Source organism: Strigops habroptila, chromosome 6, assembly GCF_004027225.2.
Source record: "Strigops habroptila isolate Jane chromosome 6, bStrHab1.2.pri, whole genome shotgun sequence".
Taxonomy (NCBI): Eukaryota; Metazoa; Chordata; class Aves; order Psittaciformes; family Psittacidae; genus Strigops; species Strigops habroptila.
This window is the reverse complement of record NC_044282.2, coordinates 69,103,476-69,247,654: the sequence shown is the minus strand read 5'-3', so window position 1 is coordinate 69,247,654 and position 144,179 is coordinate 69,103,476. Positions and strand designations below refer to the sequence as shown.

The window sequence follows — 144,179 nt, the reverse complement described above, 5'->3', positions numbered from 1 at the left end:
TACATATAACATCTGTAAAATTGGAATTGAAAAGTCACTCTCTTTATGGATAAACAGAACCTGATTGACCAACATTTGAAACATTCCTTCTGAGAAACTCTGGGGCTTTTGCCTGTTGTTTATAATTACCTGTAAGTTGGATGTTCCTTAAAGCTAAGTAAAATTAAGGTAGATTTAACTGTTACATTTGCCTCTTCATAGATTGAAATAACTGGGAAAAGTCTTACCTTTACGAAAGCCAATGGAAGCTTTGCCATGAACTTTGGTATGGAATGAATTTAACTCACAGCTCTTTGACTTTGCACAAGGAAGGATGTCCTGGCTGTGCTTTGACTTTGGTGTTGGCTGCAATTCCAGGTTGTAGGGCGGGGGTGAGAAAAATAGTATGAGAAAAAGAAATATTTAATCAAACACCCAATCTGGTTAAAAACCAATACAGAGCTAACCGTAAATGTGTCTTTCACTGATGGAAAAAAGGGAGATATAACTGGCCATAAACCTAAAATATGAACATATCCATAGCATGTTATCTTTAATAATAAAGAAAATATAATTAAAAAAATATTGAAGCTATACAAGCAAAATGCAAATGTTAATACAAAATGCACAAGCAAGACTTAGGACAGGAACTGGAGCACAGCACCCCTTACTCCCTCTTGCTTTCCTTATCAGTGCTGAATTCCTCTTTCGTAGGAGTGGTGCAGCTTCTCAGGGAGCAGCAGTGAGTTCCTGTGGAGCCCACTGCCAGGTGAGAAAGGCTTTTGGATCTGGGAGGGTTGCATCCCTCTCCCTCCCCATCCCGAAGAGGGCATTGAGTTTGCGTTCTATTCCTCAGGCATGTGCAGTAGTCTTACGTACATACTGCAGCGTTAAAGAAATGGGCAGCTTTGCTGAGAAACCAATCTCATTGCAAAGCCCAGCTTTAGTTTTTAAAGGGCATGGGGAACTGGACATTCTCATGAGCCATGATGTATATCAAGTCATGTGTTGAAATTCATCGCTTGCTTTTATGCAACCCATCCTTGACTTACCAAGCATGATGGACTGCACAGGCAGGCCTTTTTATCTGAGCTTTCAGAGAGCTACATCCATACATCACCTTCCCTGTTTATTTCGCTAAGTGCCTTTTCGCAGTGTTCATTTCTCTCTATGCAACATAGCTATAGTTAAACTTATCTGCCATAGCTATTGCTTACTTAACTGGTATTATGAATTGAGACTCCTGTCGTTGCTACCCTAAGTTAATTATGACAGTATTGGCAACAGGACTGTAAGATTAACTTTTGTTTGACGAGCCTACACAATTCACACACAGTTCACATAATGAAATAGTGTTAACAGCATGGTTGGCGTTCTTTCCAGTGTTTATTCCTGTATAGCAAAGCACTGAGTTCCCAACAAGCTTAAAAAGGCAAGCATAAAATACAAACCCATTTGTGACCTTCCTGTTGATTTATTCTCAACAGCCAACAGGTGCCTCATACAGAATTCAAACTAATAAATGCGGAAAGACAAAACTAACAACCTTACAATGAAGTATGTCAGGGACAACTTCTAATCCTCTCTGTTTTCATAGCACTGCTTGTGTTGAAAAGATGAGAGGAAAAAAAAGAAGAAAGGAAAAAAAAGGGGGGGAACAAAGAGGAAAATCCTGAAAGAGTGCCCCAGAGAGCTGCAAAATGATTAACTATTCTTTTTTTCAAATGCTAAGCATTTCTTTCTCAGTACTGGATGACAATAGAATCATAACTTCATCAGAATTACTTTGAATAGTCTCATTAATGACACATGGTCTTGGTTTGTCCCTGACTCAAAGTCTGATAATATTCTCATACCCACTATTGAATGTGTTTAGCTTTGCCCTCCTCATTTGTACAATACATTCGACATATCAGATTGTCTGGTTTTGTTCTTGGATGTTCAACAATTCAATGAAAGGTTAACAATGAAAGGGGGGTAAAAGCGAGGGGGAGGATAAGATGAAGGTTTATTTCCAGTACAAGATAACTAAACAATGCGAAGGAAAGTGTATTATATCATCTGCAGAACGCATCCTACTCCATCCAATTCTAGCCACAGAGGATATTTAGAAAGCACAGGCCTTAAATAAGATTTATTGAAGAATAGTATTGCCTTTGTTCTATAGAGTAGAGGCTTTTTCTTCTAAAATAGCTGTTTAACAGAGCAGCTCCCTTCCGAATGGCTGCACAGAGTATTCCTGTCAAGCCTCTACATTGTAAAAATATTTTTAATTAATATATGCCTTCATGAAATACAAGGAAAAATTAAGCATTAATGCTCACCAGAGACCCTGCTATTAGAGTGATTATCTGAGATTTAATTTCATTTGTAGATGTCATTAATTTATTTTTAACAGATCACTAATCTATTTTTGTCTATTTCTTTTTCAGGTTTTGCAAATAATTTTGCCTCCAAAGCCCACCAGTTTTCCCATCCCACCTCCTTCAGGCTCTCTGCTCTCCGCAGTGGGTTTGTGTTTAAATTAGCCAGACCACTGCAAGCTAAGACTCTGATTCATCTTCAAATATGCCACAAGATAGAAGTTAACTGTCTAGCTGAGGGACGTAAAGCAGGGAACAGTGTTACTGCTGCAAGTCGTCTATTCTATTTGCCAAAGCAGTAGTTGTGTCACTTAGGAGCAAGCTGCCCTTGAAGTATCTTCTCTCAATGTGAGTGGCAGTGGGTATTGTTGCACAGCGTATAAACCTCCTTTTGCCAGCTTGCATTAAGCACAGAATTGACTTGTAAGACATTTGTACTTGGAGAGAGATGAACAATGTCCTATCTTTAACAAAGGATACATCAGTGCTGCAGCAGAGAGGGGAGATACCAGGGCTGGTTTCTTGGAAAACTACATCAGTATGGTCAAAGTTTTCTGCTGTCAGAAAACAGGTGTAGATCTGTGCAATCTTCCTTCACCTCTGCAGAATGAGAGATGAGAGATAAACTCCTTCTCTCCTGTGACAACAGTTACTAGATATCTTTTCCACACAGACCCTTTCTGCTACCTAATTTCTGAAATAACCCATGCAGTCTTCACTCGTTTAGGTATTGCTGGACACCTACTGGGTTGTGGGCATCATGAGAGTCTTGCAAGACCATATGGTATTTAGGAATGGGATTCCTGTAGCTTGCTACTTCATCTGAAAGAGCCAAACACAAGTACATATACAGAAAAATCTATTCATAACAGCCTAAATATTATCGACACTCTTAAAATGAGCAGTCTCAGACACGTAGGAAAATCATAATTGCCTCTCTTGTACCTTTTAAATCAGCTCCAGTGACAATCGTCTGCTAGATCACCATACATCCTGATGACGAGGTTAAGGAATGCAAACTGCATGTGATCCCCACATCAAAAACTGTGAAGAATTTCCTGATAGGAAAGCTAATTCCTGGGGTGGGCTGTGAGTAACTGCAGAAACTCAAGAGCTCGGGGGATGAGGAGCACTTTCTTGAAGACTTGACCATAACATGAGATGTTCTGTCCATATCTAGAAATGCAGTGTTAGTCTGTTCGCTTACTGGACCAGCAGGTCTCATTACCTTCAACTCAGAAACATAGAAAGTTAAAATACTCTGAAGCAGGAATGAATTTGATAAAAGGAGAAATGAAGACTGCAGGGAGAAATCCTAAGTTTTAGCCAAACTGATGTGAAAGCAAATTAGAGTAAGAATAATAGGTTTGCTAATTCCATTATGAATCCACTAGCTGTAAATACAAAATGCAGCCTACTTAGAAAGAGCTATTGATAACGTCCATCAAGACTGGAATGAATAAGTACTCATACTGCTTGGGGCCCTGGCAACATCCCATAGTGCCAAATCCATAGTGCCCTCTTCAATGCACTTACAGAGAAGACTTGCAGAATGTCACTCTTCTCCACAGCCAATTCCAGAAGTTACTTTTGACTGCTAGGGCTTTTAAGTTTCATCTAAATGTCAAGGTAACCTTGGAATATGTTAAGGGGACCTGGCTGCGATCATTCATCTGTGGGTGATAGACTGCTTGTGATGAGAGGCTGACTATTGCTGTATCAGCCAGCTATGGTGATGAGGGTCTGTGAAGAGGTCAGGCAGCTTCAGCAGAACCCTGCAGTCTGGACAGTTCCCAAAATCTTGACACTAGAAAACAGTCTTCTGTTGAAATAAGTCATACAAGGAAGAAGCCTGCTTTATGCAAGATAATGAGACCATGGGTTTTAAGAATTGCAGAGAGTCTGAAAAGAGATTTGTTCTCGGCAAAGATCATCTTGGCATTTGCTTTGTGAGTCCCCAGTGTGGAAGGACTTATGTAAACCATAAAACTTTCCCTTAGACTATGAGTTATGTCAACTACTGGACCAGGAACAATTTACCTGTAGTTGTCTCACTACACAAATATAGTGTCTTTTAATATATTATGGTGTTATATAAATGTGGGCTAGATATTTTTTCTGGTAAAAACTTGGTCATTGATTTCTTTTTAGTGCTACAAAAAAAATATTTGGCCATTGATTATTGCAGGTGAAAAACCTGCTATGCAGTATATGCTTTCAAGAAATGCACACAGGCATGACCATGAAGGCAAGATTGCCTTCTCTCCATTTGCAGAAGAAATGTGAGTTCCATTTAGAGGAATATAAGATCATAATAATAGCTATGCTGGTTCAACCCAGGGATCATTATTCACTCTCCTATTTCCAAATGTTGTTGCAGAATGAAGTGTCAGGGTACATGGAACAAAGGGACCTCTGGGATATCATTGCTAAAATCAGTGGCACATCCCTGTTCTTCTGCATGTTCTTGTTCACCAGCATGTGAATGTGCTGCAAGCAGCAGACATTCTCTGAGTGACTGAGCATCCTGGTGTGCTGTTGAGGTCCACACTCTTCATCATCATCCTCGCAATCTTTGGCAACCTGGGGAGATTGGTGAAAGAGGCCAGCCAAAGACATCCTGCAAAATCATCACCTGCTTCTTCCTCTCTGATTCTGGCCTCATCCAGTGCCCTTATGTTCCTGTTTGGCCTCTACAATGTCAAAAAAGATCCCCTACTCAGAGAAAGGAGAAGGCAAGACAAGGAACTGATACCATGTGAACTGTCCCTAGAGTAAGTAACCGGTATCCATGCAAATATCTGCATGCAGAATGTTTCAGCTTGTCTTTAGCTTTTCTGTCCACTAACCTGAACTAAATACTCTTTCAAGTTGTTTATTATATCTGTTGAACAATGGAGTTGTCCGGAATGCAGTCTAATTTATTTTAAATCCTAAATTATAGGGAGGATTTTACTCTGACAGTGGTGATCAATTGCAAATCTTTAAGTCCATTATGGAGTAGAAGTGTTCAAAATTATGCTTGATGAGCTATTAAGCTGATTAATCTTTCGTTTTCCTTTTGTCCTGTTTCTGAACTGATGAGTTTTTCTAGGAATGTGTTAATTGTTTAAAAATTCTTGTAACTCTTGCCAATTCAAATAAAAATCATTACAAAGGGTTTTTATGAATTATCCCTGCTACTATTTCTTGAAGAATCTGATATTTTTTCGGGCATTAGATTTGTCTGCTTAGGCAAGTTTTCTGTTTCTACACTATGTTTGGATAATTTAGCCTGTTAAAATGAGAAAATAACCAAACCCATCTAACCAATAATGACTTGCAATATTAGTTTTTTCAGCATGGATGATTATTCACTGGGTATTGTGAAGTATTTAGGATTCATAAACATCTTCAGGGCTGAAAACATTTGTCATGCAGATACGCATACGCAGTTAATACTAATAAGCCACAAATAATAACTGAATGAGCTGACAGTGCTTATGACAAAATTATTCACTGTTTTTTGTGGTATTTAACCAAGTCTGCTTAGGATCCATAAATAACTGCTGACATCCAAATTCTGAAGGCCTGATAGAACTGTTGGATCATTTTACTGATTTTCAAGGTAGTATAGACCAGGTACTCTTAGTTATGCTGGACGATGATTATATCTGTGTGCATTGATCATTTTAATCCTGCTGAGTGTAGATAGACTGAAAAGGTTTAAGCAGAAAAAAATCTGATATAGTCATTGATGAGGCTTAATGAGGGAAAAAAGAAAAGAATGTTTAGTATAACAATTTCATATATAAACAGTGCAGCAGTCATGTCACAGTTAAAATTTCCTCCATATAGAAGACAGAAGGGTTTAGGGAATTTCTTATTCCTTCTTTTTGCAAAATCGCATAGAATCATGGTGCAAAATAGATCCCAGAGAACCGCGACAGTTGTTCCTCTGTAGCAAATGTGATTGCTAATGGAAAGAAATGCAAGACAGCCATCTGTTGGATTGCACAGCAACATGCTTGGTTTCCAGGTCCCAGTGTGGGCTGCCGGTAGCCCAGAAAGGAACAAGTACAGTGCTCATTGCAAAGGCAGATGGTGTTTGTGGACATTTTAAACTCAGGCTGAGCGTAAGTCCTCTAAAAAGGAAAGGAACACATGTGAAAATGGGTCCTGGGAGTGCTGCAGGCATCTGGGATGCAGGCAAGGCTTTGTCATTAGTGTATTACTGGTTGCACAGAGGTTTTCTGCATCTTTTCACAAGTAACAATTCTATACTGCAGGACTGTGTGGCGAGCTGCCATCAAAAGTGATGGATTCAGCACTGATCCACTGCCTGGGGAGAGCAAATACACAGCTGATCTCAACATGCATGTCAGTGTAGAACAGAAGACTAGCTTGTCCCTGGATGTGTATGACACTTTCATGTATGTATTGTAAAGAACATACTAGTGAAGATCACAATCATGTTTATCTTTAAAAAGTTGGGTTTAGTGTAAGATTTGGGTTAGATATCTTGAATCCTTATATTTTGTGTATTATTGGCTTTTATTAAAAAACTTTTCCATCACATTGATCATTAAGTGATACAGTCAATAACTGGGTCTTTGGTTGTCCCGGATCTACTGATCCAAATTTACAATTTGATCAATTAGCCTAGTTGCGCATCACTGCCATTCATGCTGAGAGTCTGAGCCAGTATATCATCTTTCCCATCCAAGATACTCTGCCAGACTTCCACTTTGAAGCAATTTTGTACCTTTCTTAGATCTGGGGCCATTTAGATAGGCTTAGCTCCCAATACAGGGGAGGTAATTGCATTCTGCTGTTTGTATCCAGATCTTTCTGGTAGATGGATACAAAATAGTGGATATACTAGCCCACTTCTTAACCCAGTCTTCAATGTAATGCTCAAGCTTGTGTTGTCTTTCTTCCAGGTGTAATGCTCAAGCTTGTGTTATCTTTCTTCCAGGTGACAATAACACAAAGAAGAAGAACTGCTATGGTACCAGGGTGCTGGGGGTTTGGGCAGGGTTTTGTGAGCCTCACGCACATTGCTGTTGTCACTTGCCATTACAGCTGCATGCTGGTACTCAGGACTAAGCTCCGAACCACAGTGAATTCAATGGAAGTATTATTAGTGTTTTTATCTGGCACAAACTGTGCAATTTTCAAGAGCTTCCTGGCTTGCCTTTATTTTGTCCCTGCTGAGGCCAATTACACTTAAAGCTGGAAAAATTGAGCCAGTGTTGAAAATCACACCCTATGTGTTCCTCTGAGTACCAATAGATTGAATTTTAATTAAAAATGAATGAAGTAAAAGGTCACTTGTTAATTCTAATGTAATTTAAACGGGTATAAATTAATTTTGTTTCTTTCTCTGTCTTCAGGTTTTGTCACGTGTTCTTTTGTAGGTCAGTGAAATCACAAGAATGGGTAACAGCCCGTGGATGTAAAAGGTAAAGAGAGCAGGACAAGGGTGTCTGAACCATAAGAAAGGTATCCAAATAACTAGTTTTGTTAAATAATGGAGGAGAAGACTATACTGGTTGAGCCACACAAATTATGCTTGCTACATTTTGTGGCAGACATCCATTGTGAATATTTGACATGTGATTGCTTTGGTGGAGATATTCAAATTGTTTACATACACTGAGGATTTGACCGCTGCATTCCATGTGATAATCATAAGCCTCGTATTCTGAATTCCTGTGCTGTTTTTTCCCCCAGTAATTTGGCTTAGACTTGACAGCTTCTGCCTGTGATGCATTTATCCCATATGTTGTCATCAGCAGATTAATATTATGTTCTAAATAAGATTCAGCTGATACCAAACTGATAAAGCTGGAAGGACAAGGGTACCAGCTGGGCTAGGCCAGCTTGTTAACATCCCAAGAGATCTTGCTGTGAGCTGAATACCTGCCACCCAGGCTGTAACTTCCTGAGAGTTTTAAAATTACATAGGCAGACTTTATTAATTATAAATTCTATAGCCCCTAACAGAGGATCAGAACTAGTCTTCGGTGCCCATGATATGCAAAAGTGTCTGTAATATGTGTAGAAGGTAAATCTTGTGGTCTCACTCCAAACTCAATGAACGGTTCAGTTGGAAAGGCATTTCAGCCTCTGTATATGCAACTGTTAGAACAGGAGTTACCCTCATGTCCTTCTTGCTTATAAAGACTCTTCTTACCTGAACACAAGGTCCCTAAAAGGAGAGAAGAAAAAGGTCATACAGTTTCAGGCGAGAAGCCTGACAGATGGCGCATTAGCTCTAAGAGAATCGGGCTTTTCTGCCATGAGAGGTTTTACTCTTGCTTAGTCAGCAAATTATAACAAAAAAGGTCTAGTCTGGTTCTGATTTTGTGTTATGTTTATTATGAATTTCACGGCTTTTCCTCCATTTTAATCTATAAAGCCTGGATTTTTCCCTTTAATTTAAATGACCTGGTTTTGAAATTGCTGACTGCTGCTGTTCAGGGTATTCACTTCCAGAAGCTCCTGGGGAAGAGGGACTGATCCCTAACCTCAGAAGAAGGTACAAGTTTTATCCTGCATAAATAATTCCATTCTCAGAAGCAATCTGGAGGGGGATATGGGAACTGCTCTGTTTTGAAGGGAAGGGAAAAGTTGAACAGCTTCAACAGAAGGTAAATAGCCACATTATGTTTACTGAAAGCAAAAGAAAAACCCTCAGAAATTTGGGAGCAAAACCAAACCATTTTTTTTTAATAGAACAGTTTCCCAGCAATTCCAAATATGTTTGTTAATAAGCTTTTCCAAGCTTGGCCTTTCACCCCAAAGCCAAAATAGAAGAAGGTTTTGCCTTTGTTGCTTAAGACAGATGAGTTTGTTAGAGAGCAAAATAACAAATGTGGAATACGTCACTACAAATACCGAAGGGGAAGGTGACACTTCAGGTGCTTGCCTCTGGCTAAGTATGTAAGGCCAGTGCTATACTCTTCTCTAGGCACAACCTTTCTACTTACCTTACAATAAATTAAGATGACTGCTTGTCTTTGCTAAGGCTAAAGCAGCCCTTTTTTTGTATGTATGTTTGTTTTTTTCCTATAAACCTCAGGGTAACTAATACGCTTTAGCTTTCCTGAGGTAAAAACGTAGTGAAGGAGAGACACTTCAATTTACAAGATCAGTGCTATACCTCTGCCTAAGGTTGACTTACCTAAATTCATCTCACAGTAAAACTGAAGCACTGTGACATTGCTGTCTTTTCTTTTTTTCCTTCTTTTTTTCACCTCACACAACCTTCTGTGTGCTAATTACCCCAGCTACAACACAGCACATCTTGAGCAATGAATGGTTTTAACTGCAGCCTTCCCAGGTTATGCTAGTATGGAGATCACAGTGCTGATGGTACAATACTTCTCTTGGAAGTAATTTATCTTTTCCCATAGGCAAACAATCTTCCTCCTTCTCCTGGCTCATTACTCAGTTGTATATTTCAGTTTGATTCTCTTTCATGTGCATTCTGCTGTTCTCCTTGCCAGATGTACCTGCTCAGATTTAGGTACTTCTAAAACGCTTCTCCAGCTGTGGGCTTTCTGTGCCGCTGTCATCTCTTCTCCACTGAAGCAGGTGTAATTAGCATAGGAAGAGTATTTGACATCTCTGCACAATTTATCCTCCCACTCCAGAGTGACAGCCTGAAATTTTCTGACTTTCCTGCACTTAAACAAACTCAATTTCCTGTGATTCTTATTTAGTTGATTTTACTCTCTGTTAAATATGAATTAATAGGTCAGGATCCTGACCCTATTCCTGTGCCACTACATTTCACTGTACAGTAGAAAAAAGTCTGTATATCACTGTAAAAACAAATTCTTAATCTTTCTTCCATCCTTACTGCACCCAGAATTTCCTGACCATACTATTAAAGGAGTGACTGGGTTATTTTGGGTAATAACCTCTTAGTGTATTGTGCTTCCCTAACTTTGAAACATCTTTCAGCTATTTTCTTAAAAGTTCATCTACGTGCCCATTCCTTTCTTGACATATATCCCAACAACCCACATCTGGTTAAGTTGCATTGAGTGCTCTGAAGAGAACCACAGTATTACAAAGAGCTTTCTAGCACATAGTATCACTTTGTAACAGCACAAAGTTGACCACAATTTTGAGATCAACAAAGTGCACTAAGTGTTTCAGCTCAAATACTCTCATGTATTTCTAGAAAATATATTAACTGCAAGATTTTTCTGTCTACTAAAGAGAGTAAAGAAGTTGATGAGTGCCCAACCCTTTCCAATATAGATTAGAAAACCCTACTGCCTCATCAATCTGAAAAATCTTCCACGAAGTGTGAATTCAGTTTTACTTTCTGTACTGAATGGTAAAACAAGTTTTATGTTCTTCTCTCAAGAAGTTTTAGATATAGATTTGATCAGATCCAAATGCAGCGGCATTAATCTGTGCTAACAGTGGCAGTTCAGAAACCAAAATTCAAGTGAGCATAAGCTGGATTTAGCATAATACTCTCAAGCATAATCAAATTTTTGATAAATTGGCCAATTTTCCTGAGAATTGTGGGGTTATGCCAGAAAATGAACTGTGAATTATACACTCTGTAATACATTTGTGACACTGATGTAAAAGTCATTCAGTGAAGGAATTATTTGACCCAAGATGTTTATTATTGTTTTTTAGATTGTACAAATCAGTCGCAGTATTAAGGACACTCCGGTAATTGAAGACATACACTTGAATTTCTAGTCTTAAATAATGATGCTCAGCATTAACCCACCATCCAACTGGCACAATCTAAGCCAGGGCAGAAATTCAAACCAACATAGATGATGTATGTGTGCATATATGCTGTCTCTTAATTTTGAAGTCTCTAGATATATACATATGTATATACATGATTCACTGCATTCTCAGGGCACTTTAATGTGTCAATATTACTAAAGTAAGAAATTAAAAAGGGTATATTTTTGGATGTTGGAATGTATCTATGTGAGAGCAGGCTATAGCTCAAAGGCTTGCTAGCCACCAATGCTTGCTGTCTGTGCAGCAGCAGGTCTGCAAGTGCCACCCAGGCACTGCTTTTCAACAGTTCTCTGGCAAAAGCAAATGTGACTTGAGTCACTCACAATATTCTGTTTCTTCACCTGCAAATGAGTACTTTTCCTGTTGACTTTAGACTTCACCCAAGTGCTGTGCTGTACTAAGCCAGCTGTATCTTCTCACTCAATTTATAGCGCATAATGTTACCTGCCTGTCAAAAATCTAAGTAGTGTAAGCTAGGAGCATGTTCTTTCATGACCACTTTGTCCTTTTTTACATAGAATCACACCTGCTTGTGTTTAAACTCACAAGTAGTGATATTTCTGTATGCCACAAAAGTTTCTGATACACAAAAGTCTCTTGATTTTGCCAAAGCCTGCTTCTGTGGCAGCATAAAATCCTGGAGAAGGTAGAAATAGGTACAGTGAGGATGCTGTGACTTAGCTGGGAGTTTTTCTTCAATGGTTGGGGTTTTTTCTCTATGACCACTTTAGGCTTAAGGTGCTTTTGAGTAAAAGTGCTTTATCCAGTATCAGGTTCTGACTAGCTCGGATTGGCAAGAGCTTTTCAGGATTCAGCTCCTGTCTGGCAAGTTCAACCTTTAAAGTCCCCATCTTCATATACAGTAATATTGTGTAGTAATGAGGCTCCTCTAATTTAAACCAAATATTGAAACAGTCTGTTAATGGCCTTATGTTATCAAGTTGGCATAAAACCCTCCTTGTCCCTTCCCTGCAGGGGAACTGAACCTCTGTAATTCAGGAAAGGCTCTTGGCAATGTCTAGGGTATCAGGGTTGCTGTGCCAAGACTACTGCCTTTATATTTCCTTTGGAAAAATGAAGTTTCATAAAAATAATTTTTGCAGGACTATTTCCATCCCAACTGTGCTGTTGACAGATATGTTTGTAAATGTTTCAAAACAATCAATGACCTGATTTTGTTTGCATTTTCTTATTGACTTTTACCTTTCTCATTTCCTTTTATTTCGACAGGCTATTATGCTGCATTTTCAGGTTTAATATCAAATAATCAAAGGCATTTTAGAATTGCCAGTCTGCTTACTATTTCATTATTATGAATTTTTCTCCAAAGTAGGACAAAATAAAATTGGGAAAAGTCAGACCATCCAACAAAATGGAAAGTCTGTAGCTGGTTTCATGTTCCCATCTGTGCCTTTGAGTTCCAAGGACCTGATTCAGTGCCCAGCAAAAGAAATTGGAAGCTTTCTCTCCAACTGAATGTCTTTGGACTCAACTTTAAGACCAAAAAACTTTCAATCTGATTATTGAAGCCAAGAGGTTTTTTGTTGTCTCTTTTAATTTTAAATATTCCTGCTGCTATGAAACCCCAACTAACAGGAGGAAACGTGCACTGAATGTTCCTCAACATGAGAAAGTGAGGGGGCTCCCAATGTCTACTGAATTTCAACTAAGACAGAGATTTGAATTAGTGGAATCGGCCATGAACCGTTACTTGGCTCCAATGCCTTGTTACTGGATCTCTATGGACATTGTGATGTTGAGTGTTCAGGAACAATGTTTTATAAATGTTTTATAGATACTGAAGATTTTGATGTAGATTGTTTCTTTTTCTTTAGGGATTGAACAGGTTTCCTGAGGCAGTCAGTATGTGTTGGGGGATTGAATATGGAGTTGAGATGGAGCAGAGAAGTGACACCGGTCACATGCCAGTATTCAAGCACGCTGCATTGAGTGGTTCACTGTTGGTTCTGAGCACTCTAACAAGTTCCCGATGCCACCATAAGTACTTCAGGACAAGAGGCCAGATCACCACCTCTGTTACAATTGCATGAATCACTCTGCTTAATCAAGTCAGCACACATAGAAGTGATAAATGATCATATACAAAGTGCTTCTCTCATCACCATCCTTATGCCTCATCTTGTTCTGTAATGGGGGGTGGGCTGTTTCCTCAGTTCTGCCTTGCTCTGTGCAACATGGAGAACCAAGAGGAAATAAAGCCTCTAACTCTTCAGCCATTCAACCTAAGCATAGAGGCTCCAGCCTCACTTTTTAATTTATATCTTGAGTCACCCAAGTCAGCAAATGTGACCCTGGACACATAGGTCAGGTGTCACTTTCACAGAGCAGTTTTTTAGAAAGGAACCATTACACAAGTGACCAGCTGATTTTCTTGAAAACTTAGTGGTACATTGCTGGAAAAGGCAAAAGAAATTCTGATAATATATACTGTGTTCCACTTCTGCTGTAACACTTTTGTGCAATGTGATTCTTTTGGCCTGCTCAAAATGTAGGTATTTTCTACAGTCTTTAGGAGGTACACAAGTAGATGTTGGGTTTGCAGCTTCTTCCTGCAGATAAGGTACCTAGGCACTTGTGTTTTTCATTCCCAAAGCTCTTTTATCAGGCTTTTGAGGCTTGTTTGGGCTATCTTTGTAAAACTCATGTGTTGGTCTGTTCCACTTCAGAAGCTGAAAGTTGCTGCTAATTACACTCCTGGATAAAGCTCCAGAAATGATCAGAGTTTGCCTCTGACCATTTCTGAAAAATCCTTTGGAGAAAATCTTGGTAGAATCATGTTGACTTCTCCCCCTGCCCTGCCAACCTTTCTGGTGGCCCAGGTGGGCCCATTCTGAAGATCACAAGATGGTTTCTACCACACTGAGAGTGATTTAAGTTCATGTGCTTCTCACAACATATACAGTATTAGGAATCGGGTCTTATGGGGTGTATTTTGCCCAAAGAAGTGGTAAATGCTCCATCCCTGGCACGTTCAAGACCAGGCTGGACAGCGCCTTGGGCAACATGGTCTAGTGTGAGGCATCCCTGTCCATGGCAGGAAGGTTGGAACTAGATGATCTTAAGGTCTTTTCCAACCCTAACCATTCTGTGATTCCATGATTGTGAACTCAGCAGCCATGAAAATTTTGGCTGTAGTTTTTTCATGCTTCATGTGTTCTCTTCCCTGTGATCAGAAAGATAAATTCATTTATAAAGAAGGAATAAGCTGGACAGGTTTTTCAATAAAACCTTCTTGTGAAATTTTCAAACAGCTGAAAGATAGAAAACCAGACTTTCCACTGGAAATAACTTCTTTTGCAAACACTTGTATACATTTTCATTATGGTGTCAAAAGAAAATGCTAGTGCAAAGAAAAATAATCTCTGGACTCCCTTATAAATCATTTGGTTTCCATCTCAAAAGAGCTTTTTTTCTTGTCATGACAACATTATTTTAATCAGAGCACTGGAGCTCCTAAGGAAGCTCAAATAATTGCAGGACTGTGTTTCATACACATTCACAGCCATCAGAGGTCAGTACAAGTTCATTCATCTGAGCAGTTTTAAGGTCCTTTATTCCTCCAGTTTTACGTATCAAGTTTTGGATAAATAAGAAAATGACCCTTCGTGTCTGTGACATTGTAGTAGATAAGAAGATTCTTGGGAACTTTAAAAAGCTAATGAACACAAAATATATGCTTACACTAATATCTTAATGCCGTATAGCATGTCAGGAAAAGCTCCACTTCATGTTTGTTCTGATTTTGGGAGTCAAAGTCAGCAATTGCTAAAGGAGTAGAATAGATTGATAGAATGATTTAGGTTGGAAGGGACCTTAAAGATCATCTAGTTCCAACCCTCTGCTATGGGCAGGGAAACCTTCCACCAGACCAGGTTACTCCAAGCCCCATCCAACCTGGCTGTACCAAGCGCTCTTCCAGATTTTGGTTAATGCTTGTGCCTCATTGAGATCTGTTTGGCACGAATCCTACTGGTTATGAATCTAACTTGTTAAGAGTAAGCACCAGTACAGCTACAGCAATATATTATTTCAGTGGCTTATTTAAGCCCCATGGTCCACAGTAAAGTGCCCTCTAAAAAAACTGCCTAAATAGTCTTCAGTTAAATAGAATGAAGGTTTGAAGGCAACATTCTGTGGATTTATAGGTGATTTTACAATATGCTTTATTTATTTAAAAAAAAAAACAAAAACCCACACTGTAAACTGGTAAAATGGAAAGTATAACAAAACCCTGAGGAATAGACGGTTCAGGAAGTCCTGAACTTGTTTCCCAACCCAGTACTTACTTCTGCATGTGTTTTACTGAGAAAAGTTCCTTAGAGTAACATGAATAAAATTTTATTTGGCTATAGTGTGAGAGGGTGAAAGACGTGAATCCAGTGGTTTGAGTCCCTGCTGCAGAGAAGGGCTGAGAATCTGTTATGAATCTGGCAGAGAATGAATTTGAACTTCTGCCTCCCACTATAAAAACAGTCTATCAGTTATGGGATCTTCTCCCACTCCCTCCAGAGACAAATTCAAAAGGTAAAAACAAAACTGGTAACTAGAATGCATTTAAGTGTTTGTTTAGGAAAACATTTTCTAAACAATTTTGGTTTTGACCCAAAAGAAATATTGAAACACAGGAAAACTCTATGAAGTATTATTTTAGTTCCCTGGACAACAGCAATAGTAACGTGAACTGCTTCTTATCTGTACCTAAGCTATGAAAATAAAATTCAAGTGTAGAAGGTCAGTTGAAAATTAAAAATGCAATTCATTAATTTGGTTTTATTGGAAGAAACACTGAAACCAAGTCTCAGAGGATAATAAATATCACAAAATGCTGCATAGGCCGAATTGCCAAGGTGTCAGGTTCAACATAGATCTCGCTAGATCGGCTGTTTACCTTGAAGCTTATTTCCCACAGCCATTTATCATCTGAAAATCTCAGCTTTCATTAAGACACCATATTGTTGCCTTTGTGCCTGTAGAGGAACACATGAAAACACAAAAAGCACTAACTCAAGTGTTCTTATACTGTCATTTAAAACAAATAAACAAGCAAAAAACCAAACCAAACTATAAAGCTAATCTCACAAAGTCCCATTGCTCTAGGAGCCAAGACTACAGGAGAAAACATTAAATGCCATTAAACCATTGGTTAAGCTGTGACAGCTGGCAACTCTGAGTGTGGGAAAAGAATCCTCTCACAGTATCGAGCTCAAATGTGAGTCCAGTAAATACATATCAAGAGTACCACCTTTGAACTGACAAGGAACTTCATAGTCCTGGTGAATTACTTAGGAAATCCTAGTATCTGATAAAATACACCATCAGTATCAAACATCATCATGTATGCCATGAGGTCAGAAGAAAGACTAAACAAGGCAGTAGCCTGACTTTTGTTGCCACATCACCTAGTGTTAACCTAAAATTCTTTGCCTTTTAGTGGTGTTACTTAACTCAGTAAAATTAGTGTTCTTGTAACACTAAAAGATAGCAAAACAACTTGGATTTTATTGAAAGTGATGCTGAGGGACAGAGGTACACTGTGAGGTCTTAGGAAGGCCATGACTACCCTGGAAAAAAAAGCCAAAACTGTAACCACATTTCATAATCGTGATTTGAGAAACTTTATAGGAATGGTCAGGATTTTTCCTGTATCTTACAAACAATTATTCTCAGCCTTACCTTTAAACTGTGAACAGCTGTAGTGATTTGATTGGAAATATTGCAAGCATATAGCTGTAGTAGGAAGGCAGGGATGTTTGCAAGAAAAGCTTTGTCTGGTATTTTGGAAGTGACTAGTTAGATAAAATGACTTAATTCAAAGGTGTTCTGTGCTATCAAAAGTTCACTGACAATTCTACATAAGAACATCTACATAAGAGAAAATATGTGGACAATTTTCTTGCTGTTCCAAACTATATGAAGTCTGGGGTTTATCTTTGATTATACTGCTTCCTGAAGTTAATTCACATATTACCCTAAGCATCACTGGAAGGTAGTTTTGGTCTGAGACTTTTTGTGCTTGATGTCAGGGTGGATATGTAAGTTTCTCATAAAGTTTCAGTAAGACACTGGATTAAGCTAGTGAGAGTACAAGCAATCTTAAGCTAGGCCTAGATAGACTCTGGTCTCAGCCTATCTAGGTGTAAATCTGAATCTGGACAGAGTGCCTAGAGTCGACAGAGCTCTGTGGACATATATGTGTCTTCTTAGGGAGAGGGTCATGAGTCACTGCACGGTTATCACAGAATTTGTTTTTTCCCCCCTCTAGATTTTGTTTTTACACAGAACTATTGATTTCATGTGTGTGTGTTTGTGTCTTTGTCTTAAACAGCAAAATCTGCACCTGGGTAATCCTGAACAGATTGCTAAAGTATTACATTTTCCATTATTGAGGAATTCTGGTTAAATCAGAATTTTCTTGAGAGATCCTGTAGTCAAACCCAGATCATTAATAGAGCACCAGACTATGGACTAGAGAGCACCAAACTATCTGAGTAAAATCATACTAATCTTGAACGTAGTGATCTGATTATTCCAGATTAATGTTGTCTCCCAGCCTCAGGAATCTTGTGATGAAGATGTCATATTCACACTGGTTTAAAAGGTTAAAAACAGTATCAGAATCCTGAAATTCTTACATGACAAGGAGTAGCACACACTCTACTAATACTGTTAGTGTAAGTCAGTTGGTTCATTGGGCTACAGACCCCCAAAACCAAGTGCTTCTGCCAGATCTGTTTAATGACTGCCTTAGGTATAATGTAAAAGAGGCAGCCATTTAGGGCAGCTGGCAGCTGGGGCAGTAAAATGGCTGTGGCTCGGCTGTTCCCATTACCAGGACTAGAAATCTCAGGAGGTAAGTTGGCTGCTAGAGCTGGTGAGAGAAACGTTGGAGTTTGCAGCATGGCAGTTACTGTGGGAAGGAAAGGAGTAAGGCCTTTTTCCTCAAATTTCATTCACAGACGTACAATAGTAAATCCAGAATTTCTCCCAATAGTTCTCAATCCTCTCTCCCCTCCTTTCGTCTATACATCCGTGTTCAGTGAGAAGAGGGTCTATTGAGCTTCCCCTCACCTTCAGTTCTCACCTTCTCTGCTGAGTATTTAGCTCTTGCCTATTTCAGTCAGAAGTCTTGAGTCACCTCTGTTCTATTTTTAGCATGCTTTCTTCCAGCAAAGAGAAAGAAACCATATGCAAAGGAACAACATTAATGCTGCAGTAAATCCATGACATCAGCTGCTGTTTGCCAGCATAGCGAATAGCAGGTGAGGAAAAGAACTTCTCAAGGTAAAGACTGTTTTGGATGTCTGTTAACTGCAGTGAAAATACTGGAACTGAAGGATGTATGCTAGTCTCAGAGCAAGTTGCAGGAGATCACTTAACAGCTTGAATTTTCAGTAGCATTGAAAAAGCAGCACAAGACCTCTATTCTAGGTTAGTCACACATACAGGAAAGGTTGCTTTGAAACCCATTGGAAGCAGTAGGCTGCTAAATATAGCTGGAATAGTCACCTCCCAGGCTAAGGGATGAATGCATATAGCTGGAGAGTGGAATGAGGCCTGCCTGAAAGCACTCTAAAACCCAACTTGCCTAGACTTCTCCAGTGATAGAAAATATGCTGCTTTGTTTGACATAGAGATTTGTTTCAAGAAAGAACTACTGGAAAAAAGCAACCCTTGATTCAATCTCTTTACTGAGGCCTGTCACACTTACCTTGCATGATATTAAAATCAGAGATTACATGGAATATAAAAGTGAATGAACACTGGAGAAAAGAAGCTTTAGTTTTACAGTGTCTTGGCATGGCAGTTAGAAGACTCCAATCACAAACTAACTTCAACAGTGTGTTTAATGAAAATCTTGTGACTGAAACTAGTGTATTGAAATAGAACCTGCTGCTCTGGGAGACCTTTTTTTTATTTTATTTTATTCACTGATATATGTACCAGCTTTCTGGAGTACCAGAATGTGTTCCTAAAGCTTCTGTAACAAATGCAGGACATGTCAGACTTGTACACTAAATCTTAAATACAAATATCTCCAAGTAAGGAACAAAAACATTTTATTTTGTTGACAAAATTATACAGTGTGGTTAAGTGTAAGGCTTCAACCAACTTTAAAAAACATCGGTCTCAGAACTTTGTGGATTTTTAAAATTCCTGGGATAATTTCAGAATGTTGCCATTCCTGCATTTGGGACCAATTTCTAGGACGATTTTTTTAATTCTTACTCACTCTTTCATCCTCCCATCTGACCCCTGCTACCTCTTCAGAGCCCTATTGACTTCATGGGGGCATGAAATTCAGAGCGAATTGCAGCTAAGTCTGCTGAAAACAGAACTGTGCCTAAGTCTGCAAAGCCATAGATGCAGCAAAATTCTCAAAAGGCACAAGAAATTCTGCACAAGTGAAAATAGAAAACAAATGGTTCTGGAAAAGCTTTTGGAAATTTGAAGTAAGCAAAGTGAAGAGTAATTTGGTTTCTTATATCTGTTTGATAGTGTAAGGTAAAAATAACTAATGTCAACCATAGTAAAGTATCATGAGGTAACTGAATGAAAAAGTTTCAGTCTTTATAAGGCAACCTGGCTAATAGCTTTTTACCATAATCCCATAAACACAGATTATCTATCTATGTATCTATCTATCTACCTACCTATCTATCTATCTATCCTCTCTCAGCCTGTATTTCCCTGAGAGGTAGGATGTACAGAACTGAAATGATGAATAACAAAACTACAGGCAACAACAACAGGAAATGAGACTATAAAAAGCCCATGTATGGAGTCACATTTAACACAATAATTCCGCGTCACATCTTGAAATGCTTTGTTCGCTGGCAATGGGGAAGGCAAATAATCTATAGTATCATGTCACTAAATTTAGTAATGCTAATAAAAATGTGTTGAAGCATAAATACTACTTGGATGAGTCGGGCTATTGACTTCACTGAGCTAATCACATGAAGTGCTTCGTTGAATGAGTAAGAATTGCAAAAAAACCACTTGTTGTTAGATTAAAAATAGATTTGGGGTGTTTTGCAATGCTACTTTTTTTTAACTGGGTACCAGTGCTAGTCTTCATTTTGGCCTGTATAAATCTCATGCCTCTGGGAGCACTGAACAATTACATTACAGGAACAATGAGCAATACCCTTTAAGCTTTGTGTGAAATCACACACTTCTTAATTTCCTGCTCTGAGACTCAAATTTCGTCATTAAACATAGGTTAAAGCTAAGTCTTCTGGTTCAGTTTCATTAGTAATACTAAGGAGATTTTTCTTCTGTGTTAAGTATCAGTTGCCTTAATGTTCCAGATGTTTGTAGCTAAGAACAACTTGTCTGAATTGATGTGGTGATGACACAGAGAAGGAACAGATGGCACAGAGCTGTCTCTGCTCCATTCGTCACGTCAGTGACTGGAAACAGTGACAATACCACACTGGCTTGTTCCAAATTATGAAGCCCAGCAAACAAATTAGCCTGACTGGCAGGAGGTCTCAGAAAAGTAGACTGGAATCTGCTTTGGACAGCTATAGAGGTTACACAGCTATGGATCACATCCCCGGTGAAAGAGGCAACTAGGGAAATGTCCAAAGAAAGAGGTTTTGCCTCTACCTGGTGCTTCGAAAGTTCTTTCAGCCTTTGTCTGGGTGAGTATTTCTGTTGACTTCACTGGGTCTAGCTACATGAAGAAGTTTTTCATTTAAGGAGTGAAAATTGCAGATTCGACTTTCTGATCAGATACCAGGTAAGAATGTAGTAATGGTATGATACTTGTAATTGGAAGAAGCTAGAGCAAAAGGGTGTATTAGGCTTACTTGTGCTTGCTGCTGTATTTTTGCAGCAGGATCCTAGTTACTGTACTGTTCTTCGTTTTGTCTAAGTCTAGTTTTCTGTATTGCTTTTGGTTATGTCTGACCATAACATTCCAGTCAGATACTTTTTTATTTTTGTATCATAAGATAGGGACAGAACTATATCAGCTGTGCTGTTATGAAGTCTTAATCCTTGCAGGAAGATTAAAGTTTCTGGAGCCACAAATGTCCTGGGGTTGGGTACAGATTCCTAACCAGATATGTGTACCATATATGAAACATACCAATAAATTCCTACTGTTATGAGTACTCACAGCTGACTGACATCTGGATACACACAGAGGACAAGTTCTGGTAAGATTGCTTAAGAAACCAACGGGAAAGTCTATGTATATGTATATGGTTTGCAACCATTTTCCTGTCATCTTACTGTACATCATGAAAAAACAAGGAGATGCAGGATTTGTAAGTAAAGAAAGCAGATTTTGTTGTTCCGCCAAAAAAAAAGGGAAACTTGTTGGACTTTTTCTATTCGGACCTGCAGTAGAGCTTGTTATAGAACACCAAATACAAAGGTTTGGTATAGATGTATTTATTAGCATGACTCTTTATGAAGTTTCTTCTGTGCCTTGGTGAACACGTTGTTTTTGTCAGGGCATATTCATAGTTTGGAAAGGATAGGAGTGTTCACATTGGTGTACTTAAATAATAGAAAATGAGTAAAATCACTTCCTTGATAAACAAAAAGTGAATAAAATTATCAATTTTATCCAGATTGGAAAGGGACATGTGGAGAAACTCTGATTGTCCTCTTTACAAGTGATGACTGGTTACCTGTTCTACTCTTGACTGCTCTAGCAGTGTTGAGATTATCTGCCAGAAGACTGTTCCGTACAGTAAGTGGACAAAGGTAAACTTGTAATTCTTGTGCTAAAGGTGTGAACAGTTCCCCAAATATGAAAAATTTGGGGATTCAAACCCAAGGTAATTTCAGATACTTTTTCCCTGCTATTATCTGGCAGGAGTTCCATATGTCCGTCTGAAAAGGTCTTAGAAAAATGTTTATACCAGCTTCTCTCTGCACTCAAAAGTAAGCAGAATTCTTTAAAATGGAAAAGTAAGAACAATACCCTCTCTCCTGCAAACCCTACAATAATTCTTTGAGAATATTGTAGCAACGCCTGTGCTTCCAACCTCCACCTTTGGAACTGTTAGAACTTAACTTTCTGTCAGGAGAGATTCCCAGCTTTCAACAACAACAGAAGATTTTGCACTAGTACTTGAAAATATGACTCAAATGCATCCAAAACTTTTGGGAAGGAGAAGGTCTCAAATCTTTGTCATGTTAAACTCATTCTGTGGTATTTCAGTACCTGATATTAAATGTATCCAGTAAATCATGAAAACAATGATAAAATAATTTTGTAATCTATATAACAACCCAAAATGTTAAAGCTAAGTAGGTATTTTCAGAGGAAAGCACAACTGTGGCTGAATTTCCAATAGATCAGGTTATGATGAAGGCAGACCATTAATACTGAGCACATGTTGTCTGAGGATTTAAGTTTTATGGTAGAATAAACAAAATGGAAAGAACGAGGAATTTAAAAACGTCATTTCTCTAGAGAAATATCCAAAATCAGTGGTTATATGAAAACTTTTTAGACCATGCAAAGGATATTCTAATTTAATTTTCAGTTTATAGACGCTAAAAAAAACCCCAAAGGGACTACAAAAATAATGGTAGTGACAGCAAAACAGCGGGGAACCTTATCCAAAGTTTTAATCGATTTAAACAGTCCAGACAAGCACAGCCCTATAATATTAATTGACTTCCAAAAATATCTAAAAGAATCATGTGCCAGGAAGACAACAGAAACTACTAATCATGGTAAGAGTTATCCTGAATCATGATATTTTTCCTTCATGATACATCTGATTACCTAGTAGAAACTTGGCTATGTGGAAGCCTAGTGTTGTTGAGGTTTTTTTCTACTCAAATCTTACAGCCTCCTTTATTTACAAAAGTGAACTACTGCAGATTTAGGATATGTAAGATCTGTACTTCTGATTATAAGCAGGGAAAAAAAAAGCCAAACAGAGAATATGTTGTTAATTTTACCGAAACACTGGCCTAAATCGTAGATTTCGTCATTAATGGCTATGGAATACAAACTGGAGATGTGAAATGTGTGGTTTCCTTACATAGTTCAAGAATAATATCCAAAATGATGTGTGCATGCTGGTACATGAAGCTTAGGTTATGCCAGTCTGTCATCCTTTACTAGTCCATAGTAAACAATCTATGGATTTCATAATCTGAAGTGTTTTTCAAACATTAACCAAAACTTATGCCAGTTGCTGACACACTGTTGGCAAAAGTTAGGATTAAAAAATCATCAGAAATTGAAGATGTCTGCTACAACTAGTAACTTATTCACAATCGTTTCTCCCCTGGCATCTATTGACTTAAATAATGTGTTATTATAGTGCAAATGGAGAATGAAACTTCAACACTTATAGAGGAGGGAATGACATCTGTAGGTAGAAAGAAATATGATGTATTTGTCTTTTTAACAGCTACATATTAAGGTGGTAAAATGACAGAAACAAGACACCTAAGCAAAGATCTTGCTATCCAAAAATTAGATGATCTGGCATTCAGACATACAATAGTGTCCTGCATAACTCAAATCAGTAAAGCAACTGCACTTAGTTCATGCATCTCCTTTTAGCCACTTTTGCTGCTCAGAGAAATGTACATTAAGGTTTCAACACAGCTTAGCCCTGTAGCCCTGGTACACTAAGTACATCCAGGGAGGGTCTAATAGAATGCAGCATTAGAATGAGAAACTTTATGCATGCCATGTTTAGTTTAGGGGTTTTAGATGTGCCCACTGCAATTGAAGGTACTTGGGTCATCAGTGATGGTCTGGCAATTCATGTGATGCTGTCTGCTTTGAATTAACTTCACTGGTGCACACAAGTCCTGGTTGCACTGATATCAAACAGCAGAATTCTCTGTTGTAGTTATTCTGCTTTCCAAGGAGAGAATTTTTTTCCACTGTTATACAAGCACTTGGAGGTGTGGTGTTCAGTATGCAAGAGCCTTGTTCTGAAGAGCCTACAAGTTTGAATCAAAAGACAGAGCTGGTGGGATGCCTAATTCAGACCACATTCTGCACCAGGGGCAAGCAGCATAAATAGAGCATCTGCTCTAGTCAGCAGTGTTTGAGCTTCCCTATGAAAACATGTACTTTCATGTAGCTGTGAGGAAACTTTCTCTCCTTTCTCCTCAGAGCGAACAATCAGTAGAAACATATCTTCATGTAAATTACTTGCACTTTATTCCTCTCTCAACAGAGGTTTTGTCAAACATTCTTTTCTTTCCCTGGCACTTCTCTTCAGCCCTTTAAGCCAACAGCTTCTGAGATAAGAACATTTTTGAACCATTTTCCAATCCTTTCATGAACACAGTTAGTGTAATCAAGTTATTAAACTGGATCCACCTCTGTCTGCACAGGAGTTATAAGCCCAAAGGAAAGTTTTTGAAAGCAGATGGAACTGTCAGCCTTGGTGGTCTTACAAGTGTTCATACAGGGCACCTAGTTCTGTACATCTTTTCAATGGGTACATTGATTTATGCCTGTGTAATGTAGATTTCACACTCTGACCAGGTCAGGGACTTTATTCACATCAAAGTAAACCTTTGATTCCCAATAAATACTTACATGTATCTGTGCTTTGCTGCTATCTAATATGAATTCCCAAAATTTTCAGTGGCTACCCTGTGTTTGTGAGATTTTTTTTCCCTAGCCCACTGAGGATTTTGTGGGCAAGGAGGATGGATGAAGGCCAAAAGCTCTTTGTGCATTACTGAAAGCCTGTTCACAAAAATCTGAGATCAAGGACAAAGAGAAACAATAGATTGTGATGATAAAGCAATATGGATGAAATTCAGGTGGAAAATGTAAAAGATCAAGTCTCCACCTGCTTCATGCTGTTTCCCAAGAGCTTCCCTTGAGCCATCCGTCAAAGAAAAGAGCTGGAGAGGATTAATGAGGTGTGTCAAGTTTTAAAGGTGACACCTGTTCTGGACTGCCCAGAGATGGATTTTGGGGGGCTTATAGAGGGTTTTTTTCCTTTTAGAGTCAGGGGATCGGATGGCAGGTAGGGAGCAGAAAATGCCACCTCCTTGGAAAAATCTGGAATTACATATTTTCTTTGTGGAAGTGCTCTTCATGCACCCGTGTGCCTGTGACTTTCTACAGAACCATGTTGTTGTGCCACTCCTTGAGGTATGAGTCTGAAAGCAGGTTAGTGATGTCCCACCTCTGTGATTAAAAACCAGCAAATCCATCTGGGCTGTTGCTATACTGAATAACAACAAATTTTCAAGGCCCATTTGGAAGAAAAAAAATAAGATAATCAGTTTTTTCAATGCAAGACAGTTGCATGGAGTGCTGCAGCTTCATAGTGTAGCAATTTATTTATTTATTGTAGCGTTTATAGACCCCTCAAATGTGTGAATCCATGTGTCAATACTGCAAGTTTGCACAATAGGCTTTTTCTCCTTAGGCACTTAAATCTGTGATCTCTAAGAAGTCCTTGCACCCTGATAGTTCACAAGCCAGAGTGAATTTTCTGGGTAAAATCAATGTAGTTCAGAAGGCTGGAGTCACATTTTGAACTATGAAGCAACGCTTCTTCATCCATTAGTTCTTAAAGAGGCTTCCATCCCTTTTTAGATTCAGCTGCAGTATGAGGTGTGGAGGAGGGACATCCGCCAGCAGAATTGCAACCTCCATGTCCCTTAGAACAGGAGCAATGTGGAGGAAAACTCATCAAGACTTGATACAGGCTTGTAGAGCAAAAATTAAAGTTTGTGTAAGTAGGAAAAGAAAAAACAAAAAAGAAGTTGTTTCCTAGCACACAGTAGTTATTTGTTCATGCTGACAGGACAAAAGTGCTACACTGGCATTCTTGCTTCACTCAGGTTTTTATAACAAGTAATGAAATGACTATGTAAGTCTAATCTGTCTGTTCAATAGATGGGTCCAACAACAGGCTGCAGTGCAGCAGCTGTGAGCATGTCAGACTGCACCCACCCAGTCCTTGCCTGCACCCCTGGTTCCTAGGCCTGGACATGGCTTCTTCCACTTGTACCCACACCTCTGGCTGTGCTTTTTCCTGCCGGAATGTGAGCTTTTTGCAGTGAATTCAAGGAACATTGTTTTTTAAGTGGTACAAGGCTGCCTTGTGGCAGGACCTTTCTGTTCTGGAGATCTCACAACCTCTCTTCCAGATTTCACACAACCCACCAAAATTGTAAAATGTGCATATTTTCCCTGTGGTTGATCTTTCCAGCAACTAATATCTGATGTAACTAAAAGTAGAATATATAGCCCCCTCTACTTTACCACTGGGGAGCCTGTTTGTGCCTTTCTCTCCCCTCCAGCTCCCAGTCTGCAGAGGCGAATAAGGGGATCTGTGCCAGCCCAAGGGCTCTGCAGATGATGCATGGACCTGCCAGAGCTGGAGGAGCCCTGCCTCTTGTACCATGTTGCAATGTCTCTGTTGCAATGCCGGTTGCATGTATCCACCTGTGCCATTGGGTCTTGGTTCTGAGATGCTCTAGGATTATTTCCTAACCAATTTCAAAGCGTTTTTTATATCCACCAAAGGGCAGTTGTGCAAGGGCACTTGAGGAGATCCATCAGCACTGGTGTGCAGTTTCATGCCCAGGTATAGGGTGATATCACTACTCAGATAGGATTAAAAGAAGCAAACATGGGTTGGAACTCTTCCATGTAAACATTTAGGAGGTTGAGCCTATAGCCACTAATGATGAAGCCTGGATGAATCTGGAAAGACACACAGGGAAATGACTGGCCAGCTAATATCTGGTATTTGCTGTTGCTTATGTCAGTTTGTTGTTTTGTCTCCCTATTTGTTCATTTATTTCAGCCTCAGTGGTGTTGCTATATTGTAAGTCATCTACATATCCAGGGTGGGAATCGTCTCCAATATCCATGGGTCCACAGGTACCCAACATACTGGCTTCCTAATTAGAGAATAAGTCAACAATGATATACAGAATTTATAAGGTGGACTACTGTTGGAAGAGAAGCAATCAGGAAAGCAACAAGGCTTTTTAACTGGGGGCATGCTCTGCAGCTAATATAAATGTTACTAGAACCATGACTTTTAACAAAGGAATCCAGATAGGCTCCCAGTTTTTTCAGCTCCTGTTTGACATTGGTGTCTGTCCAGTGAAAATCAGCATAAGGGTTGTAGTTGTCTTTGTGTAACTCCTCATTGTTCTATGTGGCGTGTAAATTTACACCTATTGTGAAGTGAAATTATCAAGGTCTTGCAACTAGATTGTAAGACCATTTCACAAGTATACTGTAAGTAACTGTTCTCTGGGATGAGCAGGGGCTATGTGGAAATCATTCTGGTTTACGACATTACAGTTTTCTGGGGATCAGCTCTCACGCTTTCTTGCAATATGTGCTCTTATTATCAGTAGGCAATCTAGTAGTGCTATTTACATGGAGACCCTGTGGCCACCCTAATGACTCTACATGGTCTGACTGGGCTAGAAGTCTAATGAAAGGTTAGATGGTTTGTTCCTATTTCTTGAGTTCATCAGCTAAAGGTCAACCTTTTAACCTATCCTGTGCAACAATAGTAATGCATAGCAGAAAAGTGATTTTCTTCGAATACTGAGAGACTGCTCATACAGAGCCCTATCTCTCCCTTTTCTCCCTTCTCCATTGTTAAATCTCTGCTAATTAACTGTATATATTTTACTTTTCCACCACACTCCTCAGGAATTAGTCCCAGAGCATTTATAAAGGATTTAAACACTTTTATCCTGATTTCAAGAGGTGAGTCAGCAAAGACCCAATGGTGTTGACATGGTAATGACAAAGCAAAGGATAAAACATAGATCTGGGGAATTCACTGGTGGTTTTCCTACAGATTTATAGTAATTGTAGCCACGGCTTACAAACTTTACTAGCATCTGCGTAGAACATGGTGTGTGGTCTGCCAGTAACCTTAGAAATTCATCATCTTCTTGCCAATGTATGAAGGGTAACTGTTACATCTGACCAGTACCCAAGCCACTAAATTGAAGTACACATATAATCTTAGTAGGATTGGGGTCCCTGCAGTTAAATACATACAGTTCTTGTACAGTCAGCATAGTAAATTTTTTTCCTCCCGCTGGTAAAAAGAGACAGGGTATTGCTGTTAGTGGTTTTGGTGTTGCGAAGTACAGCATTATTGAGTCCTTCCTCCAGTGTCCAGGATGCATAGACTCTCATATTTCTGAGTAATAAATTTAGATGCAGCTAATCAGTAACATGATAGATATGGATATAGAAGCCGGAGTAACAGATGGCTTTGAATAAGATGGAGTTCTGAAGTGCACAGAACTTTTTTTTCTTTCTGCAAGAGAAATACCATGTCCTCTTTACAGATCATCTCTGTGTATTTGTCCAGACTCATCTCTTCTATAAATCTTTTGCCGTGAACGGAATCAGGGCAGGAATTTTACTCAGCCCTTAGTGGTATTTGTTTTGTGAGCTCTGGCTTTTACAGTGTAGTTAAGAGATCCTAAAGCATAGCTGTTCTCTGAGGTTTTTAGAATTGCTCATTTAAATTCCTATTTAAAACTAGTCTATTTTTTTAAGTGCTGCTTGTTTGTAATCTTAAATGTTACAGAAATTGAAAACTAAAATTAATATAGCATATTTAATTCCCTTTTTTATTCATGTAAGGGCACTGAAATAGATAAATTGAAATAGATGAAAGGTGTAGATTTTCAACTTGGGATTAGAGACAGAATTTGCATCACCTGAACTGCTATCTAATCAGAGATTCCACTCCCCCCTAAACCTAATTGGAAAAAAAAGAATAAGACACACCTGAGATGTTAATTATATCACTTTGTGCCCTGAAAGGTGCTGAGTCTGTTGGGCAGCATACCTGGCAGAGGTGTTAGCTGAGACTGTTAAGGGGAAGAAGGCTACTCTGGTAAGTTTTTTTGTCTTTGTCACAACAGGGTCTAGATGATCAGTCACTGACTGAGCAGATGACATATTTTACAGATTTTAGATTTGCTGTGACAGTCAAGGAAATAATTCCCAAATGAAGAATGTTTTTGGCGGGAGGGGGTTGCCAGGTGCAGAAAGCCTGTTCTACATTATCTTGCAGGGAAGTATTACTGACCATTCTTTCCTCTTTCTTCTGGCTTGTCCTGATCTCAGTCTTTTCCTTGCAAATATGAACTTCTATGCCCTTATCTTGATCAATTTATCTTATCATTACATACTCACAACCTGTAATTTAGTTATCCTTACAGAGGTCCTAAAGAAACCTAAAAAAAGACTGATTCACACACAAATGAGGCATTTTTGCCTAGGAAAAACACCAAAAAGACAAACCTAGGAAATCTGAGTTCTGATGGTGAATCTGGTGTAATTGTGAAGCAAAACATTTTGGTAATTTACTGTTTCTGTACCATTCTAGTCAGTTAAGGGGATATTTTCTTGACCAAAACTACTACTGTCTTATTACTTGAAATATGTAAGTAGAAGGCTTCTTTCAAAGGATACAAAAATCAAACCTAGTTATAAATGGACTGCTTTTTCAGTTGGTGTACTCTGTAGAGTATCAGGGAGGTTTTCTGCGGGTCTTAATGGAAGTTTCTGCAGGCCACCTCTGAAATGAGGTGAAATGCAGAAGGGAAGATGCACGAATGTTTCTCTTAAACACAGTTCAGGTCGCTGTTAGGTAGAGACCAAAAGATTTCCAACTTTTCCATTGAAGATATCCTACATTGCAAATCACTTCAAAGGAGAAAATACATGTTAGCAAATCAATGTATGACTAAGACAATTTTTCAAAACCAATGCAGTGTGTTTCCCTGTATATTTTTACAGTGGCTCATTTAATATTTAATCTCCTGTGTTCTACATACTCAAGTTGTAGGCTGCTTTTTCTGTATATCACTTACATTTCATTGCCAACATGACACAGTATCTTTTTATAATTAAAACACTCCAAGTGCTTTTATTCTCCCAGCTTTTCATCCTTACTGTTTTTCAAAATGGGTATTATAATACAGCTTTCCTTTAATCTCTCTCCATAATAATTTTAATCATTTTGGGAGGAAGGGATTCTGTCAAATGCTGCCAGATACTCTTAAACTTTCATGTTTTGCCACTAAAATCTGAAACATAAGAATTTAGTTCAACAAAGACAATATATGTATTTCCACAATCAATAAATTCTTGTCTTAAAAGCAAGGGTGAATGTTAGTCCTGCTTAGTAGTTTCACATGTATTAAAACCTGACTTGTTTTAAGACTAGATTAATAAACTTTATACAAGTCCATTTCCCATTAATTATAACAGCATTCCATTTACCCTATTACTGGCCAAACTGATTTTAAAGGTACAGTTCACTCCAGTAAACACCTGTGCACACATCTGTAGGATAGAGCTAAATATGTTGGTTTTAGCTCTAGATAAAACGTCATTTAAATACTAAAATGCTTTCCATTTCCTTGCAGGGTTAATGTTGTTTCTATCATACTACCTATGTAAGAAGAGAGAAAAAACAGAAAAGAGAAAAAGTTGTTCTGTTTTACTCAGTGAAATACTACTTTTGAGCCAATTCACTCTTAGCAAGATGAACCTTGTAATTTTAAAGATTACTCTATTTAAATTTTCCAAGCATTTTATTACTCTAAAAGGAGTAATGTAGCTCTATGTTGCGTGTAACCAGGAGGAGAAACTCTAATGTTCCTCACTGGGAGATGTTTAAGAGGTAATGTATCTTTAAGTGTCTCCGCCTCTGAATCCACCCACTTCTTGATAGCTGCAGCAGCCTTGTTGACTCATAGAAGCTGTGTTCATACAATAGCCAGCAATGAGACGTATTTCTCAGAGATTTTAAGAGCACACCTCCTGCTATGTATTTCGCGACCTAACTTGCTGGGGCTGAAGGTATACGAAAGAAACAGTTTTAAGTTTCTAAGATATTGCAAAAGATAGATCCTTCTCTCATCCCAGAAAATCCTGACAGACCAGTTGGATACCTTTCAGGCCTTAACCAAGAACTTTATCTGCTCGTCCCACTGTCTTTTTTACGGTAGAAAGACCTGAGATACCCTTAAGAACTGAGAATCTGACTAATTTAAACAGATGGCTAATCCCAGTGCTGTCTGCAATGGACATCTACATCATCATCATCATCAGAAACAGAATAACCTCTTAAAAAGTGGAATCTATAAGAAAAATGGAATTACAAAAGGAATGAAGGTAAGGTTTAATTGTTTACCCTAATTGCCTCAATATTGAAAACAAGTAGTTGCAACATTACTTATTAGGCTAGTTTTATGGCGGTCTTGGTCTCCATTGAACAGGTTGTATGGATTGGGCTTGTGCGTTAAGTTTTATAATCCTGGGATCTGATGCTGCTTTTTTTCTGTCATCCTAAACTGCAGTGAGAGTTGTGAGTGCTCCAGCAACATACTGCTGGTCCCGTGGATTAACTAGCCTCTACTTCATATTAAACACAACAAACACTTGCATGCTGAAATGCAGTAGTTTCCTTCTAAAGCTTAACTGTTGGTGGAGTTGACTTTATGTTGCATTAACCACTAATGGAACGCTGTTTTATCAATTTAAAGTGCGTGTGGAGTGGTTTTTAAAGTGTGACTTATTTCTGTACAAGTGTAACCAAAAAAAAGTATGCAGAGGAAGCTGTCTTTTCTTGATGTTTACGTTACTGCAGGGTTGGTTTAACTGATGCCTGCACTTTACTAATGCCGGCTCTCTCCTGTCTTCTACTGCTTAAAAACCGAGCCAGGTTGCTTCCTAGTTTCTCAAGCTGTTCTCTTTGAAACCAGCACTCCTCATTTATGTGAACATTTGTAGAACAGTTGGCATGTAGCAACCTAAAGAATAAACCACAAAACCAAAGATCTGCTTCTGCCAAAAGAACCCAAGTCTACAGGTCTGTGATGCTTGTTCTGAGAATGTACTGTCTGCCTTGAAGTGTCCTAATTCTGGATCATGATGTGATCGTTAGTAGAAAGTCTTGTAGTGATGAGAAAAAGGCTGGCTTTACAGTGGGGTGTGATGGTGAAAGGGGAGTGGAGAAGGTTGCTTTTGGAGCCTAAGCAGTCACCTGACCATCCCTGCTGAAAGCTTTAGACAATGACTGTGGCAGGGGCTCCACTGTTTTAGAAATAAACTGCTATCTTATATCTTTCTCGAAATGGGGCTCTCACACACCTAGCACTCTAATGAAGGCACACCCTGTGTCATGCTTAATGATTGTCTGGCTTTAGGTGTCTCCCTTGGTACCAGTGTTTCCCAATCTTTGGCTTGTGTAGTAGGATGAGGAAAGCAAAAATGCTTGTGCAATGATTGAAAGGCCTTTCTTGGGATTCACTTCCAGAAACCTAATCTCGCATCCTTTTATATGTCATCATTTTATGTATTAGCTATTTGCCACAACGATGTCTGGAGTCTCTGCTTTCACTTTGAGTGGTAAATTTCAAGGAATAAGCCTTGCCATTCAGTTACTGTTAAACTGCTGCAAGTAAGCAGTTTTGAAAGCAGTAGACTCCCATGAGGGGTTTACTAGAATTTCCTCCTTAATAGGAAAGCCATGGCTAGAGAAGTAAAGAAGAATATTACTGAGGGTGAACAAAAAGGAAATAAAGATTGGCCTGTAAGGGGTGGCAAAAAAATGAAGAAAATGTTAGTAGACCTATCTGCTAGATTAGTAAAGTCTAATAAGCACCATAGGGTTGGAGGAAAAGAGGTTTTACCCTGCTGTGTGATGTGAGAGAAGCACTGAACCACTGATAAATACCATCCATGGCTGAGGAAGTGGAGAGGAAGTGAAACCTTAGAAAGCTCAGGAGGCTTATCGCAGGCAGATTTGGTATGTCCGGGTCTAGCACCATGTTACGAATTACATGCTGTTTCCCCTCTCTTCCTGCTTCAAACACAGATTAGGAAAGAAGGAAACAATAAGAGACAGGAGTCCTCTATGAACCAGGAATCTCATTCCTGGTAGGAATCTCCCCATTCCTGTCTGGTCTGTTTCTCCACCCCAGCTGCCTCACCCTGTTGGGTACTTATGCTTTATCCTATTTTACAGGAACAGATACTATTCCTTCCAACTTAAGCTGTTTACATGGCATACTGCTCTAGGTGTGCAACTTCACACAGTCTTCCAGGGTGTTTGTATTTGCAACACCTCCCTGAGGTGTGCTTCCCACTTCACAGCTGGGATCTGAGGAGCAATATGGGCAGCTGGGTGCACAAGGAATTCTGAGCAGGAACCAGACCTAGGATTGTCATGATTCCAGTCCTCCTCCTTGCTTCCTTCTTTTTTGCTCTTTCTCCAACTTGCACCTATTTCCCCTAACACTTTCACACACATACTGCCTATTCAGTAAATGAATTCACTACTAAACACCTTAAATTGGAAGGGAAATATAGTGCTAGGATATTCAGGGGGTGTGACCGATGGTGCTGGTTCTAGCACTTAAGACTTGCGACAGTTCTGAAGCTCTTGGAGTTAGTTACAGCTCTGTTACTTTGCAAGGAGTGGAGGAGAGTGTTTTGGTTTGAGAGAGGCAACCAGTGGTGCTGAAGCTACAGCAAGGGCATGGCACACTGAAGGCTTCTAAGCCAGTAATACATAGCAATAGTTGCACGCAACTGACTGACTGGAACATCAGGCTTTGCAGAAATCGGCTCCATAAACCCTCTTTTTTTAGGGAGCCCACAGGAAGCACTGGCTTCAGGAAATGTTGGCTTTGGAAACACTGCTTTTGAAAACACTGGCTCAGGAACAATGTGTTTTACATCTTAATGATGTAAGGACATTTTTTGTGTTTGTGCGTGCATGACAGAAATAGAGAAGCAATTCTGATACAGCAAAACCCCCAGGTTGCCAAAGACAGGATTTTGTTTAATGGGTTGGGGAAGGTAATTAGGGATGATCAAATGTGGGTGAGTAGGGAGGTTCTCTTTGCTTCTAGCAAGCTGTGGCATACCAAGGACAGGAAAGGACACTGTCCTTTCCTGAGTGATAAAGAAGCAGGGAAGCATCCTACCAGAAGAGAAGCTGTTGTTGTGGGGAAAGAGATATACCACTTTGGGGTGGGACTGCTGGTTTGAATAGCTTCTGTGATTATTTTAAGTCTGACTCACTCAATTCTAGCTGATAGCACAGACTCCCACAGAATAATGAACCCAGGCCTAACCACATCCCCACAGCCATGCTGCATCCTTGCATTCCTTATAGCATATATCCTTATAGAAGCCTTCCAATACCTAAATGGCTATAAGAAATGTGGAGAGGGACTATTTACAAGGATGTGTAGGGATAGCACAAGGGGGAATAGCTTTAAACTGAAAGACGGGAGATTTAGATTACATATTAGGAAGAAATTCTTCACAATGGGGGTGGTGAGGCCCTGGCACAGGGTGCCCAGAGAATCTGTGGCTGCCCCATCCCTGGCAGTGTTCAAGGCCAGGTTGGACGGGGCTTGGAGCAACCTGCTCTAGTGGAAGGTGTCCCTGCCTGTGGTAGAGGGTTGGAACTAGTTTAAGGTTCCTTCCAATACAAACCATTCTGTGATGCTATAATTCCTTGGAAGATGGGCCACATTAAGACATAGGCTCTGGGAGGTGGGTCGTGGGCCTTGTCTTCCACTTCATTAGAACTTATAACACAGGCAGACGCTTTGTGTTCTTCCAGAACCTGTAGCCTGGACTTGCCCTTTTCCAAAGCACAATTCAGTAGCTAACCTATTTATTTATGTAATTGTAGTACGCAGGAGAAGGTACTTTTCTAGCAATGGTTTCTTTTGCTGTTATATTGTTGTTGATTGGGTGTCAATTGAAAGGGACATTGAGTTTTTAAAACAATAAATATGTTTGCCTAGTGAAAACATTTTTTCCTAAAGTACATATACAACAATTCTCTTCCTTTGGTAGATTATTTCCTTGGATGCCTTAGAGAGCCTCCAAGACAGTATAAAGCTATTTGTACATTCAATTTTTCTGTTCTGCACTGAGAATAGCACTTCAGTTGCAGTGAACAAGACTACAGACTTTTCCAGGGCTTTCAGTCTCCCTGATGGAAGGACAAAAGAGCCTGGGATGAAGTAAAACCCAGTAACGTCTTCCCCACTTACTTGATAGCCCAAAACCGTGATAGACTCTGCCATTTGGAGGCTCTATAATTCAGAAGCTGATTACGTTTACCCTCTGCCCTGTGACATCTGGACCCTCTCCGAACTGTTCTACTCTGCTATTGATTTGATACTCCAGCAGCTGGTCTTAGTACCTTCCATGCTTTTGGCTCCCCTGCTTTTCTTCCTTTCCTTTCTGCACTATAATGTTACTTACTCCCCAGTGAAGATCTCATAGAAAACATTGGTTGTTTAAAAAGAAAGTCATGACAAGAATATGCCATGCAACTGTTCTCATAGGAGTCATTTTCTTGTACGTTGCAAATGCCCCCTGTAATTTCTTCATGCTCTGTCCTTTCACATATACTTGTATCACATATAAGATAGAACTTACTTCATGTGCATTTGCAGTGGTTAGTGTAACTGGGGCATTTTGGATGCAAACTTAATATAAATGTTAATGAGTCCTGTGGGGAAAAAATAAACTGATTCCCACAATTAAAGTCATGTGATAAGGCTTATTAATAAAAGAAGAGAAAGAAGGGAGGGTTAAGGCTGATCACTCTACAGCCTTTCTAATGTTTGCAGCCTCAGCTGTGCAACCATAAAATGATCTGCCGACAGAATCCTTTTTTCCTGAAGTATCTTCATTTCTTGGTGTTGCTTTGGGTAAAAACAAACTAAAAGGGGACTTTGCTGGCCCCAGCCTGTTTCACCTGCAGCACCTAAGCCTTTTGAACCTGTTCCACTGCACATGTACTAGTGGAAAGCACAATCTTCATAAGCCCTCTGGGTATCATAGCTGTAGTGACAACAGGAAAATACTGAGAATTGGTTTCCAGTCAGAGTTCTCTACCAATTACTACACCTGTTGCACAGCTGCACCACAGACATGACCTCCTCATCCTCAGTTCCTGCCTTCTCCTTGGTTTCGAGCCCCAGAAATTCGTTGCTTTGTACCAGCACTCTCAGCTAATAATCACAGGTCTCAGATCCACACCCTTGTTTCTGTCATCTACTCTGCTATGTGATGAGCTCAATGCATTGGAAGCAGGAAATGTTGAAGAAGTCTTTCTGCAAACTGAGATGTGACAAGCATGTAGCCACATAAAGAGTTGCTACAGGAGTCACTGAGTTACATGTGTGCTATATGAGACTTTACATGCAAGGCTAGGGATCGCATTGTACAATAAGCTTCCAGCAGGGCTGGAGTCTCTACCCTGTTAACATCTGAAATCTCTAAATTCAGCTAATTAAATTTTGGAAGTTTAAGCCCTGACAAAAATAGCATGTAGTAATTTGCTTTGGCTTGAAAGACCGAGCATGTCAGGCCTTTAAGGACAACCTCCTTTTAGTATAAGAACAAGAAATTGAGTGAATGTATCAGGAAGCTGGCCCAGCTAAACAGATAACCCATGATTAAGCTCCAGTGCAAAAAAAAAAGGCAGTATACAAAAGGTAGAAGCAGGAATTGGGTTATGAAAGAGGAAATTTAAAACATTGCAGTGACATGAAGGAATGGTGTTAGGAAATTCAAAGCTCACCAGGAGTCGATATTTGCAGGGGACATCAAGAGAAGCAAGAGGAGCTTTTACTGCTACATTAGTAGTAAATGAATACACACAGAAAATGTGGGTCATTGCTGAATAGTGTGGATGGCTTAGTGATTGCAGATACAGGAAAGGCTGAGGTATTCCATGCTTTCTTTCACCAACGAAGTCTTCCAAGCCTCTTTGTTGCCAAACTACCAGTAGTGGAAGACAATCAAGTCCTGGATCTATTGAGAACTCTCAAACCATACAAGTGCATGGGATCAGAAGGAAGCATCCAAGTGTGCTGGCTGATGCCATATTAATATCACACGCTACCATCTTTGACAGGTCACAGATATCAAAGATCATCCCTGATAACTTGAGAAAGACAAACGTTTCACATGTCTTCAAAAGATAGGATAACTTCTAGGAAATGTAGTTTCCTATGGGGGAAGGTAAGGAATAACGAGCACGGATGTAGAAAGTATAAACGGTGTTTGTCTGACCGTCTTCTATGATGAAGTGATTAGATTTGTGAATGAGGGCAGAATGATGGATGTCATCTACCTTGTCGTTAGTAATACTGTCCTCTTATGCTCCTTGGGACATTGCGGTCTCCATGGGTAGACAACTATATGGGTTAATAACTGGCTGGATCATTGGGCTCAAAGAGTGGTGGTTAATGGTTCATACTTTGCCTGAAGGCTGAAGAGGTTTCATAAATGGGGAAAAAAAAGAATCAACATGCAGATAACAGCACTGAGACACGTTGCTCTGGAGCCTCCATTATGGATGCTTTCATGAGGCACCTGGGCAAAACCCTGAGCACCCTGCCGGAAATTTGATGTTGACCTGCCTTTGAACACAAGGACAAACCAGAGACCAGCTGGGGGCCCATCCAGTCAGAGTGAGTCTGTGACCCTTTAGTGTATGGAGGAAGCATCTCTTTGGTAAGAGGTAGCTGCAGCGATCTAAAAATGGACAGAATTGATCCGGAACCCTAGAGGGTCTTCTGTGGGTAATTATCTGCTAAGCAGCTTATTCTTGCTCAGTAGAGGTAGTTAGTAAAAGAAAGCCATGAAGTAGCTATTCCCATTGCCCATCTACTTATGCCTCTTCAGCGTGAGAATTAACTACCTTTGCAAGCTGTAAACAGCACTCTAGCTTTCAGAAACAAGCAAGGTAATGTGCATTTTCTGCCTGCTATGTTGGTGAGGGACATAGCTGGCTGCAGTCCATTGCAGAAGCAAGTTCATGAATATAATGGCCAGAATCATAAGATAACGGCTGCTTGGGGACTGTCTGGGTCTCCTGGGAGCTGGCACAGGCAGGAGTGTGTTTATAATCCTCACCAATGTTCTGTCATTTTCCCGAATTCCACCCCCTCGCTTAAGTCACCATTTCCACTGGGACTGGCAAAGCTGGAGGTGTCCGTTTGGGCTTGCGGGGTGTAAGGCAGGGTAATTCAGAGGCACGTAATAAACACATATTAAAAAAAGGATTGAACATATCTCTACAATAATGTTCTGAATTGGGTGTTCCACTCATCCTGTCAGGCACTACCAGTAGATTGTTTCATTTGATGTATTAAGTCCTGAAGATGCTGAATGTCAGCCTCTCTGCTGGGTGATTCATCAGTTATGTTGGAGCAACACATGCCTTCAAAATTGGAGCAGTGTTTATGGTGTCAAAGGAGGAGATATTCTACCACCAATCGATTTTGTAATGTTCCTTGGTGTAAACCTGTTACCTCCCTGGAAAAAACAACAATCAGGACCATTAATATCAAAAGGACCTAGCACAGCATAATTCTGCAATACAGCTACTGGGATTTACATGATTCCATTTCCCCTGGAGTTAATATTTTTGAGAGATACCATCTGGAAGAATTTCAGGGCTTAACATATTTCATTCTGGAGGTGTTGTATTACAACCATAGGGTGTTTGGTTATGAATGTTCCAGCTCTTTAAGGAAAAACCTGCTTTAGTAAGATGTGAACTCCAGTGTTTATTGTTTTACTACTGGTTAGCTGCTCTAATTGTTTCTTCAATGTCCTGTTCATTCTTTCAATCAAGCTATTAGCTTGGGGATGGTAGGCAATGTGGAATATTCGATCTGTTCCTAGCCCTTGAGCACAGTCTTGGACGTTACGTCCAATCAAGTGTGTTCCTTGGTCACTTTGCATTTGATGAGGAGATCTGTATTGATAATGAGCTGTTCTAAAGCTTCAGTTGTGTTATGTTGATTAGCATATTTGGTAGGTTTAGCAAAAAACTGTAATGACACCATATCCACTGCAGCGAATACAGATCACCACTACCTCAATAGGGGCAGGGGGCCCATGTAATCAACCTGCCAGGTATTCAAGGCTCACTGACCCCGTTTTATCTTTCCCCATGGCCAATTTAATGCCCTTCAATGTAGCTGTATACAAATAGCACAATTATGTGCACATGCTTTATAAATATAATGGCTATTGAAAAGAAAACATTAGCAAAAATCTATCACCACCTTCCAGGGTTGTAAATTTTTGCTGATTTTTTTCTATAAGAGTAACTATGTCTGGTACCATAACTGCAAGTGGGGGGTGACTTTATTCGATTATCTATGATCTACAGTCATTCTCCAAGTGCTGTCTGGTTTTTGAACAGTCCAAATAGGATTATTAAAAGCAGTCATGGTTTCCTTAACAATTCCCACTTGTTGAAGTGCCTGAATGGTTTGAATAATTTCCTCTTTCCCCCCTGGAATACAATATTGTTTTACTGTTACCACCTTGGCAAGCATGGGCAGCACAACAGGATCCCACTTTAGGAATCCATGCAAGATAGCTATAGATCAAATAGCAAATCCCACTTGTGAAGTCCTGAAGGAAAATCAACCATATGAAATATCAAGTGTTTGTTTTGCCAACACATCAATACCAAGATATATTCTTTCACTGGAACAATTAACGCTGTCCTGGTAAATGGAGTGGCATTTCCTATTGTTAAGGTAACCTTAGCTCAGAGGGCAGGGGTCGGATTTCCTCCAGCTCCACGGATCTGTGATGTGGCTTCTTTATTATTAATATTACTGTGTAATGCAACAACTTCAGCTCCAGAATCCACCAGAGCTAACATGTAAAATTCCCCTAGACTTTATAGTTAATGGAAGATAGGGGTGTTGTTCCCACTTGATGTAAGAGGCTGCAGTGGCGGCAATTTTGAGGGACCTGCCACACCTTCATTTCTGCTGGTTTGGCATTTGCCACTTAGTGCCTTGCCTTAAGGTGGCAGGCAGGGGTGGAGGGTGGGCACAGAGTTAGTGGTGTGGCCAGGGGTGATCGGCTTTTTTGCCTAGGCGCTAACTTTTGCCATTGGCGAAATATTTCTAGTGATGTGATCTCATTTATTTCTGATTTGGGACACCAGCTTGTACAAGATCATTCCACATCTGTTTCCTCACTGCCTGCAGTGTAACTCCTTGGTTTCGCCAGCTTTCCTTTACACACCACCCTCAAAGATGGTCCCAAAGTTACACCCCCAGTTTCCCTCAAGGTATTTGCTAGGGGACCTACGTGACCTGTATCATTTATGACTGCTGGTATAATCAAGGATTTTAGTGAGGCAGGTGCTCCTCTAGAAGCTGCAGTTTGATACCTCTCATTATTGCAACCCTGTCCAGATTGAATCCCATAATCAATGCATGATCCATCAATGTTATCAAAATGTTCCCAGGTACAGCAAAGTAAGGTGATGACCAGGACAGCAAGCAGTGAAAGCAAAAAGCAGCCACCAAGGAGCACTGGACTCTAACACACAGTAAGGCAAGCAAGGCCCATGGCAAGCACAGAAGCCTGCTGATTAACAGCTAAACAGCAAAAACAACTGTGAACTTGAACTAGTACATTCCAACCAAATCTATCTTCAACCCTTCATGCCTCACATTGGGCAACAAAAAGCACTGTCATGGTTTAACCCTAGCCACTACATGCTATCAACTGTTCTGCAGTATCTTGCAGCCCATAGCACCACTCTGCTTGAGTAGTAATTACTTCTTGCACAATTGCCTTTATGTCTTGTAAAGTCCTGACTTCCTTTTCCCATTCTCTCATTACTCTATAGTGCAACAACTTCATGGTCAAGAGCTCCAAGAGAAGTAACCAATAGCCATCCCAATCTCCCCGCTAACTTGGGAGAAGAATCTGATGCTGCTTTCCATGGCAATCCGTGCATGGTCATTTCAGTTATCTGGGGGGTAGCCCCATCATCTATTTCAGGCCATGCTTCTGGCAGGGCTCAGGTAGCCAGGAAAGCGACCACAGAGGTTCAGCACTCAGTATTGGGCCATGAAGTAGGGACACAAGTAGTATGGAGGATGACCAAACCTGCTGGTTTTGCCTCTACTTCAGGCATCCATGCAGGTGTAGTTTACCATTGTGCTTTGATCTGTCCCACAGCATGTCTCAAGCATGTTTGATTCTAAGTCAATCACAGGCCTTTCATTGAAGCACGGATTTTCTACTTGTCCAACATACAAGACTAAACAACAATTAGTACGATATATGTGTATTTTCTATCACTCAGCTGCAGCTTACTTGACTATATTTATAATCCTTCTCACCAATCTTCCATTATTTTCCCACAGTCTCTATAAAACCTGAATTTTCACCAGAATAATGGCTAACATCATGCTGCCTCTCACAGCTTGCTGTTTGCAAATGTGCACTGGGGATTCAAATCCTATTTTATAGGCTACAAGACATATAGATTCTTTAATTTATCATGATATGCAGGTCAGTTTCTGCTGCCACCAGATGTATGAACTCTCTCATGGATGGGTATTTTTAAATTTCTATTTAACAAAACTTTACTTTTGTTGTGGTGAGGACTGTGGCATTAACCAGCAAAACAGGAAATTAAATCTCCCTACAATGACCAGTGGCTCTGCCAGAGAATTCCTGCCATTCCTGGCAGCTAATTTTTCCACAGGAAACACTTTTAGAAAGCAACCAAGCCAGTAGTTTTGTGACACTATTGTCTGAGAGTTGTCACTGTGGGATGTATGTTGAATTGGGAAGAAAAATGTCATTTAAGGAGAAGAGCAGGCAGCAGGAACCAGCTGTGTTGTGTGCCAGACTGGAGAGGAGCTGGAGCATTTTGAACTTTAGGATATATTAATCACAGGATTATTTGGGTTAGAAGGGACCTAAAGCTCATCCAGTTCAAACCCCACTGCCATGGGCAGGGACATCTGCCACCATAGCAGGTTGCTCCAAGCCCCATCCAACCTGGCTTTGAACACTGCCAGGGATGGGGCAGCCACAGCTTCTCTGGGCAACCTGTGCCAGTTCAGCTAGATAGCTAGAGCATTCAGTGTGATACCTTCAGCATATAACTGCAAGAAGAGTTGAATTCCCAGGACAGGTATCGTCTCTGTGCACCTGTGTCTTCACCTGGCCTGTTCTGGCCAGGTGACTTTCTCCTTCCTGTAGCACTTCGAATTCATGGGAGAACAAGCAGTTTAGCCTTGTGTGTTCTTCTGATCTTCTCAGTCTTTTTGGAAATTATTCAGCTGTATCCTTTCCTTTGTTCATTTGGCCAAGCACAGCTTTGGCATGTGCTCTGTCATTTTCCCATCTTCTGAAAGATCTATTTTTCCCCCTCCCCCTACTAAGAAGTGAGGACTTATTCACTTAGCAATAGGAATACGGAACTTTGCAGTGAGGAGCTGAGACTTTTAGCCATTTCAGCTGGCATCATGCTGCACTCTGCTTCCTCCAGGAACTTCCATCAGCGTTTCTGTTTCGCTGTCACTGCTGATGATTCATGTTGTCTGAAGAGCTGCCATACATCCCTCTCTGTGACTCACACATGTCTATCTGAGGCTTCAACCTGGGTAATCTCACAGTTGCAAAGCTGTCAGCCTACAAGTGGAACCACAGCAGCCATTTGTACATTCTTAAGTTTCTTGGAGCTGTTCTTCAAGAGAGTGCCTCAGTCTGTCCCTGTATTCCAGTTTCCTGTCTATTCCTTGCATTTCCACGAAAGTTTGTGCTTGTCTTCTGAAAGACAAACACAAATACATCTGAAAGACACATTTCTCCCTCTGTGGTCCCCAGGTTGCGCTTCCTGATGACAAAGGTATCTGTGATCAGGCGTTTGTGCACGCTGTTGAGGGGGAGATCTTTAAAGATCAGCCAAGCCACTGCCTGGAGAGGGCAGGATACAGTTGTTTCCACCTGGTCTTAACAGCCATGTGTCAGTGGCTGTAGTGATTTAGATGGGAAACCTGGAGGCCAGGAATATAACTTGAGAAATACATTGAAGACTACCTGTGCTTGTCACATTGTCCCTCATTGTCAGCTGTGCCCTGAAAGAATCCCAGCACCATGATCTAATCAAATACATCTCCTACTCAGGCCACCTGCTGATCAGCCTCAGAGTTTCAGATACCGATACCAACAATGAAACAATTTGAAGTGAATGAGCTTTTGTTGAAGGCATTTCATGGTCCAAAAAAGCATTTTAAAAATCAGTGTATTTTTCCAGCTTTTTAAGATCATGTTCATGTAAGTTCATGAGTTTGAACTTTTGAACTTCCAGCAACCTTTTGACATCAGATGTGTTCAAAGAGAACGTTTTACTTTGGCACAAGCGACGTGTGTCTGCACATCTCTTGGTGTTGTATCTTCTTTATATAAGGCATTGCTCTCCTGAGCAGTTTTATCCTTGCATCGCTGTTATATAAACAGCATTTTGTTTGCATATGTGGGTGGTAAGATTGTATGGGAGGTTCTAGCAGGTGCCAGGGTGTGTTAATCCCAAAAGGAGAACCTTCTTGGCTTTTGTTCTGCTTTGATCATGAAAGAAACAAACCCTGTTAAACTGTTTTGATACAATCTCCACCCCTTCTCTTCTAATCACAATCATCTATCACCTATGGGCCATCATCCTCAGTTTCTTTTCACTTGCCTTAGGTTATAAGAGAACCAATCATGAAATTTTTGTAAGCCTTTAAGTGTTGGATTGGTGCATATGGGGTTGAATATGTAAAGGGTGTTACAAGGTAGATTCTGCTTTGTTTGTGTGTACATTCCAGTTTCATTCCAGGTTAAGAAATACATAGTTACTGTATCAAATAACCCAGGAAGAATCCCACATGGGTGGAACTCATCTATTCATAGTTTTCGGTTGTCAATAGAATTCCTAAAGGGTGTCTCTCCAAGTTGAACTCGGAACCTTTCTAAAATCTAATTCTTACCCATCACCAAGCAGGAACAAGTACAGATTCCAAAACAAAAATGAGCATTTGCCAAATTCTACACCTTTTAATGAAAATAGTTAATATTTTAGTTTCTCATTCTGTGACAAGTATGCTGTTGATGTTAAGTCTTCTTTGCTTGTTCTTAAAATCCACACGTGTTTTCAAGAGATGAAAAGCTTATGAATTCTGCAATCTGTCTTTATGGTATTGGTATATTGACGTGCAGTAGTGTGAAATGCTGAATATGCTGTGCGCATTAATAAGACTTGGCAAAACAATAAGGAGTAAGTTTGTGTCTTGAGACAGGAGACATTATTTGGGAACTGAGGAGTAGCTTTAATAAAATTCAGTTTCACCTTGGGTTAAACAATTTATCCTAGGAGAGGTGTAGTTTATTTCATCCCTGAGAAGGAATTAATTGGCCTCCTCACATCTCTTACCAGTGAAAGCTAAAGAGAGAAAATTCTGCAAGAAATTACTGTCTTTAATCAGAGATATACAGGATCAAGAAGGGCTGCAAGGAGGCTGTGGGGGTTTTTTGTATGTCCAATGTAAAGATTGATAGCTTGCCACAAATTCCTGGCCTTTGGGCCTTGGTGGTCGGTGTAGTAACCTAGCAGAGGACTTCTTGTTAAAGCGGCAGTTTTCAGCATGAAGTAATGTCTACAAGATCCCTCCATCTCCTTGCATGTACAAAGTCTTCCCAAGCACACATGTTCACCTGTCCATTTCCAAGAAGCTTTTCTCTGCACTTCATTAGCATCTTGGCTCTTCCTAAATTTCTGTTGTGACAAGAGAAATCTCTTTATGGCCTTATTATAGAAAGAAAGTCCTGTCATCACCTCTTTGATTTGGTAAAGAAATCACTGTGGCTTTTGCATTAGAGATGCATCTCTGGAGGTTACGCAAGAGTGAAAATCAACAAGCTATGTGCTAGTAATGAACAAGACAGTGTTACCAAGCACGATAGATCAAAAATGGAGCTCTGTCAGCTTCTATCTCACCCCCAACCCAAGGTATCCATTAATTGCTGGGTATGAAAATGTTGGTATGAACTTCTTTGTTTTCAGCATGGAATAATTAAGCAAATCAGAAGGGAAAAATCAGCTTTATCCATCAATAGCTGGAAAACACTTTAAAATTTGCAAAGATAAGGTACTATCAGTATTTTTTTGTATCTGTGACTCAGTATAACTGGAAACCTTTTGAAAACGTGTATTGCTGTGGGCTGCAAAATATATGGATTTATGTAAGTGAAGCAAAGCAGGTTTTTATTTGGTTTCATCAGTATTACTATTGTAGACTTTGGCTGCTTTGATTGTTTCACTATATACCTGATGAGAAACAAAGCCTTGTAATCCTGTGATTTTGTTATAAAGATGTTAACATTTACAGGAAACAAAATTTCATTCAATGACAAGTTATGCAGATGCTTAGAACATCAGGTTGTCTTATTCTCTGCTGAACACTTTGTAGATGTCAAAAATGTATGTGGTTCAGGAAGGGGAGTGTTGTACGAGGGGGAAAAACCCCACCTACGTGGTTTGTTCTTTCAGCATTGTAGCAATCAATCTTGGTTGGTTTTGGCCTCATTTCCTATAGAAACAGGACTTATTTGGTGTTACTATCTGTCAACTCCTTTAATGACTTGTGAACTAGTCAGCTGTTTACAGTCAGATCTGACAAAGGCTTATCATCCACTTTTTCCTTAAAGCAAGCAGCTGGGCACAGGAGGAAAGCCATGCACATTCCCTGTTGAAAGAGAAACTGCAGTGTGAATTCATTCCTCCAGTACCCTAGAGAATCTGTAGTAGAAAGGGTATTGGATCTGTGTCCCAAATAAGAAGGAAGTTTCTGTCAGTATGTTACTTTATTTGACACCAAACTTGATCAACATAAGACACATGTAGAAACTCAGAATTTATTATTCCCAGAGTTCATAGTGCTCTCTTCTGCTCTAATTCATGTCTGCATGGTGTGTATCTTCTAATTGCATTTCTTTGGAATCTATTTAGTCCGTAAACTTGCTGAGATGAAGACTTTTTTTTTCTATCCTCTTGTAAAATACTTTGCACACATAGGAGCAGTATCTGTTAAATGTACCTTCATTCACAGGATTTTCATCAAAGTTTGCCCACTTTTTCAAATACCAGTGATTTGTTACCATTATTGTGTAAAGCAGTTGACCTATCTCCTGATCTAGTTGATGCTAGTAAGTCGGGATAGAAAAGTGTATCTTGGTTTCATTTCTCACGGACATTTCTACGCTACCAGTCCACCTACAGATGAAACTTGAGTTCAAGTTAAATGTTATACTTACTGTTTCACAGTAATTCAATCCTAATTCAGTCATGCATCAGTTCTTCATCTTTAAAGGAGACTGGTGCAAAGGTGAGCAGATTCAAACTCATCATTTTCATCTGGCTGGCATTTATGCATTTCACAAAGGCTGGATGATTTCAGTTCATCTCCTACTGATCAAGTATCTCACTTACTCAGCAATGGCATTCTAGTGGGAGCTGTATTTCAGGACATCAGCATAACAGAAAGGGGAATGGATGAAAAAGTCAGAAGTGGAATGTATTCAAACCTCTAACTCTGACAGGTAGTTTCTGTAAGCTTGGGCTGAATGTTGGTGGTTAGGCATTTTAGAGAGCTTTGACTATTTCTTCCGTAAGATTTAGGTAATCATAATTAGAATATTTTGCTTTTCAAGGCTACCCATAGAATAACGTGAATAGTGTGGAAAGCCTCTTAACTAGCTTCTAACCAGATAATCAAGAAAAGGTTTTGCTTTAAAAATGTAGTCTAAAAGACTGACAGAGGATGTTTGGGGGTTCTTTAGTTTTCTTCTTGTTCTGAGTTTTGCTGAGGAAGCTAAGCAAAATATCTCCTCGCCCTAACGCTTCTCAGTAAGTAACATGATTGACTGACAATGATTTGTTTGCAGACTTCACTATTTGCTGCTTGCTTGTTCCTGTCTTCCTTTGCTCCAGCCCTGTACATCTCCCTGGCTTATGGCTGACTTTTCAAGGCTGTATTTAGCCGCTGTTGCATTCTTGGCTGTACTACGAGCCCACTTTACTGTGTGGCTAAAAAAAACCCAGGCCATTTTCCACAGGACTCACACAGGGTTTCCAATGTGGTACTTCAGCAGAGGTATGAGAGATGAGCATCAATCATGTGTAGGCAATTGTATTTGAGCTATAGCTTCTTAAAATAGGAAAGAGCTTTACCTATGAGATCATGATGACAGAGTTACCAAGTCTGATGATAAATCTTCTAGCACAATTTCCTGAAACTATTCGTAGAGGCAAAGGAAACAGTATTAATTTCAATGCTGTTGGACAAAGAACTTTAACTTGAAACAGCTACTGGAGTTCTGTTTCTATATTAGCCTCATGTAGCCATGATTAAAAAAAGCAGACACACCTGCACTTTACCTATTCAAATGTTGTGGTAGATCATTGCCAAACTGAACAGGAGTTTGTGATTTTGGGTTTGGGGTTTTTGCAGCCCATATTTTTTAACATGTAAAATTTAGCAGAGCTCATAAACAACATTGTTTTAACAATTGAGTACGTAAGAACATTGCCAAGACTTTTGAAGCGTTCTGTGTTTTGAAAAGATAATTGAATTGGAAAAAAAAACTGAATAAAATCAGAATGGCACACACATGTGAGACACTGAAAGGGATGGATGTCCCTAAATCTGCCGGAAATGGGTCCTTATGTATGGATACTAGTCACTTTTGGAATAGGAAAATGGATTCCTGAGCTGCATAATATCTGATTTATCTAATAGTGGTTAGTTTCACATAGTCAGATTATTCATCAGGTAGATACAAAACCATATGTGTCATAAGCCAAGCAGGTTACAATTACAAATAAACAGTTTGGTTTAGATCCCACTTTCACACCTCTTTATGAGAAAAGCATACTTGTGAATAAAACATACCTGCGTGGCACAAGTTCTGATTATTCAAATGGCAAGATCAGGGACAAGGAATTGTAGTTGAACTTTTGTAACTCCTCCTTAGTTTGAAGGCAAGTTCAGTAAAATCTGTATTAGCAAACGGAAGGGACAAATAGCTCCCTCACAAGTGACAGCTGGAGAGCCAGGGCAGAAATGGGGACTGAGATAAAGCAGTGGTTGAACTGGAGAGTCCGGCTTGCTGGGTTGTCCCAAGGATCCAGCTTCATTGAGCAGTGTAGTAGTGCTCGGGTGGAGGGAGGTGGAGCTGCCCCAGGGAGCAAAATGCACTGTGAGAACTAGGTCAGGGGTGTGCCGAGCTCTCTGGGGGTGCTGGCATAGCCTGAGGCTAGAGAGAGAAAGCCAAGAGGAGGTGAAAGGTGGATGAGTTGAGTCTGTGGCGGGTGATCTCAGCCAGGATTAAGGCAAGGAACCAAGGAATGGTGCAAGGAGGGAAGATGTAAATCTGTAAGCAGCTGCAATCTCAAAAGAAGGCTGTTGACTATTTTTAACTTCCTTTTTTTGCACGTAGCAAAGAAATAGGACTGGCAAGTGCATAGCTGCAGAAACATGAATGATCTCACAGCCAGCATGTGTATCGGGTAACACGTAGTACTCTGAAACAAAATACTTTTGTGTTGACTGAACGTTTAGTTAAAATAAAAGCAGCAGTGCTTGCCATGGCTGCTACTGCCAGCCATTAAGAGAATTCTAGCATAACCTTCTTTGTAATTGTTTGCAACACTCTTTTTCAGTTTGTCTGGACTGGTAAGAGTGTTTTAATCCATTCATTCACAATTTTCTTTCTAAATCCAAAATTAGGCTGTAGTATTTCTGGGGAAATGTGGGCTCCTCTGCAGTGTCTCTTAAGATACCAGAAGCAGATTTGAGGGCTGTGTGGAACTGAGATGGATCTTTGAAAGCAAGGATAGAATTGCAGGTTTCTGTGTAGGAGTGCAAGTCTTTCACATTATTCTACTGAGGTTTGTAATACAGGAAAAAGTTGGTAACACTTAGCGCTCATTCCCTACAGAAACACAGAGACATCTATAGAATTCCAAAATGATACAGCTCTGCTTTGCAAACTAAGTGGTCAGATTTTTGGAATGGCTCCCACAGACAGTAAAAATCTTTCGGAGGTCTGTAATTCTTTCTTCTGGCAGTGCAGGAATTCCCATGTCAAATCTATTCTATTCTTGGCAAGAACTTATTCCCCCAGACTTTATATTCTGTTCTAATGCAAATAATCTATATGGTGTGATACACCTGCATGAGAGTACTTTAAAGATTTGACATTCCATTCCTGTCAAGACATAAGTGATAAGCTGAAACTTAAGCATAATTATATTCTTATTTTCTAAACCTGCATATCTTTATTTACCACTGCACTGTCTGACAGCTGCATTTTCAGTTCTCAAGGCATAGTGCATGACCCAATCTTATTGCTTGGCTGTTCTTGAGCAATTTTGGCATTTTGCCAGTTCCTGTACAAGCTGTGAGCCAGAATCCCCTGCATGTCACTGAGGCAAGACCTGGCCTTCAGGCATTGCAGAATTCCCCTGCCACATGGACAAACATGCTTACTGGCAGCAGAGGACATCATGTGTGATCTCCTGCCAGCCCTGAGTGGAAGCACTGCTGGTTAAAGAGAAGAGTAAGAAACATGGCTGGAAACATCAGGTCCTCCCATGATTCAAGCAATTATTTAAACAGGTAACACAGGCTAATGACATAGTTTCGTCTTTGCAGCTGATAGTTCTGTTGTTCTGGAAGCAAGATTCATCTTTCTTTAGGAGTTTCTCTAGGGCCTTGTGTTAGCGCCTATAGCTGCATTTCCTGAGTACTGAGTTGTGCTTTCTTTGGAGCTCACAGTGCCTTAGCCATATTCCCTCACTGACAGACCCTGGCTTCTGCCTCATGAGACCCTGCTGCTGGGCAGCTCTGCCGGAGTTTTATTCTAAGAGCTTCCACTTTCTTTCTCCTGAGCAGAATGCAGAAAATTAGAATGTAGGAACTGTAAAAAAAGTTTTACTATACTTTTCATATTCCAGCAGCTGCTATGCACCAAGAGATTAGTTTTGACCCATGAAAATGAAGAGGCAACCATACTATCTGTTATGGATTTGGTCCCGAAAGGGGGATAGTTCTGGATTATGCTGGTTATTCTGCACATCCCTCTCGTCATTCTTGATTTTCTATCAAGTAATTTTTTACAGGCTAAAGTTATTCCGTTAGTCCATGAGGGAGCTGTCAGGATGGGCACATAAAATTTCTTAATTCGACCTAGGATGATTAATTTCCTATATGAGAACAGCGGGATGCAGAGCTTCCTTCCCTGTGGAATGGGAAAGAATCTAAAATAAGGAGTTAATCAGAGTATACTAGTATTGTTTCAGAATTTGCTGTGAAGCATTGTGTCTGAAACATCCAAACACTTACTTACAGAGAGTCTCCTTAAACAGATTTTGTGAGTATTTTATGTGCATGAGGTTGTCTGTTTTTTTTCCCCACTGTAACTGAGCTTTATTAATTCTTTATTAGCTGATTTGTAGTATGGGACATGCTTGTAAGATCATATTACTTTGCACATGTGGAATTCCTCAGAAGTAAATGGTCATAGAATCATGGAGTCACAGACTGGTTTAGGTTGGAAAGGACCTTAAGATCATCTAGTTCCAACCCCCCTGCCATGGGCAGGAACGCCTCACATTAGACCATGTTGTCCAAGGCTCTGTCCAGCCTGGCCTTGAACTCTGCCAGGGTTGGGGCATTTAACACTTCACTGGGCAACCAGTTCCACTACCTCACCACCCTCACAGTAAAGAACTTCCTTATATCCAACCTGAACTTGCCCTGTCTAAGTCTGAACCCATTACCACTTGTCCTATCACTACATGATATTTTTCTCTGCTAGGTGGTAGGATGTAACTATGTAGTTCACCCTCTCAGAGTAGTTACTGGATGAATTCAAGTTGTCAGAACAAATCTGAGACCTCTCTCCGCACAGTTGAGACACTTGCACCAACCTTTTCTAATTGCTTGTTCTTTTCCTCATTGCACAAATATATTTGTAGCAGCCATTCTAGAAGGGCACAACATTAATCTTAGGTTAGTAATTCCCCCCCTCCCCCCCTTTTTTTTTTTGTTTTTGCAGCTATGGAAGGGTAGAGTTGAGGTCTTCTGAGAAAGGTTTCTTTATCTTCTATGCAAAGTTTTGCTGTAATTTGCTCGTCAGTTGTAACTGTAAACAACAATTATTTACAGAAACATGACACTATTTGTTTTACTAGTACTTGAAAATCTTTGCATTTTAATAGGCTTTAAAACTATGTTCCTTTCTGAGAGAAACCTTTTGTGTTTTCTTGACAATGGTCATATTTGAGAAATAAGATCAGTGTGCAGGTGTCTTCTGTCACTCCCAAAAATGAGTCAGGTAGCTCAGGAAAGTGTGTGGTTGATCAGAGCTTCAGCACATCCCTTGTAGATAGTCCTGCCTAGTCTTTGCTATGCCAACTACTGTTGGTCTGTCTTGGTACTTCGCAAATTTAGGAGCACAGGCACAGATGTGTGAACAGAAGTGTTAGACTAATGGAAAAGTCAGAGAAACATCATATCATTCAGAGGTTTGGTATACGAAAGTGGTGCTACGTAAAGATGTTAATGAGACAGAGATAACAGGAGGTTTTGTGCAGCCACAAAGACTGTCTACACAGTCTGTTAGAAATTTGTTCTGTTAGAAATTTGTGCTGTGCAGACTGAAGTTCTCCGAATACAGACAGTTGCCAAAAGCCAGAGTCATGTTAATTTGATTTTTATCAGAAACTCTGGACATCTATTTCCTTCTTCCAGCATCCATGGTTTAGAGGTTGTCTCTATCTTCTTGCCCTTCATTCTGCAAAATGTGTGTTGGCTATTTTTGAAGTGGTCAGTCGTTTCTGTTCCACTTTTCATGTCATGATGAGGTTTCTGAACATAAGGTAAATGGGAAAAATGGGAAATAAGGCTTAGAAGTATTTTGAGCTGTCATCTAGTCCATTTCTATACAAGGCAAACTCAGTTTTATCCAGCGCTAGTTTTATGCTAGAATATGTTGAAGGTTATTCTGGACCCTCTTCACCCATAAGCCATGTTCTGAGACTGATAGCACTGCTTTCTGATACCTTTTGCTAAACAATATTAGCTGTGACTATACATAAAATGTTCCTGACAGAGGTTTGTTTATACTCATCTAAAACACCTCCATTACTCTACCTTCATGTTTAACTGCTTTCATCAGTAGAAGGTTCTTTCTAATGTCTGATTTAGATCACCTTGGCTGTGATTTAAGCATGTTGATGCTTCCCAGAGCATAGATTATGCTCTTCCTCTTACAGTTACCTTCTACATGCTTAAAGATTTCTTAGGCTGCCTGTCGTTAGGGTTTTCTCTTCTCTGTAGAATAGAAAGTTCAAATGCTTTCATTTTTAACTCATAACTTACTTGACCAGACTTTATGCTTTTCTTCCCAGTTCTCTCCATTCAGTTTACCTCTTTTTTCTCAAAAAGCATTGCCCAAAGCTGGATGGAGCACTTCAGCTGAGACCTACATACTGCTTAGTAGTACTAGAGTGGTTTGTCCCTTTGCCCTTATTTTCTTAAGAGATGGCTTTTTTTATTCTAACTCCTTTTAGCTTTAATATTTCTTCTGATAGAGTTGCCTGCTATTTCTGAATACAGTTGTGCTCTCCTTAAATCTGTTACTCTGCTGTTCCATTTCCTGCTTTTCCTAAGTCCCTTGGTTTCTACCATTTTATGATCAGTATAAATGAAAACTTTGAGTTAAGATACCCTAATGTCTACCTAAACTATTTTCAAGGTGTAGCAATGTTTTGAGTATTGTTTTTTAATTTGCCCCACAACAATACGGGAAGAAATAATATTGGAGGTAAGACAATGGCTTGTGAAATGTCCACAACTGTTTTTTTCCATGACCAATGGGTCTAATGAAGTTCGATTTCATGTTCTTTTGTGTTTGGCACTTTCTACCAGCCTAGAACATCCCAGCTTGCCTACCACGTCCTCAGGTCTTTGCGTTCCATATCCTACCATGTTTCCAGATGGGCAAGAGACAGGCTAAACCTTGCTCAGAGCTATGTAAATGGTGGTTCAAGGGCCATTACACTTGTAATTCACTTAAGTAATTCACTCCAAGAATGGTTAAAGAGCCAAGTTATTGCTGTCTTTCCTTCAGCGCATAGATTTAGATCTCTTTGCACTATCAAGGTCAAATTTTCCTGAAGTTTTCAGGAAAGTTCCTGTCTTGAAGACCTCTATTTTTCCATCAGATTTGATTGAAATTGTCTATGAGCTCAAAAAAAGCTACTGGAGCGTTACTTGCAGGCAGAGGGGTGACACAGGGGCATAAGCCGCTCCTTTCTTAGAAAACAGGTTAAAATTGTTCAAATTCAAAGGACAATTCAACTTAAGCTTTGCTTCTTGCTATGCATTTGAACATGCCTTTGCTGAACCAACAAAACATGCTTCAATCACCCCTTTCCCTCAGTACTCTTGCACCTGATTTCTGTCTCTTGAATTTCTGGTGCGCTGCTTTTTCCTAATTCTTGTCTTTTCAGCCAAGAACTAACAGCCTCTGTGTATTTGCTTCTAGGTAGACGTGAATCCGCTGATGAAAATTAGTACATGGGGGGGTGAAGACTTTCTTTTTTGTCAATATCTAGACTGCTATAAAACCTGAGGAGAGCAGTTATTTAGAGTGATTTCTGCAAACCTGATAGTGACATAATGTTCAGATGAGAGAAAGCCAGCCATTCTCATCTTTGGTGCTATGACTTTTACATAATTACTGGAACAACTTATTAAGAGTATTTTAACATATAATGTACTAAAAAAAAAAATCATGCAGCAATTTTTTTCTGGATTCTTTTTTATTAATCTTCAAGCATTTGAAGTAGAATGCAATTATTTTGTTTTGAGCTCCAAGATTGAATTAGCCAATTTAAAACTGGTTAATGAAAATCATTGCAATTAAATAGACATTAAGAAGTCATCAAGGCCCAGATCATCTTCTCCAATTGTAGAGGGCAGAAATTGAAATCAGTGGGAAGAGAAAGCCTCTTGCAGGACTGTTGTACTACTTCAGGGGTCCTGGAGGATTCCATTTCTGAGCTTCACATAGGTATGGAGGTGGGCATTACTTAATCATAACAGATTGAAACTACCTTTCCTTGATATTTTCCAAACAAAAAATAAACAAAGAAGGATGTTACTGTTTCTGTAGAGTTTCAGGTAGGAAAAAAAAATAATAATTGGTTGTTATCTATTAAAATACATAGCTTTCCTGCATTGGGGCACAATCCAGGTTGTTGTAAAACTTCTGGGATTCTCACAAGATAGTTGGAGAGTAGGTGGGTTGCAGTGCCTGTCCTATTGTTAAATTATTATTAAATGGTGCACTGATTTGATCACATAGGCCAGTTCTGATGCTGGCTTTGGTATAGTCCATTGGACTCTAATTATGTCATAGTCACTGCTGCCAAGTTGCCTAACTATTGTTTAAATGAATTCCTGTCATCTTGCTCAAGACAGCTTCTCTCGTGTTTGAAGATGTCAAGCTATTCATTTTCTCAATTTTATTCCCATTGTGATGTGCTGTGAGACTATTGGCATGTTTATAGAATGGCTGTCTCCCTCATCTTCTTCAAATTCTTCTGTCTTAAAAACCCATGTGCTACACAATAACTGAGTTTATTTTGAATGTTTTTCATTACCTGGCCCTCTTTTTTGGTGCTTAAGTCCTGTCCTACCTCAGAGAAGGACCTTGCCTATGCAGATGGTTGTCTTCCTACTGAGTTTTTAATTCTTCTACTTATAAAACCAGCAACACAAATCCCAATTGCCTCTCTCCCAGCTGTTCTTGAGAAATTCTGCTTTCCCCATCATTAAGTTGGTAATTTTTTGATTATGGTATTTCATATCTCTCTCTATCCATGGTATGCCAAGAGATCTGTATTTAAATATCATTTAAAAGTAGTTAATTGCCTTGGAAGAGATAGCATAAATCCAGCTAGAACTCTGATTGCATTAACAGAATTGGCAATGATTTTCTCTGTCGTCACCTTTCTGAAATATACTTGTAACTCCTTGCAGTAATAGCAATATCTTGGAGGGCACATCACTTCAACTTAACCCATGCATAACTAACTCTCAGAATAGTTAGGATAATGTGCAAGTTATTCTAATGATATGCAGCTTTCAGGTAGGAAGTGTGAATGCATTTGTGATCCTTTAACAAGGGACCTGTGTATTACACCTTCCAGAAGTCTTCATCAAAGCTGGTGCTGTCATCTTGGGAACCAATGATGGCCTGAGACTGTTTCTGAAGTTTTAACATATTAAGATTGAATTACATGCTCCAGGCAAGTCCAGGGACACCTCTATTCTGAACATGAGCCACCTTGTGCCCAGGCAGCCAAGAAGGCCAAAGGCATCCTGGCCTTTATCAGCAATAGTGTGGCAGCAGGGCCAGGGCAGTGATCATCCCCCTGTCCTGGGCACTGGTGAGGCTGCACCTCGAATCCTGTGTTCAGTTCTGACCCCCTCACTGCAAGAGAGACATTGAGGTGCTGGAGCAGGTCCAGAGAAAGGCAACAAAGCTGCTGAAGGGTCTGCAGCACAAGTGTGATGAGGAACGGCTGAGGGATCGGGGAGGATTTAGTCTGGAGAAGAGAAGGCTCAGGGGGACCTTATTGCTCTCTATAACTACCTGAAAGGAGGATGGAGAGATGTGGGGCTCAGTCTCTTCAGTCTCTTCTTCCAAGTAACAAATGACAGGACAAGAAGAAACGGCCTCAAGCTGCACCAGAGGAGGTTTAGATTGGATATTAGGAAAAATTTCTTCACCAAAAGAGTGGTCAGGCATTGGAACAGGCTGCCTAGGATAGTGGTGGAATCACAGTCCCTGGAAGTGTTCACAAACCTTGCAGATGAGTGACATGGTTTAGTGGTGGTCTTGACAGTGCAGGGGTAAAGGTTGGACTTGATTTTAAAGCTCTTTTCCAATCTAGCTGATTGTATGATTCTATGGTAGCAGAGATGTATCTCATAATTAAACTGTTCCGATTTGTTATCTGTGCAAAATTCTGGCCCTGTTTGCAGCTTTTGTACTACACGGTGTGGAAAGCTCTGGGATCCAATGATTCAGTTATGCAAGTTAGTGCATAGGATCTGTCTGTTCACCTGTAGTGTTTTCTTCACAAGGGAATTTTGTAGAGGGAGCAATCTGATGTAAGTTAAAACATTTTCTGGTGTTCTTTGCTAAGTCACTATGTGGAAAATTGAGCTGGTGGATTGCTTCATGTAGATTTTAGCTCAGAATCCACATTGGGCAAAATCGCCATAATGGTCTGGTTATTTCATCTCAAGTATCTTCCAATTCATTCACAGTCTTGATCCCAACAAATAGTAATTTCTTATAAAAAATGTATGAGATCCATAGAATGAATTTCTAAATGCTAAATCGCTTCTGGAAGAAATTTCCTGTCTTAGTAGATCATCCCCAGTGATGTGCAGGAACTGACAGCCTTTGAAGTGGCTTTTCATCTTTTTGATTGTTTGTTTGTTCTTAAAGCCAAAGCCATAGGATTTGAATGATCAAGAGATATTCTGATGTGGTCAGGCAGTGCAAATCTTGTAGCTTACTATAAGCCTTGGGAATAAAAACAAAACACTTGCTGCAACTTGATGGACCTATGTCAGGACTGCTGTAACCTAAGCATTTCATTCAGCTCTTTTGTCTAATTCAGCGTGCCTGGCTTTCTGCTCTGTAATTGCTGTAAGATTAGGAAATACCTTCTGGTGTTCATAACTATCTCTCTGGGTGATGAACTTCATTGTTTTGTCTTTAATAATTTGAAATTATTAAGCTCCCTTTTTGTCCTCATGCCTTCCTAGGCATGTTGAGTTGAGTTCACTTGGAATTTTCTGGGAGTAATGGTAAATGGAGTAATGGAGCATCAGGCACACACATTCTTTTTTCTTGCTAGGGTTTCTTGCTATTGCTTGCAATGTACAGATGTAAAGCTACTGGGAGAGGAGTTTACTGTGAAATATTTTTAATCTCCCATGTACTGTTTGATATAAGTGCCTTAGTTCCTGTTGGATAGTATCTGTTATGGTTTATATTGCAATTTCTGAAACCTACAGCTCAAAGTAGTGTTTTCTTAGGTTTCTGTCCCCACCATCACATTGCATTTTCAGAGTTTACTACTGGCATTTGTCCTGAAACTATGTGCATGACCCTAAGCTTCTGTGCTGTAAAAAAATGTATGTAGCTTTTCTTTTAACAAACACTGCAGTATGACCATTCTACAATGTGCACAAATCAGATGAAAACATGTGCTGATCTGTAGGTTTTGTGAAAATTGCTTACAATAGACAATTTACTTCATAGTTGCAAATAAACATTCACTCATGACAGAATGCGTGTTGCTTTTAGTGTATGCTAGGCTAGACATTCATATCCTGACATACCAGGCTAAAACACTTCTTGAATGAATATAAATATCTGCATAAAATCTTGCAAAATTAAGACCATGAAATGTTCCAAGCTCATCTGTGTTCTAGTTTGGACCTCCTGCCACTGCTGTCTCTAGACTTTTACCAACTTCTTTTCTTCCTGAATATTACTTATGAGTAACTCTTCTGCATCCTTCCAACCTCCTGTGTTGCACTCCACAGTATCATTTTAGCATCAAAGTGTCAGTCTGAAAATTACATAGGAAGAATATTGTTTTTCTAATTATATAACAATGTTTTCTACTGAACAGCATATTTCTAACATGTTTGTCATTCACATCTGTATTTTCATAGTATTGATATCATAGTCAGCATTGTAGGACTCGATTATTTGGTGCTGAAATAATTTATTATAAGGTGAATATGTTGGAGTTTCACTTGTGCTCGACTGAAAAATGATTCAAGTCTGGAAGGCGAAGATCCTGTTTTCCGTACCTTTGTTGGTATTTGCCTGTAGGAAGCTGCCAAGAATTTTTACAGAGAGGCTGCAAGTTTTTAGTCAGTAATTAGATGACAGTTGATTAACAAATCAAAAGCCATCTCCTGGTGCTTGTGAAAAGTATGGTGAAAGGACACAATCTTCATACAAACATCAAGCAGCAGAACAGAACAAGCAGCAATTAATACTCTTCACAGGCAGAAAACTTTTCAGAGTTCCTGAGTTGTTAAAACCTGAATCTCTGGCAAGTTCAATAGAATACGGATTCTTAAGTTATTTTGAGGGTGCCTTATATTTCCTAAACCTTCTGGACAGTCTTGGAAATTTTACTCTTAGTCCTTATCGATTGCCTTACTGCCAGGTGTATATTTTTGTCTTGAAACTTCAAGAGAAATCAATAATCAGTCTAAGCAAGGGCTCTGCAGACACACTAATGAAAACTAAAGTTTCTTTGGCTTGATTGCTTTTTTAGTTTGTGTTGTGTGAAGATTCTACTACTTTGTGGTGTTGTCACGTTGCAAGAGGCTGCGACCTCCATTTTAGCACCTTCTAGATGGATAAGTCTCACAACTATTTTTAGTTTAAGTCTTGTCTGTATAGCACAGGAAGGTATGAATTCTCTGTGGCCATTTTTAACTTCCATTTTAGAAACTTGAGCCTGTAAGATCTGGAATGTGTTGTAACAGAAAAAAACCCCATACACTTAGTGAATATCATTGAAAGTAACCAAAGAGATTTGTAAAGTAATCTCCGTCTCTGCTTTCGTGAGACCCCACTTGGAGCACTGTGTGCAGTTCTGGTGTCCTCAACATAAGAAGGACACGGAACTGTTGGGGCAAGTCCAGAGGAGGCCACGGGGATAAGCCAAGGGCTGGAGCACCTCTCGCATAAAGACAGGCTGAGAAAGTTGGGGCTGTTCAGCCTGGAGAAGAGAAGGCTGCGTGGAGACCTCAGAGCAGCTTTCAGTATCCAAAGAGGGCCTATAAGGATGAGGGGGACTCTTCATCAGGGACTGTAGTAATAGGACAAGGGTTAATGGGAAGTTCAGGTTGGATGTAAGGAAGAAGTTCTTTACTGTGAGGGTGGTGAGGCACTGGAATGGGTTGCCCAGAAAAGTGGTAGATGCTCCATCCCTGGCAGTGTTCAAGGCCAGGCTGGACAGAGTCTTGGACAACACGGTATAGTGGAAGGTGTCCCTGCACATGGCAGGGGGTTGGAACTAGATAATCTCAATGTCCTTTCCAACCCAAACCATTCTATGATTTTAGGTGTCAATAGTATATTCATTACAGGAAACTTCTGATTTTCATTATTTCATATTCTTTTTTCCTTTTCCTGGGGGCTGCCTACAATCATTAAGAATCCCCCAGTGCCTAATGGATGCCTAGGTATGGTGGTTTGGGGAAACATACTAATTATGGCAGCTACCTGCTGGGTTTGCATAGAACCTGACAGTTTTACTCTGTGAGACCCAGCCTTCTGGTGGCAATGGTCCATAGAGGACAGAACTGCACAATCATCATTTCAATCTGTGAATATCCAGTGGCAAGTTCTGCGTGGGATTCTGCTAGACCATACCCTTCTCACAGCTGAACTGAATCCCCGTAGTACCTTGTCTTCAGCTTCTGCTCCACAAGGGTACAAGCCTCTATAGGCCCTGTCATCCCCATGTGGCTGTCTCGCACATCCTAGGACATCTAAAATCACCTACACCTGGGGTCTTGTCCCAGATGCTTTTCTTCTAATGTTAGGGAGGAAGGGTCTCTTTGGAAACAAACCATCTGCAAGCAATCAGATGTTGCATCAGGGATTATCACTCTGTTCTCCCATCAGTTTTCAGCTGTAGCAATGCACTGTCCTAATTTGCTCAAGATTTCAGTGTCATCTTGAAATCTGGCAGATATTGAGCAAACGTAGCTATCACTTGATTCACATTTTTCAACGCTATCTCTTCATGTACATATCTGTCTTGGAAGCTTCACGTAGATCAATCAACTTGCATTGCTTTTTTAATAGGTTCTATGAAGCAACATGATAAAATCTCATCCAGAAACAGACGAAACATTCTTCTTAAACTCATGAAGAGTAAAATAAAGTTGCAGCTGCTTCTGGATTAGATTTTATTCCTAGTGGGGTATTTACATTTTAGAAGACTTTATTATTCTCCTAGTAGTTTTATTTCAAGGATATAGCTGTCTGCATCTACTGCTGCTGTATTGGAAGTGGCCATAATAGCTCATAAAGTATTAGGAAAGGTTTCAAAAAGCAGATTGGGATTTCTGGATTTCTTTAGAGTTTATGTTGTCTCCAAAGAACTTGCATAAAAACATGAGTTCTCAGGTCTGTTTCCTTGATGCAACTCCATTCACACAGGTTTACTCCTAACTTAAGCTGGCAGAAGGGGTTACCTCTTTGCTGGTAGACTCATCAGGGCCAGCACACGTCTATGCTGTTCCACTCTTAGCTCTCCTCTTGATACAAATTTGTCTCATGAGCACTATTCCAGAGGCTGCAGAGCCCAAATGCAATGAAAAATTCTCTCCTATCTTTAAGGGTAGTATGAATAAATATTCAAGTATTATTCATGCTATTGCATAGCTATCTTTTATTTTACTTTGTAGTGCAAATATCATAGAATCATAGAATCCTTTCAAAGGTGTTGCCAGGAGTGTGCTTAATAGACTTCAAGTTTAGTTTACATTATTATTAGAGCAAGCTATTTTGATTAAGATTGTGTGACCAACATATTCAGTATTTTCTACTGATGCCCATTCTAATAGCACTGTTAGATTTGTTGTTACTGTTAATTTCTCCATTTCTCCATTAGGGGAGAGTTTCAAAATACTTTGGGTAACTATGGAATATGGGGATCTAAGAAATGTTGCACTTCAAGCTGACTTTACTGCACTGGCATCACTCCTGTTGACTTCCTTGGCATCAAAATCTTGCCCAGGAATTCTCTTGCTGTGAGTGTCTTACTGGAAGCCAGTTTGCAGCTGTGGTTTAAGACCACTGCCAAATCTGTTGACATGGGTTTTCTGTAACTATGTGCTACAGAGTTCGAAAGCCGAGCTGCTAGTGTGGCCTTTGGCATGAAGAGAGTACAAGACAGCATGATCTAACAAGCTAAGCAAACTCAACACAGATGTTGCATATCCTGATTGTACTTTTGGCTTCCAAGACATCAATGATATCCTAGATTGGTCAAACTCCATGGCAAAACATCCATTCCTTTTGAATTTCATCTATAGCCATTCTGTATTGGGTGTCTTTACATTGCATTAGCAGATTTCCTTGCATTTGTGCCTGGAAAGTATATTTACTCTGTGGCAGACTGCTGAGAAACTATTTTGGTTTGGAATGCCAGTAGAATTTTTAAAACAAGCCAATAAAATGAGGATAGCATATCACAAAGGTTATTTACTCAAGACTTTTAAAGGAAGCCAAACATAAAACTGCTGAGTAACTCTGGGTTGCTGCTCAAGTTAAAAGCCTTTTTTGCAAGAGAAATGGGGAATTAGGGTTACAAATAAAAGATTTTTTTAATAGGGTGACCAGGGACATGCCGGGAATGAAGTCCCCAATGATCTCTTATTGGATCTGTGCCTTCTCACATTTCCACCAATGGTCTGGAAAAAGGGGTGAGAATAAATAGATGACGATATGTGTGGACAACACCAAACTCTTCAGGGAGTGAAAAATTAACGCTGGACAGCAAACATTGCAGAAAGTTCTCATTGTTAGAGTGTGGTGTGGTATAACAGTAGACAAACATGCAGGTGACTAAAAAACAATTAATGAATTGAAGGGAGAAATGGTCCTAAGAATGCACAAATAGCACTGTGAGTTAAATTAGGTATTTATTGCAACTGAGGAAGGATATATTCTAATTATAAGAGATATTTTTGAAACTGTGAACGGTGGCAAGAAAGCAAATAGAATGTTAACAAGCTTTAAAAAAGCAACAGAGAACAAGGCAAAGCATTTGCAGATGTATAAATCTATACTGTGCCCTCAAGTGTGCATGCAATTTTAATTCCCTTCCTTTGCATTTCAAAAAGGTATTATTGAACTTTGCAGAGTGAGAAGAAAGTTGAGCATTAAAATATAGAAATTTTTTTATTTATTTATTTTTTATTCTATGTAAGGACCAGGACACTAAACTAGACCAGAACTAAATAGATTAAGATTCTTCATCTTGGGAAGAGACAAGTGAAAAGGCAGAAGTCATTTAAGTACAGAAAACTGAATGGTTAAGTAGGAAAGCTGAACAGACAACAGAGGTCAAAGTAAATTGGCAAATGGAATTATCAGGCAGCATTACAATAAAGGAAATTCATTTTTACAGATTAAATCAACTGTTGAATCCACAGTTTATTTCCACAGTATTTATGGGTTCAAAAATTATGAAAAAATTCATTGATATTCCCTAATGACTATTAACTGTGATAACACAATCTCAGGCTCTTGAAATCTCAAAGCCACCAACTGCTGGAAGTTGGGAGAATATACTGAGGAAATTATAATTTTCTGGTTAGGTTTTCAGAATCTGTGCCTAATCACTTGCTATTTAGGTACAGTTGAGGTACAGAGCTAGAAAATATACTGTCTACTACAGGTGTTATTACAGGTAATAATATACTGGTGAGTGTACAAATCAGCAGGGCACCCATTGTGTAACTAGTGATCTCTGAATCATTTCAAGCATATGTATGGGATCTGCTGTATTTGATTTTGGTGCCAGCAGCAGTTTAATTACACCTATCTTCACTGCCTAAGTGCTTTAAATGCAGAGTGTCCAATTTCACCTCTTTCTTCTCAAATAAAACTTTATGTTAACATGTGCAAAACCAACAGTAATGTAATGCAAAATGACAGTTAACCATTCACGCACTGACTACTTAGTTTGGCTGAAACTGTTGAACTTCCTCATGATGTTCAGTCAGTCACCCATACCCCAGTGCTTGGATTTGAAGCGCTGCACCAAAGCATCCACATTACCGCTCTCTAGAAGCAGCAAATCCACTTGTTTTAGTTATTCCAATCCTGAGACTCTTTCTCTGGTTTTTTGGTGGGACTTTGGGCATGAATGAAATGCTCATTGTTTCCCTCACTTCAGTTTTTAGACAGGATGTCCCTGTATTTTTCTGAATTTGTTCTCCCAGCCTAGTACTAACCTTGGGCTACTTAAAGACTTTTGGTTTTCACCATTCATAGACTGGAGAACATGGGTCACAGTCTAACTCCACATTCTTTCTATTGATGCCATTTGCTACTAGCTACTTGTAGATGACAGTGGTTACGTGTTTAACTATATATGTCATACCGACTGCATAAAATAGCAGCACCTGAAATGAAAGCCCCACAGCAGAAGAGTTTTATTGTGGAAGAAGAGTTTTGTAATGGAGGAGTCTAATATGAGCTTCCCTGTTCACTTGCAAATAAGATATATAACAATAATGTGTTTCTTAATAAAAATCAATAAACAGAATTATCATGGTAATTCCTCTGGGCTCAGGTGCATTATCACATCAGCACAGCTTGACAACCTGCGATGTCAATTGAATTGCCATAGATGACCGTAAGTATGCTCTTAGCTCATGGCAAATGTAAGGTAAAATGGCTGAGCTTAATCCTTGATTAAATATTTACTTTATCTTGATTCCGTGTGCACAGAGCTGTTGTGACTCATGTGAAAGATGACTTGACCGTGTATTTAACTCATCCTCATAAAATGTTTTTCATGGTAAATAGGTTGCCCTAAAAAAGTGATTAGCTTGAGGTATGAGTGCATGTGTAGCATTGCTTCAAGTGTCCACCCTCGCATGGTGAGAGCCAGCCCTGTGTTCCTTCTCCTTCACAGGCCAAAAAGTCTTTCCAAAGTCTAAATCTGTTTCTATTCAGCTCTACCAGCAATTTTTTCCTTCTTGGGTTTCCTTCAAAATCTTTGTATTCTATCTTGTGCCTGACATCTTTTTTCTTTCCTTTTTTTCCCTTTCTCTTTTCTCACTCTCTCCCAAGAAAACTGTGGATCTGGGGTTGGACAGCAAATTACTACTGAAATCAGTATCTTTTGAAGGATAAAGGTGTTTTAATGCAGTATGAAGATCAATAATACTCCAGGTCTGACAAGTAAAGCGAATTTGCAGTTGTTCTTAATACGAGTATTCCATGTTAGCTTGCTAAAATAATTGCATTTCATAAATAGATCAGCTACATTTATTTTTTTTTTAGTTCAGTCCCACAGGCAGCAATATATTAATGGTATTTCTTCATGTGTTGGAAGTCTTGCTTTATAATATGCTCAAAATCGTACGAGGTTTTTTTGTTTGCTTGGGATTTTTTTATAGAGGGCACTTTTTTTCCTGGATTACATTTTGTTATTTTGAATTGACAGGTTGGCTGTTACTAGACAGTAACTGTAAAAGCCATCGTATTTTGCGGAATTAAGGGAGTTACCTCTCTTCCAAAGAACAATCTAATAAGCCTACTGAATACAAGTTGGTTTGAGAAGATTGCAAGTGAAAAACTTAGCTTCTTCGATACATACATGGAAATTTTAGAATATTTTCAACACAAATTATTTTATCCACACATGGTTTTATACTTCTAGAAGTTAGCCACAATAGGGTCACCAGTTCCAACTAGCAGGTTATCTGTGTGTTTCTCCTTTCGCCTCATACCCCCCCACCTTTTTTTGAGTACCCTTAGAAGTACAGGGGAGGTTGCTGAAAAGATGATTAAAAGCATTTGTGAAATCAGAACCAAAATAGAAGGCTGGGATCATGGCTGTTTTGGATACTTCTTCAGATTTGAAGAGTGTCATGGAAAAGGTGCCCTATTTTAGACAGGATTTGTTGTATATAGGTTAGTTGCTGCAATGGGTTTCACAAGACTTCCAGAAGCAGAGTCAGATGCAGTGTAGGTGAGTTTTTAATGCAGCCCTTCCCTTTTTACAGCTCTGTCTTGCGAGAACAGAGTATTGTGGTTTCCATGTAATCACCTTTGAAATAATTGTCCAATTACACAATAATATGTTGCCAGTATTTAATAAGTTTCAGATGTTTCAAAATAGACAAGGGAGTGGTGTTGAAGACACCTGCAATTGAGGGCATTGGTGGAGAGGAGAGAAAATGGAAAACACTTGTAGTGGTCGGTAACAACTGCAAGAGTTAAAGGTCCTCTTATTGAGGTTTAGGTTGCATCAGCTGATACAGTGTAAGGTCTAAATGTCTCTTCTAATTTGCACTGTATTAGGGAAAATTATTTGCCTTGAGGTCTAAGGTCTAAGCTTTGATGAGATGCAATATATTAATCACAAGTTTCTGTTCTGTATTTTCAGAAGAATGGTGTGTCAAATGGAACTCTCTACAAAAAAACCTTTATTGAGCACTTTGAACAGGCACCAATGTATGTTGCTGTTCTTACTTTCCTGGGTTTTGGAGTGGGAACAATATTTGGCTACCTGCGAGATTTTATGAGAGCCTGGGGACTAGAAAAACGTCACATTGCTGCAGAAAGAGAACAACAAAAAGTATGTATGAAAAAGACACTGTGTATCTACAGCTGAGTTTTCCCCTACTTGCAAGTTATGTGCAATAACCTACCAAAGTAACAAGGCAAACATCTTTCATCTTACAGAAGAACACTGCATAGCAATGAGAGGAATGACCCACACTGCAGTATAAACACCTGTATGAATATGTCCCTGTATGTATATAAAATCATGATTTTCATGCAGAGATACGTTCTAAGAGTGTCAGAATACTCTCAGCAAAACAGAATCTTGTGTATTAGGTCAATCCACGCAAAAAGAAAACTCAGAAATGCCTCATTGTTAACTATATCATCTCTCCTAATCTCTTACAACCCAATTTTTCTTTGCTCTATGTGGCTGTCCTTGTCCTTCATAGCAATAGGTGGTGCTAACATCTGTAATTGCTGACTTCGGTTTGCTGAGCTCCTGATCACAGAGCACTCAGGAATCACTGTCCCAGCACAGAGTGAATGTAGCCTGAATTCTTGCAAGTCCTGACTTAGAAATTTTTCATCCCACATAGTTCTAAGTGAAACTTACACCTCAGCAGGCTCAGTTGTGTTTCGAACTTTGTTTAGACTTTTTGTTGCTCCTCCTTGTCTGCACAGGTTGAGCCATCATTTACAATAACACTTGCCATAATGGACGGAAAATACAAATAGTCTTACTGTTCCTCTTACAAATAAAATTCCCAAAACTGTTTCTTGTTTTGGCTTTCCAAAGATGCATGCACAACTTAATGAAATATCAGGGTGCAGTCTTTTTGTCAGCATTCTCATGGAATATCCTTTTCAATCCACTGCATCATTTGGCCATTTATTGAGCTATTTTGATTCCAGATATGCCAGTTAAATCTTTTTGCCATCCACCATGGATTACATGTTCATTTAATTCCCCAGTCTTCCACAAATAACTACATACCATGTTATTTTATCAGTTTATTGTATCCAGTGTCTAATATGCCTATATTGCTGTTTCATATAAAACTTTGTTTAGATTCCATACCTTTCTTTTAATTTAATTTCCAAGTAAAATCCATAGATAGAAATTAATTGTTGACCAAACCAGTTGTCTAACTGGCTGTGTGCATGTGCAGGCTAGGCCAATAATGCCTAGATCAATTACATTGGACTAGCTTTAATCTAATGTATCCAGCATTTAATGAAATATAATGAGTGAGTTGTTTATCTCAGTTTTGCAATCTGCTCCGCACATAGCAAAGGAAACCAAAGGAAATTTGGTTTCTCCCAGTGAAAGAATCATGAGTCCTTCTGTTTCTAGCTTTCCAAATGTTGGACTGGAGAACTAGGCCAACTTGTTGTCCATTAAAAAAAGAAACAAAACCAACAACAAAAGAACCAAAAAAAACATCCCTTGAAAAAAACCAACACTGTATTTCAAGGAATTAAAGTAAGATATTTGCTGATAGTTGCTGTTTGTGACATAGGAACATGTGGCTGTTACAGAGCTCTGTTCACTAATGAATCCATTTTTCCTTTTTAATGGGAATGACTTGGGTACAGCAGCAGGCATTTTCCCAGGAACATAACCCTGTGCATGTTTTCAAACTAGGATTTTGTGCCACTTTATCAAGATTTTGAGAACTTTTACACCAGAAACCTCTATATGAGAATACGGGATAACTGGAATCGTCCAATTTGCAGTGTCCCAGGGCCACAGTTTGACCTCATGGAACGTGTTACAGATGATTACAACTGGACATTTAGGTGAGTCAGCTTACACTACAGCTGTCAGCTTCATAAGAATCCTCCTGATACATCTGCAAAGCACAGAATGTTGCACCCAAGCCCCTAATACCTACATCCTCCCTTAATATACATCAGCATATTTTTTCCTGAAATCATTACTATGATGACAGTCTGTCCCCTTTCTTCTGAATATTGTTTGGAAATGCAGTATAAAATGGACTGAAATCTATTGCAAATGGATTTTATTTGGCTGTGTTGGCACAAGTAAGACTGCTTATGCTTCATCTATGACAACAGGCCTTTAGTGGGAATATTACAATAAAATTTGTTATATCATAGAATCACAGAATGGTTTGCATTGGAAAGGACCTTAAGATCATTCAGTTCCAACCCCCTCTCATGGGCAGGGACACCTTCCACTAGACCAGCTTGCTTCAGGCCCCGTCTAACCTGGCCTTGAACACTGCCAGGGATGGGGTACCCACAGGTTCTCTGGGCAACCTGTGCCAGGGCCTCACCACCCTCACAGTAAACAATTTCTTCCTTATAACCAACCTAAATATTCCATATTTCAGTTTGAACCCATTACTCCTTGTCCTATCCCTTGGTTAAGATGTAAATCATAATTTCTTGCATTTCATATATGTTGCTTCTTACTTACATAGTGAGTCTTTGGCAATGAGTTTTAAGCAGTTTACAGCTTGAAGTTTTCATTGTATCCCAACTGTTACTGAATTAAATAGATGTGGAAATTCACCACATAGACAATGTGTAGGTTGAGTATATTTCAGCTTACTGAGAATGCATCACAGTGTTTGCCACAACATTTTCTTTCTGTTTAACTTCTCTCTGTGTATGAACACTGATGACTCTGTAGAAGCTGTTGACGATTTGCTTGAAAAAATAGTGTCTATAAGTTATTCCTTAAACAAAGTTTTAGGTTTGATTGTTCATTCAAGTCCATAAAAGCACCCTTTCACCTAGTACCAATAAATTGCCATCTACAGCTTGGAATCTAGAAAACATTCTGAGCAAGCAGCAGTATTTAGTTAGGAAAACAGAAAGGCTGGAAAAAACTTTTAGGATGTTAAAGTAGGAGGATTATAAATTCCCAAATAGGAATTTGACAGTGGAACAGAATTCAGTGGGAAAATTTGGGGGTTTTTTCCTTTTCTTTTTGTTTGGGGTTGGAGGGAAAGTTGCACTGTTCTTTAAAATGTGCTTTGATTATAGGTTTACAGGAAGGATTATCAAGAATGTAATCAATATGGGTTCTTATAACTACCTCGGCTTTGCAGAAACGGATGTTAATGCTTTGAAAACTGTGACCATAGAGTTACAAAAATATGGGACAGGAATCTGCAGTACCAGACAGGAAATGGGTGAGTAAACAGCTAGATGGCCACCAAAGCTTCTGTAACTGTGTGCTTTTTCTTACAGATATCTTGAAGGAATTGGATACTTAGAGACCTTTAGTCACATAAACTACTTTTTTTCCACTATTAAAAGTGGTATTGTGTTTTATTCATTGTCACATAAGGAGTTTTTAAAAAGGAAACATTACTGATTTTTAGAAAAGCAAAAATAAATGTATCATGTATAGTGTTTAGTGGCCTGGGACTTCTAATGGTGGAAGTAACAGGCTTATTTTTTAAAACAAGTAAAATAAACATTGAGACTTTGAGAATTGTTCTGGGGCAAATTTAATTTCATCACATTTATATCAGTTACCACATATGGAGTGTTCTGATTAGTAAAATATACTTCTACATAATTTTTATTTAATTCCATATTCTAAGAATATAGTGCAATGTTTTATGAGACATTAATGGGCACATCATATAGATTTCTTGTGTGCTTCTAAAGAGTAAATTCGGAAACGCTCTATCCCAGTTTTTTGGATTATATGTCCTTTATGGATTGTCTGCTTTTTGGTTTGGAGACTGCATGTAGTGTTATCTTCAGTTATATTTTTGCACAAAGCCTTGCATTCCTAATGATGCAACCAGCCTACATTCCAGAGAAAACAATTTTGATCCACAGAAATGCAAGGGGAGGTTTCTCTTCAGGCTTTATCTTTCATGGGAGCTATCAGTCAGAAGAAAAAAAAGACAGGCTTCTCAACATAGAAAAGTCGTTTACAGACTTTGTTTTTCTGCTAATCCAGCAATCTGAAAATTTTTCATTTGGTATCTCTTAAAGCAAACTCTTTTTCTTCCAGAAACCTTATGGAAAAAACTATTTTATTGTATTTTTTTTTAAAGTATTGTTTTGAGACAGAAAATAATGCAAACCTTGTCATCTTCTTCTTATCCTGTCATCATGGTTTGATTTGCCAATAATACATATGTCAGTGACACCACTCAGAGAGGGTTTACAGACTGACCCTACTTTCCTTTTGTAGGTGATGCATCTGGTGACTGCAATATATTGTTTAACCTGAATTGCATGCTTGAAAGTGGTCACCATTAGTAGTTATCTAAGGTATTGAAGGAACATGTCTCTCTGTCTTTTTCTCTTGGATTCTGTTTTGTCCGAGAACCTCTCAAGTTGTTTTCTCTATGTCAAAGAATAGATCTGGTGCTCCTTATTCTTTATCTTTGTGGAATTTTTTATATGGAAGACTTGCATACCTTTGACTTATTCTCTTTTGAAAAGATTGATTTTGTTTTCAAATATTAAAAATCTTACTAGTTAACTTCATCTAGTTTGTTTTGAGAGCTAATGTGTACAGATTTCTAGGACATTCTCTTCACCTGAACTCCTGTGCAGTATTCAAAGTTATCTTAACAGGTTGGGCAAAGTTTTAGACTTACTCTAATTGCTTTTGCACCAAATAGTCCAATGAAATTCATTCAGACTGTTCACAATGCGAGAATGGGCTACAAATAAAGAACATTGTGTAAGTCTTGTCAGTGTCAATCTTTTAGGACGTGAATTTCAGAGAGCAGCTTGGACATCCAGACTTGCTAAAATAGGAAAGCAGGGTGTTCAGACCTGACTTAGGTGGTGTAGAAGAGCAGTCTTAAGATTTTCTCCTGGGCAGCTGACAGAGAGCTTGTGCTTGTGTAGTCAGCGGAGAGAGTTTGCTCCACAGAGCAATTCTGGGCAATGGTTACTTCATTGGCTCTGGCTCTGTTGGAGCCTGTCTACTGCCAAAAACTGTATAAACAACTTAAGCAGAACAGTTTCTTATTAGTAGTATGGATCCCTCTTTCCTTTTTCCTTACCGTTTTGAGCTGCTTCAGCTCTATTCTGGTTCACAGTTTAGCAGATTTGAAAAATTCTATCTGAGTTAAACATATATATATATATATATACACACACACATATACATTCACAAGAGAGGTAGGGAAGAGTCTGTATGAAAGGTATGACCTTTATTAATTATCATTTGCCATCTTCACCTTAGAAAAATAGAGCAGAATGGGTTTGATCCTGGGAAATAACGTTTCCAAACTTTTGTTGTTGTTGTGTGGCTGAGCTAAAGTGGTTTGAAGTAAAAATGCAGTGAGCTGTAGGAGCCAAGGCTCTAAATTGCCTTTGGGGTCCTAATCCAAGAGAGATCTTGAACATATTTATAATTTCAAGTGAATTGACTTTGAAAGTACTGTTCTGCTTACACGCATTTAATGTCTGGCATGTTTAGGGTTTTACAAGATCTCTCTCAAAGCAGTAATAGGTCTCTCTTTTTGAGAAGGATCATTCCACTCCTTTAAGAAGATTTCAGAGAGAGTGGAAAACAAAGAAAAACATAAGAATAATGTGAGTGATGTTGGGAAGAATACATGATGGTTAAACTGTCCTTTGAGGGTTTCTGCCTAAACTCCTCCTTTTATAACGGTGCAGACCGTGGAGTGGGTACAAAATCTTGTCATATCAGAAAGTTGTTGCAGGTTGTTTACTCTCAGAATAAGTTAATGCTTATGTTTTAACGTGGTTTATATCTTTACAAAACTGTGTTTTATTTAAGGAAGCGTAGTGAAGCTAAACCATACTAAATGTAAAACAGTTATTCTACATTCCCAGAAAATTAACTTAAGATCATGTGTAAACATAGTGCACAAATTAACTTCAGTGAGAACTGTGAAGCTCTGCTCATGTTTTCCCTAAAATAACGTATATGCCACTGGAACAGACATTCCTGTTCAAGCACAAAAGCATAGGAAACTGATAAAAACAGTGGCTGGTCTTCCTGGATTTGTCCTCCTTAATAAGATTTAAGGCTTTTCACTCCATTTTTAAATTCAACACTCTTTTAAAATTGTAGTAATAATAATAAATCAGTAGCATAACAGTGTCATTTAAGACACATTCCTGAGGTTTTTGTGGGACTTTAAATCTGAAAGAAAAATATTTTCCTTTTTTGAAGACCAAGCTAACTATTATCCCTTACGAGCAAGATCTTGGGATTATAAGTAGTAGTTCCATGAAAGCATTAGATTATTGTCCAGTGGTCAGAAAGCTAATCAAATACTAGAAATTATTAGGAAGGGAACAGAAAGGCAGCCATAGAGCCTCAGTATGCTACTGCATAAAGCTGTGGTTTGCTGTCATCTTGGGTACTTTGTGCAGTTTTGATAAAAATTGGCAGAACTGGAAAGTGTCAGAGAAGGGCAACAAGGCCTTGAACAGCTTCTAGGTGAAGAACTATTGAGCTAGCTGTCTTTAGCTGTCAGAAATGCCTGTTGTCTGTCCCAAAAAGAGCCTAAAGGAAGATATTACCAAAATCTTCAAAAGTACATGTGGCATAGAAGAGTGGTCAGGGTGGCTGTTCATTGTCTCTTCCACTGGAAGATCTGCAGGGCATTGTATGAAGTTAGTAGAAAGTTTCCATTTAAATACGAGAGGCAAGTCTTCGCACTGGAGGCTGGCAGACCCAAGGAACAAATTGCAAAGAAGGCTGAAGATGCTAAAACTTCATACTCCTTTACATTCTAGGAGGCACTGGCCACATACAGAGGAGAGATCATTGATAGTTACTAGAAATACCAAAATTATTATCTGATTCAGGATGTCTTCATGCTGAAATTAGTTAGAAGCTGGACTGCTACTATGTTTATCCTGCTTTCGTTCTTCCTCATACATGAAGACCACTGTCAGATGAAGGACTATGGACAAAAAGGACCTTTTCTGTGGCATAGTGCATCCAATATTAGTTATTTAGCATTACTTTATGTTGTTGTTTAGTATTAATTTATATTATTACTTACATAGTTACAGCTTCACAAAACTGGGCAGTATTTACAACAGAAGTTGTAAGGAACTTATGAAGCAGTAACCTGGCTGTTTTCAGTGTTTCTGAGGACACTAAGATTAAAAAGACATTAAGGGGCATGTCTTCTAAGGGGAGTAGCTTGGGTGAATGTGTGAAAGTGGTTGTCTGCAGACAATAGGCAGAAGACAAAGGACATGATCTGCTTAGAGGTAAAAGACTTTTCAGTTATGTGGTACGTGGAATGGAAGTAGTCCTGAAGGATCTTGGCAGCGAAAATTTAATTGTAAGTAAGATCCTTCAGAAAGCTTTGGATATGTAGGATGAGGATAAAGAGATCTGCATCTACCATATCTGACAGAACTGACCATAGGTGTAATTGAAATTAAACCAGCTTTTGTCAGCAGAAGTGTCTCCTGCAGGTGCAGAAAAAGTCACCTTTTTAAATTTCTTTGGCTAATTCATTATGAGTGAAGAAACCAATGGGGACATGGAAAAGCAGGAAATTGTGTTTTCTGGGAATAAATGTTGGATCTGAGACAATAGCTTTTAAATGTTGAAGAATTTGAGTCACTGGAAACTATTCTAGTAACTGGAGTATTTGGAACATGATGATATTTCATGTAAACTATCCCCCAATAATCTCTATACTATGTTTTATTTATTTTAATCTTCCTCTCAAAAGTGTTATTTTTTTAGCTTAATAAAAATGCTAACAAATAGGAATCTAAATAAATTTGAAATAGCATCTATTCCCTCTGTATTTTCCACATTCAAATCAATGTATTTTAATGGCTAGAGTAGGAGTTGGCAACTGTTGGAGGCAGGATCACAAGCCTTTTGTCTGAGCCAGTCCTGTCATTCTTATGCATATAGTCAGCCTTTTCTGAGCAATGTAACTTAAAATTAGTAAGGGAGAAATATGCAGATGACTATTTAACACTGCTTCCTGCTTGCTGATTGCAGATGATAACAAAATCAGTAAAGTTACACTTTTTTTAAGATAAGGCAGATGATTATGCCCTGAATGCTTCTAGGCTTAGCATCAGGGTGGTGATGGGGCTGTCACGTGAGCAGCTAGTAGCTCCAATGCTCCATTTATCTAACTCACCATTACTTCTTATGGAGATTACATACATGAGTAACAGGAGCAAATGTATCATTAGTGCTACTTAAGCAGCCAAGCAGGATTCTTGCCTTTTGAAATCCTTCTCCTGTGATTATGCCTTGGACCAAAAGACAAGATGGAGCCTGCAGAGAACACTTGCAGGGTGATTCATTCTGGAAGGCATGGTTAGGAGATCACCTTTTCACTCCCAGCTTGTACTCAGTTGTAGGGTTTTGTATCTGTTTGAGGATTTTTTATGTTTGATTGTGATCTGATTTCTAAAAAGCAGATTTGAAAACCTGTGCCAACATTTAAACTACAAAAGTAGCTCCATCCCCCTCACTTCCTTCTGTTAGTTTCTAAGGCTTAATGTGAATTTCTAGCAGCATTTCAAGAAGGTAAAAATAGTTATTTGGCCATTCATTCTTTTAAACCATTTCAAAGCTTTAATTAGGGCCAAGAGTCATTTTAAACTAATTGTAAACATAAGTAAATGGTCCATTTTCAGTTAGAAGAGCAATAAAGAGCTAAAGTTCCCATATTTTACAGTTTCCAAGTAGGAGGTTAAGGAGAAACACAGTCACGTAAATGAGAACTTGTGTGTGTGTGCATATACGTTTCATAATCTTGGTTACTTTCTGATAGGGTATGGTATGAATTAAGAAACAATTCATGAGAGGAGTTTTCCTTCTTTGTCATCTCCTACTACCATCCATCTTCCTTTTGTGCCTACCCTCTCATAAATAACTGATCCAACTTATGATCAAAGGCTAAAGTTTGTTCCTGGTATTTCACCATTGCAAAAGTATGCTTTGCAAAGGATGATTAAGCTCTGGACAGTCTGTCTTCTGGCAGGTGGAACTGAAAGCATCAGGAGTAACTAGGAGTTACAGGTGTGACCTGTTTAACACCTAAAATATCTCTGGTATATAATGTTATCTATATGCATGCAAATATTTGGACACTTAACACACTGCTATCCAGGCTTTGGGAGGAAGATGCTGAACCTAAACTGTGAATTTTAGCCTTGTGTTTTTATAAAGGAGAAAAACAAACAAATCTGGAAGATTTAAATTAAATTGGAAGTTTTGTTAAAATGAATCTACTCTTTTCTGTGAATCTGAAAATTACACAAGTACATTATTATATGTATGATACCCACAGCATCTTTGTGGACTGAAAGCACTATCAGGTGGTAGCAACGCTAAGAAAGCTTGAGCACTCCTTTTCTTTCAAATGTTTCCTCGAAACCCACTTCTTTTGGGGTTCTTTTATGCACATCCAGTGTTAAATGAGGCAACTACATAACATTACTGGGTGCTTCTCTCCCTCTCTCTTGCCTGCATGTATTCTACAAGTTTAGGCTTTGCACTGGTAGTGGACTCTGTACAACAGTGATACCACCTGCATCATCCATTTTTGTACAATGGTGTAAATGAATAACACGCTTTCTATGTCTTCTGTTTCTTCATCCTTCTAGCAATAACTCATCCAATCTTGTTTTTGCAAAAGTATGTGCTTCAGTAATATTATTCTTTCATCTCTGACAAATATCTTACCAGAGTGAGTTTGTGCCTTAAGTTTCAAATGTGGCAGGGAAGTTTAGGTGTTTTGTTCTGTTCCCCACCCTCCTAAGGTTACCTCTGACAAACTCATATTTTCATAGAGTAATGGTTCTTATTCACCTTGGTGAGTCACATCAGTGATCCATAGGATTCCCAGTTCCTGTTCATATGTGGGAGTGGCTTTTCTGGGAATCTCTTCTTTTTCTTTCAATGACTTGTTGCTTACATCAGTTTACTTCTCCAGCTGTTGTTTGATTTGAAACAAGCAGGTATTTTTCTGTCTTCTTTGGGTCTCAGAATTCCAAAAAAAAAGATTCTATTACAGGATACTGTTGCCAGTGTTGGCAGTTCAACCAACACTTCATTAGTGCATAAGAACCTGAAAGACTCTGTTGGGCAGACTACACAGTGGTGTAAACCACCTTGTCCAAGCTGAAAGTGTCAAAGCTTAATAACGAACTGTGTGGATCATGGAAAGTGCATTTTCAAGCTTTATCTGTCTAGAAGACTGACCAGGACTTTAAACCCAAGAGCATGGGTAAACCTATGAAAGCCTGTAAAAGCACAGTGTATTTCATGCTCCTTGTCCTAAGAGTGCAGTGATAAGTTAATGGAGGGAACTGGGTCATCAGATTTTGAAAAGGAGGGGATTTGTTTTGGAAATTGTGGGAATCTGTGGAGGTGGCTAACATTGTGAAAGTCCACTTTCATAACATCTTCAATTTTACTTTCCATAACACCTATACAATCTTGAAACACTGTAACCGCTGCTGTGCTCTATTGCCTTCAACTGTCCAGCAGGGAGTAATAGCTTTCAAAAGAAAGTATTCCATTTGGAATGACTTTTAAAATAAAGTATTCCATTTGTGTACCAAATGCAGGTAGCTTTCTCTTTTCCTTTCTATCTTAAATCTTTCTCAGTAAGATGGCACACATTACTGAGTTGTATCCTCATTTCTCAGGTCAAACCAAGCTGTAGTCAGCATGAATATTAGAGCAGGTAGAGTATGGGGAATAATCCTAAGGTCTATGTATAGGACAAGTATAAAGGGTATCTGTGTATACAGCGTAATAATAAAAACATGCCTAGTGTAAAACTTTTCATTATCTGGATCATGATGCTGGTCTGAATTCAGCACAATACAAAACATTTAAGGGCCATGATAACCTGACTTGACATCGCTAAGGTTGTATTTAGTGCAGCCCAGCATAATTACTGCCTTTCTCATGTAGCTTGAGATGTGGTAGCTCGTACAAGTGGAAGTTCCTTTGGATCAAATTTGCATCTGTCTGGTAGTGTTGTTTATGCTTCTTGGGGTAGTTCTGTCACCAGCTGGGAATGCTATTAGAGAAGCCTCATTCAAGTGGAGTGTATCTGACCCCTCGTTTGCTCCAGTGGAAAGAACTGATATGATTGGTGCAGTTTATATGGTGTCCAAGGACTGATTCATACTGAAGAAATCTGATATTATTAAAGAATTGCATTATTTATTGAATAAGTACCCCTTTTACTTTAAATTTGAGATAATGCAAGCTGATATGCTTTATTGCTCGACTTAATGTATATTGCTGTCACAAACCTCCCACTGTCAGTACTGCTGCATATTATATTGTTTCTGCAGCACCTCATCTACTACCTACAATATTGCCATTATAATTAATCCAACACTAGGCTCATTTTGCAAATCCTTGTCTTTCAGGTTTTGCTTCTGCAATCCAAACCCCTGTAAATTCCAATTTGTATTCCAGAATTTATAGACAATAGCAATATACAATATCACCTGTGTTCACTGTTAGGATTAGTAAATAATAAGTAGGAATCGGTCACTTTCAGAATGTCTCATTCCTCACCATCACAAAATCAATAAAAATAGATCAAAAATGTGCTGTTCCTTTCTGGTTCATCTAATAGATGCTCGAATAGGATAATCTGTAATGAGTCAGGCCTTTCTTGTTTGTAAAAACAGAAAACATGATGCAACCCCAAAAAGCAATTTAACTCCACCCCAGTAGTGTCAGATTTACCCCTGGAAGAGTCAGGCAAAATTTTCTCATGCCTTAAAATGCCTGCCTTGCAAAGCACATGCTGCTTGTTTCTCATGCTTTTACAAACGCCTAATTCAAGCTGTGACCATAGTGTGGCTTCAAGCTTCCATTGCAGAGTTCATGTTCTCTTTGTGCCAAAAGCCCCCAGCAGCAGAATAACATCTGCAGGGAACACTATGGCAGCTGACCGTGCTGGAACCCTAGGTTGTCAACGAGTGCTGTAACCAGGTTGAAGATTAACTGGGTCCAAAATTTAAAAAATAGATATCTAACCATAGAAATACAGCCTGAGACCTCCTGAGTTTATAAGTTAAGACATAGATTCTCACATCTCCAGTGAGCAGCTCAACTCTGAAACACTATGTGGGTTTGTATTTTGGCTACTAAGCTGTGGCCTTGTGCCAAGCTAGCACTTATCCTAGTGTATCTTGGGCTCTACAAATGCAAAAAGTAGCCATCATCAAATAGCTTCATGCAGAGTCAAATCACATCTACTGGAGGTTCTGCAGAGCCACATTTTCTGTGTCATGTCAACCAACCTAGAGCACAAAGCCAGAGACCACCTATCCCATGCAATATAAGGAGTGCAGAGACTCTTGAAGCCCTGCTGGCGTTAGCTGATGTCTAGCAGAACCCAAGCAGGCTCTGTGGAAAGTCACGTCACCATTGTTCTTCACTGTCCATGTAACCCAGGTTTTTCCAGAAGCCACATGACCTTTGCTCCTTATCTCCCTGGCTTGCAGGGAGTTACCTTCCTGCATGATATTTTTCACATTCTTTTTCCAAATGAATGCCATTCTTGCATTGGATATTTAATGAGAACAGATAATGAACACACTACCTCACCACAACCACCTGCACTAGTGCTGTTGCTGAAACTGCACTGCTGTAATATTTATTTGTTTTTTTATGTCCTCCATGACAAAGGTAAGATCATCTTCCTGACTCCTTATTTTTGTTGAGACAATCTAGCCAAACTTCTACTTTCCTCCATTCATATGCCCTTTATCCACCACAGTGAACACAGATTTCTTGTTCCCATCAATTTTAGTTCATTTTGCCTGTATTACTGTGACATCAATTTGTGCAGCCAGGTGAGATGAGACATTCACTCTCCTAATTTTGTAATTCTGTTCCCTGCTTACAGCCTTCTTCATAGGGAAAATGCTCTGTCAGAATCCACAGGCTGCTCTCTTTTCTTCCCCACAGATCATCCTGTAAGAGTTCCTTCTGCCTTGGTACCTGCAATGCACAGCCAGGCAATCAAAGACTAGAGAGCTGGCAAGTTGAGATGATTCATTACTGTTAAAAGTTATTTATTGCCTCAATCTCTTAACACCACTCTTACATTTGTCGCCATCTGTGTTTTGTCATCCTCCATTGTGAGCTGGGTGGAAAAGATATTGCTTTTGTTGGATAGTTGGAGCACCTTATTTGTTTGGAGACTCCAGACACTAATATTAGATAAGTAACGTGCAGTAAGGAAGGTTCTCTAGTATTGCCTCATCATTTACATTTGACTGTTGAGAGGCACTGGAACAGCTTACCCAGTGGCTGTGGCTGGCTCATTTCTGGAAGTGTTCAAGTCCAGGCTGGATGGGGCTTTGAGCATCTGGTCTAGCCATGGCAGAGGGTTTAGAACTAGATAATCTTTAATCTTTGGTCCCTTCCAACTCAAACCATTCTGTGATTCTATGATTTTGTACACATACATTGGCACCAAAAATGGAAGAATTTTGTTGTCATCAGGTTTTGATCTCATCCAGAGAGAACTCAAGAATGCCTGAGATGTTTGCCCCACATCTCCTATGAAAAGGAGGTATTTTTGTCCTCATTGCAGGACGGAGAAAAAGGCAAAAAACTACTCCTTAGAATAAAGGAAACTTTTTCTTAAGGTAACTGCTTTGCTACCTTAACAGCAAGACTGTTTGTTAGCATTAGTTATAGCTGGTTTGCATCTTTGTTTTTTCTTGCATTATACCACATGCGCATGTTGCAAATGGAAAACCTTCATTAGAACTTAATATCACACAGCTTAATGGCATATTTCTAGCTGATTCTTTTGTATGTTTTATGTCCTTAGAATTACTAACTTTCACAGCTTAATGAGATTTATGGTTCCCTGTCCTTATTTCTGCAGGCACCTTAGACAAACATGTAGAACTAGAGAAACTTGTGGCCAAGTTCCTTGGTGTGGAAGATGCTATGGTGTTTGGGATGGGGTTTGCAACTAACTCAATGAATATTCCAGCCCTTGTTGGAAAGGTGAGTACTTCCTTAAGGAACACATAGAACAATAGTTTATTCATTGTTATAACAACTGTTGCGGTATTCCAGGCATGCATTAAGTGGAAAGGCTTGATCGAGGAACAATGCTTGATATCAGGAGTGCATGAGTCATAAGGCTGATGAGTTTGTGAACTTAAATACGCTCCTTCATCATTTTTTCTAGTTCTGGGTGTCGTTATCACACATATCTAACATCTATTTAAGGATGAGTGATATGGTTGTTTAGCTTCTCTTAGTGAAGTTGCTTCTTCCTAAAAAGTAAACAGATTTTGCATTCCATGTCTCAGGTGGTGTGGGATGAAGCATTTGGGCTACTTGCAGAGTAGCCCAAATGCTACTCTGCAAGTAGCATTTTTGCACAGCTAGCTGTGATGAAGGATGGTGATTAAGATATTCTTTACAACACTTTCAGAAAATAAAAAACACTGTATTTAGCATTCCTGATGAACTGATCTCCAGCAAGCCCTGCAAAGGAAGCTGGCAGCAAATGCAAGTCTAAAGTTGAATCATAGAACAACAGGATGGTTTGAGTTGGAAGGGACCTTAAGGATCATCCAGTTCCAACCCCCTGCCACAGGCAGGGACATCTTCCACTAGAGCAGGTTGCTCCAAGCCCCGTCCAACCTGACCTTGAACACTGCCAGGGATGAGGCAGCCACAGCTTCTCTGGGCAACCTGTGCCAGGGCCTCACCCCCCTCACAGTGAAGAATTTCTTCCTAATAGCTAATCTAAATCCTTTGTCTGTCAGGTTAAAGTCATTCCCCCTTGTTCTGTCACTACATGTCCTTGTAAAAAGTCCCTCACTAGATTTCTTGTAGGCCTCCTTAAGGTACTGGAAGACTGTTATAATGTCTCCCTCGAGCCTTCTCCAGGCTGAACAACCCCAGCTCTCTCAGCCTGTCTTCACAGGAGAGGTGCTCTCCGATATTGTGACCATACAACAAAAGTTGGGTTCTTAATTGGTGTTGAAGGGACTTCATCTACAGTTTAGGGTATCCAACACAAAGGCATGAAAATCCATTACCCTGTCAATCACAACTCCTGACATAACAAGAAGATACACTCTGCTGTTAGCCAGGAAAGTGGGTAAACTCCTCTTTAGTTCGCACAAGTGTGAAACAGTATGAAGTGTGTCATGCAAGTGAGAAACAATTTTTCTCTCTTGGTTGAGACAGAATGAACTCACTGTGTGGTGTACGATCAAGATTTCTTCTGAAGCACTGCCATAGAGGTGAAGTCACTTCTTCACTCACTATTGAAGATGAATCCAGCTTTTGCAAGAGATTTCTGAAGTACATGTAGGCAAGGGTTGAGTAGGGAGAATTGCTTCAGCTGCTCAGTACATGAATTTCAATCTGCAATAGTGCTGGAGAAGTTGTCCAGCAATTTCAAAGTGAAATTAATACAGAGAATTAATAAAGGTAAATTTATAAAACTGTAGACATACATCACAGCATAAGATACTTGTCCCTTGCTTAGCTATACACCAATTTTGCCTCACTTAGCTGGCCTCAGGTGGAGATCCAGGCCTCTATCAGAGGTGGTATATTTAGATATATGTGGCACAAATAAAGGTATTACTATATGTATTATATAGAATATAACAATTTTGTATGTATTAGTACTATATAGTATTATAATACTTTTTTTTTTTTTCATGTATATGTAATTGCCTATGTTGGGGAGATCTATTCCTAAATTTTTACCTGTAATTAAGCCCAGCAGCTGCATTTTCTTGTCAAGATTTGTATACCCTTAGTGTTAGTTCTGCATACCAGTCTTTAGGCAGATTTGTGTATCTCTCAACCTAGGCATAACCGGTGTTTCCAAAACAAGTATTTACTTAATGTTGTATTGCTCTTTGAGTAATGAAACCACAGCACAAGATGTGCAATAGAAAACAGAGCTAAATTAGGATTCCAGCTTGAATTTCAACTGTGAATCCTGGCTCCTGTTAATATAATATACAAATTCATTTCTCCTGTATTTCTATTTTAGTTTCTAAAAATAATATGAGTTTTCAAGTAGGTTAATTAGTGAAAAATATACTACAGGTGAACTCTATATGTATTTACCAGAGAAACACTGCCTGGTGCCTAGGCTCCGCTCACATCTTAATGGAGGTGGGATTTATGGGGCATCTGTCTGTCCTGATCTCATCTCTGTAGCCCAAAGTGCTGATGTCAGTTCAGCCTCAGTATTACTCCTCCTTACATTACTGTCATGCAGTCTTTATATGTGAGGTGGTGATTACATTTTCATTGCAACATAAAAAAGATTGTAGATAGGTTGTAGAGGAAGCAACATCACTCGATTTTACTATAAAACAACCAACCTCTTCTAGGGTTATTCACTACTTTTCAGTTACAGGGAATGTTTGTCCCCTTTGCACTACTTGAGAATGCGTGAGGATCTGATCCCACAGTTTCTGCCTGTCTCTGCAGTGTATCCTGGCAACTTCAGAAAAGTGGCAGAAAATCCAGTTAATGTTTAATACTTACAGCTTAATTGGTGCAATGCTATATCACAGACATGCGTGTGTGCTGACACACATGCATGTCAACAGCCTCCCAGTTCATGCAGATGCTTATTGTACTCCTTCTCCACAGGGCTGCCTCATTTTAAGTGATGAGTTGAACCACACTTCTCTCGTTCTTGGTGCAAGGCTTTCAGGTGCTACTATTAGAATCTTCAAGCATAATAGTGAGTATTGAAGTCGGGAATATCTAGAGACAGAGTTGTTCACACCTCAAAGGCAAGAATGCTTCCTTTGAATGCTTGCTTTGCTGTCAGTTCCCAGATAATACTTCTGTTCAGGCAGAAGGACTAACTGTTCAATATTGTGAGTGATTTCTAATGGGAATAAATTAATAGTGTAATACTATAATTGCTATTGTGCATGATTTAGGTTGTTAGATTGGACCTTAATTTCAAAATCCAGAGTCTTATTCTCCTTGCTGTCTTTTGACGTGCTGAATGTCAGCGTGCTGTCATAAAGGCTTTACTGTTATTGTCACTATAGTCAAAATAGTACAAACTTACTCACAAAACCATACTCTGTATTTCCTGACTCTGTTTCTAGCAGGTTCAGTGCAATCTTACATTAATTACATTATTTTTATTGCATTAATGTGGCATTACTTTGAAATGGTTACCCCAAGTTACCAGGGGGCTATTCCAAAGGTGCAGATGGCTATCTCAAGAGCATCATCCCAAGTATACTTTTGAAGTATAGTTTTAGTGTAGAAATCACACAGTAACTTTGCAATCATGTAATTACCTTCTAAAATACTCATGCTTTTCAATTTTTATTTAGTAAACGCTGTGGTTACTGTCAGAGACATTGTGATGGGCTTTGATGGCAAGAGCTTGTTCATTTCTCTTATTCCACCATTGCAATTCCCCTTCCCATCTGCATTGTGCCACCAGGCAGTGATTGCAACAGAGGTTAAGAAGCTAGAGAAGTGGTAAGGAATGAGAAAAGAGGTCTGATCACCTTTGTTAATAGCTAATACACTCCCTTCTCTTTACTAAGTGTTGTGTTCAGCCTCGAGGTGAGCAAAAATGAATTATGCATATGCTATAAAAGGCCTAAGGATCTGTTGGAATGAAAAGCACACTCTAATTATAATATAACGTGTTATAATTACTATCTATTCATAATTTGGGCAAGAAGCAATTTCTGAAGATCATTCAAGAATTAAAGATCATCTGAACCTGAGTGTTTTTACAGAAGTAATTATTTATAGATTAGCCTGTAGCATACCCCTACATGTTGCACTTCCACAAATCTGAATATGCTAGGTCATGTTGCTATACCAGTCTTTTCTCAACTCCTCCTTAGTTTGTTCAGTGCCTTATCCCATTCAAACTTAGGTTTGGATCACATCTTGCAGATGACCTCTACTCCAATCTGAATGCTCTCACAGGCTTTCCACCCATCTATGCTGCATGCAGCCCAGCTGGCTTGTGTCACTTCCCACAGCATTTCAGAGGACATTCCAGTTTGAGGAGTGTATTACTTTCAGCTCATAGGGAAGCAGTAAAGACATCACTTGGAGCTGTCATCCTTGCTTTGAGGAATTTGATCTCTAACCATCCCCCAATATTTCATTCTGCTCCTGAGAATCTAATATCTAACTAGCCTCTGCTTGCATTTATGAGAAATTAAAGTTGATATACTTTAGAATAATGTGTGTACCTAAAAATAATAGTGACCTGTCCAAAAGCACTATTCCAGCACTGGGAATAGAAATGGTTAGAAAGTTCTTTCTTTCTAATATTTCCTTAATCATACCTCTGAGTTACACATCACAAACAGCTTTTAAAATCACATGTGCAGAAAGGTATATATGTGCCTTCTGCTTTGGAGAAAAGAGGATGTATACTGGGGAGGATAGCAATGGAAAGTGTAATCCATCAGGGCTGCCTTTGTAGGATGCAAGTCAGTACAGCAGATTAATTAAGGACACACATGACCAAAACTCCCAGCTTGTGTTGGGAGGGTTCTTTTCATTTAGGCAGGTGCTTGTTTGTTTTGTTAGATCAGAGCTGTGTTGCTTTTGGTCCCAGATTATTTTTCTTGCTAATGTGTGGGTTTGTAGCATATATACAGGCATGTGCACGCATGCCCAAATTGTCAGAGTATATTAGCGCTGACATTGTCATGCTCATGACCAGGGGAATTAAGCCATTATCCATGTCATACTGCTTGATGCAAAAGAAAGGTTCCTTATGCTGTATTGGCCCTGTGGATGAATAGAAAAATTTGCACCTGGAGTTACCACTTGAAGAGCTTTAATAGACATAAATTTCAGCATCAGGTAGTAATATCTTACTTTATAATATCCTGCTCTGTACTCTAGTAAAAAAAAAAAAAGCAATATCCTCCACCTCTTCTTTCCAAGGACAGGGGATTGATGTATGTCATTTCACTTAAGGAAATCAATGACCTTTCAAAGAGCTTGGCCCTGGGCATCAACTGGAGGATGTTACTATTGTCAAAGGCTGGGCTGGGGCCCTTTGACGAGCAGCTGGAACAATTCTCCAGCAAGGTGCAGAAACAAAGAATAAATCCAAGTCCTATCCCAAAGAGGATTAGGGCTTAACGTGCATTTCATTCTTACTTGTATGTACAGAGCCAAATTGTGTGCTGGCATGCATTGGCTCATTTCCTTTGGAACTGTGCCAGGTTACACACACTTACTGTTTGACTCAGTATTGCCCTACGCTAAAGAGAATAGAAGAGATGGCAGGTGGTACCACCACTATTGCCTGAGACATGCTTTCTGTGCAGCAGAATCAAAATAAAATCAAATCAGACAGCAGATTCTGAAGTTATCTTTCAGCTTTCAAAACGCAGCATGAGAAAGCAGGCTTTTGTCAATGCTCCTTGTTGCTTACATCAGACTCTTTTGAAATGCTGTGTAATACCCCTGGTAAAACCACTTAGAACATATTTACTTTGGCTCCAACTTCCTTGGTTGCACATGTGAGAAGAGATGCTGGGAAAAGGGTGAGGTGTGAATGTATGTTGCAGTTATAAATGGTATCAAAATGAGGAGGATTAATGATATAACAATTTAGTGAAGCAATGATACATTTTCTGATTCAGCTACCTGAAGTTTAGTGAAGCAATGATACATTTTCTGATTCAGCTTACTGAATTCTATAAAAAAGGCATGCACAAGTGTGTGCTGGTAACCTCCCTTTCTAACAAACTTGGCATCGTACATCTCTCTCCCCTACCTCTCTCCCCTTTTTTCCCTATGTTATGGAAAAAAGTATTTTTAAAAGAAAAATTACAGGAAATTTTGTTCTAGAATAAAAATATTTCATAGAAAAGAGAGTAAAACCTGCCATTTAAAACTTGCTACTGAAGCCCATTCATCTTACAAGGGCTATGCTGCAAAGGCTTAGCTCATTCAGTAAAACCGTCTTATTTCAAAGCAGGGGGGTTGGAACTAGATGATCTTAAGGTCCTTTCCAACCCTAACTCTTCTATGATTCTATGATTCTATATAGTCTGTAACACTGGAGCTATTTGCCATTACTCAAAATAAATAAGTATGCTTTTATTATTATTTCATTAGTAAACCAAGAAGTAATCTCTACTGTTACCTTAATGTGTAATGCAATTCTTATAAAAGTTAATGAAGTTCTATTTCAGTAAGTGGGTAGCTGTCCTGGGCATTGTACTTTTCACAACATAACTGAATAGTTTTGCTAGAACAGGCAAAATTGTTAGACCTCTGTGCTTCTCCCAAGTAAAATAAAAGGCATCTGGATGTTTCTTCTTTTTGACAAAAACATTGCCCAGGTGTATGAGAAGGTTTTCAGGCCTTAAGGTGAATAATAGAGAAAAAATGTGTTGTGGACCTATAAGTCCATTTTTATTTGGCCATAGGAATGTGCCCTGCATCTTGCCTGCCAGTGAACAATCCATTCCTTGTAAACAGACAGGAATTTACAGTCTTGGGCTAAGAGAAATGCACAGGCACACACCTATAGATCATGTATGTGAGAGAAATTTAGAAGAATACTCCATTTCTGCCCTTCCTGTGGGCTTTCATTAGCACTATTTCTAGTCTTCACCCTGCACCAGTCACACCAGGATGCCACAGGGTATTTGGCCTTTAAGAGACTTTTTCTGTTTCAGAGACTTTTGAGGTTTTGTGGATGCTAGCAGCAAAGCTCTGTCCCTGGAGCCTCTGCTCAGAGGGATGGATGTCGGGCCATCCTAAATTTATATAGTAGTGCTTTTAGTGGCTAAAATCATTCTGACGTGCCCAAAAAGCGTCTGCCTTTTGTCTCTCCTGCTGTGGTGTGGGCACCATTCAAGTTACCATTTCCCAGGCAGCAATTTGTTTGGGAAGCTAGGAAAGAGCTGCATTTCTACACTTGAAATGCAGCTAGCAGCACAGTCCAACAACTAGCATCCAGTGGGAGGAAGGTGGGAGGCTACAACATCTCCCTGACTCTGTGGCAGTAGTGGCCTGGCTTCAATTAGTTTTGTGCCAGAAGGTGTCTGATGCTACCCTTACCAGTTCTGGGCTCCCCAAGTAACCAGCAGGGGGATCCTTCAGCTATATGGGGGCTACACTCTTGGATGTTTTTGTTTCCTGGCCCAGGGAGAGAATGACTTATCACCTGCTCTTTTTTATTTCTGAGACAATATTTTATTAATAGCCTATATTTTAAAGCACTTTTCAGAACCTCTGACCTTTATCTTGGTTAAATATTAACCAAAATCCCTTGACCCTTCCAATAAAACTTGAAAAACAAAACTAAATAGCTAACCATTAATCAGCTTGTGATTTTATCAAGGGTTTTCTGACCAGCAGTTCTGGGTCTTATACTGGTATTACAGGAAAGACTGTCTTTGTTCAACAAGTGGGAGGTTAAGTGTGTTACTAACTACATTCGAGTGAATTCTGTTCATATCAGCCTATATAAGAAAGTTCTGTACAAGACTTAGGATTTGTTTATTCTTTCTAATTCTACTACATTTTTCCCATATAGCATCAAGAAATTCAATGGCAGTCACATCTTAAGGTTTCGATCTGCAATTGCATGAGCAGTCTGTGGGAATGTCACGGCTACATACTGATATCGGGAGATGTGGAAAAAAATATCCATTTCTCATTATTGGAAGGGCACTTTAACATGCAATCAGAACAAGTGATAATACGAGGAGGGCAGGCAATTGCAAGGCACAACCAGACACCTTGGTTAGATGAAAATCTAGCCTCTAATCTGGTGCTTGAATCCACATCTGAAATGGGAATTACAGTAGTACATTCCTAGCTCCTCCTTACACACCTTCTCAGAGTGTTGTGAAAGTAGTAAGGGGGGTTTTGGGGTTCTCGCAAATCCAGTGGTTGATGACACAAGTGTGTCATGCAGGTGTGAGCTGTTCAAGTTTCCATACAAAATACAGTTTCCTGCTTGGACAACATTGTGAATTTATGTTAATACAACTCTGGCATTTCTCAGGCTACTCGGTCAAATTAATGTTTTGGAGCTCAGATGTGTGTGCCATGAGGACACCTTAAAGAGAAAACACAGCTACCTGGAGGAGTTGTAGTTAGCACTGAAAGAATTTTTAGGCGGCAGCATCAGGTCCTCATCTTTCAGTGCAAATATGTTCTCTAGCACAAGAAAGAACTAAAGAAGAGAAAAAAGAAGCGGAAAGCTATAAGTGCATGCCTTTAACAAGAAAACAAAATAGGGAGGGAACAAAAGAGAAAAGTGAATAGGTTAAAGTCAGTGAAAAACCTCTTTAGTTGCAGAAACCAGGGTTTGCAGGAGATTAGTACAAGATGATTCCTTAATTTTTTTATTTTTCCTTTTGAAAGATGTAAGTGGCCCTTGAATTTAAGAAGGGAGGGCAGTTTTATAGCTGTTACAGAGCAGGATGAAAGGCACATTACCCACTAAGGTTTTGTCCTCCTTGAAGCCTCTGGACACTATCAGAGACAAGATTATTGCACCAGATAGGTGGACCGCAGCCTAATCCAGTTTGGCGTGTATTTCCCTGTGACACATACAGACGCTGCCACAGAGAGGAGACTGGTATATCCTGCTCCTAGCATGCTGTGTCTGCATTTGCCCTCTCTGATTTGAGAAAGCCATGTCCGACTTGTCAAGTGTGAACAGGAAGCTTTCCTGAGTGAGTGCCCCTTGCTTTTACAGAGATATATACTTACTGAGGGGCAGGGAGGGGAGTCTCAGACTGTTACTGAGGCTGCAGTAATCACCATTCCCACCACCCCATTCCAAACAAAGATGTTCAAGATGGGAGTTCAGGGAAATGACTCTAAAGAAGCTTTTGCTGCTCAGAGCTGTGCCAGCGGTCAGGAACTTTTCAAAGACTAATTTGCACGAGAATGAAAACCACTTTCTACAGTCTTACAGTTACTGTTTAGATCAACAAAACCCATGCAGTGGTTTTCCTTTGTTGCTCTAGGGATCTGCAAGGAGTTACAACATTGGAGCTAGGCACACCAGACATCATGAAAGGACAGTGACCAAGGAAGGTACCTAAAGGGGGACTGTAAGAGAAGAGGAGGTGGCAGATGCTGTAGCAGATGCACTGCAGCAGGGGAGAGGTGGTGGCAAGGGAGGCTGAGAAGGGACAGGAAGCCACAGAGTCTGCATGAACTTGCATGAAAGTGCAAAATGGGGGAAACTGAAAATGAGAGTGGCAAACACAAGGCGAAGGAAACAGAAATGTGATAAGGGCAGTGTTTAATTAAAAAGGATTCAGCTGACATCATGCAGGAGATTTCCATCCCACGCAGAGGAATGGTGATGACATCCCCAGCATTACAATGCAAGGATGAGGGGTGGAGACGCCGTGTCTCCCTGTGCGGAGGCACTGAGCGTGCCTGGGAGAGGGCAGGGGCCTCTCCAGGAGCCTGGAGTCCCACCTGCACTGGAGGCAGCATGACACACAGCTGCCTGACCAGGTCTAGGCTCGTTCTATCCACTGGCACTTTGTATTGTTGGTATTTCTGCAGAAGTAACTCCGAAGGATCCCAAAGAAAGATTATGCAAGTCTATTTCAATTCTAGAAAAACTGAGAGCGCCACTGTCCCCATTCAGCAAACTTTGTCTTCCATGTCTATGCAATATGCCATAGGGAGAAGGTGGAAAGTGAGGCAAGGACAGATTTGGTTGTGCTTTGACTAATTAATCAAGTGAAATTCCTAGCACCACCTTCTGGAGTGGTGAGCGGTTGTTAGCCATTACCGCTGAAAAGCCTAGGCTGGCGATGGTCAAACAAGGAAGGACAGTTATTATGCCCCTAACTGGTTATGCAACATGGACTCGTGCATCATCATCTCAATGTCCCAGTGTTTTACTATATTTAATGGGCAAATAATTTGATATCCAAAAGTCACCTGGGGTTGCACTGTTGTTTTTCCTGGCATTCAGTATATCCCACTTTCTGGAAAGCTAAGCATAAGCACATGGAGAGCACTGCATCTTCACTTTGAATAATAGAAGCAGCCTTTAGGGAGAAAGAATAAAGGTAGCAGATTTTCTCTTCATCCAAATTTCCCCTTTCCAAATGAGGCACTACAAGCACAAAGGTCAGTAAAATTCATTTGCACCTAAACAAATTATGTGTCGACTGTTACAGGCCTGATAAAGAGTCACACATACATGTTTTTCAGAATAAAACATCAAAACCAAAGTGAGGTAGCCCTGTTCCTACAAACAGACATATCCTTAGCCTGTACTCCAGCAGCATTATGTCATGTATAAAGTTAGGCAAGCACGTTCCTTGGGGAGGTTCTTCCCTATCTGCGGTCTCATGTTCCACACTAGTTTGTACAGAGAAGCTATTCACATCCATGCATTTTTTAAACAGCTCTTTTAAACAGAGTTATGTATATTTCCCTTCTGCCTACCCTCTCCTCTTCCCTTTCTGTGTTTTTGCATGTGGACCCCCACATGTTAAAACAACTGAATCTTCAAGCCATGCTTTTAGCTGCGAGGGCTGGACAAACTGACTTTCCTGAAGTCTAGAACCAATCTGGACTGACATGTAGACAGAATACCGAATTGAAAGACACTGTGTGATTCAGAGGAGGGTTTCAAACGTTCCAAAATTATTTAGATGACAATGACACCAGGAGAGAAATAACTCAGTGGGGAAAAGGGGGTGCCCAATGAGTACTGAGTGAGCTTTCTGTCATCCTGAGGAGTCCTTTAATGCTCAGAGCTCAAAAGGATTTATGAATATTATCTACTCAAAACAAAAGAGAAGGTGAGCAGGTCTCTTCCATGAAATATGCACATGCTGCAGGTTCTCAGCTGGATTATAAATTCGTCTTTTAAAGCACCAGGGAACTTTTATTTCCTCGATTGCCATCTAGTGGAAACTGTGCTGTCTGCATTGCATTATATATAATAGCATTTCCATGTCAGAGCTCATTGAGCTGTGCAGATGGTGGCACCATTGAAACAAGGGGCAACTTATCATATATGTTTTATGCTTTGTAAATCAAAGCAAGGTCTTGCTAGGTCAAGAGATCACACAGTAAGCAGCAGAATAGCACAGGTGTTTCTGAGAAACTGATCTTTCACTAAGCACTAAATAGTACTAGCAAGAGGTGAGGCATCAGGATGGAAGGGCTCAGGTCATAGATTATTCATGATGGACAGTTACTGTGCAAATGGCCTGGTGCCAGTTAGGTGAAGACCAAATTACAGGTCAACATTAATATATCTAAGGTGTATTTTCTTCACTTGGGACAATTGTATTTTACAGGTTGATGTTGTACTATTTTAGAAAATTATAACAACTGCATTGTGTTGCCGAAACAGTGGGGTTATATAATGGAAAAATGATATTGATTTTCTCAACCCACAATTTGAGTTGACCTATGCCAGTCCTTGGGGTGTCACAAGTCTCTGTAAGATGTTCTTTGAAAACATTGTGAAATGATGATCCCGATTGCTGAGAAGTACCAGAATAATTCATTTTAGAGAGTGTTCATTCATGTGGAGACACCAAAATGCTGGTTAGGTCCCTGTGATGTTTTTTCTTTCTTCTTCCATGTCTTTCCTTCACTGGCTTTCCTATAAGAATTTTATTAAGTTATACACACACAGTCCTTGAGAAAGCAGCTAAGTTTCTAACATTGTTCCAGGCCTCCTTATATTGAAGTCCCACCAGTGCCAAGCGTTTTGGTGCCAAATTAGTGTACCCACACCATGTGCTTCTGTCCACTTGTCTCTCCTTCTCTCATCTGCAATAATTCAGTCAATTTCCTTCTTGAGAAGGACAAGGTTTCTCTTGCTTCCATTCTGATGTGCTTTACACAGCGTGATTCAAACCTTGCTGAAGCAATGCATGTTGTTCAGGAGCCTGTGGTGATGTTGGAAAGCAACCAAAAACTCACTATTCCGAAGCCTTGAGACATTATGAGTATCAGCAGCCCATACAGAGAACTGCTGGCAATTAGCCTCAGTACTTAAGAAAAGTGGTTCCCTTTTGCCTTTAAATAAAAATGTATGCCAAGAATTTCTAGAAGTTTCTCAGGTAAGCTGCATAACTGAAAGCTTTTTGTAACTCTCTTTGTCATTCATCAGATCTTGCCTAATAACAAAGGAAGTTTATCTTCAGGACACGTGTTTTTTATGTTGTCTTTTTCTGTATAGGAAAATATAGTGCTCAGGAGAAAATAAAAAGATCTTTAGCAAAAGCTTTCTTAATGTTTTTCCTTCCTCCTTTTTCTTCTTTTGAAATAAAGATATGCAAAGCCTTGAGAAGCTGCTGAGGGATGCAATAATATATGGGCAGCCTCGAAGCCGCCGAGCATGGAGAAAAATTATCATCCTCGTGGAGGGCATTTACAGGTATGTTTGTGTTTTAGAAACAGTAGTACTTGTTATCGTTTCTGATGACAGAATGATCTATTGAGTGGAGTGGACATTGACTCTGGGAGAAATCTTAATGACACTGGACATTAAAATAACATTCTGTGATCTTATAAATATGTTGATTTCCATTATGTCTGTCTGAGCCCAGGATTCTGAGCCCAAGGCAGGGGGGTTGGAACCAGATGATCTTAAGGTGATCATCTTTTGATGATCCTTTGCAACCCAAACCATTCTGTATGGGTCTGTAGCTCCAGTTAGATCCTGTGTGTTGTTCTGAATGAGAGTTTAGCAAATCACAGTGGAGTGGGATATGTACTGTGAGAGCAATACAGACCATCAGCTGGTGTATGTTGTCACGGATGTGGTAAAATCCATGGAGCTGTAGTAGGTGAGGAGTTCTGCTAAGTGAGTAAGCTGAGTTTGCTATTGTTTGTTGTGCACAGGCAGATCAAAAGACAGCTACTCAGAATTAATTAAGTTCTGCATGCCCAGTTCTTACCCAGCTGTTGGAATCTAAAAGCTCAAGCTGAACATAAGCCAAGTGATATCAGCACCTTTCTAGTAATTAGTGTCAGATCTAATGGACTTGCACTTTAACAGGAAAAACAATTAAAAGATTGGCTTTCAAAGAATTATCTAGCCCCAGTCCCTGGAGGAATTTGAATGAGAAAAGTGCCTTTGATAATCCACCAGATAATATCATCATCAATGATACCATGTAATTATAGAGCATCCTAGTCAGATAGCTCCGTTTCGCTAGTATGGTGCATCTTATACCCAATCGGAAAGACAAACCATCACTTGAGGTGGGCAGCAAAGCAGAGGCACCAGCCAGTCTCACCATCCTGGGATTCATGCTGGCAACTACTCAAGCCAGGAGAAGGTTGCTGGGGAGGCAACCAAGGGGCTGGTGGATGGCATGGAGTGGGAGCCTCTGGTGGACAAGGAGCTGCAGTGGGGAGAGGTAGAGATCATGAACAGGAGAGAAGGGCTGAAAAAGCAGGGACCTGGACAGTAAGAGGGTTTGCAGGCATCTAGGCAATGATACTGTGGCAATGACAAGAGGTGGGCAGTAGGAGAAGGATAGTTTGGGGAGTAGTGACATCTGCACCAGAGAAAAGTAAACCTGAACAATTCATTCAAAGGATGTGACATGGTTTATGAAAGCAACATTAAGCTTTATATGTAGGGACCATGTGAAGTGTTGCTGAAATCCAGCCAGTCTGGATATGCAGTGTTTTATGCCATTTTATTGAGAAATGCTAGCACAGTTGAGCTGATTAGCTTTTTTCATAAGGAATCTTACTATAATCTCGTGTCATCACAACTTCATAGTTCTCAGTGCTTTCTTTTCACTTAACATTTTCCATCTGCAAAGAGACCAAATCAGTCCTTATCTAAACACCTGTCACTCAGAGCTGAAACAGGTCAGCAGCACATCAGCTGATCCAAAGCAGGCTGAACATCTCCTTTCAACCAGAATAAACAGAGCAAAACTGCAAATAAACATAGCTTGGCACTACTAAAAGAAAACTCAGATTTAAGGACTTTGATCATGCAGAAATTAAGTGGACCACCAACATTTTACTGACAAATGTTCCCATCAGTCACACAGCCTGCACAAAATGCTCCAGCTGCTGAGCTTCACTTACTTTTAAATCCTTTATCCTGGATACTGACCACTAGGGAGCAAGAACATAGACTGGTACATTGACTGAACATAGACTGATACAGAAGCATAGATCAGTCCGAGCACTGGGGGAAACCCACTGTCCGATATTTGCAACTATAATAACTGTAACTGTATTTCAAGGCCAGGTTGGACAGAGTCTTGGGTGACACGGTGTGTGGTGTCCCTGCCCATGGATTAGATGATCTTAATGTCCTTTCCAACCCAAACCATTCTATGATTTTATGATTTCCAGATGTATATTTGACATAGAGTGTTCTTTTCCTCTAGTTTTGCAGTTCATTTTCAAAGATCTTGTTATCAAAAGTTCAAAGAGCCTTCTGATGGAACACAAAGTAAAAACATGTTAAAGCCTCTGAGAACCTCACTAAAAATGAACCATGAAGCTCCTTCAGCCCCATAAAGGCTAAATAATGCTAAGACCACTAATGCCCTGAGTGTCTATGCTTGTGAAAGGCATAAAGTAAAAGAAAAACAAAGCTCAGGTCTCTAATAGCCTCCCATTGGAAACTGCCCTAGCAGTAGCTAGGTTCGTTGGTTCGTTGGTTGTTTTCATAGTCTAAGCAGATCAGACATTGAAGATTGTGGTTTGGTTGCAAAGCAAGTCTGCTCTGGCTGGAGGGAGAATACCGCCACACCCCACCGTGCTGTGTCCTGGCATCACTGCCAACCCGAGATGCACGCAGCTGATCTGTCCTTACAGCACTTCTGGCAACAGGCTCTCAGGCCATGCAGTCTAATTCAGCTAGTAGCTAATAACATTTCATATGCAAAAGAAAATATTAGAAGTACTCTCTCTTTTTTTGTGTGCATGTTCTTTCTTTTCTTGGCCCAGGATTTTTGAAAGAGACTAAAATTTTCCAACCCCATATTGGCTAATGTTAGTTTCCTTGAAGGTTTGCCAGATGCCAAATTAACATTCATCCAGAGGGTTTAAGAGGAGGTAGAGTGTTGTTAATGTATGCTTCTTACAATAGTTAATCCTGCAATTTTTCTTTTTTTTTTTTCCTTAAAGGACTTAAGTTATGCTTCAGGGACAGCTAATACAGAATTGAAATAAGTTGGCCATAACTATTTTCCAAGTTAAAATACCTTGGGACTTGCAAGTTTGGCTTGGCAAATTTTGTCAGAAACGCTTTTTCCAGAGATGCAGAAGAAACACTAAACTTTCTTTTTTCCTTCTTTAAAAAAATATTATTATATGGGACACCATAGTCTTAGTATGATGAAGTTGATGGTATGGAAAAAAATTTGCCTTCTGTTTCTATTAGGAGTATGTGAAAGTGTTTACACTTTCAAACTGTGCATAAGCCTGGACTTACTAGCTGGCAGAATTTGAAAAGGGTCAATTGTTAGCCAACATGAGCATTTTTGGAAATCAGATTTGTGTTTGAAACCAAAAGCTGTAGATTTTGCTTGGTTACAACTGAAGGTAGAATTGGCCCCTTGACTGGGGAAGCACTCAAGCTACATATCGAATAAATAGTAATAAGTATATGTTTGTTTGCTTTTTAATGTTTCTATCATCTTAAAAAGAAAAAAAGGTCATCAGAAGTAAATGTAACTACTAGCGAAAGCTGGTTCTTAACTTGGACTACCCTAGGAGCAAATATATTCCATTTGCATTCCAAGCTGAGAGAGATCATTTAGCCATCAATCTTCAGCATAAAAAGCATGAACAAGTTTTGGCAGTGTCCAGGGCACAAGTTAAAATGACTTGCTAAATCATATTTCTATTATTTAAATTCCAGCTAATGTTTTCCTTGGCTTCTACCATTTCCAGTTCAGGATTAATCAGTTACTGTGTTCTGACATGGTTTGTGGTAGGCTTCTGCTCTCTTACACACATATTTAACTAGGAGTTAGATAGGCCAAGGCCCAGGGCAGGAGTTACGGGACATCAGAAACTGATCAAAACCAATTGGTTTTCATTTGTTTTTTTCCCTGCTTGTAATTTAATTTGGGTATTTTCCCTTCCAGCTAAGAAAATAGTTCTCTGATCAGTTAGATATTGTCCAGTGCCTTTTCACGTGCATTAGAAGCTCCTTGGGATTCAATACCATAGGAAATTTATCAGGGTTATTTTTTGTTTCCTGAGATTAAGTGACTGGACTTCCACAAAAGAATGGGGTAGCATTTAATATCTTTGGCCAGGAACCAGGATTAAAGGTTAACATTTCTGTCATTTCAGTGTATGGGCTTATATTTGAGGACAGGATTGGATGGTTCCCTTAAAACTATTGCCCTAAACTACAAAACAGAGATTGTTGTATGAATGGCAAGGCTTATGTAAGAAGACAGTACCTAAAGTGAACATTAACATGGAATGCATATATCGTGGGAGTAACAGGTCAGGAAAGGAGGGATTTTCCCAATTACAAACTAGCCTGAAAGGGGAACAGATAAAGTTTTCAAATGCTGAAAGGATAGTGGTACTATAGGACATATTTAGAGACACTGAGTGATGCAATTATGAAGGTAATGGGTTGAATACCAGTAAATTATGTTCCTGATAGAAAAAAAAAAAAATGAAAGTGTGGTACCACAGTAGGATGTAGAAAACTCTGTTCCCAAGAAGTTTCAAAATAAACTGGACAAAACCCATCAACATCCTGTCCAGAGCAAGCCTGTGTTCCAAGCAAAGTGACCAGCACAAGTGCACACCTCCTGTCTCTTACAGCGCCTGGCTCCACAATTCATCAGCTGCATCAGGAAGAATCTCAGTGATTTAGTAGGGATTGAATCAAGCTTTGAAACTCAGTGATGCTAATTCTGATGATAATCAGAATTTGGATTATCTCATCATATCTGGAAACTAAGTGTGTATTGAAGCAAGCTTTTGTGGCTGCCTACCAAACAATGGAGATGAAGGTTAGCTGCAATTTAGTTTTACATCCCTGCCACCAAGCTAACAGTTTTTGCTACAAGACAGGATGGAATAACACATAATGAGAACATCCGGCCTGGCCAGAGTCACCTTACGTTCATCTACATCCAACTTTTTTGATGTGCCCTGTATGCTTTAGCAGATCTGGAAACAGATCAATAGCTTTGTAAAAGTGACACAACCAGACTGAGACAGAACAATTACAGTTCACTGCTGGCTCTCTGGTTTAAACTCAGTTGACATCAATATTTACTGAAGGATCTAGTAAACTTTCCATTTGGGCTACCCAAGGGGTTATGCGAAGTGAGCTTTATCTTGAAGCAATTCTAAATAGAGGAGCATTCATATCACAAACCATCTCCCAGGGTCAAAAGGGAGACCAAGAACAGAGTAGGCAGCAGAACAGCTCTCATCTTTGCCACCAGGAGGGCTGAGGCCTGTTTGAATGGCAGCGCAGAAAACACACACAAAACCAACAGTGCTTTATCTACTCCATGGACACTTCAAGGCCATCTTAGGATCTCCGTCAACTATTATAACATTTATGTCAGCTAGCATCTTTTAAGAGCAGTAAATCAACATTGAAACAGAATACAAGTGCCTTCTTTCGCTAAATAGGTTAGAGTTCAAAGAGAAATCTCCTACTCACATGAGAAAGAAAAGTTTCTCTAAATTCTCTTAGTGGTTAAATCTTGCACCAGCCATGTACCAGCTATATGTATTCTGGAATTCAGCAACAACACAAATATGCAGCAAATCAAGCTCTGCATTTTTAATTTACCATTTTTACTCTTTTTGAAAATAAATGCCATCTTTGCCATCTGAATTTCCATGAGCTACTAAGCCTAATGACATCCATGTAAATGTGGAAAAAACTGTTGTCCTTCTCAGCCTAGCTGGTCTGCCCATGTACTGCTGCAAGCTGGAAGGTGGAATGTCTATTCTCTTCCCTGTGCAGGGATGCTCTATGGCACCACTCTCACTCTGACCACATAGCCAACCTACAGGATGACCAGACACAGCTGAAAGCTGCCATCCCCAGCACACACGATGCTGCATGCCCAAGCACACCACTGGCTCAGGATGCTGACTAATGCTTTGAGTCTGGGCTGTGTGAGGACTGTGGGCTCTACCCTTGTATTCATTAGGAAAATAGCTGTGGTGGTTCAAGTAGCTTCTCCCCCAACTGCCAAATGCCATCTGGGAAAAGTAAGAAAGACCAGTCTTCAGGAGCTTGCAGCACAAGCCCACCCTCCTTTGCTGCAAGAGACCATAGTGCCAGTGTACAGCCCCAGAGCTGCCTCTGTGTATGGCTGGGCAAGACAAATGGACAAGATTTACCAGCAGTCACCTGACAGCCAAAAACATGCCTCCAGGCACACACAGCCGGGCTCTCTGAACCTCCCAGTACGAACAGCACAGGCAACCCTTAGCCATGGCTGCTCCCCCGTGCTGTTCTTTCAAATGAATGGAGACTTGCCTATGGACAAGTCTCCTTCAGAACTGGAGACCAAACTGTTTCCAAGCATACTCAGAAGACCAAAGGATGAAGAAGGACTAAAATTGGCAGAGATTTCCTAAGTGCTAAAAGAACATCCTGCTCCTTTTGTAGTACCAAACTTCCAGCTGCATAGTGTAGCTTAGAGTGGCAATAAAACAATCTGTGAAAGCCATTGATCTGGGATCTAAAAATTGCCAAGAAGTTCTGTTGGTTGCACTGCTCTTTTGTACAATTTGGGAACAAACTCAATGTTTCTGCTTTCTCTTGTAGCACTTGCAATTGGATAGACCTTAGCCATGGAGCACTGGTTTTCCTGGCACCCAGTGCATTCATCTTCTGTTTGATAGGAAGTATTTAGCATTTAAAGAACTGCTTACTAGAGCTAGTGGAAGAGAACATGTTTAACTCACGAAATAAATACTGAGTGCATCAGCGCATATCCAAGCATAGCTATAGTAATCTCAAAAAGGCTTTCAAGACATAATAGTCTTCACAGCAACACTATTGATACTTCAATTTTACGGGATTAGAGTGTATTTCTTGTTTATCTCCCTGTGTGAAAGCAAAACTTTCATTTTGCTGCACACCTCTTCTGTGCTTTCTAACTTACTGATGTGATTGCCAACAATACAAAAGATTTATCACCTTTTCTTATTTCTACAAATCTCAATACACCATTAGTGCAAGTTCAGAATATTTCCTTTCCTTGCACGGCTGTAAAACAGTAAAAAGAAAAAGATTGGAAACATTTTTCTTTTTGAGTATTAGGTAGCAGGCTACGTCTCCTAAAAAGAACATATTGGGAGGAACAATTGGCAAGAGTGGATTTGAGCTCCTTTTTCTAGTCTCTGATTCTGTCCACTCTGAAGACTGGGCCTGCTTAGGATTCCAGCACATTCCCTGGGTTTCATGTGGCCCATCTCTTCTGTATGTTAGACCCAAATCCTCTGCACCAGAGTTATTTGCTCTAGAGCTATTACCCCCAAATATTGCCATGGTAGCTGACAATGAAGTAAACAAGGACCAGACCGAATTACAGGGCTTCCTTATAACTCATTACAATATTTGTCTGGTAATGAACTGCGGTGTGCTGCTTTGGGTGAGTATTTCCCCCTTCCTTTATACCCTTCCTTCTCTTTTCTAGAATTTGAAAATTTGCAGATGTTCAACAACTTTTTGACTGATGTTGATGGTTTGAATTCTAAAACTCACCTGCAGATAGGAAAGGGTTGCAATTTTTCTTTGAACTGTAAATCCAAATTGAGGTTCCAGAGTGTCTTTCATGGAGTAAGGCAATTAATGTTATGTTTTCTGGCAGTATCCTAAAGAGAAAGTGCAGGATTTGTTGTTCATCCATGATTCTCTCCATTCACAGCATGGAAGGGTCCATCGTGCGCCTGCCAGAGATAGTCTCCTTGAAGAAGAAATACAAAGCCTACCTCTACTTGGATGAAGCTCACAGCATCGGTGCAGTGGGAGCAACAGGCCGAGGAGTTGTGGAGTACTTCAGTATGAATCCTGATGATGTTGATGTACTAATGGGAACATTCACAAAGAGCTTTGGCGCAGCTGGAGGATACATAGCTGGCAAAAAGGTAAAAGAAAAACACATTTTAACATCAGGGAAGGGAGGGGGGAAGTATCTTCTTATTATGTATGATACATTTCATTATCTTTTTGCATAGACTGCTTTACAGGAGCACTATTCTAAAGTTTGTATAATTTTTGTCTGGATCCCAAATGCGCATCAAACAGACTTTCTTATTTTTGTCTCATATTCATATTATGTAATTTGCTGGGGTTGGGTATTTCTGTGCCACTCTGATGATTGTTGTTTGTCTTAGAAATGTTTAGACACGTTGTGGTTGGCTAAATATACTTCACTACATTAATTTGCATGCAGATTGCTCATTACTTTGTTTCACATTTGTAAACAGTGTGTGGAGCAACACTAAGAGATTAAAGCCACAGCTTCATCCACTGATAATAGAATTCCTAAACAGTTGTGGATTGTCATAGTTGCATTTTTTAGGAGGATGGAGAAAGAGGGTGACTGAGGGCCTTTTGCAATAGTAAAATCCGTGTCCTCAGTTGCTCTGCATACATTAACAAAACAACCTCTTGCCAACAACAGATGTCAACAAAAAGTAGAGCACTAGGGGTGTACAAGAACAGAAAGCATAATCAGCACCATTGTGAAATGTCATCAGCTTTGTTGCTTGACAGAGATATCAAGTGGTTGGTGATTATTTACCCTTTTCATACACTACTGAATGTATTTCTTAAGTAGTTTGCTGAATGAGTAGGAAGCCTGTTTAGACAGCCCATATGGTTGTTGTCAGGATAACATTAGTATGTGTAGCACTTGAGTAGCATAAAAGGGTTGTAAGAAAGTAGAAAGTGTACATATCTTCTGTCTTTTTTGGTTTTGCCCCTGGAGAACTTAAAACAGGCTATCATAATACATCAAGAATCAATTTTCTTTGTTTCCTTTGCTTCTTGAATCTGTATCTGAGGGTTTTACTCTCACCAAAGACTATGTGACTAATGTAGTTAGAAATTACAGAAAGCACAGACCAGTGAAAAGCGGCCTAAAGTAATTAATCATCTAATCCTTGGCAGTTTTCTTAAATGAAAATGGGTCACTCTTTTCACGCCTGTGTGTGTCACTAAGCTTTGCCCCAGGCTTTCTGGTCTTAGTGGCAGCTGCTCACCCGACACACTTAGCATTCCTACATTCATTTCTGCAGCCAAAAACTCACTGTGACAGTGCTTATTCTGCATCAGCTAGAGCACAGAAGCCTTGTCAGCTATTTGATCGAACCCCTAGGATTTCAATTGCAATATAGCAATGCATAATCTGTATAACATTAGGTAAATCTTTATCCTTAGCATTGGAGTTACTGCATAGACCCAATACAGCTTTTTGGCAATAATTTATGTTAGTCTTTGGGGGTTTTTTCCAGTGATATTTTTTGTCAAAGACAGTTTTCATTCAGGCCTCATCCCTTTCTCACTAACATGCATTCAGCTTTTACTGCTGTAACTGTTACTCCAGTATTTTGTATTAGGAGGTATAAGCTGAAATAACAATGATGGTCTTAATCAAGGGCTCGATTCCTACAGTGTCCCTTGATTCAGGACAGTGCTGTAGACATGCCTACAGCATATCAATGCTTTTTCTAGGGGCATAGATTGTGCTCTTAGTTATACAGGAAATGTTAAAGCAGTTGTACCAACTCTAAGATGAATGTCCCTGCCACACTGATGGAAAGTTTCAATTGAAAGAAATTTATATGCTAATAGCCAAAGATAGATCCCCACGAGGTTGCTTTTCCTGTCTTGTGGCAGAGGAACTATACTGCTGTTGTGCAGGCTTTTCTTCATTCCCAGAGAGAAACCAAGCAGTATTTTAAGTGCAGCTGTTCATTGGCCTTTAAATTATTGTGGCTCCTTTGTAATAAGTCTTAGCACAGAAATAAACGCTATTCTACTCCAGACTTTTGTTTCAGATGTAATTGCCCCACTTACATGTAAAGTATTTGCACCTGCCTGATGTTTCTTCAGTCCACGTAGTAACAGTAGCAGCCAAGAAAGCAAACCAATAACTGGTGAAACATCCTTTTCCTTTCACATGTTCTCACTCTTGCAGTAGGTAAGAGGGAGATCTGCTGTTTGACCAGCTCAAAGCTCATTCATGCTTTGTTTTGCTTGTGTAAGGACCTTGTGGACTTTTTACGAACTCATTCTCACAGTGCTGTGTACGCCACATCTATGTGTCCACCCGTAGCAGAGCAAATCATCAGGGCAATGAAATGTCTCATGGGACAAGATGGGACAACACAAGGTAAGCCACCTTCTTTAACTTCACTTAATTTAAACTACTACCAGAGCATCTACTGTGTAGAAGTGCACACAAAATGTCATCCAACAGCATAGTATGGTAACACAATGCAAAGGAAATAATTCTTACTGTAAGATTAATATCCAAATCATCATATTTCTAAGCACTATCAGCTCTCTTTTTCTGTACTCATCCACATACAGCAGGAATGGAAATATTCTGGAATTCTGGCTCCATAGTTGCCAGTCCAATCTGCACCAACAAGTAGAAGCACACAAATTGCCCTTGGAGTAGATTGTCTGCCTTTGTATGAGGAGTTCATAAGAACATGCTTTCATTTATGGGCTAGATGCTGTCAGCTTAGCTTCTTTGTAAGTGTGAACCTGCAAAATGGCAAGCAACTCAAGCATGGGGCAGAATTTCAAAACAGGTATTGTATGTTAAAATAATAGCATGAGAAGATGATTGTAATAATTCCTACCTCACTCAGGCATTCATTATCGTATCCTGAAGCTAGTTTTGAAGTACATTTTGTCCCAGAAGAATTGACTACTTGGTGTATTAGGTTTATGTATATTCGTCTCCTGAAGCTGCAGATGCAGCTACTATCCAGTCGTCTGTGTAACACGCTTTCTATGCAGCAAGCAACAAAACAACTATGTGACAGATCTATCTGCTACTGTTTCAGAGTGATACTGATGTGTACTCCGTGTTCTAGGACTTAAATCCCAACTCAGAGAAAAGCTAATGGGTTTTAAATTTGTATAATTTGTGTCAGGAAATCCTGAGAATAGTGTGATTGTTTAACAGGCAGTGGAAGATACGGATTCTGCTCTGAATTGCAATCTCTTTTATACTGGTCCAGCAGCACTGTGCTGTGCTGTTTTATCTCACCTCATGTAAGAGTAACAGAGTAATTCTGTATTAGTCCTTCATGATAGATGCGGCCAGGGTGAGGTGGGAATGGAAAGGAAAAAGGGTGTACCAGAGCAGGTAAGATGCTGCTCTGCACTATTCTGTTGCAGTGCCCTAGAGGGCAGTTTCAAACCGTGACAGACACAAGGCTATAAAGACGTTTATCACAGCCCTTCAGCGAGGCCAGAATTTACAAGACCCCAATGTACAAAAGGAGGGATAGAGAATCCAGTCCCAGTGCCAAATTCTGCCGAGTGCAATAACAAAGTGCAGCAAACTCCAGTGCAATGTGTAAACAACGAGGTCATGATCATAAAAAATGATGCTTTTGTCATTTTGGCAGAGAAGTCAGAGTGTAACAACTGTTTCCAACTCGAAATTTGAAAGGTCAGGGTTGCATATGCTGATGTCTACGTCCTATTCAATATAAGAGAGCAGCTCTGACATGTTTCTTCTACCTTGGGGACGATCTAAGCCTGCAGCCTGTCCTGCTGTGCTGCTCTCTGAGCCAGCTATAGGAGATGCTTGCCGTCAGAGGGCGGTCTCGGTTTTTCACTGAGCCTGCCCGGGAGTTACACACTTCAGGCTCTCAGAGACGCCTCGTGTAAAGTATTAAACATGCAAAGCATTTCCAAACTTTCAAAGCCTCTTAAAAATGATCTTCAGCTAGCGTGATTCTGCATGCAGTTCAGTGCAGGCTAATAAGAGAACTTGGTTCAAGACGGAGTCTTTTAAGATGTGCGTGTCTGACTGTCTTAGGGCTAAGAGTTTGCAGCATTTTCTCTTCCAGAAGCATTGTTTAATGACACAATGTTTGTATTTCTGCACAAAATAAGTGCTTATTAAGTCTTCTGCAAATCCTTTATGAAATAAATTAGTGTTATGTTTTTTTAAAGATTTGCCTTGTAATACAAAATGCAAATGAATAGAAAAACAAATGAGTAAATCATATATCACAACTTAGAGTATTGCACAAAGGCTAGCGAACTGGCTATGATGTGTAAAAAAGTTTCTTGTCCTTCTGAGCCAGACTCATTATTTTAGTCTATTGGTTTTTCTTTCATGTGGGCCTCCCTTCATTAGGCTGTCTTGTGGACTACAAAAAAACCCCACAACCCAAAACACAGGAAAAAATGTTGTGCTGGACCACACTACAGCGCTGCTTTGGCACCAGAGAGAGGAAGGTGGTGGCTTAGAAAGGAGGGGGGGAACAGAAGGGAGAAAGCACTGTCTCTTCTTAGATATTTTTGTTTCCAAGGACAGCAGCGGCCTTGGCTGAGTTCTTTTGGTCCACTCTCATAAAAAATGGTGAATCCTGCATGTGAGCTGTCCTTGTGAGAGCGTGAGCTGTGTAGCGGAGACACCTGGCAGACAAGCTGCAAGTGAACCACGGTTGCCACGGGGTGTCCCTTTGCCCTCTGGAAGCTCATTGAGTTGATAAAAGGTGTTTATTTTACAATTTATTTCAAATGGTTTCTTCTTCCTGAAGGATGATTTGGGTAATCCTTTATAAGGAGATGTCTGCTGATGGCCTGTCCTCTGGAGGGCATTTCCAAAGGGCATTTGTCTTGCAAAAAAATACTGGGAATGTTTTGGAAAAGAATGAAATTAGTTTGCTAAAGTTCCATGTTAACTGGAGGGTGCTTCTTGAAAAGAGGGTGAAATAATGGGATGACAAATCTGTTAACCCAGCACGCTCTTGCATCTGAATTTCATGACTGAGTCCTTAGTAGATTAATAGAAAACTTAGAGAAGGAAAAAAATTTGGTCATTTAAACTGCTGCTCTGAAAACTCTTTATTCTATATTTTTAAGCATTTCTTCTTTTATGTTTTCCCAAATATCATGCTTTTACATTCCCTTCGGTTTCTTACTAGTTATTCTCCACTAATTTGTTAAGCAGCTGATCTAGAAAAGAGTAGCATAGGCGGAATTATATAGTATGTAATGCCAGAAGCCAGAAATGCAGCAATAGTGCTTGTGTTTATCCTGGTGTGTATCCAATTGATTGATCTCCCATATTTTCTTCCTTTATTTTCAATTAGTAAGAATACGGTTGTTTGGAAAATGAATCAGGGTGTGCATTTCCAGGACAGGATCAGTATACTGGAGGCATGACTGCAGGATATGAATAGATGTTTATGGACACAGGGGTACAGCTTCATTACAAGGAAGGAACAGGTTAGCACCTTAAAAATAACTCTATGAAACCTAAACTGTTTAGCTGGAAATTATGCAGAGCAGGTGTCTGTTTCAGGCTACAATTTTCTCATATCGACAAAGAAGTTTCAGCCTTTCCATAGAAGAAGGCTGGATGTACACATAGGGGTTTGATAATCTAGGGGAAAAAAGGGGGGGAGGAAGAAACAATTTCTAACAAAATCCTTTTTTCCTAAGGATCTTCAGTTTCTCCAGGCTTTGGGTGGAAGATTTTGATTGTGGTAGCCAAGTGTGTAATTCTTGCCACATCTATGAAATATCATCTGAGTCCTGTGATGTTACAAATCTCAAAAAAATCTCTATTTGAAATAAATATTGACAAATCTCAAGATGCACTGAATGAAGAAGCATCTTCCAGCTCAGTTTGGAGGGGCATGAGTAGAGCATCCCCCATCTGGAGCCTGGGCAGAGGAGTGGGGCCCTGAGCACCTGCATCCATCCTGCACTGTCAGGCACTTAGGGAGGTGAATTAGGATGATTAAAGAGAGAAGACACTCTGAGAAGCACAACAGGGGTAACAAGTGGATGATAAGGATGGAGACGAGGACCAAAATGAGGTGCTGAGAAGACAGGATGGAGACATGGTGAACATAAAGGGCCTGGTGTGGGGAAGGAGAGGAAGAGGGACAAACATGTCTGCAAGAAACTATAGCAAACACACAACCCTCCAATCCAGTGCTGGTACCTGAGACACTCCTTGTTCACCTCTGGTCAGCAAATTGCTGTGGAAGGGTCCTAGCAAGGTGTGTGCTTACCTTCCTTTACACCAGGAGACTTCAATTTGGATGGGGATGTTCTTAATTTGGAAGCCTTGCACTGACATAAGTAAAAAGATACAGAGAAGACATTGTATCTCATGCAGAAACATCTATAAATGTATGGGTATGTCCCATAACAATATTTGTGATAGTAGTGAGACATTAATGTCATGATACTGTGACTGGAAGGATACTGCAGAGCCCACAGACAGCTATTACAGTTTCCTTCTTTTGCCATCTTTTCTACTGTGACTTGAGAAAATTAAGCACAAGAAATGATTAATTAGGAGAAGATAGTAATTCCCTCAAAACTGCACAGTTGTTTCTACCTAGGAGAGAGGAGTAGGTTGGGGTCACTATGAGCAAGTCCTCTGTTTCTTGAACAATATATTAGAAGAGTCAGAAACTGACCCAAAAAAAATAGCAAATTTATTTCTATTTTCATGTGAAATCATATTTTCAGTAGAGTACAAGTCCTGGTGTTTTTCAATGCCATGTTTTACAGCACTCTGAAAACTGACAGTTTGTAGAACAAGACACATTTATTCTTGGTACCATAATGTCATAGATACTATCATAGTTCCTGCAAAAGAGTTGTTCAAAAATTTATGAACTTCTGGCAGCTGTATTTCCTTTAGTAATGTCATAAGGCAGCAAGTTCCACAGTTCAGTACATATAGTCTATTAAAAAAAAAACCAACAACCCTCATTTTATCCTTCTTAAGCCTTTGTGGCCTTTTCATCTTAAACGTGTGTCTCCTCATTTATTTGGAGATATAGGAAGCAGGAGTTCCCATGGCATTTACACTTTATAATTCACAATATAGATATTCTTTATATGTTCTCCTAGTGGCTTCTCATTACACCACTGGAGATACCTCAGGAAACTCAGCAGCTGCTTTAGTGGTTTTATCCCCATGACGAGGCTGTAGTTGACTCAGAGTGTTTGGACTCTGCACAGATTTTCAAGTACACTTACTTGCATGCAACACAGCCTCTCCAGCTGTGACCTTGGACCTTTTTTTTCCCCCTTTCTGCCTTAGAATACCAAAAACGTATTTTTACACTTAAAATGTGATAGGTAATGAATAGAACCACTAGGCAGACAGAATTAAGAGCACTGGAAAATCTAAAGCAATTTTTTTGATGACTAATAATAGATTAGAGTGGTGTAAAAAGCAAACTGCAGCATTTGCAAAGGCCTCACTTTTCTGTTTAATTCCTGGCAAACCATAACTCACCAACAGCAATAGGCATTTTTCATGTTTTTATGGGATACTGAAAATTTTCAAACCTCAGGAACCTACTGGCCCTGTTATGTTGAAGGATAATTCCCAAGGTCTTAGATAGAAATTTTTTCTTTAAAATGTTCCTTTGCCATTTGTGTCAGTTGGTTTATCTCTTTGCAACTAGTGGTTTTCGTTTTTGTTTTTAGCATGCTTTGAGTTCTTGCATTTGAACTCATTCAGATTACGAGAAGCTGCAGAATGCTGCTTTCTGTTTCAGCTTGGCATTAAAAAGATCTGGTTTTAAAAGGTTCCTTTTTAAAGCATTTCCGTTTGCCTTAGATTTTTGTAGAACTGGAGGACCAGCTTCTTGAAACGCTCAATTTCCAACATTTTCCACTGCTATCTGTGCTTAGCAATCTTTTGAAAACACTAGCTTTGCCTGTCAGGGTCCTCTGCAAATCCAAACCCCTTAGTTTCACATCACTACAACCTGGCCTAAGCCAGAACTGGTGCAAGGAAGGGCGGTCTTGCCCTTCTTTTGCCTTTTTCCTCTCCCTGTCCCCTTATTCGTGCCCCTTTTCCTGACGTCAAGCATTAGTGTTCATGCAGCCATGCAATGAACTGAATCAGAGAACTGATCTAGCTGAAAAATAACCAACCCTCCCACAAATGGTTAGCCTACAGCCAAAGTGGTTCCCTGAGCCAATCTACCATATGGCTACATGAATCCTAGTGCCAGGACTTGAGCAGCTGGAGCCAAGAGGAACGATCTTTTTTGCAGCAAAATAAATCTGTGCCAGACTAAACTGATCATGAAACTATAGTTGAACACTTTAATACTGCAAGCTACTTAGTGCTGGACCCCGTGAACCTGCTCAAAAGGGCTTGCAGAATCAGTCATCCTAAAGTATATCTTTTTACTCTTCCGTCTCAAATTCTTATTTTGCTGTTTCATTTTGAAATGATTGTTTCTCTTGGGTCCTCATCAAGCAGAATGCTTGAACCCTAGCTTAATTTTAAGTTAATATTCCAAACAGGTATGTGCTTACGTTTAAAGCACTTAAGTGAATTTATTCCCTGTTTGCACAACATTGGCTCCATGACATGGGCTCCCAGTCACTATGAGGGTGAAGATGTTAATGACAATAATGTGCTGTCATGATTATTTGTCTAAGCTGAACATCACAGATGTTGTCCCCGCAGCGGATCATAAAACAGAGCTAAATTCTGTCACCTTTACTCACCTGCCATGTGTTCCTCATCCTAAAGGAAGCCATACTTATCCATGGAGGGTCAGTTGATCTGAACAACACAGGCTTTGGAGCAATAATGTTTGCCATGATTTGCAAGAGCGCTGAGAATTGACCAAATTCTACCTCATTTGAAGTCACTTTTTCCATACACAAAGTTAAACCAGTGCTGTAGTCCTCTAGCAGACCCTACCCATGGATGGTGTCCCCTGTATTCACAAATAAATATTAACTGCAGGCTGAGGAGGGATGTGATCAGACGTGGATATGACTCATAGCCTGTCTCCCAGCAAAGAAAATTATGCTTTCCTCAGGGACAGCAACACGCAGCTCCATGACACAGTCGCCTTTTAAGGGTGTCTTTGCTGCCAGGGTAGAGCGTGAGCATCCCTCCTCCATTCCAGATGCTGTTTGCAGATGCCCAAGGAATCCAGTGCTGTTATCAGCCTGAGGAGCAGAAAGGAGAGAAGTGCCTTTCCTAATGGTGTTTAGATCCCTGGCATTTCAGAAACACCTAATGTGATACAGATGGAGCAGTTGTGCGCTGGCTGGCTTTCAGCAAGGGGACTGACGTGCCTTGTGATTAATCACCTGTGCTGGGAGTAAATAAGGCTTGTCCAAGGCTGGATGCTCTGTCCCTGCTTTTGTGCAGGACACTGATTCGTTACATTATTTATCTGAATACAGACAAGGTGGTGGGTAGGCAAAGCTGACTCATTCAAGAAATAAGGTAAAAGTGGCAGAATTTGAACAATTTTCCTCCTTTCTGCTTCAACTGAAATTCCTGCTTTTTCTTCCCTTAATCTGCTCTGGAAAGCATTTTACAGCAGTTCACAGTTAAAATTGGACTGACTAAAAAAGTCCTTAAGGGCTTATTTAGCAGCTGAATTAAGTTGAAATTACTAGGTTTGTAGTTAGCATTAGATTGTAGAAGAAAATGTCTTCACTTCTTCTGAATTCATAGCAAAGTTATTTTTTTATAAAAATTTTTTGTCTGAGAACATATTTCCTTTAGGCACCCCAGTTTTATAGCATTCTATTTGTGATTTAATGCACATGGAGGTACATGTGTGTTACTCTTATAATGGAACCAGAGGGGAAAAAAAAGAAAATCTGTCCATCTGCAACAGTTTAGTGGGGAAGAACTATTGTTTTCCAAATTTCTTTTCAGCCTATGAAAGTTTGCTTTTTACTATCTACTTCTTAGTAAAGGAGGGCAGGGAGTGAAGTCCTCCATCCAAGGAACACAGATTGAAGAGCCGCACTGACACCAGCATGTAAAAGTTTGATTGTGTAACTAATTACCTAGAAAGACCCTATGAAACAACAGCTGGAGAAGATTAAAGCAGGTGGATTTCTATCTTGAAGAGTCCACCTCGTGCCAAAAAAGAAGTACAGTGTGGGATTATCTTTCCTGGAATGGATTCAGGAAAAATAGCTCTCTTTCAATTAAAATACACCTGAGATCTTGATATGAAAGGCTACAGGTTGCTTATTCCTGTTCTCAATATTCTGAGTCAGAATTTCCGAAGGGTAGAAGCCTACAGGAAGAGTTCAAAGGTAGAATGTTTGTGCAAGAATTGAACTCAGCCAGCTTCTCTGCTTGTTAAAATCCTGCAGGAGCAAAAAACAGACATCTCTGGAAGAGGAAAACAAACTTTTGTTGCAGAGAGCTGATAGTTTTACTATGTCTTTTGCTGCCAAGATAAGGTCCTCAGCTGGCATAAATAGCAAAGCTCTACTGACGTGTGCGGAGCTGTGCCAGGTAACACCACCCTGAGGTCAGGACCTCAGATGTGTAGTCAGGATGTCTTCCTGCTGTCAAACTCCAGAGCAGCTCCTCACTGAGAGCAGGTCTGAAGCCATAGCCTGGCATGTGACAAAGCATCTACCAAGCCTCTTACTCCAAGTGGTTCTCTTAAAAGGCTCGTTGCTCCAAAGAAATTATGAGCAAGTCACTATCTTTTATCATTTCTCGCTCCCTTTCCTTTTTCATTTTTCCTTAAACTAAACCATATTAATTTTGAGCTATAAAGCCTTCTAAAAGCCTGCAGCAGTTAATGAGCTAAAAATGCATGTCAAATAAAACTATAATCAACGTTTTTCTCAGAGTTGCCAACACCTTAGAACTTTGCAATAAACCAAATATTTTTAAAGCAGTGCAAGAAATGTAAACTGCACATTTGCCAGCAGTAGGTGATTGCAGATGCAGTAGATCTGGTTTTGTTGTACCATCTAGGAAATTAATCCTGTATTTCAACAAAATCCCAGTAAGCTGGCTGTGTATCGCTGTATGTTCCAAGCAGCATGAAGATAACTTTGAATTATATAATCATAAAATGGTTTGGGTTGGAAAGGACCTTAAGATCATCCAGTTCCAACCCCCTCCAGTGGACAGGGACGCCTCCCACTAGACCATGTCCCCCAAGGCTCTGTCCAACCTGGCCTTGAACACTGCCAGAGATGGAGCATTCACAACTTCCTTGGGCAACCTGATCATGTCTCACCACCCTCACAGTAAAGAACTTCTTCCTTAAATCTAACCTAAATCTCCCCAGTTTAAGTTTAAACCCATCGATCCTTCTCCTGTCACTACAGTCCCTGATGAAGAGTCCCTCTCTAGCATCCTTATAGGCCCCCTTCAGATACTGGAAGGCTGCTCTGAAGTCTTCACGCAGCTTCTCTTCTCCAGGCTAAACAGCTCAAACTTTCTTACCCTGCCAATTTGTAGAATTCAAGAATCATTTATCATTCAGTTTTCTCTTTCTGGCCCTCCTTATTTCAGCTAATAAGAAGATGTAGAGATGCTCTTAATAAGGTCATACCCAACCTCAGCTAAAGAGTGTGGAGTATTAGTGGGCTTAGTTTTAATTAGCTAAGGGTCAGTTTTCTCTGTCCAAGCTGTTTTCTCCGAACATTGGCTGTGCTGTGGTTCACATGTTTTATGGAATATAACTATCTGGGTATCCTGCATGCTGTGCTATAAGCTATTTGCATAGATTGTAAATCCTCAAGAATTTTGCAAAATGAGTATTTTTGAACAAATATATTTACTAAGGACCTAATCCTCTTATTAGTTCCATAGGGGTAAGTTCTTAAACTCAAATAGATGCAGCTCTATTATTTTAGCTCGAGGGTCCAACTCCACAGATTTTCACTGAATATGTAGTGAAGGATGCAAGATCACAGCCTCAAGAATCAAAGAGTAAAGTCTCTAAATGCAGTGCTTTTGGTTAAACATACCACAGTGAGTTTGGACTGAGATCTTATTCTAAACTGAATTCATCACTCTTACACTGATTTAATCTGCAGTGTGGGGGAAAAATGGGGCCAATGAGACCAAAATAAATATTCTTCTCAGATCTGCCCCTTATCTGACATTGGAGGGTCCCATAAAGGAACAAAGCATTGAAATGCAGTTACAAACTTTAGGGGTTTTATTAGTCTTATCAGGACAGCATATAAGATGCCTGTGTATATGATGTGCATATGTGGTCTTTGACCACAAAACTTAACATGAGGAAGGAAAGTGTTGACACTTGGTAAAGAAATAGGTTCCTCCCAGCCACCCACCCACAAATCCAGTGTGTGTAGCAATCGTCTCCTAATGTGCTTTTTTTCCCTCCAGATATATGTGAATGCTCTGATCTTTTATTTGGCTCGTTAATGCATCCCTGCAAATGAAATTACTATTCTGGGATGTTGCTAAAGCATTAAAGTGTCTCTTTTGCATCAGCACTGGACGGCTTGAAATTCGCTCCATAAGGAGCCTCGAAAGGGAACCCGTCCCATCACAAACTGGTTGAGGATATAGGTTTAGCAAGGGAAAATTGGAAAAGGAAGAGGAGTTCAACTTTTGGAGGATGGCCTGAAACTCATCTTTCAGCTCTAATGTTTCCTTCGCTGGATTCCTCGTCTTATTTTGGAGTCTAAGTTTCCGGTATCTGAAATAAGTAGAGACAAACTGATCGACTCTGGGCCATATGCATATGGTTTGATAAATACCAAAGGGCCTGGAATCTTGCATGGCTGACACTTTGTTTCCAGCTTTGTGGTAAACAGCTGAATAGAAAGGAGAAGGCAGCAAGTTTCAAACTGCACTCGCCAAGAACATCTGCATTTATGAAAACTTTAAAACTTTCCCTAATTGAAAATCTAGTAGTTTCAAATGCTGTACACTGAGAGCTTGGAAACTAGCTCAGGGCTGTTAAGATAGGAAGAAGCAGCAGTGGTTTTGAGCCCCAGTTCAGATTATTTCCCCATCCCCCTCATTGTAATTTGGGCATTCAGGAGGTGCTAATAACATTTTTGCAAATTCTAACAAGGCAAAAAGTGTCTCTTTAGGCTTCAGATGCATTATTCTGCAAGTTCTTCTCTAACTGCCTCTCCTTGCCATCTCTCCTGCCCCCATTTCTCCTCCTCCTCAATATTTCCTCCTGGTTCTTTGAGATCTACTACACCAAAAATATTTTTGGAAATACCACAGACTATTGTTTTTATTAGTGACTGGAAAGCTTTGTAGTAGGATGCTTTTGTGTTTCATTTGTTTTCCTTGCTCTGGCACAGCTGTTTTTGTTTTAGCAGCATTAGAGAGATGGTTAAACTATTTGTGGCCTTTTCTAACCCAGGAGATCTCTTCCACTGAATGCTTTAAACTGAATGACTGAAACTGTAACTAACAGGTTGTCTGCGTGGGCGGTTTTGTGCATAAAGTTACAAACGCACTGGTTTTATGAGATCTTTTAATTTGTTCAGCAAAACACTGATCACTGTGAAGCAAGTCCCAGTTTCCCTATAAATTTCCCAGCCAGAACACTGACAGAACCTTGACTCGGGAAGATACAGAACAGATGAAGCAGTAGATCTTGTTCAAACCTATGCACACTCAGAAACGAATAATGGAAAAGGAGTTTATGTAGGTGTCATGATCCTCACCTTAGCCAAGAGACAATAGGAAGAAAAGCCACAGCAGGTGGTGGGGCAGAATGTGGTCTGAGGACAAATCTGCTGAAGGTGGTATGTAGCAGCTACAAATGCCTGACTGGCCACTGTGGTTACAAGGAGGAAGATGAGAAATTAGGAAAAAGGCATCCAGTCGGACAAGGGTGACAGCGGAAAACAGTAAATGAAGAATGAAGCAAACAAAAAGTAAAGTAAAATGATAAAGTAAACGGAGAGTGAAAGCACAATACGTCTGTGGAAAGGCACCTTAAAGGCAAAGGGAAAAAGAGGAAATGAGTTGTACTAGAGGCTTCAGTGTTCATGTCTGGTGACATAATGTATGTGATATTGTAAGTATGGGCTGGTGAACAGCAGGAAAATGAAAGTTAAGACTGTAACTGAGATGTGTCTCGCTAAATCTGGTCTTGCCACATGATCCCACCACCTTTGCTGGGCAGGCTCAAGCAGCCGCACAGCAATTAGGTTTACAGAATCAATCTGTTTGACACTGGTTTGGCAGGCTTCTTTCTGGTGAGGTCAGGCAGATGACAAACCTGGCTTGATGCATTGTGTGGCTGTGTGAACTTAGGACTAGTACTGGGGAGGCATGTGGGTATGGGGTAGGTAGCACCACCCCCATCAGCACCTTACAGGATTGGAAGAGCAGTACGTATCAGCTCACTGATGAAATATAATGCAGGTGGAGTGGGGAAAGGACATACTATATCTCCTACCTACAGTAATGCTGAGTGTGGCTCTTCTGTTTCTTGTAAGCAATGGGTGAGGGAGCAACTGCACTCGTCAGAAACCACCTCCTTAGTAACACTGCAACAGAAAAGGCTGAGATGACTTTTCAAGCACATTTTTTCAATGCTGTTTTTTGTGGTTTTCCTTCATTAAAAATAATTGTTTTCAACTCTCCTGTCAGTTTTGCTAGGGGACACATCAGTAGATTCATGACTGAATGAGGCCAGGGACAATGCAGAGAATAAAACTTGTGTCCAAAAGTCCTGAATGACTGAAGTCTGTTGTCAGATGATGACATTGAGGTAATCATATCAAGAAAAAAGGACAAACTAAGCAGAACTCAGCAAGGGATTACATATGCAGATGCATATTAGAGTAACTGGAGTTATGCTGAATGTTGGTAACAAACTGCAGAAGATTAGACCTTGTGTAATAACAAAGTTTATCACATGCTTTTCCTCTGTCTGAAAAACTGCAACAAAAGGATCAGTTTGAGCTGACCCATAACACAATGGTTTCCACTGTAAGCTTTATTACAGCCACAGAATAATAATTAAAAAAACAACCAACAAACCAAAACAAATATGCATGCATAGAACTAGCTGTGATATAAGAGAATAAGATATATCATTAATGACAAAACATACGTATGTACTGACATCTGTATCAACATCTGTAAGACACTGGTTATTTCCCTCTATAGTGACTTGTATTGAGAAAAAATGTACTCTATTTACGTGTTCTGTATCCATAGAGACATATAACTACTTCTCAATAACTGTGTGTTGTTCAGTAGGGTTTATTCACCACAATACAGTAAAGGGAATTGTTCACCTACCTATCCCCAGAAGACAGACTGTTTCTGCCAGTGAGAAAGCACCTCACAAGTACAGGAATATCCATCATCTGTCCTACAGTGCCATAATAATCAATGTAGTTGCATTTAGCTCCTTCCACGTTTTTCCTCCAAATCAAATAGCAACATATGCATTTCACCCAAACTTTTTTGACCTATTACCCACAGCCCCATTTCTTGCCTGTTCCTAGACTCCAGTTATGATCTCTGCACTGACTGTTCTCCTGACTGACTCATTTCAGGGCTCCAAAGAGTGCGCCAGCTGGGGAAAAACACAAGATACTTCAGAAGAAGACTGCATGAAATGGGTTTCATCATTTATGGCAATGATGATTCACCTGTTGTCCCCTTACTCCTTTATATGCCTGGTAAGATAGGGTAAGTATTCAAAAAAAAAAAACCCTGTTGGCAAAACAAACACTATTCAGGTTCATAGGTTGTTTGGTATCCACTGGGAAAAAACATAGTTATGTGCAGTAGATGTTTCACAGGAGAAACACATACTGTTAGGTGAGCTCATCATTTAGTTATGTTCTCTTTTAAATTGGGCCCTAGACTTAATGTTGAGCTGTTACAGTATTCAGATGTTTTTAAATTTCTCTTATCCTTTTTTAACTTTTGATAGCATTTTGAATTTGGTTTTTTTTTTCAACTTTATTGTAATTAAAAGAAATACATTGCCTTTGATGTATGAATTGTTTTGTATGGATGCTTTTTTTCCCCCATCTGATCATTGAACAGTCTTTGCATGTTTTACCATTTGGTATCTACCAAGCAGCACTCGTGCACTGGCTTGGACACACAGAGCCGGAGTCAGTAGTACTGTAATGTAATGGTTGAGCTGTAGGAAGTATTTGCAAGTAGCTTAGGGTGGCTATGTGCCGTAGGTCTAGTATGTACCACACAAAAGTTTCATAAACTGGCAGAGTAATTGTGAGAGCAAAGAAACCAACCATCACACAGACTGTTTTATTCCTTTTGATGTGCAGGAACCCTGTTCTCATACCTTCTGGAAGCCCAGCCTCTTCTGTACTTAGGGACTGTGAATGTCCACGCTCTTCGATTTGCACTCAAACCCTTTCATTGACATAAAGTAATCATGTCTATTCTACAGTGCTCTCTCTCTGCCATCACACTTCTAGTATTTGACACCCACTTGTCTTCATGAGCTGTTAAGTAGCAAAGAATCTCAGTCCTACTGGTAAAATTCTGGCTCTTATTGAATTCAATGGGAATATTACCACCCACTTCAATTGAAGACAGGATTTTACTCATTGTTTTGTTCTACTTGAATGTTTTCTCTCTGTGGTCAGTTTATTGGAGAAAATTTACTTTTGGGTTTTTTCTTCTTTTTCTCTCCTTAGGGCTTTTGCAAGGCGCATGTTAGAAAAAAACATCGGGGTGGTTGTGGTTGGGTTTCCAGCTACTCCTATCACAGAATCCAGGGCTCGGTTTTGTGTGTCCGCTGCACATACACGGGAGATGTTAGACACGGTAAGCACAGCAGATGGCCTGCTGAAATTAACTTCAGATGCAAAGGAGGTTAGGAGAAGCTGTGTGTCTGTTACCTCGAATCTCAGTAATGCAGTTTTACATTTGTTCTTCTGGCCCTGTCACTTGATCTTTAAAGGCATTTTAGCCTTAGATATTCTATTTTTAAAAATAAATTATGGGACAGTTAACTTGTTATGTTCTTCTATTTCTAATAGTGACCAAATCTGTCATCGCTAATAGAGACCTACATGAAGAGCACAGCAAGACAAAAGTTAAATGCTAGGCCAAAACTGTCAGAGTAGGAAACCTGAAGCGATATGGAAATAATTGCAAGTCAAGTTTTCCATACTCCTATTTTCATTCCATATTTCCACGTGTTTCTTGAATTGCAGAAGGATATGGGACAGCCTTGGGGGTACAGGTGGAAATGGCAAAGAGTATTTGGAACTGTTTGAACCTAATGAAATTTAATTGGTGCTGTCTGGCCTGTCTCAGTTCTGTATCTTTCACTGATAGCAGAAATTGAGTATGTTGAGATTTCCATCATAAACCTTCATTCCAATGCAGTCAGAAATGTGTTTAAAATAAACTCTTTGAAATTTTCCATCTCCCTTTCTTGCCGAAGGTGTTTCTGGCTTGGCTTGATACGCGTTCTTTCATTCTCAGCATAAGCCAACCTAGAGGCATGAAACACAGAGGCTTAAAAACAAATTTCAGGCTTTTTTCTCTCTTTGCACAAGTATGATGGTCAAAGCAAAAACTCTGTGAACGCAGAAGGCATTTGAGTTAAAGATGCCACCCCTTCGTCCAGACAAGCACCTGTGCCTGCAGAGAGCCCCTGCCTCGCCATCTGCATCCTGAGATTCATGTGGAGCTTGAGGCTGGAGCTCAGCCCAGCTGACCAGCTCTCACACGAGTGTAAACCGTTCCCAAACACCACCAAAAAATCTGCCTTGCATGTGTGCAGTAAAATTCCTGCTGCTCTTAAAGGTGCAGTAGTTACTAGCAAGGTATAATGCCATAAAGAATATTGCATAGAACAGTGCATAGCTACCTACTTGTGTTGGTCGTCGTCAGCTTTTGCTGTTGACTGTGTAGGTTTTGGCTTATGTAAGTTGTAATAGGTGATGAAGTTGATGTGAAGATTAATCTCTTGATGTTGCTGCTTTGATTTTCCTCCTCCGACCCCCAAATGTCAAGCCCATTACAATCTTGGGCCATCACTGCATTGTTCACTTCCTGCTACCTGCACATTGCTCTTCCTGGTACTAGTGAAGGCCTGACCCACTCCCCACCCATCATTCCTGAACATGCAGTATTTTTGCCTTTGAAAGTGGGATCATTGCCGTAGTACTTGCGGTATTCTTGAAATGTCCTTACAGCATGGAGGAATGGAAATGCACTGAGTTTAATTGCTTGCAGATGGAAAGTTTTTAGGACAAACACTTTGTGAATATGCCCAAACCCAGGGTAACAACAGGTAACAAGCACAATGAAAACTTTTCCCTTTGGCAAAATTTGTTTTGAATCTCAGCCTGGAACTAAAAAGAGGAAAGATCTATGAAAGGGCAAGTTCCCAAGAATAACTTCCTTAATGACCTTGAAGCTATCTCTCTGCATAAACCATTACTAAATTACTCCTTTTTGTTCTTGAGCTCAATTTAGTGGCTTAACAGAAACAGGCTCAAAATCAAAATTGCTGTTTTCTTCTTTGATGCCAAAAGGTTGGCTGCTCTTGAATGTGGATCAGATGCTGCAAAAACACTGAGCTGCTTCTTTGTGGCATAGAGTTCCCTGGCTACTTTTTGAATCTACTGAGAGCTGGGGGCACAGCTCAGCAAATTGCATTACAACATTAATGCAGTATTAATTATGCCTGTGATATTAATATAAGCAGATAATGGAATGCACTAAAAACATCTTAAACTATTCAGACTATTTATGAGGAGTCTGAGCAGCACTGTGGGCTGAGTGCCATCTAAGAAAATGCAGTGGCAACTCCAGTCTTTGCGATCTATAGGGAAATACTGAAGTACTGCCTTACACATTCCTTTTGCACAAAGATAGCTTTTTATCTGGATTATTATCTCCCTGTCCTTTAAAAAAAGGGCATTGTTTTTTCATCTGTGCTTAATTAATGTACTCACTAATAAACCATGACCTACTGAAGGAGTAAATTCTGTTCTTGTAGATTCTATTGTACATCCATGACCGCATTGGCGTTCACTACCTGAGAATGAAAGCAACATTTGCCCATTTGCCCTTAAAACTTTCTTCAGTTGATGCTTTTATAATCTTCCTGTTCTGCTGTAAAGTAGAGGTTATTAGAACTTCATTTCTTTTCCAAGAGAATTGACACAGTATAATGTTCTTACAGGTTTTGAATGCGCTGGATGAATTGGGTGATTTTCTACAACTGAAGTATTCCCGATATTCCAAGGCATCTCATCCCGAACTGTATGAAGAAACTAGGCTTGAACTTGAAGATTAAGTTTTCCACCCATAAAGAGAACATTATGATGTTATGAAAGGGAGGAAAACCCGAAAACTAAAAAATACAAATGCATTTCTCCCCTTCTAAGGACAATTTTTATTTCACAGTTAACTGAAAGGAGGGGAAGCTCGGGTGTTGCATCTTATTGTATCAAAGTTCTGTATTCAAGAGACTGAAATATTGATACAGATTTGCCTCCCCAGGAGATCTGTCCTTCTTACGGTGTTTTTGATGCAGAATGAATGCATCCATTGATCGAGTTGCTAATGTACAGCTTTTGTTATATGGCCCCTTGTTATGAAGAGGCTTAGGTAGTCTTAATTGTGACTGAAATAATAAAGTTCAAAAACTGAATGGATTCCAGTCTAGTACGGTAATATAGCTGAGCTTCATCAGTGAGATTCACTTTTATCTCTTAAAGAGCATAAATCAAGATATCGGTGTGGACTGCTACAGAGGAATGAGCGGAAGTCACCTCTTTAACTAAGTCTCCCTACCATGCATTTCTACAAGGACAGAAAATGTTAGAAAAAGGCTAATGCTGAGAACAAGAAAAGTAGCCTGATCAGATCATGGATTTATGACACCCGATTATGGGAAAGGGAAAATGCCTCCTCCCCTCAACAGACTCTGTCTCAGCCACTTATATACTCTGTAAGCTTCATAATGTACAAAAACATGAGCTTGGACATAAACAGAAATGCTTTTCTGCTAACACATTTGACCTACAGCCTATCACATCACAACCGAAGTTTTTCAGCAGGCTTGTTCCCTTTTCGTGTGGCAGCAGTAAATAATTTTAATAACCATTTAACTTTCTCGTAAAAACCTTGATCAAAACAGTCAGATACTTGAAGTTCACAAACTGCAGATGACATTTATGGGCCCATTCCTAAGTTTCTTTAACTACTTATGGGCTTAATAAATTCACTAATAAGTACATAATGCTGAAGCTATTAGTTATACAGAATGTGAAGTTCAAGATACCATAAGCAGTTCTGCCACCTGTAAAGCTGAAAGCTCTGCCATTCCTAAATGTGCTGAAGTCATCCACTTAATAACATTTCTTGAATTATTCTTGTCTGGTTTATGCGTGTTGGGGGTTGTTTTACTTGCAAACTTTTTTGAGTGGTTTGTTTTTCAAATAATTGATTATGGAAGATGTCCTTGTCCCCTTTTCTACTGCCTGAGTGACAAAAGCTCAAAGATACTTGAAGGAATTGTCACAGCTGGCAGTTCCCCTGCAATGCCTGCAGCCGTGTTATGATCAGCCTTATGTGGGCTGAGTTGCTTGGAGGAGACTGGAGGTTTTTTCCCTTTTTTGCAGAGTTGAAAAGTGGTTCTGCAGCTTTAAGAACGAACTCCAAACAATTCCACGCTATCAAATGTCATTGTAAACACATCAGATGAGAGATGTTTAGTTTTCTGTTGCACAGATGTACCACACTTTCATGTTCTCTTGAAAGCTGTGGTGTAAACTTAACCCACAGCTGCAATATTAGATTTAAGAACAGAACAATTAAATTGTGGAGTACCAATTACACTATATTACTCCCTGCTTGTTAAAGCAGCTTTCAGGATATAACAAGGCTGATTGGTTACAAGGGCCCATTTTTTGTTGGATTTTTGTTGTTGTTGTTGTGCAAGTTAATAAAAATCCAGTGGTGCTATAACTTTAAGAATTGATTACAACACATTCCATACTATCAAATGTCGGCTTTAGGAAACATATATCAAGGGCTGGGGGAGGACTAAATGGTGTCATATGATTCTTCACTTTGGTAGGCGGACTTGAAAAACACTGCAGAGGTTTAAGGGAGCTGTGGATAAGAGCAAACTCAGTGTATAAATGTTAAAATAAGCCTGATATGAGGAGAAAATAGGAAATGTGAACTTTGTCTTGGAGTAACCTGGCAATTTGTGATGTACGGCTTTGTTACATACGGGGTGAGTGCTCTTACTGTGAAGGAGAGGAGTTGAGCAATTTCTGCAACCTGTTCCTCAAGGAAAAGTACTGAATTTGATAGATTGCATTTTGATCTCTGTTGCCGAACATCTGCGACCAGATCCTCAGTTGACTTCTGACCTTCCATCTTGGGGTATACGGCCATAGTTTATATTTCAGCAAACATTATTACACGTGCTGTTGCAAACAACACGCTATTTTCCTCAAAGAGAGGCCTGAGATTGATTAAACTACAGAGTGATCACTTTTTGTCCCCCTATAGGGGAATGTTTTCAGTCTAAAGCCGAATTCTTCCTGCCCTCAGAACATTACTCTCTCTCATATTAAGGAGACAGGACAGCTATTTTTCAGAGACTGTCAGTTGATTTATTATGTGCTCTCTTCTGATTTCTTCCATCCTTTACACATTAGAGAAAGTACAGGCTGACTACCCCTGGGCTTGGGGAACAGTTAGGGAGAAATCCCTGCTCCGCTTGTGCAATAATAAAACTCCCAGGAACTACAGACTTTTAGATTTTCCCCATGAGGCTTATTTATGGTCTGGCACTGGCTTTTCCACCAGTGTAATTTCAGTGGAATTTTTTCAGATTTACAGCCATTATAATAGATTTAGAGTTGATCAGCACTTGGAGACTCTGTTTTAGCTAGCTTAAGTAAAAAACCCAATGGAGTACTTATTAGCGAATTAGCACATCTAGCATAAGGATCACGTATTTCCTAGAATGTACTCCATCTTCAGGCATGTGTGTTCTCAGGAGATGTAGTTCTCTGTAATTGTTTTAGAAGGTTTTGAAGAAGAACTGCCTTCAATAAATAAAAATTGCTCAAGTTGTCATATTTTAATCCAGTGGAAATGTAAGTATAATTACACGAACTTTCTGTTGGCAAGCTGCAATTCCAGCATATTGTTATCTTACATAAAATGTTAACTGACCTTCACGTTGTGGGATGACTCGAGATTTGTCTGACAGAGTACCTGAATTGTTTGCCCTTTCCTCTACCTTTATCCCACCTCATCTTTTAGAAAGCCTTCGTTTCCTGACCTTATCGAACTTGTCAAAGTGGTTCCTCATCCACTTCTCCTGCCTCTTTATGTTGTTTTCTCTCTCTTGCTAGTTTCCGTCCTCTGGGTCTAGGGGAAAGCATGCTGGCAACTGCAGAGGATCTGAAATTAACCGTTGGCTTTTTAGGCACTGCTTGGCTCTGCCTGCTCTTCCTGGTATCCTCATCAGCTCCTGCACACTTTAATCTTTCCAAATAAAAATTTCCGACTGATGGTGCTAAATTTCTAAGCTGAACCGAATCTGAACTGCCCAAGCTGTTGAACCAAGAATGGGCTTGATCTGTCACTCATGTAGATCAGGTTAAAGCTTGCTTTGAAGTCAATACTGTTGGTTTAAAACTACTGCAACCATGAGAGCAACCTGTCAGCATGAGATGAGCTGCCTACATTTGTTTCAGAGGGGTTTGAACACTGATGCCTCTGGACTGTTTCACAGCCGCTGCTCTTCACAGGGGACCAAGATATGGGAGTGGATTTACTTAAGGTAGGATTTCAATTTTCTTTTGCTTTTTTTTTTGGTTTTTCAGTTTTTTCTTTTGTTTTTATCCCAAAAACGTGTTTGATTGAAGGTGTTTCCCTGCTCTGCTGGGACGGGGAACAAAATAATGATGTAAAAAAAGCAATCTACACTAAAGGTGTTTATGTACTTTCAAGACTGCTTAGAAATCCAGCAGAGATTCTCTAATATATGATCTGCTTTTTATTTGTGCATAAAGTTTAATTGTTCTTCAAATTAAAAGACAGATCAGGACCAAAGTTTAAAGAAACTACACCACCAGCTGAGAAGTGACAGATGTCATTCCACTATTGGCAGCTGAATATTTGAGCCTCCAGATGCCTTCAAAATAAGTTTCTAGGTGTTTCCCTCACTTACCCACACATCCAGTGTTGTTTGTGCTCGCTGCAGACCAGTCACAAAATCATAGAATGACAGAATGGTTTGGGTTGGAAGGGACTTTAAAGCTCATCTGGTTCCAACACCCTGCCATGGGCAGGGACACTTTCCACTAGACCAGGTTGCTCTAAGCCCCGTCCAACCTGGCCTTGAACACTGCCAGGGATGGGGCAGCCACAGCTTCTCTGGGCACCCTGTGCCAGCACCTCAGCACCCTCAGAGGGAAGAATTTCTTCCTAACATCTGATCTAAATCTACCCTCTTTCAGCTTAAAGCCATTCCCCCTTGTCCTATCACTACATAGCCTTGTAAAAAGAGCTAATGAGAATCTCACTCTATCCATTAGTGAAACAGAGCTTCAGACCTGTCAGGATGATCCCAAAATCACCATACAAGTGACCACACAGAATAATAATTCAGCACCACCAGAACATGAGTCTGGAGTCGAGATAACAGTGGTTGCTCAGCAGTTACTTAGGAGGTAAGTGTGTTTCTTTTCACATACGTAGTATGTGACTGACAAGTGACAAAAGGGACAAAACAGAGCAATGGTAAACTTTTTTATATACATGTTCATCAAATGAAAAGGGTAATGTAAATGCACAGGATCTAGAGAGACATGGTGGGCCTGGAGATTTGTATTAGATCCAGTTTTGTGCAAGTGTTACAGGAGTTGTTAAATCTTTTTAACCAGCTAGGTGGAAAACTTGGTCTTTAATATCAAAATAGTGACTGTGAAGCAGGCAGAGAGAGATACCGCACCCTCTGCATTACTCCAGCTGGTTCATGACGAGAAGGTAGGGTAGACAGGGTGCCATACAGATGTCCCTGATATTTTGTACTTTATTACATTTCATAGACCCTTTTCAGAGTCTCTTTTGCCAGATGCTGTGCGAAGGTCAGCAAGTATTGTTATCAATATACCTGGGTTCAACAACTTGTGCTGCAGAGGTAAGCAGCTTTGCAGTGATGCTGGAGACACCATCTGTAGATCACAGTGCTGATGCTGAAAATTGTTCAGAGACCATCCTAGTGACAACCATGCACAGCATCGTGGTGATTGTGGTGGTCTCACTGGGCATCATTGCTGGGATGCCACCACTGCCAGTGGCTGTGGTATGGTGATAACTGCCTGTGCTATGCTCTCCAGGTATAACTGATGTGGCTCCAGGACAGGCATGACAGTCTGCCCCCTTCTTTACAGATACAGAATGACATGGTCTGTAGGGCACTCCAGCAGATGAGTTTCTTTCTGGCAAATTAGGTCAACCAGATGTAGCCATGAAAGGAGGACACTGTAGGAAGTCTCGAAAATCATTTCTCACAAGTTAGTCAAGTATTTGCTGCAACAGACAGAGAAATTTTGGTATGTGTGACATGGAGCAGTGGTGCCAGATGAAATGAGTGAAGCTTGCTTTCTATCACCTCCACTTAAACTGTCTCAGACAATTTGCTATGAACTTGAGCTGGCTTTAGTATCCTGTGAATAGTCCAAGGTATACGTACCCTCCAGTTTCTGGAGCATAGAACTGATCTCTTATGCCATGAAGTGTGAAGTACCATCATGTTTGTTGCCCTTATCTTCGATCGCTCCATTTCCACTCCCAGCACAGCAAGCAGCACATCTATCTTACCAGTTCAGAACACAGCATAAAGTAGACAGCTAAGCCTATTGGGGTCCAGTATAACCCTATATGTCTCATGACACTGTAGTGAGCACGTGTTTCTTGGCACAGGCTGGCTTTTGTTGTGTGGCAGATAGTCTCTTGTCTGAAGCTGGTTCTTCATCTTTTGACCTCTCCAGCAGCTGTTCTGGAATAGAACAGAAGTGATGAAATCAGTGGGGACATTTCAAAAGCATATCTTCCCCTATGTGTTTCCTGGAGCTTGCTCTGACACAAGTATCCTGCGTGTGTCCTACTCTCCCCTTGTTGTTACAACACAAACCTCGTGATGACTTGGCTCTCTGCACTGTACAGAAACAAAACAGTTTTTTGTTCTGTACAAATCCCGCTTTGCTGGGGATCTTACTTTCATGTGGGAGCTGCCTTTCCAAAAACCCTGACACCAAGGATGCAGCTACTCTCAGCCAGAGTGGTCAGAAGAGGCATGATATTTTTCATAGTTCCTGGACCATCTATTTACACTTTGTCACTTCCCAGTGCATCCTGAACATCCTGACAAAAACGCTCTGACTCCCATTGCATGCTCCAATATCCATATTTTAAAAATTGTTCTGCAATGTAACCTATGGACCAGAGCTCTAAACCAGATGCAAGAGACCCAGTTCTGATCTGTCTCTGCTCTGCTAAGTAACTGCAGATGAGACACATTAAGTTCCTCGCCTCATTTCTATCCCTCTGTAGAACTGTGATAGTGACCCTGATTTATTTGTAAAACACAAAGTTGAACTGATGAGAAGAGCTACAAAAGACCTAAGCATTGTTATTATCTGAGTGATCTTTTAATCTTCACATCTCAGGACTTCTCCATTAATCCTGGAAAAGTCACGAGTACCCTGTTTACCAGATCTAGTGTATGAGACAGTCCAATGATGAAAACTAATTATAAATCAGGAAAAAATACTGGAAAACAGATTCTTTTAACATTTTCACTCTGTGCAGGCTTTGTCCCTGTCTCACTACAGTGATGCCAGTTGGATTAGGAAGCTTTTTCAAATGTGAATTTATAATTTCAAAGATTTGCAGCCAAGCCTTTCCAGTTTGTTAAAATGTAATTAGTGTCTGCTTGTTAATATGATGTTCATTGATTTTTAAAGTACACAGACTTCAAAGCTAGAAATAAATAAATAAAAAGAGAGATAATTCAAACCAGAGTGGAACAGCTTGGACAGTTTTACCCTTTTGCCAGGATCCCAAAGCTGTTGTGTTCAAACAATGCCACAGTTTGAGTGGAAATGTGAAGATTAAATCCAAACCCTGCGTGTCAGCTTTTTTGCAAATGACTATCCAGGATTTCAATAAAATGTCCAACCACAATAGATCATGTTGCAGGGATTTTTATTGCTTAACAGCTTGTGATAGTCTCCTGTTTCTCTAACATGTATCACAAACCAACACACCCAGCACCTAGTAAGTACCAGTGGAATTTTGGTACCTAACTCATTTAGGTCCTTTTGAAGAATAATTTGAAGGGGACAAAAGAGGAAAGGGTTCACAAACATGATGTATGGTTGCAAAATCTCCCATCAGTGTGATGTGGCACATGATGGAAGGTACATAAGTATGAAACGCCATTTGACCATGGTCATGGAGGAAACAATGCAAGCACTAAAGAGGCAAATGGAGGTAACTTGAAATTTATACAGGAGATCAAAGACTTGATTGAGGAATATCCTGAGGGGACAGCAGAAGCAAGATGCTTTCTGAAGAAGGAGGCCTGGAGAATAGAATGATGGGAACGGATTTCCATGGGAGAACCCTACTCAAGTGCAAGAGAGAGGATGAAATTAGCTAGTGCAGGAGAGATGAAGCTGAGCAACAAGTTTGTTCAACTGGAGAAGGAAAACAATTCAGAAGCAAAGAAGAAAGGAAGGGAAACTACCCCCCAAAGACAAAAAAACAAGACAGTGGAGACAGCCAGGATTGAGACTCCACAGGGGAGATTGAAGGGGGAAAGAAAAGACAGACTGATTTTCAAAGAGGGAGAGAAGAGGAGATCCCGCCACACCAGTATGACATGGATGTTCATGACAGCAGACAGGTCCCTTGATTGTTTAGAACAAAGGAGGAACAATGTGGAGCCAAAAAGCAAAGACATGCCTTGTTCTTCCATAACTAGGAATGATAGATGTGAACCAGTGGCAAAGCAAATAAAACAAGCTGATAGAAAGAAGGATTGTCTTCTCTTCAGGACAAGTGCAAGTGTGGAAACAGGTCAAGGGCAATGCTTTAAGATAGAGGTGCTCTGGAAGTTTTTCCACAGAACTTTTTCAGTCCCAATGGAAAATGATAAGAAAATAAAAAAAGTTTCATTCCTTCAGAACTAGCCCTGTGAAGGATATTTGGGCATGTTTGATCACTGAGAGGCAAACAGCTAAAGCAGATTCTTCTCTGAGGGTGGTCTCCATTTGGCCACTCTTGATACTGGTCTTACAGGACTGAATTGGCAACAGTGAGTAAAGCCAGCTTTTAAGTGTAAAATAGGGAGAAACGGGCACAAGAGCCCTGTCTGATTTTCATGCTGGGTTCTAACAGATGGGAAAAGAAATATCTTGGTAGTGAATATAGCAAGGGATAATGGGCGTCAAAAGAATAAAGGCACACTGAGAGCAAAGGCTTCATTCTGTGCTGGTCTCAATATACGAAGATATTTTTTTCTAAAGGTTTTGAAATTGCCATTCACTTCATAATTGCAGATTTTCTGTGTGATGCCATCCATGGTGAGCACAGAAGGAGGTCAGCTGTGTGATAACATCTAAGCTTTGATTTCTGTATTGTATACAATGTAAGTGTTCTGGTCTCTTTCTGTTCTTTGAAAATCAAGGGGCCACCGAAGTTTTAAAGCGGCTTCATAGTCATGCCAGACAGTACTGACAGGAGATGTAGTCAGTGAAAACACTTTACCAAGTGGTAAAAAAGAAAGCAGAAAAGGATGGAGAGAAATCCTTCCATTCAGGATTGCCCCGCTGCTTTAGAAAATGCTTTTTGTAACAGTCTCCCAGTCTGAGTCTTGTCGTGTCATCACATGAGGCTGTGGACACGGCTTGATTTGAGCCATTTCAGTAGTAAGTCTTCATTACCTTGATTCACTTTGACTTAACCAAGAGCATAGACAGAAACATCTCTGTAGACAGACAATAGATAGAAGATCATAAATAGAAGCAAAGTTTAGGCAATGGTAACTTTCAGATCAGGGATGATGCTGATGACCACGAGGGAGCAGCAACTGCTTTCTTTGATGCTTCTGGAGCCAGCAGAGATATTTGTTCATGGATTTGTCCATGAATGCAGCACACTGAATGCATTTAAGTCATTTACAGAAGTTCAAATCACCAGCAGCCAAAATAACAGTCAGTGAAGAGTGGAGAGCTCAGAAGTTTTGAATGTGGAGTCAGGACCTTCTCTAAAAAATCATCTCAGGGATTTGCATCCCAGTGGTGTCACTGAGAGGAGTCTTGAGGAAGAGGAGTTGGTAGGGAGAATGCTCTCAACCCAGCTGGTTAAGTAGTCATCTCAATCTGATTATAACAAGTAAGCTCCTGTAGGTAGAGGACAAGTGGCAAAGAAAAGCAATGCTGTGGCAAGAAAGCAGAGATATGAGGTGAGAACTATGAAACATCAACCTGAGAGATACGGTGCAAAGGTAATGAAAGGAAATCATAATGGGTCTGTTAGCAGTAAAAAGAGAAGCAAAGAACTGAGTCATGAAGTACTGGAGTTGGGGAATTTACTGCATACTGATGGCAGTGGCAAAAAAAAGTCAAAGATTTGGCTATGAATGTGCCCTGAGGAGCCCAACATGAGGGCAGAAGTGTGATGCAGCACTGGCTGATCTGCCCTTGAAATAGAACCTGCAGCACTGAGATGTACCGAATAAATGAGTGAGAAATCAACAAAAAGAAAAAGCAAAAGGCAATGTTGGAAAGACTTAAAATAATTAAAGGAAGAGGAGATAGCATGGATCCAAACACCCTAAAAATCACTGATACAGTGAAACTGAAGACCTATAAGGGTGATGAACAGCTTGCTTAGGTAACACACAATGAAAATTTGCCCATGGAAGAGAAGTTGTAAGGTGGGTCACAATCAGTCAGCAAAGGATTAGATAACGCACTCAAGGGAACAGCAAAGGGATAAAGTGATGCTAGGTGTAGGGGATTGGATTTGAGGACCCACAAGGCCCTGTCCAGCTTAATCATCTACGATTCCATAGAGACAGCAGTGAAAGACCTGCATTGTCTCTCTGAGAACTAATTTTGTTAGGTATGAGCTTAGGTCACGTATTACAAATAGGTCTCTCTTATGTAGGGTTCTAGTTTGGAGTTTGCAGTGATTGATGGATTCATTAAAACGTCATCACTGAAACGGGCAATAATTTTCTGTTTAAAAAAAACAAATGATGACAGAAGCAGCGAAAGAGCCTTCTGCTTTTCTTGCTGATTCTCCCTGCAGCTTAATATGATTCAGGAGACTGCTTGGTGGGAGAGAGAGGAGAGAGGATAAGAAAGGATTAGCAAAGGATATCAGCATTTCATTTAGATCTTTGGCTACGTGGTTGCTCTTACATTCTACCTCCCAATATCTTTGTTTTTCTGAATGTCACATAGGTATCATTCTGGTGCTGAGTAATGTTTATGCTGTGATCTCCCATTTGGTTTGGAAAAGACACTTGGCCAGGTTCTCAGGTAGTGATAACTGAGCTTTATTGTACAGATGTAAGCAGAGTTGCTCTTGAAGATCCAGCCCACTAGATTCCTGCTTGTACAGCTGGACTGTGTTTAAAGCCAAATGAGTCGGTATAGAGAGATTTTCTCCACAGAATTTGGCTGTCATCCTTGTGACAGTATGTTACATTTCAAGTAGATCCCATGGGCCAAATTAATTGTAGTATTCTACTGATGTCAGTGATGTTACCCCAAGTGTGAATGTGGCCCCATTGTTCTAAGGCTAATAGAGATTTTTTTTTTAATGAAAGTGAATCATAAAATATTCTCAGATTTTCATCTGGTTTTGCTTATAGTAATTATCCTTTCCTGGAGCTGAGTAGTAAAGAAAATATTCATATTCTCCAGTGTCTGGTATAAATCGCGGTGCTTGTTTGCTGCAGCCCAAGACACAAGCTACGAACAGAAAGTGATGCATTTGCCCATTTGTGTGTGGACAGAGTTAGCCATTTTCTCCATGTTGAAAGCAGCACAGCAAAGGCTTCTAAAGTTCTCTAGTAACAGTGCTATATCAGTGAAATACATTGATTTTCAATGGCTTTTTATACTTTAGAAGAAAACTCTGCTGGCTACAAATGCATCAAGAAAACATTGAATTCCACTCTTTGTTATTAATGGAGACAAAAGACATGTTCTTTTTGACAGGCTTCCATTTTTTGCAATAAGATCTGTAAGGCTCACAGAATTAATGCTACAAGAGGGAGCCAGTGTATTTTTGCTGACAGCTTGCACCAAGTTAGGTCAGAGAAGATGTGGGATGTAATTACAGTAAAATTAGCTGAGCCAGGAAGTTATTACAGGTGGTTACTACTTCTAATCTGAAGAAGACACCTGAGGGAAAGCACAGCTGAGACTCTTTTGCTATCATTTTGGAGAGACGGGCTGGCTATCTCTGCCTGTCCACTGGTGGATTGCACTCGCTGTGTATCACAGCTCGTGCTCCCAGATTTGTGTTAGTGAAGTCTATGTAGAAATGTCAAGATCCAGAAGGTTCTGGCTGAACTATTGTGTCACTGTTTGGCGCAATCTTTCCTTTACAAAGTTGAAGAACATTGATGAAAAAGCTTAAGTGGAGATAGGACATGTCCTGAGACACCATATAAGGAGTAGAAGGAACTTCACAGGGCATAAACTTACAAGCAAACTTGAAGGCACAAAGCCAATAGCTGGAGCTTTCTATCCCTCTCTAAACCACTGGGAGCCCTCACATACTATTGTTGACCAAACCTTTTGGTCAATTTTCTATTGCCATGGAATAGGTGCCAGACAGGAGAGCTCTTGATTTACAAAAAGTCATCAAATAGTTTAAAACTTTGACGTCCTGAATAAATGTTTAAAGAAATAGGTGTGAAAACGAAGAATGTGGAGCTGGTACTACTTTTGAAGCTTAGGAATCTGTCTCTGCAGGTGCATTTGAGGCTTCATCTGGGGAAACCAACCTTCAGAGTTCACAAGAACTGAAAGAAACCATGATGCAGAACGAGTTCTTTCTCTCTGAACTCAGTGGCCACTACCCTAATGCACTTCAGAGGGTATTTGGCCCTCTGGATGTTTGATGAAGAATAAAGACCAGTTCTACCTCTGTGGTGTTGAGAGTGGGAGTTATTCTTGAAAGCACAATGCTGATATTGGATCAGCCCTAAAAGTAGTGGTGAAAGCTATTCGTTATTATGCAATTTTCTTTTCTTTCTGTTGTGAGTAGGGGTGGAAGAAAATGCACAAAGATTGACCCTGTGCCCATGTAAACAGTGTATCTGTGAAAACCATACTTGATGAAAGGAAAATTATGTCCTAAGCAAACATATAATGTACCCTAACAAAAAAGACTAGAGGGATTTCTAACTCTAGCTATGTTTGGGGGTTGTTTGTTTGTTTTTCACAAGAATGAAGGAAAGCAGCTGAATATACTGTAAATCTGTGGAGAGTCTCTTTTTAAAGACAGATCATTCACCAAAGAAGTCTCTCTTGCTGGATTTCTCCTGATTTGATATGTGTCCCTGCCCATGGTAGGGAAGATCGGAACTTGATGATCTTTAAGGTCCCTTCCAACCCAAACCATTCTATGATTCTATAATGTTTAAGTACCCTTTTCCCTCCAGAGTTAAGGATCTGATTTCAGATGGGTTTAGTGTCAAAGACAGAGTTTTCATTAGAATAAATTTCTCCCCAGTGTACATAGGAGAAATGTCAACTGGACATAGCTGTATGTATTCAGGGCATACTTCACACTATTCCTTAGAGGTATGTTTATGACTGCTGCTCCTCGGTGCCTAGGAACTCTCTTTCTTTGCCATCTGTTTATCTGTCAGGTCGTCAGAGAGCACTCTGTGACTTCAGTGCGACTCTACTGTCCCATCAAAATGGCTCCATGTGTGCACAGCCTCAAAATACAGGAGTGTGAAGGAGGAGATAATTCATTTACTGTGGTAGGGAAAAGCTGAAGGCCATCCCTCTCTACTGTCAAAGACTGTCTCCTAGTGATGCAGTGATGTTCTCCTGAAGGATGAATAGTTATTTCCATTTTTAACTGGTCGGGTGATGCCCTGTTACCCTTAAAAGTGGTTGAAGCTGAAGCAAAGCTTTCTTAATGAAACTCAAAACCAGGTAAAACTGCCTACTTAGGGAGGCCTGAAAAAGTCCTGCAGTTCACGCCAGTGGTGTTGTATGTGCAAGCCAGGCAGCAGTTTAGCATGAACACAGGGAATTTACTGCAGCAGGTGGAAGCCAGGCAGGGCTTGGTGAGGCCACAGTATGCTGCTGCTAGAGTCGACTCAACTCAGTAATCTCACATTGGAGATTTTAGATGGACATGAATTGTAGAAACTGAATGTAGTTCTAAGGGAGCTGAATACATCAGAATCAAAACCAGGACAGGTTACTAATCCACAGAAGCAAATATCATCCATTTCCATACTGATCTGATTGAAATCAAGTGTTACAATGCTGTTTCCAAGCCTCAAGGATGATTTTTTTTCTCATGCTTCAAGCTTCAAGGATGATTTTTTTTCTCATGCTTATAGCAGTCTGTATTTTATATCAACATTTCTTGTGGAGCCCCTTCCTTCGTAAGGTACCAAGAAAATTCCAGAGAGCTAGAAGTGAACAAATGTTTCATTATTTTAGAAGGATGAAGGAGGTGATCCCCTTCTTCCAGCCTCCCCAAGTAAATATAGGCCAGTTAACCTGACGTCAGTTCTGAGACTGCAAGAAAATCAAATGAACAATATATTCAAACATCTACTTAAAGAGACAGCAACACAAATGACACCAGTCAGTACAGTTTTGATAATAAAAATGACAGTAAGAAACAGTTTTAAAATGTCACTACTCAAAATGTAGCAGATATAAAATTAGTAAACTGATAGAAGGATATCAGGAGGATATTTTTATCAAGGTTCTGCAATGATTTGTTCTTGCCTCCAGGCTATTCATTATTGTTATCAAGGATTTGAAAGAAAAAACAAATAAATTAGCTGCTGGAAGAGTTGCAGATATGCCATAGTGGTAAATATACAAGACAGGTCAAGTCTGTGAGGCAAACTGCACCACTTGGTAAATGCAACTCCTCTGAACATGTGTTTTAAACCAGCAAAATGCAAGGTCATACACTGGAGAACAAAGATTACAGATGACAGTTGACGTCCTGGAAGCAGTGACTGAAAGCCTTGGCCCAGATACAGGCTGTGGGCTTTGTTAATGCATACATGGGGACAGATTAAATCCAATCCCAGCCAGTCTAAAATCTGTTTGTGTTAAATCTAATGGGTCATTCCCATTAGCCAGACCATTCAGCTCTCAGACACTGTACAGGCTTCAGTGAAAGTTTGCCTGCTTGGGGCAATCTTGCCCTTTTTTCCCACTAGTTGGAAAATGGCAGAATATACCTGATTTTGAGCTTGAAACTTCGTTGGTTCTCTCTCTGAAATGCATTATCATCTGCAGTGAACATCCTGCATTTGTGAGCATTGCCAGTTATCACACCAATCACCTGACGAGAGGTCTAACTTTAGGGCAGCTCTGCCAATTTTAAGTGAAGAAATGAGGCCCTGTGGAAATCAGAGAATTCAAAACATTGCTGAAGATCTGTTGGACAAAAGGTGATGTTGGATTGGAAACATTACTCTGAAGCTCATAAACCTCTCATATTGTTCTTCCTTTTACGTAAGAAAGAATTTGTCAAGTATTCAAATGGCAAGAAATGCCAGGATTAAGGTTACCTGTGCTAAAGTAATTTTCTTTGTGAGTGGGGATTAAGGTAGCTTCGCATTGCATGACTGCTATTGATTTTTCCACAGGTTCACTACATTACTGATTTGCCATTTGCATTATTTTTAATACAGGCTCCTAAGTTCTATGTGACTTCTGAAAATGCAACATGAGCTGTAAATCACTGGGGTGCTCTTAGAAAAAGTGATCCCATGGAGTCATCACCAAGCAGGTAAGCTGCCAAAACTGAGCACCTGCCAGCCCCAAAGGTGGGGATGTATCACAGATAGGGAGCCAAAAGGGATTTCCTTACCCTCTTGGGCCTCCCTTCTTCCTCCATATAACACCGGGGGAGTATCTAAAAGCCTGAGTAGGCTGGAGTGGGGAGAGAGAGAAGTAGCAGTGATAGTGAGCGGAGATTCTTGGTTGTGCCATAGGATAGGAATAGGCCACACTGCAATGGTGGATGGTCTTCAGTCCACAAGCAGAGGGCTCAGCAGAAGCCACCTGGTTGCTACAGTGTGCTCTGCTGACAGTTCCCATTAACCACAGGAGAAGCTGCAACACTGCCGTGGTGACTATCAGGCCATTTCTATGCAGGTGCTTACTCATGGCCTATCAGTGCAAACTTTGGTACAAATATTGAGAAAATGTACTGTTCAGCTCTAGAAAGAGGTAGCACACACATACACACTTGCTCATGTCTATCTGCCTAGGAACTCTCCAAAATCATCTAATCTGGACATTCATCTGATAGATGGTGAAGTGGTCACTTCCTCCCTCACTCAGGGCTGCAGTCTTTGCAGTATTCACTGGAAATGGTGTATTTTCCTCTTTGGAAAAGGCTTGTGGCTGGTGATTTGCACCCTTTGCCAGACCACCCTTGTTAAAGACTCGTGCCTTTCCAACATCCTTTTTCTGCACTTTTTGGTGAAGCTGAGTTCCCTCTGTTACCCTAATGTTCCATGTTCCTGCTGTACCCTTCTTTGCTTTCCCAGAGCTACAGCCTGTCTTTCCTGCTGGCCTGATTAGCACCAGTTATGTCAAACTCAAATCACAGCACAGTGTTTTTACTGAAAGTACCTCAAAGATCAAACAAACCTCCCACAGCTCCTGTGTATGACAGTAAAGTAAAACCTGAAGTACGAGCTGGCCAAGCAACATTAGTTTAAAAGCTCTGTACCAGAGCACAGTGCTTATATTTTGTGATGGTGACACATCCTTTCTTTTTGTTCTTTTTCATTTTTCACTCTGTTTTGGACTATCTGGATTAACTGCAATATTAACTGCAATATTAACTGCAATATTAACTGCAATATTAGAACCTTCTGTTCTCTCAGAAGGTGGCACGTCACAGAGCCTAACTGCTCTTGCCCATCCCTTGTTCTTCCAATTGCAACTTCCTAGAAAATCTGAGCTATTCTCTTCTGAGCAGTGTCCGAGCACAAGAAGTGATTGAGGGGTTTTTAATCAAAATGCCTCAAGGTGCTCATTTTCTCATGCAAGTGGATTTAGCTTTCTAAGGAAGTATGGCTGTGAAAGCCTTCCCCGTACAGACTGTTTTTCTTTGACTGTCTTCCAAGCTGCTTTGCACTGCTACAACTCCTGTGTTGCAAAGGCAGGAAGGCTCTTGGATTTCCTGTCTTTACCAGATGAACATCATTTAGCATCTAGCCAGAAGACTTGGTCAGGGTGAAAACAATATTGAATTTTGCAGGTCTCATTTATTTAAGAGAGTAAAACGTCTTTCTTTTCAAACTGCTTCTCTTTAGCTTTCATTTCCTGTGCACAGAGTAGCTTTGTCTTGAGTACAATAATTAAGTTGTTGACCTTCCTTAGAGGTCAAACATAGCTTCCCTTTAGAGAAAGATAAAAACAAGCAATAATAGATACTTTGACTGGTCTGAGATACTTGGTCTGCCTATCTGTGATGTTGCTGTAATTTCTCCTGGATATTTTCCCCAAGATAATTCAGGATGACAAACTGCTGATCCATTTATTCTGGTGGGCACACAATATTTACTGAAGTTGTTTTTTCCCCATTCTTTATGAGAAAAAAATTATTCCATTGTAACTACATCAAAGAGTGTGAGGTAGGATACATGCATTTTAATGAGAATATTTCCTGTGATTTCAACATGGCATTTTACTCTTTTAGATGATTTTTTCCCTACACTTCTGAGAAGTCTTTTTCTTCAAGATCAAAGATACTAATTGAGAAGCCCAAACATCTTAATGCACTGTCCAAGCCAAATCTCCATTCTTCTTATATTGCGTTTCTTTTTGCATGAAAACATTTTAACCATCCTCCTTTTAAAATGACCCATTTTTAACTTTTACATTCATTTAATTCTTGTTTACTTGTTTTTAATATGACAGCTAATTGATATAGTGTTCCTAATAGCTCAGTGTTATGTTCCGCATCATATATGAGATGATATCAGCAATACAATTCCCAGTAGCTGTGCCCGTGTGAGTAAGCAAGGCACTTGATCACCTGATTAGGCTCAATAAGTATTAGCAGTGAGTTTGACTTCTTTCATTAGAAATTTGAGATCTTGTCCATGGCATGGAAGTTGGGGGTGGTGCATTATCCTTTACAAACTGGGCAAGAAATAGAACTCTCCAGAGGTGGAAGAAATCCATTAATGCCAGTGATCTGGGGCTTATTGATGATTTGTGCAAATGGCAATAGATGCTTGGATTGTACAGCATGCAGGAGGAAGGAAAAGCAAATATAAGCTCTCCAGGCCCCATACTGGAATAGGCTGGGCCAGCCTTAATACTTCTGAATTATTAAACTGTATAATTCTGTTCTAAACCCTCATATTCTCTATACCCTTCTTATTCCTTTCATAAACTTTCATCAGGCCTTTAGAATTCCTTTTTCTGGTACAAACAGTAAAATTAAGTCTGAAAGTGAGGTATGTATATAGCCATAAAAAAGGCCAAATGTACATGTACTCCTGGAGGCAAGAGAACTAACTCACGTCACAGCTGAGACTAAGCTTTCACCCCATCTCTTGCTGTTGCGGCACTTCATAGCTATTAATACATGAGCGATCCTCTCCTCATTCACCGAAACCCTTAAATTCATCCTACTGTCCCATCATGGTGAATTTAAGTTAAATACGCCTTAATGAAAGGGGGGCTGAGTGGAAAAATTCAGGCCTAAGCAAAGCATCTTTTTTGTTCAGAAGCAAAAGAGCAATGCTGGTATCTAATTTTGGACCCCTGGGAAATGCCTTGATACTGAAGTGGTCAGCACCACGCAAAAGCTTAGTGAGAGACTGGCATTCTCCACTGCCAGTAGTCATTCAGACTTGTGTGGGCACCCCTCAAAACCCCTAAGTAGAAGCTATGGTTGCGGTTCTTTCAGCCTTTTTAGGACTTTGTAGGTAAATGTGGTCCGGCAGCAGCAAAAGGCAGTTCTGGTTTTAATAAAGATTAAAAAATATTTTTGAATGACCCTCCTTGTTCCTTACTATTATACAGTATTAAAATATAAGAGCACAGCCAAGGAGAATAGAAAACAAAGAGAAAAGCCTTTAAAAAAAATTCCACAATTTTATATCCTTTCCCTACTAACCCACCACAGAATTCAAGGGTGGGGGATTCGAGGGCTGAAAGAATCTTCATACGGTGCCAAAAATTCCCCACAGATCTCTCTGGTCCCTCAGTGTTTGGCTATTTAAAGCAAACACATTGTGTTTTAAATGCTAGTTTAGATCCATTTTCCATACGAGGAGGTGGGATGTAATTAATTAGCTGTTCTTTTGATTTTTAAGTATCAGATGTACATTTCATAAGGACATGGACTTTTGACAGAGGCTAGAAAAAGGAAATAAAATACAAGCTGCACCACTTAAGTCTTCTGGGTACGGATCAGCAGGGGATTATCATGTGTATTTTATTGCTACCAATGCTGATTGAGTCACATGAGTGTTAATATAAACCTAGGAAAAAAAATCTGGATGAAATCACAGTAACAGAGGTTAAAGTGTTTATTTTAGTCATAATTGCACTGTTTTTACATAATGCCTTTGATCTGTAGGTTGAAAAGAGGCAAAGCCAGTAGTCCGCAGTAGAAGTAACCAAAGATAAACTTCTCTGTAGAGTTTAAGAAAATCAAGTCCGTAGTCAGAGATACACACACGGACATGTACAGTGGGGAGGTGAAACCCAGACTCCAGCATGCAAAAAATGCAGCTCATTGCCATTTCAGCTAATGAAGTCCCTTTTCTGCATTTCATAGGATCTGCACTTATTTTAACCTTTAGGTGGATCATCTACCAGAGAAAATCCAGTGTAACAAAGCCGTCATGTAAAACGAGCAAAAATCCTTTACACCTCCCATCCAGGACTGCAAAAATAGATAATAAAGCTCCCAAACTGGAAGGGCCAGCTAAGTTCTCCAGGTCTTTTCATCAGCCCAGAAGTCCAGCTGTCCTTGCTCCATGGCTCTGTTGGCCATGGATGGCCATGGCGGCTCCTCAGTGTCCCCTCCAGACTTGGGAGCCAAATACACCATCACAACAGCAATTTGGTGCCTATGTTAATGTAACATAATGACCAAAATGCCTCTGTCTTCCAGAATCAGCAAAGTCCTGCTTTGCTGCTCTCCTAGCAGGATTGAATTTGCTCATCAACCTGCAGACCCAGGGAGCTGCAGCACCCAAGCTAGTGGCCTGTGACCTCTTGGGTCAGGGAATGATCCAGAACAAACAAGCCCCATAGCCCCCTTTATGTCTCTTCCCCCCTGCTCCTTTTTACCCCTAAAGCAAAGGAGCATCTCCTAACTAAAATGCTTGCAGACTGAGGACATGATACTCTTTAATTGCACAAGCCCTTTGTCACCTTTATCTCTAACCAGAGGAGAGAGGAGGTTTGTAGAGAAACTACTGCCTTTTTGTAAGATCTGCTGATGTAGCTGGGAAAACAGACTAGGTTTCTGTCTCACAAATCCTTTCTCAGGTCTCTCTTCTACCAGCAGGCCAAACATGTTTAGTGCATCCTGTGAGTCCCTTGCCTTGTATTTGGTGAAAAGGTATGAGCATTATTACAACTGCTCTTTTCTTTACTTTTTTCCTTGCACACAGTTATCCAAAATGATTCCTGGAGGGTATCATGCAGGTTCACTCTCCCAAAGCCCTCTCTGAACAAGCAGAGGAAAAGGCAGGTTCCTTTGTGAGGCATTTCAGAGCCAGAGCCTACCACAGCTGCACCAAAATGCTCTTGCAAATAATCCCCCCCCCCTCAGGACCCAGGGATGCTATAGGCTAATAGAAGTCCATTTGAATCCTCCCATCACTCTACAGTCCCATGCACTGTTGGTGTATGAATGCACGTTATTGTGAAAGTGAATCACACTTTAACACTAAATGTTTCAAAAACAAAGCTATAAAATTCTTAACTCAGTTATTAACTTTAAATGAATTGTTTAGGTTGTTTCCTTCCACACACCCCACCCCCTTTAACTTATTCTTGAGGGGAATGTATTTCTGGAACCATGTGCTTCTCACATGGTTGAGGCTAAAAATAACTTTAGAAACTCATTCTAGCTAAAACTTAATTTAAAATCCAATTTGCCAGCCTAACACAGACTGTAACGAGTCTCTTTGCCTGGTTTCTGTATTTGTAATGGTAGCCTTGACCGGTCTTTTGAGTGCTGATTATCCCTGGATTTCCTATACCTCTATTTAATAATATATATATATCAACACACACATTCCTGAGCCTAAGGAAACCTCCAAATTACACACAAAATTCATTTTCTCTGTATGGCCTGGACTTCCACTTGAGCAACAGGCAAACTTACTTTCTCTTATAAATGTACATCTACACTGTGGAGACAGGCAGAATCAGCCCAGGTTTCTTGTCTGGTTTAGTAGTTGGGGGTTTTTCGGGAGAGAGGCTTATCAAATATGTGTGCGATTATATTGTCCAAGTACTGAACTATTTTTCCCAGGTTGTTTTTGTCAATGATGGGCAAATCAGATGCTTCAAAAAGTCTGAACCACCACAGGTCAAATCCTTCTTCCATTTAATTCAATATGAGTTTTGTCACTCATTTTAAAGCCAAGACTGTAGCCTGTAATAGACAATTATGCAGTGCCTGGATGAAAGGGATGTTTTCTCCTTGCCCTAGATAATTAAGTCCAATGGAGAATCTTTCCATTCCCATCACTAGCTGGTTTCTTTAATTGGTCTTGAGATGACTGTGTCCTGAGCTCCAAGGGTTGAAATCCTTTGGAAAGGAGATTTTCAGCCTGCAGTTTATGAATCTGTGGGGCAGCAACAGGCAGCTAAGAAAAGCAAATGCATTGTGAGTAGGCTCAGGAACTGCACAGGGATCCATACATCTGCTGAAAAAAGTGCAGCAGTCTGCATTAAGGACTAGATGGAAGAAAATGGAAGACCACTGATTTTGCTAATGTTATGTTATCTGTGGAGATTTTGGTCTCATAAAAATGCCTAAATTTGTGGAAAAATTCTTGGTTCTGGTTTCAATGCTTTTCTTTCTGAATCCCGCTATGCATTTCGACAGTGCTAGGCATTATTTATTTATCCTTTTTGCTTTCAGAACTGATGTCATTTAATGATGCTGCATTCTCTCTGTCCAATAATATGGAAGAGGTCATTTCCTTTTGTGTAAACCAGTTGCTAATTTGACTGGACATTTGTCTGTCCACTTGTGTGTCTGCTCCCTTCCTTCATTTTGGTCATTCCAGGTCCTCTCTAACATGAGAAAGTTCCCCTGACCCTGGTTGTCATGTGTAATTTTTCATCTATTGGTTTCTAATTTTGATATAGAGTTATCACTTAAAATACAAACTGAAATGACAGCAAGAGAAAATCTTCAGCATTATTTTCTCCCCATCCTTCACAGCTTATTCTTCTGTGCACTTCTCCCCAAGCAACTGTTGATCATCCACACAGGTTAGTGGGGTTCCCTTAGCATCAAGCAATGCATGGAAGTACTTTTACAACATCATTTCTGCTACATTTGTCTACTCTGACTTTCTTCATTGTTGCATTGTCTAGTTGGAACTGAGTTTGTTCCTATTTTCCTTCAGCTTGGTTTAGCTTTATCAATTTTGTGTTATCTGCCAAATTTAGTACATCACTTCTCAGTTTTTATATATATTATCTACACATACACATATATATTTGTGTAGATAATATATATGTGTGTGTGTGTTATTTTACTCTCCTTTTTAATTTATTTTTACTACTTAAATGATTTTCGGTCAGTGGTAGAATTTTGCCCTTTCAACCATGATCCTTCAGTTCATTTAATGATCTCTAGAAAGTCTTTCTAGTCTTTCTATAAGGCCAAGTAAGCTTCCTCTGTGATTTTGCTGAAAGTCAAAGAATGCTAGTGGACTGGAGAGGTGTCATATCCCTTTCCATGTTATGCTTGCAAGTCCTCTATTTCTTCAATGATCATATCAGCTATTTTATTTGGTACTGATATCTAAAATAAGTAAATGCCATTACAGATATAAGCCCTGCACTGCATGAACCAGAACTGCTTGTAGTCTAACTGCTTTCAAGATTGCCATGTGTTCTCTAGAGTCAGAATTAAAGCTGCCATACTTAACTCATTTGAAAAGATATTGCAGCTTTGATGATCACAAGAAGGAGACAGAACAGAACAATTTAAACATTTACACATTTGTTTTCCCCCAAGATGCCATAAGCTGTCTGATTTAAATTGGTTTATCAGGCAATTGTACAACATAGGTGAGTTTAGGATTCCTGGGCCAGGGTTCAGGCTTAGCACACTTAACCATTGCTAACGTTCTTGTCATCGAATGCACCAACAATCAGCAGCTTTCTGTTTCACACACATCTCAAAATGTATTATTAGCTGGGAATGACTATGCAATCCAGTACTTTTACACAGAGATTTTCTCTCTATTTCAGTTAATATGATTTTTTTGTAATTGAAACTGTTAAATTAGTAAAACTCCTAATGAAGGTGAGGTTAACAGCAAAAAGTGCTTTATACTGGTATAGATTAGTCTTGCAGATTGGAACACAATTCATGTTTGCATCATCTCTACCTGCAGAGAGGGGGCAGTTGCATCACAGTATTTAAGTATATCAGTTTCAACCTAGAAGTTAAACTGATACAAAGCTCCTGTGTCCTTTAAGGAGCCATCTAGAGTTAAAAAGACAGAAATCAGATTTAAAGCATTCCAGTAAATGCATGCTAAAAACTAGCATTTAACACAAAATTATTTGTTAATGGAATTTTAACATTGTTGGAGAGGGAGTGGTACTCACTACAAAAGGCAGGAAATTCAGAGTTAGCGCTGCCCTGTGCACCATCACCTTCTTTGCACGAATGCGTTCGAACTGGTGCTCTGTTACACACAATATATTGTGGTGTGGGTTGCTCATAGGTTGTCTACATGGTCTAGTTTCCCATTTGAAGTACCCTCCAAACTATGGGTACTCTGCATGGCAAATGTCACCATGGGCAAGACTCCCAAATGCAGCTTTTAAGCTTCTTTGAGGCAGGCTCATGAGCACCGCTGGCTGCAAGTACTCAGAGTTAAGGAGCTGGGAGTTAAAATCTGCAGCTACTGAGGCTTCTCTTCTGCTTTGGAGCCTCTTTAACTTCATTATTTCCTCTATATATGTCAGCATTAGAAAAACAAGCTTGAAAAACATCCCACTAATTTAATACATTCACGTAGCTTGAAGTTTGAAGGCTTTAAGAAGAAAAAAAGTGATTCTGAGGTTAATCATAAGGCCTGAACAGCAGATAGGAGCCCAGGCTCTAACTACCCCAACCCCCTCAGTGATTAAATACACAGGCAAAAGCTTATGTGCGCACCAAACTCAGCGCAGCTCCAGGGGATTAAAGGCAGGTATCCGAGGACAAAATCTAGCTTGCTGTTTGGCAGGGACAGGGATTTGGAAACCCCATCCACCACCACATCCATGAAAAGAAAAAAATCAAAGGCCAGCAAGCAGTAGACAGAGTTCTGTTCTCTTTGGAACAAAGAGCTGCCAAAATGTTCATGTCAGGCTTTTTCTCTTCTTCTTTTCCTTTGGGCAGGCAGGGCTGGGCTGCAGCCGAGCTGCTCACGGCCTCACCCGCACCCAGGGAGCACGAGTCCTGGGTCAAGACAGAGCAAAGACATGCACGTGTTTAGGTTTTCTTCAGGCATATTGATGATTTGGAGTTTTTGCTTCAGTATCTTGTATGTCCCTTAATGAAACTACTGGCAACGAGGTAGTAATTTTTATATTGTCTTTTTTTCTCATTGGTTTGAATTTCTAAAAAGCATCATTTCAGCAATTTTTCTCTGTTCTGACACACACACACAGAGCAATTGATTTAGACAGGAAGAAATTGCTTTCGACAGGAAGAATTTTCTAAATTGAGTTAGACTCGAATCAAATAAATAAAAACCTATTTTTAAAAGGCACTGTGGTGCTTTGCATTCTTATTAAAAAAAAAAAAAAAAAAGAATTCTTGTATTCCCAATTGTTTTTCAGTAAACTTTCATCGGTCTGTTTAAAGTTCTGCAAGTGTGAATATTCATATTTCAAACATCTGGCTTGCAAATCGAGCATTTCAGAAGTACTATATCCTCACTACAGAATTGTCAGTAAAGCTTCAGTAACAACCAACTCATTTCCTCACCAAGGGCCAGTTCTGCCTTACTCGCACAAATAGGCTTTTTTTTCCTTCCGTTGACTGGAATGGGAGCAGAATCCATCCTGAAATAGTGGCCCCCTGGTTTAACCCATGACAAGAGACAAACAAATAGACCCTTTGAAATGAGTTTTGTCTTTTGTGTCCCATTTGTTGTCTGAAGCAGGTGTCAATTGGATCTTTTCCTGTCTGTCTGTGGTTGAAAAGCAACATGTTGTAGTTAAACCCACTTGTAAATTGTAGCATTTTACAGACTAACTAACTCCCCCAGGGATCTACTAAAAAGCTGCTTGAGGTTAAGTACCAGAAGTCAAAAAAGGGTTAATTTGCTTCCCCCTCTCCTCATTCTGTTTCAAGTTGTTTCTTGTTTTAAAAATCTTTCTACTCTCTCCATATACAGTAAAAAGACACTTCATACACAAGGGGCTGATCCTGCCTGCACTGAAGTTCATTTATTTGTAAATCATTGAAAAGAATTTCCTTTTATAGCTGGCCCAGCCACAGATTTCCTATTTTCTTGAGCCAATAATCTTATCAACCACCTGCTTTGTGGATCTGGTGCCAGAAACAGTCTCAGAGTTTTGAACCTTGTGAAGAGGTGACTCTGGAATGAAAACTGGCTGGCCGGAACGCCCTGCCATTGGATCAGATTGGTGGACTATCCAGACAAAAACCACCAGTAGCAGCTCCAATAGCAACAATAAGCCCACACATCCCACGTTTTAAGAGAATGACATTGTGTATAAGAAAATGCACTGGAAACGTATAAACTGTTATGTGATAACAACTGCATAAAATGAACAACGTTTATAGCCAGCGCCACGGAAAGATGAAGTCTGAGCTTGACCAGAGTGGGCTGTGTTGTTATTCAGTGGTGCTTGCCCCTTTTATGTGCCAGTCCTTCTAAAGCCTCCCGTGAGGACTTGTGTACTCACTGCACAAGGATTTTACCAATAAATAGAGGAGAAAAATCTCCGCTGTTGGTTAGCAGCAAATAACTGTCTTGGACAGCAAGGTGGAGCTCCAGGTATTGCATTTTCTGTGCCGTTTTCTTTCACGCTTGCGGTTGTCTTCAGGGTACCGGAGGAGTGAAAATCTCTTACAGTCAGGTCAGCTGCTTTGAATAAACACGTACTTTGATCTTCAGTGATTTCCTCAGCCATGCGCACCAAAGTGTTGCACATTCAAACTGTTCTCCCTCCCTCTCTCTTTCAAGTGCTGAGCACTGCTGTAAACCCACCATGGCCATGTAAAGAGGAGCCTCCAGCCAGCCCAGCCCTGCGCCCCTGGTCAACCACAGCACTTTGTCCAGAACCTCTGCGTCT

At 39.9% G+C, this 144,179-nt stretch overlaps 1 protein-coding gene across 1 annotated transcript; it reads left to right on the top strand.

The window, feature by feature from the left end:
• Window positions 1–31,167: 31,167 nt before the first annotated feature.
• On the top strand, window positions 31,168–118,992 carry SPTLC3 (serine palmitoyltransferase long chain base subunit 3). The gene is made up of 12 exons (XM_030489926.1): window positions 31,168–31,284; window positions 65,294–65,485; window positions 67,061–67,215; window positions 68,431–68,579; window positions 79,272–79,396; window positions 82,031–82,124; window positions 91,688–91,793; window positions 99,271–99,490; window positions 101,616–101,742; window positions 114,897–115,032; window positions 116,019–116,148; window positions 118,526–118,992. Exons 1-12 carry the CDS (start codon window positions 31,168–31,170, stop codon window positions 118,637–118,639), a joined length of 1,665 nt encoding a protein of 554 aa, XP_030345786.1. The 3' UTR covers window positions 118,640–118,992.
• Window positions 118,993–144,179: the final 25,187 nt, after the last annotated feature.

What these genes read in the sequence shown, in the direction of transcription:
- SPTLC3 (XM_030489926.1), top strand. Translation starts at nt 31,168, where the DNA reads ATGGCTAATCCCAGTGCTGTCTGCAATGGACATCTACATCATCATCAT. An exon ending in GATTACAACTGGACATTTAG is followed by an intron (nt 67,216 to 68,430) that starts GTGAGTCAGCTT and finishes CTTTGATTATAG; the next exon opens with GTTTACAGGAAGGATTATCA. An exon ending in CTCGTGGAGGGCATTTACAG is followed by an intron (nt 91,794 to 99,270) that starts GTATGTTTGTGT and finishes CTCCATTCACAG; the next exon opens with CATGGAAGGGTCCATCGTGC.